Consider the following 144,179-nt stretch of genomic DNA (forward strand, 5'->3'; position numbering starts at 1 on the left):
CGCCAGAAAATGGCGTCCGAGTCTGCCTTGTACGGGAGCCGATGAGGACCCGCCTGCGGCGCGTCCTCATAGGCTTGCTGTCAGTGAATAACTGACAGCGCTAATACACTGCACTACGTATGTAGTGCAGTGTATTAGAGTAGCGATCGGGGCCTCATGTCCCCTAGTGGGACAAGTAAAAAAAGTAAAAAAAAGTTAATAAAAATGTGGTAAAACAATAAAAACACACACATTTCAAATAAAAATAAAGCTAAACTGACTTTTTTCCCATAGTAAGTCTTTTATTATGGGAAGAACCGTAAAAATTAAAAAAACTATACATAATTGGTATCGCCGCCTCCGTAACGGCCCAAACTACAAAACTATTATGTCATTTATTCCGCACGGTGAACGCTGTAAAAAAAAAAAAACATGAAAAACAACACCAGAATCTTTGTTTTTAGGTCACATCTCCTTCCAAAAAATGCTATAAAAAGTGATCAAAAAGTCACATATACTCCAAAATAGTACTAATAAAAACGTCAATCCGTCCCGCAAAAAATAATCCCTGAAACCGCTTTGTGCACGCAAAAATAAAAAAGTTATGGGTCTTAGAATAGGGCGACACAGAAAACAAATGATTTTATAAAAAAAGTGATTTTATTGTGCAAAAGCCGCAATACATAAAAAAAACTATACATAATTGGTATCGCCGCGTACGTAATGACCCAAACTACAAAAAATTATGTAATTTATCCCGCAAGGTGAACGCCGTAAAAAAAAAAAAACATGAAAAACACCGCCACTGCAATACATAAAAAAAACTATATCAATTTGGTATCGCCGTAATCGTATCGACCTACAGAATAAAGCTAACATGTAATTTAGGGCGCACTGTGTATGCCGAAAAAAAAACCAATAAAAAACTATTCCAGAATTGCTTGTTTTTCCTTTACCAAAAAATTAAATAAAAAGTGATCAAAAAGTCATATGTGTTCTAAAATGGTAACAATAAAATCTACAGCCCGTCTTGCAAAAAACAAGTCCGCACACCGCTCAATCAACTGAAAAATAAAAAAGTTATGGCACTAGTAATGCGGTGATGAAAAAACATCTCAATGCGCAGGCCGGAGGGGAACATTCCTTCAGTTTCAGGGCCCTAGTATTTAGGAACTAGGAAAGGGAAGGGACATAGCACATCCGCTGGAAGCGAGGGCGCCTGTATTATACCAGCGCAAAACTTTCCCAGCAATATTTCCCAAACTACGAAGGAGAAAATGTCCCCAAAAGCTGCAGAGCGTTACAGAAGGGGGATAAGAAAGAAAACCGTTTATCAGTGTGACACCGGCCTGTGTATAACGGATCGCTTCACATCGTAACACACATCTATGGATAATTGTATTATTTACCCCATTATTATACCCTCTTATTATGCCCTGATGTACTCCGCACAGATTACATATGCCCCCACATTATAAACGGAAATACCAGCAAAACCCCAAACAGAACTATTACCAAGCAAAATCCATGCTCAAAATGGCGGTCTTTCCCTTCTTAGCCCTACAGTGCGCCCAAACAGCAATTTATGGCCACAAGTAAGGCATTACCATACCCGGAAGAACCCGCTTAACAATTTATGGGGTAAGATTCTCTAGGGGCACAACATATTGTGCGGTGAATGGGCAAATCAGTGGAAAAATTTCAATTTTCACTTTGCACCATCCACTGCGTATTAATTTCTGCAAAACACCTGTGGAGTCTAAATTCTCACTACACCCCTTGATAAATGCCTTTAGGGGTGTAGTTTCTAAAACGGGGTCACTTTTGTTTGGTACATCAGGGGTTTTGCAAATGCAACATGGCGTCCGCAAACCATTCCAGCAAAATCTACGCTCCAAAAGATAAATACCGCTCCTTTTCTTCTGAATGCTCCCATATATGTAAACAGCTGATTATAACCACATATGGGGTGTAACCGTACTCGGAAGAAATTTCTTTACAAATGTTGGCGTGCTTTTTCTTTATTCCTTGTAAAAATGAAAAATGTTGATCTAAAACTACATCTTGTTGGAAAAAAAAATTTTTTTTTCATTTTCATGGCCTAATCTAATTAATTCGGCAAAAAACCTTTGGGATCAAAATTTTCACTATTCCCCTAGATGATTCCTCAGGGGGTGCAGTTTTCCAAATGGAATCACTTTTGGGGTGTTTCCACTGTACTAGTACTACAGGGGCTCAGCAAATGTGACATGGCGCTCAGAAACCATTCCAAAATCCAAATGGTGCTAGTTCCATTCTGAGCCCTACCGTGTGTCCAAACAGATGTTTTTGACCAGATGTGGGGTATTATTTAACTCGGGAGAAGTTGCTTTACAAATGTTACGATGCTTTTTCTCCTTCAGTCCTTGTGGAAATGAAAATAAAATACCTAAACCTACATTTTCTTTGAAAAAATGTAGATTTTAATTTTTACGGCCTACTTCCAATAAGTTCTGTAAAACACCTGTGGGGTCTAACTGCTCACTGTACCCCTAGATAATTTCCTCATGGGGTGTAGTTTCCAAAATGGGGTCACTTGTTGGGGGTTTCCACTGTTTTGTCCCCTCAGGGGCTTTGCAAATGCGACATGGCCTCCGCAAACCATTCCTGCTAAATTTGAGTTCCAAAAGCCAAATGGCGCTCTTTCCCTTCTCAGCCTCGCCGTGTGTCCAAACAACCGTTTATTACCACATATGGGGCATTGTTTTACTCGGGAGAAATTGCTTTACAAATTTGGTGGAGCTTTTTCTTCTTTAGTCCTTGTGGAAATGAAAAAAAAAAATTAGCTAAACCTACATTTTAGTTGAAAAAATTTAGATTTTCATTTTCACAGCCTACTTCCAAAAATTTCTGCAAGAAACCTGTGGGGTCAAAATGCTCACTATACCCCTAGATAATTTCCTCAAGGGGTATAGTTTCCAAAATGGGGTCACTTGTTGGGGGTTTCCACTGTTTTGTTCCCTCGGGGGCTTTGCAAATGCGACATGGCTTCCGCAAACCATTCCTGCTAAATTTGAGCTCCAAGAGCCAAATGGCGCTCTTTCCATTCTAAGCCCTGCCGTGTGTCCAAACAACCGTTTATTACCTCATGTCGGGTATTGTTTTACTCGGGAGAAATTTCTTTACAAATGTAATGGTGCTTTTTCTCCTTTAGTCCTTGTGGAAATGAAAAAAAATTAGCTAAACCTACATTTTATTTGAAAAAATGTAGATTTTCATTTTCACAGCCTACTTCCAAAAATTTCTGCAAAAAACCTTTGGGGTCAAAATGCTCACTATACCCATAGATAATTTCCTCAAGGGGTATAGTTTCCAAAATGGGGTCACTTGTTGGGGGGTTTGCACTGTTTTGTCACCTCAGGGGCTTTGCAAATGTGACATGGCCTCCGCAAACCATTCCTGCTAAATTTGAGCTCCAAGAGCCAAATGGCGCTCTTTCCATTCTAAGCCCTGGCGTGTGTCCAAACAACAGTTTATTACCACATGTGGGGTATTCTTTTACTCAGGAGAATTTGCTCTACAAATGTTGTGGTGCTTTTTCTACTTTAGTTCTTTTGGAAATGAAAAAAAATTAGCTAAACATACATTTTATTTGAAAAAATTTAGATTTTCATTTTCATGGCCTAGTTCCAAAAATGTTTGCAAAAAAACTGGCAGGTCAAAATGCTTGCTACACCCCTAAATAAATTCCTCGAGGGGTGTAGTTTCCCAAATGGGGTCACTTTTGGGGGTTTCCACTGTTTTAGTTCCACAAGACCTGTTCAAAGCTGACATGGAGCCTAAAATATATTCTAATAAAAAGGAGGCCCAAAATCCACCAGGTGCTCCTTTGCTTCTGAGGCCGGTGTTTCAGTCCAGTAGCACACTAGGTCCACATGTGGGATATTTCCTAAAACTGCAGAACCTGGGCAATAAATATTGAGTTGCATTTCTTGGGTAAAACCTTCTGTGGTACAAAAAAAATGGATTCAAAATGAATTTCTGGAAAAAAATAATGAACTTTGTAAATTTCACCTCTACTTTGCCTTAATTCCTGCGCAATGTCTAAAGGGTTAAGAAACTTTCTAAATGCTGTTTTGAATACTTTGAGGGGTTCAGTTTTTAAAATGGGGTGACTTATTGGGGGTTTCTAATATCTAAGGACCTCAAAGCAACTTCACAACTGAACTGGCCCCTGTAAAAATAGCATTTTTAAATTTTCTTGAAAATGTGAGAAATTGCTGCTAAAGTTCTAAGCCTTGTAACGTCCTAGAAAAATAAAATGATGTTCAAAAAACGATGCCAATCTAAAGTAGACATATGGGGGATGTTAATTAGCAACAATTGTGTGTGGTATAACTGCCTGTCTTACAAGCAGATACATTTAAATTGAGAAAAATGCTAATTTTTGCCATTTTTCGCTAAATTTTGGTGTTTTTCACAATTAAATACTGAATGTATCGGGAAAATTTTGCCAGTAACATAAAGTCCAATGTGTCACGAGAAAACAATCTCAGAATCGCTTGGATAGGTAAAAGCATTCCGGAGTTATTACCACATAAATTGAAACATGTCAGATTTGAAAAATGAGGCTCTGTCAGGAAGGTCAAAAGTGGCCAAAGAGGGAAGGGGTTAAAAGAAAAGAGCTAGAGTGGATCTTTAGATTGGAAACTGTCTCCTAAGGGGCTAAATATAGAGTATACTTGTGGCCCACATATCTAATATAGAAGTGGGTAACTTGCCCCTTTTAATAACTATAGTGTAAAGGATCTGCCAGGCACAGCTTCGGGGTTAACGCCCATAGATAATCAGTCTGCACCTGATTCTATGTCTGTGAGACTGACTCCATCTTCCACCACTCAGGGTGGCAGGCTTAGGAGTGGGAGAACCTATCACAGCCTGGCCAGACGGAGCTAGCTCCAGCCCTCTGTCTATTTATTCCTGCCTTTCCTGTTCCTCCTTTGCTTGTGATTCTTCTCGTTTGGTTTCCTGGCCCTGCTGCAGCTTCTTTTACTATTGTCCTTGCTTCATTTTGACCCCGGCTTGCTGACTACTCTCCTGCTCTGCGTTTGGTACCTCGTACACTCCTGGTTTGACTCGGCTTGTTCACTTCTCTTGTTGCTCACGGTGTTGCCGTGGGCAACTGCCCATTTCTCCCCCTAGCTCTGTGTACCCTTGTCTGTTTGTCTGTCGTGCACTTATTGAGCATGGGGACCGTCGCCCAGTTGTACCCCGTCGCCTAGGGCGGGTCGTTGCAAGTAGGCAGGGACTGAGTGGCGGGTAGATTAGGGCTCACTTGTCTGTCTCCCACCCCCGGCTTTACATATAGGGATGGGATCGGTCTACGTCCTTGATGGTATAATTTGTGTCTTGTATGTATAAATAACTTGAGGTCTTATTTTGGCCTTTTTTGAATATACATATTTTATGCTTATTTTTATATTCACAGATATTATATATTAATCTTTATCTCATTTTCTCCCCCCCCCTCTTTTTTTTCAATATTTTCTAGATACACAATTGTATGTCAAGCAATATGAGAGATATTGGAAAGCAGCAGAGGCCCTGTCTTTGGAACTATAACGTCCTTTTTTTGGAAATATATATCAACAGATCCCTCAGAATAATTGATTCAATCTATAATACAGTGAGGCAGTTTGCATATGTGTCTTTATATGGATTGTATAATTGAAATGAGATTTAGAGTGGAACCTTCTCCTTCTTGTATGCTTGTACCATATTCCTTTTAATAAAAGCGAGCTTATATTGATAATTAACGCATGTCTGTTATGTTCAGATTATGCTTTTTTTCCGTGATGCGGTTTCTTTAGGGAACTTTTTTGATATCCCTGTTTGAGATGATAATTTTCCCTTTTATCAATATAGCTCTACCTGTTCTAATGGTGACTACAGTCATACTATATTGAACTAGGATGAGTCTGGTTACGATGTCCAACTTTGTTTTTATTTTTAGCACATTAACCCCTTAAGGTCGCAGCCTAGTTTTGGCCTTAAGGCTCAGAGCCCATTTTTCAAATCTGACATATTTTAATTTATGTGGTAATAACGTCGGAATGCTTAAACCTATCCAAGCGATTCTGAGATTGTTTTCTCGTGACACATTGGGATTCATGTTCGTGGTAAAATTTGGTCGATATATTCAGTGTTTATTGGTGAAAAATTGCAAAATTTAAAGAAAATGTTGAAAAAATAGCATTTTTCAGAATTTAAATGCATCTGCTTGTAAAACTGATGGTTATACCACCCAAAACAGTTACTAGTTCACATTTTCCATATGTCTACTTTAGATTGGCATCATTTTTTGAAAATTATTTTATTTTTCTTGGACGTTACAATGCTTAGAACATAAACAGCAATTTTTCATATTTTTAAGAACATTTCAAAAACCTTTTTTTTAAGGTACCTCTTCAGTTCTGAAGTGGCTTTGAGGGGCCTATGTATTAGAAACCCTGATAAAACACCCCATTTTAAAAACTAGACCCCTCAAAGTATTCAAAACAGAATTTAGAAATCTTTTTAACCCTTCAGGCATTTCACAGGAATTAAAGCAAAGTGGAGGTGAAATTTGCAAATTTCATTTTTCTTGCTGAATTTCAATTTTATTCAATTTTTGTTCTGTAACACAGAAGGTTTTACCAGAGAAATACTACTAAATATGTATTGTCCAGATTCTGCAGTTTTATAAATGTCTCACATGTGGCTCTAGTGCGCTCGTGGACTAAAACACAAGCCCTAGAAGCAAAGAAGCACCTAGTGCATTTTGAGTCCTCTTTTTTATTAGAGTATATTTTAGGCAGCATGCCAGGTTTGAAGAAGTGTTGAGATGCCAAAACATTAGGAATCCACCAATAATGACCCCATTTTGGAAACTACACCCCTCAAGGAATTTATTTATGGTTGTTGTTATCATTTTGACCACACAGTTTTTTCACAGCACCTATTTGAATTGGGCTGTGAAATGAAACAAATGTAATTTTTTCCAATAAGATGTCATTTTTTTATCAAAATTTCTTATTCTCACAGGGAACAAAATACCCCATTTTGTTGCCCAATTTCTCAGCAATACCCCATTTGTGCAGCAATACCCCATTTGTGGCGATAAACTGCAGTTTGGGCTCATGGGAGGCCTCAGAAGGTAAGGGAAGGAGCGCTGTGTGTTCTTTGGAGTGCAGATTTTGCTGGATTGGTTTTCGAGTGTCATTTCGCATTTTTAGAGCCCAAGAGGTATGAAAGCAATGGAAACCCACCAGAAGTGAACCCATTTTGGAAACTACACCCCTCAAGGAATTTATTTATGGGTGTTGTGACCATTTTGACCCCATAGTTTTTTCACAGAACTTATTTGAATTGGGCTGGGAATTAAAACAAAATTAATTTTTTCCAATAATATGTAGTTTTGGCTGAAAATTTCTTATTTTCACAAGAAATAAAATACCCCATTCTGTTGCGCAATTTGTCCTGAGTGCAGCAATACCCAATTTGTGGTGATAAACTGCCGTATGGGCCCCTGGGAGGGCTCAGAACGAAAGGACCACCATTTGGCCTACTGGGGATTTTCTGGTGCGAAGTCTTGTATGCAGAAGCCCCTGAGGTACCAGTACAGTTGAAACCCGCAAGAAGTGACCCCGTTTAAAAAACAACACCCTTAAGGCATTCATCTAGAGGTGTAGTGAGCATTTTGACCAGAGACATACACCCCATAAACTGTATGGCAATACCCTCAATGTGGCTGTTAACAGCTGCCTGGGCAAACAGCAGGGCCCAGAGGGGAAAGACTAGGGGGGATAAGCTATGCGGAGTACATCAGGGTAAGTAAAATTGAGGTAAATTAAAAACCAAGGGATGTATGATAAATTTTAAAACACTCTTTCATACAGAGTTCTGGTTTTTCAGGACACGTGTCACATTGATATATTGTGTCCTCCCTTATCCCCCTCTTATAGCAGACTTTGCACCTCTTTTGACTTTTTCCCTTCTTGCCAGTTTGGGGAACTTCTCCTGGAAAGTGTTGCCCTGGTACGATGTGTGTGGCCTCGCTTCCCGAAGTACTGGGAGTCCCCCCCCCCCTTCTTGGTCCCTAAAGATTTCACCTCTTGAAATTCCAGGAAAGTTCCCCTCTGGCCTGTACATCGACGTAGCACGTACACATTGTACAAAACCATCTGTATGATGTGCACGGCCAGCTTCTTATACCACACCGCATGGCGCTGTAGGGCTTCAGGACTTGATCTGACAAGTCCATCCCTCCCATGTACCTATTGTAGTCCAGGATGCAGGTCTCTGTACTGGTACCTCGTACAGGTACATGGGTACTGGTGTGGTATCTCTCTTGTCCTTGTACTTGACACACAATATGCTGCTGCTAGAATGTGCCCTGCTCTCATCCCTTCTGAGTGTTTGCCCAAGCAGAGTCTTAGGGGGGCCTCTCAGATTTTTTTCTAGCAGTGCCACATGCCGCAGGACTGGAAGAGAGGCACTTGAAGAGTGGGGCGCTGGTATAAAAATGATCCAGGTAGAGGTGGTAACCCTGGTCCAGCAGTGGGTGCACCAAATCCCACACAATTTTTGCGTTCACTCCCAGTAAGGGGGGGCATTCTGGGGGCTGAATACTGGTGTCCTTCCCTTTATATAGCCTAAATCTATACTCTGATGCACTCTCGCACAGCTTATACATCTTCACGCCATACCTTGCCCTCTTACCCGGCAGGTACTCGCGGAATTGAACCCTCCCTTTAAAATCTACCAAGGACTCATCAATAGAAATACACTTCTCGGGGGTGTATGCTTGGGAAAACCGGGCACTGAAACGGTCTAATAGGTGTTTCCATTTATACAAACGGTCAAAACTGGGGTCATCTCGGGGTGGGCACGGCTCATTATCAGTATAATGTAAGAAGCGAAGTATTGCCTAATTTATTTATTTTTTTAGGTTCCAGTTCACATCTGAAGTTGCTTTGAGGGACCTATATATTAGAAACCCCTATCAAATACCCCATTTTAGAAACTAGACCCCTTAAAGTATTCACAACAGCATTTAGAAAGTTTATGAACCCTTTAGGTGTTTCACAGGAATTTAGAGCAAAGTAGAGGTGAAATTTACATTTTTTTTTTGTCAGAAAATCCTCTTTATACCATTTTTTTTTTATAATACAAAAGGTTTTATCAGAGAAACACAACTTAATACTTATTGCCCAGATTCTGCAGTTTTGAGAAATATCCCACATGTGGCCCTAGTGCGGTAATGGACTGAAGCACCGGCCTCCGAAGCAAAGGAGCACCTAGTGGATTTTGAGCCCTCCTTTTTATTAGGCACCATGTCCGGTTTGAAGAGGTCTTGTGGTGCCAAAACAGTGGAAACCCCCCAAAAGTGACCCCATTTTGGAAACTAGACCCCTTGAGGAATTCATTGCAGTTTTCATGGGGTGCATGTGACTTTTTGATCAGTTTTTATTCTATTTTTAAGTGGCGTGGTGACTAAAACACAGAAATTCTTCTATTGTTTTTTATTCTATTTTTTTTACAGCGTTCACCGTGCGCTATAAATCACATATTCACTTTATTCTGCGGGGCGATACGATTACGGTGATACCAGATGTTTATAGTTTTTTTTAATGTCTTATGGCGTTTGCACAATAAAATACTTTTTGTAAAAAATCATTTACTTTTTGTGTTATATTCTAAGAGCCAGAACTTTTTTATTTTTCCATCAATAAAGCCGTTCGAGGACTTATTTTTTGCGTAACGAACTGTAGTTTTGATCAGTACCATTTTTAGGTACATGCGACTTTTTGATCTCTTTTTATTCCATTTTTTGGGAGGTGAAGTGACCAAACAATTGTGATTCTGGTACGGTTTATTATTATTTTCTTTTACAGCGTTCACCGCGCGGGATAAATAACGAAATAATTTTGTAGTTCAGGCCGTTACGGACGCGGCGATACCAATTATGTATAGTTTATTTGTTTGTTTATATATTTTTATTAATAATAAACTGATAAGGGAAAAAGGGGGATTTTTACTTTTATTACTTTTAAAACTTTTATTTTCTTATTTTTACACATCTTTTTTTAACTTTTTTTAACTTTATTACTTTGTCCCACTAGGGGACTTGAGGGCAGGAGGCCCTGATCGCTATTCTAATACACTGCACTACATGCATAGTACAGTGTATTAGAGCTGTCAGCTACTCACTGACAGCAAGCATAGTGGGTCCTGACTTCGTCAGGACCCACTAGGCTTCCGTCGATGGCATAGCCGGACGCCATTGTTAGGTGTCCGGTTGCCATAGTCACCATCACCGGCCGCTATCGTGTAGCAGGCTGGTGATTGTAGCTTAACCCCTAAAAAGCCGTGATCGCTATTGAACACGGCTTTTAAGGGGTTAATCAGCGGGGACACAACGATCGGTCCCCGCTATAGGAGCTGCGGCAACTGCTGTACAAGACAACAGCTGTCACATCTCCTGCATGTGTCGGGAAGACGGCCGAAATGGCCGTTACTCCCGCGACGTAATATTCCGTCGCTGAGCGCAAACGTATTGGTTAGCGCGACGGAAAATTACGTTGCTGAGCGCGAAGGGGTTAAATACACAGTGTCAGAAAACTTTAACTTGATTTTCTCAATGGCTTTTTTTGTGTGACATCACGCCGCAGCAAGTTATCAGAGTCAAAATAGACTTGGCTACATCTGTACCATCCTTTATTCCTCTAATAACTCATCCCGCCCCACTGAGGAACAAGAATTTTTGTTGCTTCCTACGTATCTTTTGCAGTTTCTAATTTACATGTGTAGTGTCTGGTGTTGGTTGCCATCACTAAATACCCCCATTCAACACAATAACTATTCTTTTGTTTGTTAATATTCCATTGCTGGGCCTGATGGGGAAACTAGCTTTTCCTGTGCTTCCATTTCAGGAATAAAATGTGCAACTCCACCTCTGCCTGAGAACATTGATGAACTACTCATACAAACATTTCCTCCAAAGTCGACTAAAAAAAGAGGACAGAGAGTACAATCCTGAATTCCACTATCTACATCCATGGAAACACCAATCAACCCCTATATAAATACACACTATATATGTGTGTGTGTATATATATATATATAGAGAGAGAGAGAGAGAGAGAGAGAGAGAGAGAGAGAGAGAGAGAGAGAGAGAGACTCCTGTGCTTTTCAAAACAACATGAAGGCAAATGGCAGGTTGATCCAAACATATTGGTATAAGATAAAGATATATCAAAACTAGTGAAACGGAGAAATGGAGTAGTTGCCCATGGCAACCAATCAGATTCCTCCTCTCATTTTTCAGAGGCCTTTTGAGAAATGAAAACAGCAACCTGATTGGTTGCCATAGGCAACTATTCCACTTTTCCTTTGCTTTGCAGCAGTTTTGATATATCTCCCCTTTATGTTTGGATTTATCTAAAGAAACAAAAAGAAAGATGCACCCTGTGTGATAACGGTAATGATTGAGGTGTGAACCTGATCTTATATGTGAAATACCACACCATATATATACCATACAATACAAAATGTATTATACTATACATACTATATACCATCTGTACTTTACAAGTATGATGCCTGTGTGCAGTACCTATATCATATGTGCCATACCATATACCACAACCTCTACCATATCATGTCATTAAAAAAACAATTGCTGTACGTCCATATATATGTCTGTATTTTTCATTCATCTATCTATCTATCTATCTATCTATCTATCTATCTATCTATCTATCTATCTATCTATCTATCTATCTATCTATCTATCTATCTATCTATCTCATATCTATCTATCTCTCTCATATCTATCTATCTATCTATCTATCTATCTATCTATCTATCTATCTATCTATCTATCTATCTATCTATCTCATATCTATCTATCAAATTCAAATTCAAATTCAAAGAAGCTTTATTGGCAGGACCAAATAGATATTAGCATTGCCAAAGCAAGTAAGAAGTAAGGGAGTGAGGGATAGGGGCTGAGCGCTTGGGGATAGGGACACATCTAGGGTCGGGGTTATACAAGTCCATGGCATATCATGTCTCTCTCAGTCTATGGCATGCAGTGACATATTGTGCCGCTGTGCCCACTGTGGTTTCCTCTTCACCCAGCAGGATGTAGAGTTTCTCTTCCTCTTCCATGGAGCTGAAGTCCGGTAAGAGATCAGAGAGTTTCCTGAAGTGAGTGTCCCTCACTGCTGAGTATTTGGAGCAGTGTAGCAGGAAGTGGGCCTCATCCTCCACGGCCTCCTGGTCGCACTGTTGGCACAGTCGGCTCTACCTGGGCTTGTAGGTCTGTCTGTGGCGCCCGGATTCGATGAGCAGGTTGTGGGCGCTCAGTCTGTAGCGGCTCAGGATCTGTCTGTCTCTGGGGTTTGGCAGTTTCTCCAGATATGGCGCCAGTTTATATTCCCGCTGTAGACTCCGGTATATTGTCAGTTTCTGGGATGTCTTTATGTCGTTCCTCCAGTCACTGATATACTCCTCTTGGTTCTCGTTTATTGTCTTCTTGATTTCGGCTTTTGTGAGGCCGCGCTGAGTGACATTTTCTTCAGGCCGGGTCAGGGTGAGATGTTCTGCGGGGCCTGGTTTACCTGGGACCCCTTGGTGTAGCAGGGCTTTATGGTGATAGGAACTTTGCCTGCTGCTGTGTAGATGGGCCCAGAATGATAGCGCCCTCTTCTGGATTGTGAGGTGTAGTGGGAATCTGCCCAGTTCTGCCCGACAGGCACTATTTGTGGTGCTCCGATGGACTTGGAGAAGGTGTTTGCAGAATTCTAGGTGGAAGATTTCTGTTGGGCTGGAATCCCACCTTGACCAGTCTGGGTATGTGTCCGGACCCCAGACTTCACTGGCATACAGGAGGATTGGGGAGATGATGGAGTCAAAGATTTTCAGCCAGACCGTCACTGGTGGTTTGAGGTGATAGAGTTTTCTTCTGATAGCATAGAAGGTTTTGCACGCCTTGTCTTTCAGTATCTCTATGGCTTGTTTAAAGCTTCCTGATTGGTTGATTTCTAGGCCCAGGTAAGTGTACCTGTCGGTCGCTGTGATTGTGGCGTTATTTAGTGTGAAGGTCGGGTGCCTGGGGGATTTTGAGTTTTTCTTCTGGAACACCATGATGTTGGTTTTCTTTGCATTGATGGGTAGTGCCCACGTGGAGCTGAATTTTTCTAGGATTTGCAGGTTGTCTTGGAGACCTTTCTCGGTTGGTGATAGTAACAGAAGGTCATCTGCATACAACAGGAATTTCACCTGGGTGTCATGGAGGGCGAGACCTGGTGCTGAGGAGGATTCCAGAGCTGTGGCCAGTTCATTGATGTAGATGTTGAAGAGCGTTGGACTGAGGCTGCAGCCTTGTCTGACTTCTCAGCTCTGCTGGAAATCAGCCGTTCTTCTCCCGTTCACCTTCACGCTGCATCTGTTCTTTGTGTAGGAGCTTCTGATGACGTCATAGGTTTTACCTCCTATTCCGCTCTCCAGCAGTTTCAGGAATAGGCCCGGGTGCCACACTGAGTCGAAGGCCTTCTTAAAGTCCACAAAACAGGCGTAGATCTTCCCATGCTTTGTATTGTGGACGTGGCTCTTGATGAGGCTGCGCAGGGTGTAGATGTGGTCAGTGGTGCGGTGGTTTGGCATGAACCCAGCTTGGCTTTGGTGGAGGACATTGTGCTGGGTGAGGAAGCTGAGGATTCTCTTATTCAGGATGCTGCTGAACAGTTTCCCCAGGTTGCTGCTGACACATATCCCTCGGTAGTTGGCTGGGTCGTACCTGTCCCCACTCTTGTGGATTGGTGTTATAAGGCCTTGGCTCCAGATTTGCGGGAAGTAGCCGGCACTCAGCACCATATTAAATAGTTTTACTATTGCGGCCTGTATTTCTGGCGGGCTGTGTTTTATCATTTCTGGTGAGATTCTGTCTAGGCCGCTGGATTTTTTACACCTTATGTCTGAGGTTCTCTCTGTTACTTCTTGCAGTGTTATTGGTGTATCCAGGGGGTTTTGAGAATCTTTAAGTGTTTCCTCCATCGCCTTCAATTTTGATATTATTTGTTTTTGTTCTTGGCTTTGTTCTTCTTTCGGGATATCTTTGTAGAGGTCCTTGAAATATTGGAGCCAGATGTTGCCATTTTGAATATGAAGGTTGTTTTTCTTGCAATTTTTGCCCATGTGTTTCCATAATTCCCAGAACGAGTTGTCATGGAGGGCATCTTGGAGTTGGGTAAGTTTGGTGGAGATGTGCCTTTGTTTTTTCTTTCGGAGGATGGTCTTGTATTGCCTCTGTATGTTGCTGTAGGCCTCCTTCAGACCGGTGTTGTTTGGGTCTCGGTGCTTCTTATTTGAGGCATTTCTTAGGGTCTTCCGTACTTCTTTGCACTCACGGTCGAACCAACTGTTAGGATGTATTTCTTGTGGCCTCTTGTAGTCACATCTTTTCAGGTCAGACTTCTCTGCCATGGTATAAAATATATTATTGAGGTCATTTACGGCCTGATTGACCCCTCCTGGGCTTGTCTCATACACCTTGTTGTAGAAGTTGTGAAGCATCTCCTGCACTTGTTCATTGTCTCTTTATATTTTATAGTTGATGTTTTGGACCATTTATAAGATGAGGGCAGGTTGAAGAGGCCGGTTTGATGTGGTTTTTCTGCAGATGGTTTGTTTGTGGATTTGATGTATAGAAGTAATTGGTTGTGATCTGACAGGTGCGTTTGTGGAGTGACTATGAGTGCGCCAATGTTTGCGGGGTCCATGTCCGTGATGGCATAGTCTACTACACTGCTGCCTACATGGGAGTTTAGTGTATACCTTCCTAAAGAGTCTCCCTTGGTGCGGCCATTCAGTATGTGGAGTCCTAAGCTTCGACATAGATTCAGTAGTTTTTTCCCGCTTTTGTTGACGGTGCTGTCATAGCTGTTTCTCTCTTTCTGTAGGGAGTTATGACAGTCGGCCTCTGCTCCAAAGATGAAGATGTTTCCATCATTGGTCAGGTAGTCTTTATCTCTCCCCGTTCTTGCATTGAGGTCTCCGTAGATGAGAACGCTGCCCAGGGTCTGGAAATGGGCGGCTTCCCTTTGTATAATCTCAAAGCTGTCTGGGTTGGAGTACGGGGACTCTGGCGGTGCGATGTACGTTGCGCAGAGATACATGTCAGACTGAGAGGTGAGGATGGAGCTGCCTATTCTTATCCAGATGTGGCTGTCTCCTCGCTTCACGGCTTTGATCTGCTCATGGAGCTCCTCCTTGTACCAGACTAATATTCCTCCTGAACACCGGCCCTGCTTGATGTGTTTATTTTTCAGGGCAGGGACAGAGATTTCCCTGTATCCAGTGGGCACCAGGGACTCATTCTCTGTCCTAGTCCATGTTTCCAGGAGGATTTGTATATCGATATTTTTCAGTCTTTGGTTGAAGTCTGGATCGTTAATTTTGCATCCAAAGGCTGAGGCGTTGAGGCCTTGAATATTCCAGCTGCTGATTATAAAGGACGTCATTGTGTGTCCATATACCTTGTAATGAGCGGCGCTGTGTAGGACGGGCTGGAGATGTGACTGTTGGATGTGTTGTAGATGTTCTCGTGTTGTACAGTCACATTAGTTTTTTACATAGAGTGCTGAGCAGGGTCTTTATCTCCTCCATGTCTCTGCTCTGCGTGTCTCTGTGTGAGGCAGGGGGTTTCCTCCATGTCTCTGCTCTGCGTGTCTCTGTGTGAGGCAGGGGGTTTCCTCCATGTCTCTGCTCTGCGTGTCTCTGTGTGAGGCAGGGGGTTTCCTCCATGTCTCTGCTCTGCGTGTCTCTGTGTGAGGCAGGGGGTTTCCTCCATGTCTCTGCTCTGCGTGTCTCTGTGTGAGGCAGGGGGTTTCCTCCATGTCTCTGCTCTGCGTGTCTCTGTGTGAGGCAGGGGGTTTCCTCCATGTCTCTGCTCTGCGTGTCTCTGTGTGAGGCAGGGGGTTTTCTCCATGGCTTTTGCCTCTGTTGGTCTGACCTTGGGTAAAGTGTTTTTTCTCCTGGGTGTAGTGAGGTGTGTGGAGTTTGAGGTCTTTTCATTGTTAGTGATGTCTCCATGTTTTGGCTTTGGCTGGTGTGGGGTCCAGGTCTGGGGGGTCTGTTCAGCACAATGTCTTTCAGTTCTTTGGCCAGAAGGCTGACCCCTCGTTTGTTGAGGTGTTTGTCATCATACAGGTGGTGCTGCTCTATGGAGGGGTGTTGTGCCAGGCTGATGTTTGACATTGAGCTGATGTTCGCTGCTATCTCATATCTATCTATCTATCTCTCTCATATCTATCTATCTATCTATCTCTCTCATATCTATCTATCTATCTATCTATCTCTCTCATATCTATCTATCTATCTATCCAGCTCTCCTGCCTCCATTTATCCATCCATTCCCCATCCATACAGCCATCACTTATATGTATCATACATTGTACTTATACATATACTGGTTCTGTATTATTGAGGATATGGAAGTGATTCCTATGAATCTATTAGTGTTTTATTCAGTAAAGTTACAGCAAATTTACAATATATTTTAATAATAATATTGATGTGCTTTGTACAAGGTTTTGTAGTGTTTAGGGGAGGATGTAGAGACATTTAGACTTCCTTTACACACGCTTTATGTGTCGCATTTTCTTGGTAAAATATTTTTGTAAAATAGTGCCTGCATTTTTTAATGTAATTTTTTGCAAATAGTGCGTTTTACTACCTGTGTTTTTTTTATGTGGCTTTTTCACATTGCAAAACATGTGATTCAAAGATCATGTGATGCAAAGATTCCTCCACAAAAAACGCCATTAAAAAAACCTTCAACATACATTGATACATGCGTTTTTCTGCAGAGGAAAAAAAAAACCTATGGAGTTTGATGGGAGAAAAATGGCACTAATTGCTGGGGGAAAAAAACACCAAACCAAGCCTTGAAGCAATTTTAAAAGAACGCCCCTGAGCCAAAAACACTGGGCAAACGAAAAAAAATCCACCTAAAAAATGACATGTTTGTAGTGTGTTCTATACTTCAGCATTGACTTTTACCTAACATCTGGCCGCAGAGTAATTTTTCCCGCTAAAAAAGCACAAATAAAACGCCTGGAAAAATGTTACAAAAAATGTGTAATTTTCTCTAAGGGCATGCCCAGACGTGGCGTATTTCTTCCGCCACTGTCCGCATCAAGGCCGCACAGAATCTGCGTTGCAGATTCTGTTGCGGCTCTGGCCAAAATGGACATTAAATTGATGCGGACTAGCCGCTGCGTATTGAGGTGAAAGTACTTCCCTTCTCTCTATCAGTGCAGGATAGAGAGAAGGGACAGCACTTTCCCTAGTGAAAGTAAAAGAATTTCATGCGTACCGGCCGTTGTCCTGGTGACGCGTCCCTCTTTCGGCATCCAGCACGACCTCCCTGGATGACACGGCAGTCCATGTGACCGCTGCAGCCTGTGATTGGCTGCAGCCGTCACTTAGACTGAAACGTCATCCTGGGAAGCCGGACTGGAGGAAGAAGCAGGGAGTTCTCGGTAAGTATGAACTTCGCTTAACTCTTTCAGCACCCTGGACAGTGACTATTTACTGACGTCGCCTAGCAACGCTCCCGTAATTACAGGTGCACACACGTAGTCATCCGTAATTACGGGAGCCCCATTGACTTCCTCAGTCTGGCTGTAGATCTAGAAATACATAGGTCCAGCCAGAATGAAGAAATGTCATGTTAGTAAAACCAATACGCTCCGCAGCACACATAACATGTACATGACATCTGCGGACTTCATTGCGTAACTTAGAATCTCCATTGAAGTCAATGGAGAAATTCCGCAATGAGTCCGCAAACAGTCCGCCACACGTACGCAACAACCATTGTATGCTGCGGACACCAAATTCTGCAACGTGCAAACAAACCCTACTAAAAAGCTGTGGAAGGCAATGGAGAAATGGGTCCGTTGCGGATTTCCGCTGCAGAGTGTCCGCAGCGGAATTCCAGAGCAATTCCGCCACGTCTCCGCATGCCCTAAAAACACTGTGTGTGAGGCACCCGTAAAGAAACTTATCCTATATTAAATTGAAGAATATGGTCCCTTTAACCTGTTAGTGACCGGCCCATAGTGTTTCTACATCGGTCACTAACGGACCTTATTCCGATGCCATATACTTTTTACGTCGCTGCATCGGAATAAGTAAACAGAACAGGGAACTGTCAAATCTCCCTGCTCTCATCTGCCACAGGCAGCTGAGGGCTTGGGGCGTCCCTGCTCGACCGGGTGAGATCGATATTAGTATCGATGTCACCCGTTTAACCCCACAGATGCGGTGCTGAATAGCGTGCTCCGCATCTGAGTGGTTTTGGAGAGAGGGAGGGAATTCCCTCTCATCCCACTGACACCCAGCGATAAGATCGCCGAGTGTCTGTGTCTCCGATGGCAGCTGGGGGCCTAATAAAGGCCGAAGGCATGACCTAGCAGATGCCTGTCCGTTTTAAACGGACAGGCAGTAATACACTGCAATACAGAAGTATTGCAGTGTATTATAAATGCGATCGTAGGATCACATAGTGAAGTCCCCTAGTGGGACTAGTAAAAAAGTGAAAAAAAAAAAAGTGAAAAAAAAAAATGAAAAACCCACTTTTTCCCCCTTACAAACTGCTTTACTATTAACAAACAAAATAAAGTAAAAAAAGTTACACATATTTGGTATCGCCGCGTCCTTAACGACCCCGACTATAAACTTATTACATCATTTTAACCCGCACGGTGAACGTCGTAAAAAATAAAATAAAAAACCATGCAAAAATTGCTGTTTTCTTTGAATCCAGCCTTAAAGAGGCTCTGTCACAAGATTTTGCAACCTCTATCTGCTATTGCAGCAGATCGGCGCTGCAATGTAGATTACAGTAGCGTTTTTATTTTTAAAAAACGAGCATTTTTGGCCAAGTTATGGCCATTTTTGTATTTATGCAAATGAGGCTTGCAAAAGTCCAAGTGAGCGTGTTTAAAAGTAAAAGTCCAAGTGGGCGTGTATTATGTGCGTACATCGGGGCGTTTTTACTTCTTTTACTAGCTGGGCGTTCTGACGAGAAGTATCATCCACTTCTCTTCAGAACGCCCAGCTTCTGGCAGATCACACTGTGACGTCACTCACAGGTCCTGCATCGTGTCAGACGAGCGTCTGCCACATCGGCACCAGAGGCTACAGTTGATTCTGCAGCAGCATCAGCGTTTGCAGGTAAGTAGCTACATAGACTTACCTGCAAACGCCGATGCTGCTGCAGAATCAACTGTAGCCTCTGGTGCCGATGTGTCCTCGCTCGTCTGACACGATGCAGGACCTGTGAGTGACGTCACAGATCTGCACTGTCAGAAGCTGGGCGTTCTTAAGAGAAGTGGATGATACTTCTCGTCAGAACGCCCAGCTAGTAAAAGTAGTAAAAACGCCCCGATGTACGCACATAATACACGCCCAGTTGGACTTTTACTTTTAAACACGCCCACTTGAACTTTTGCAAGCCTCATTTGCATAAGTACAAAAATGGTCATAACTTGGCCAAAAGTGCTCGTTTTTAAAAAATAAAAACGTTACTGTAATCTACATTGCAGCGCCGATCTGCTGCAATAGCAGATAGGGGTTGCAAAATCTGGTGACAGAGCCTCTTTAAATAAAATGTGCTAAAAAGTGATCAAAAAGTCGCATCTACTCCAAAATGGTACCGATAAAAACGACAAGTCTTCCCGCAAAAGAAAAGCCCTCCTACAATTGCATCGGTGAAAAAATAAAAAACGTTACGGCTCTTCAAATATGGAGACACAAAAACAAATAATTTTGAAAAAAAAGTGTTTTCACTGTGTAAAAGTAGTAAAACATACAAAAACTATACAAATTTTTGTATCGTTGCAATCGCAACAACCCACTGAATAAAGTTATTGTGTTATTTATACCACACGGTAAACGGTGCAAATTTAGGATGCAAAAACGTGTGGCGAAATTGCTGTTTTTTTTCTATTCCCCCCAAAAAAAGTTAATAAAAGTTAATCAATAAACTCTCTGTTCCCCAAAATGGTGCTATTAAAAATTACAACTTGTCCCGCAAAAAACAAGACCTTATAACAGCTATGTCGACGCAAAAATAAAAAGTGTATAGCTCTTTAAATGAGACAATGGAAAAACGTAAAAAATGGCTTGGTCATTAATGTCTAAAATAGGCTGGTCATTAAGGGGTTAAATAACAGCTGTTTCTGCTGCAACTGACAACACGAATTGGTCTGGTTGTCAGTTCGGTCTGGGATTGTGAGATCACCCACGTTATATACGCAGCTGCAGATCTGACACTCACTTGGGGGTTAAGGTATGTGGACACACAAAATAAAAAAAGTCTCAAAATACAGAGCTGTTTTCAACGGCCATTTTTGGAGCTGTTTTTCTATAGAGTCTATGAAAAACGGCTCCAAAAAAGGCTGAAGAAGTGACATGCACTTCTTGTTTGCGGCCGTTTTTTTACCCGTCCGTTTTGAGAAAAAAGCACCGTCGAAAAAGAGCACCGTTTTCCCATTGAAATCAATGAGCAGATGTTTGGAGGCGCTCTGCTTCCGATTTTTCGGCCAGTTTTCGGGCCGTTTATGGCCCGAAAAATGGCAGAAAACACTCAGTGTGAACATACCCTTACAGTTGTTGGTGAATTTGTGGTATGCTTTGCCGTAGGTTCTTGTTATGTCCTTATTATTGTCCATATTTTGTATATTTCTTCTTCTCATCCTGTATGTCTCTTATGTGCAATGTCAGGATGTCTGTGGGTCGCTGTCCTTAGGTTCCTTATTGTGGTGTCTTTTTTCTCATATTCCCAGGTTGGTTTTGGTGTTGGTGAACGAGTTTACAGATTTTAAGTCAGGTGAATATATCTTTATTCTAAATGAACAATTTGTCTGTAAGGCAATCTGTTCAGTCTGTCAGTAATGATGATAGGCTACTAAGGGGTTCCTCATTTACATAACTGTAGAGCAAATTTATCAAAACCGATGCAAATAAAAAGTAGAACAATTGCCCAAAAAAACAACTCCCTGGTCCACATTTATTAAGACTGGCATATATTTTGTCAATCTAAAAAAATTAGATTGTTGAAGTGATTTGTGTCAAATGTATTGATAACCACTTGTCCCTTAATAAACATGATGCATTTTGAACTTTCTTACAGTAAAATAAAATCTACAATCAGGCATAGAATAACGCAAAAATTTGTGCTGTTTTAACCTATTTTTTTTTTTACCGTGGCCTAAACTATTTTTTCTTGGAAACCACGCCTATTTTTCTTGTCACTTTTCAAATTTTGCGAGTGATAAGAAAAGTCGCAAACTTTACAGGTCCATTGCCGGTGACTGGGGAGTGTTAGCTGTTGGAGACAGTTAACATTCCCGTTCCCGGTGCACACTGTCACTGACAGCATGCACCGGGAACGGCGCAGTAACTGTACGTCCTGGTGCGCTAAGACACTGGCCACCCGGACGTACAGTTGCGTTGTGGTGCACCTAGGTGTTAAACTGAAGATCTGGTGGTCACCTGGTGGTTTATTTTCCTGATAAGATGTCCTGCTTGGTAAAAAAAAAGAAAATGTTTGACTCCTTAATTTTTTTAGAACTGCTATTTCGGAAATTTAGCACAGAAAATAGTATCCATAACATCAGGTTCCCTCTAAACATAATATTAGGAAAATACTGGGATTTCACGTTAATTTGAAAAATTTCCAAATTTTTAACTTTTGCTCATTTTATATTTATTTCACAAGGGGAAGCAAGTGGTGGATCCCCAAAAGTATGAGGAGAGAGCAGTACATGTGAGTATTTTATCTACTTGTTATGATGTGTTAAATATTTCCTGGAATATTATGGAATGTGCCATTTATAATTATTTGTTTCCACTTCTTTCCAGCAGCAAATGCAGCAAGAAGGGGGGAAGACGTAGATCTAGGTGACTAATGCTAAGTTTCTCTGGGAGTGCGCACTCACACTCATATATATGGGGATACATAGGTGAACAACACTGGAACTTGCCATTTATAATTATTTGTTTTTCGTTTTCTGCCTTTTTTTTTTTTTAATGGGACCAGACTTCAATAGAAAAAGTTTAGCTTGTAAAACATGTCACTTCTTTTTTACGAATTGTATTTTTATGTAGTGTTTTTCAATTCAGCCTCGTATAAACGACACAAAATATAGTTCCATTGAAACAAATAGGACGTTTTTTTGCAGGTTAATTTCAAGTTTTTTTCAGTGTGTATTACGAGCGTTTTACCTGCTCAAATACGCCTGGAAATATGCATTGTGAACATGCCCTAACCTTTCCACTTTTTCTTTGATTTACTTTTAATAAATCTTCCTCCATATGTTCTGATTTCTCACTGTCTTCTGCGCTCCCTAACAGGATGGAGAAATATAGCGAGGAGGAAGAGGAGAAAATTCTGAAGATGTGTGTATATCATGTGAAGTATTGTGTTCAAGACATTATGTTAGCACTAAATGACACATTCAAACGTGGCGGATTTTGCTTCATATTCGGGCAAATTTGCCAATTTTAGGGTTTATTCAAATGTGGCGAATTTCACAGTGGACTTGCCACAGGTTTCAGCATTTGCAGTGAAAATCTGCACTGAAAGCTATTTTCCACACCGTTGTTTTTCGCAACGTCTGCACTAAGTTAACTAAAAATCTATTGAAACCAAAGAAAAAAAGTCTGCATGTCCGCAGCGGAATTCAACAGCAATTCCGCCACGTCTGAACATGCCCTAACAGCAGCAAGTAATTTCATGGATTTATCTGAGAGAAATACGTTATAAAAATGATAAATTCTTTGATTTTCGCCACGGCTGTATTTTCTGTTACACGATTGAATTTGGAAAAGTTTCTGAACTGCCCTGTTTAGACACAATAATGTAAGTATGTAAAACAAGCAGGATCAAATGTATATTGAAGGAGCCTATAGCATCACAAAAATGTAGTAAATGTGCCATGGAATTGTCTATTTTTTCATTTTTATGGAACAAAACACCCTATTTTTACTGACTGTCCAGAAAACTATGGACGTTAGCGACACTGATCCTAGATTAAACAATCCTTCAACCTCATCTTCTTTTCAACACTGCTTCACCCTCCCCATGTAGGTGCAATCCATCCATACATTAGGGCCTGTAGCCAACAGTGAAGTCGACATGGTTCTCCAAGAACCCAAAACCCTCTTTCCTACACCAATTCTTGAGCCACGTGTTTACCTTCCTATTCTCCTGCTGTCTCTCTGGTGTGGTGTATGGGACAGGGAGTACTGTATTTCAGAAAATTTTACATTTAAGGTCATTGCCCTGAGTTTACTACCTAAGGTTTAACCTGAGGGTTTTTCTTCCATTGATTCACTGTGGCAGATTTATCAATGTGTTTATGTCCGTTTTCTGACAAAAATACCTTAAAGAAAATGGAATTTACACTGAATGGCATATTTTTGAGACCTCTGGGACACGGTGTCCAAACATACAGTATGATTGTGTCCAAAAAAAGTGAGTGGGATTTTAGAGTTGCACCGAGCACAACACATTTAAGGTTTTCTAACACTTTTCTTCTTCAAAAATTGGCAGAAAACAATGACAAGTCTGAAAACAATGCTAAGTTTCTCACCTATGCCAGATTCATCAACAGTGCATGGCTCACCCTACACTTATGATAAAATGTTTAATGTGATATGTCCAACAGTGAAGAAGATGAGGCTGAGGAGAAAGAAGGAGAGATGGAGACTGATGAATATATAGACAGCACAGAGGAGAACATCAAACGGTTAGTGAAAGTCCATATACAATGAACAAAATATATACTAACACTATACAGTAGATTACACATTATAGATTTATACAAATTGCTGATAAATGGCGAATTTATAAAAAATATGGCTGCACATACAGAACATGGCTAGAAACATAACTACCATTGATGGACACCAGTCATTTAGCATATTGTATAGGAATGAAATGACGGGTATATGGGAAACCTGCACTAGGGGCCACAGTGCGATTAAATTGTTACATAGAGATATAGAAGTAATGTGAGCCGCAAGTTTAGATAAAGGGCAATCTGTCCAATCTATGGGAAAATAAAAATAAGGCTGCAGTGCAGAATTTTCCCTCCGCAGCATGCATATTATGTTGCGGAGAAGCAGCGGAATTTCACTGCAGATTTCAGCGATGACACCATCGTTTTTCTGGCTTGAAAAATAAAATGTTAATTTTTTTACAAATGCGCCATTTTTTGTGCAGATTTTTCAGACACAGCATATAAGTGAAGTAAAGCACCTCAATATATATTGGGGTATTTCTTCTGACTTCAGAAATACCCCAAAGTGGTCTAAATATGTTGCCTGGACACATAGCAGTCCCTGGAAGCAAAGAAACACCACAAGGATTTTGAGGCTTTATATTTACTTGGATTATTTTTAGCCACAAGCATAGGCTAAAAAATTGTGCAGATCATACACATTTATTATAGTATCAGATATTCATCTAGGGTTATAATGAGGGTTTTTAGTTTTGTTATACATTTTTTTAGAGTGTCCAATTTTAAAAATGGGTAAAAGACCAGAATGATAAAGGGAGGGGTGGGGATTTCAAAAGTATAATTTTTTTTTTAATCCAGGGAAGTGTGGAAGATGTAAATGCCTTCATACAGAGTCCGGGTTTTGATGGACAGGTGTCGCACTGATATATGGTATCCTTACGGATACCCCTTTTTGCACAGACATGGCAACATGGCAACGTTTTGAATCCACGTGTGGGGATAGGGGTGCAGCTGGTATCATGCATAGATGTCACCATGCATAGATTTTTTTATCCCAGTATTTCAGACACAGGACCCCATCCTGCAGCAATGCCCTGCTTTCTCCAATTTGCAGGAATTGGCCGATGAGGATATTGGGAATGTGCCGCTGTTTTTTTCGGACCGTCCCACATGCCACAGTTTTTTCTTCCCTGTTGTGGACAGGATGGGGGGGACAATTTGGGGGCTGTATTGTCCTGTCCTTCCCCTCATAGATCCGAAAAGCATGTGTGTATCCGGTCTCAGACTCACACAGCTTGTAGAACTTGATCCCGTACCTGGTGCGCTTATTGGGCAAATATTGGCGAAACTTCAGCCTACCCTTGAAGTGCACCAGGGATTCATCAACTGAAATCTCTTTGTCGGAGGTGTAGATTTCAGGAAATTCTTGGGAAAAAATGTTTATGAGGGGCTTGATTTTAAAAAGTCTGTTGAAATTGGGGTCATCCTGTGGGGGCATTGGGAGTTGTCACTAAAGTGCAGAAATTTTTGGATGGCCTCAAAGCAGGGTCTGGTCATTGTATTTCAGTACAACGGACAATGATATAAAATGTCCGTGGACCAGTAGGATCTCACTTTGGTCTTTTTAGTGAGACTCATGTTGAGGACTAACCCCCAATATTTTTGCATTTCTGCACAATTAGTTGGTTGCCAACGATTGGGCTTGGCATAAAAGGAGTTTGCAGGCTCCTCACTGTCACTAGAGGAGGAGGAGGAGAAAGAGACAAAGAACTCTGGTTCCTCACCACTCGCTGAGTCCGTATCGAATGCGATGATGGCATATGCCTCTTCAGCGGTGTAACGCTTCGCAGCCATTTTATTAATTTGTGTGTAAATATATGTAGTTTATACACACGTAGCTGTAACAAACCGTTGTATAACAAAGATTTTTTGTTTTTTCACATAAAACAATAAACACTAACGCTAACACTGGCACACTAAGTTTTTTTAGGTTTTTACATTTTTTCACGCAAAACACCAAACACGAACAAACAATTTATTTTTATTTTTTATAATACTTAGTACCACTTACTAACTGACACTAAGGGCGGATTTACATGAACGCGATAAACGTCCGTGCAACGCGTGTGACTTTCACCCGCCTCGCACGGACCTATATTAGTCTTTGGGGCCGTGCAGACAGTCCGTGATTTTTACACAGTGTGGGTCCGCTGCGTAAAACTCACGACAGGTCCTATACTTCGGCGTTTTTCGAGCATCACGCACCCATTGAAGTCAATGGGTGCGTGAAAATCACGCGCACCACACGGAAGCACTTCCATGGGACATGCGTGATTTGCGCAACAGCAGTCAAAAGTATGTCTGCAAACAGAAAAGCACCACGTGCTTTTCTGTTTACAAACATCCAAACAGAGTGTCATAATGATGGCGGCTGCGCGAAAATCACGCAGCCGCGCATCCTATGTGATGCCACACGGAGCTGTAAAGTGCCTTTTGCGCACGCAAAACGCAGCGTTTTTTGCGTGCACAAAACGCACACGCTCATGTAAATCCGCCTTTACTCTGACTAACTGACAAGTGACGAGACTGACAGCGACGGATTGACACTAACTAACAAGTGACGCGACCGACAGTAACCGATTGACACTAACTGACAAGTGACGTGACTAATAGTGACGGTTTGACACTAACTGACAAGTGGCGCAACTGATGCTACGGATTGACGCTAACTGACAGCTGACGCTATGGATTGACGCTGACTAACTGACAACTGACGTGACGAATTGACGTAGACGACCTAGAGAACTACCTAACAAGTAAATTATTTTAATTGATTTATGGATGGAAAAAAAAAAAAATCTCTCTTATACACTGGGAGGTGTGTGGGGTCACACACTGGGAACAAGGGAGAGGGAAATTAGGGGTTAATGCTGATTTTAACTCTGTGTGGGTCATATAACACGACACAGACTCTGATCTCTCCAACTTCTCTTCACCGACAAAGAGATCAGAGCCCGTGTCCGGTATTTTTCACCCGCCCTGGATGAAAAACGCACTGTGATTGGTGAGTCTGAACAGACCCACCTATCACAGAAATCGCCAGCAATGGACCACTGCTATTGGTCCATTGCCGGTCACATGGCGCATGGGGCAGGGGGGGGGGGACAATAGTAACTTTTTCCGGACTAATTTCAAGTCCCGGAACAGTTTTTAACACTTTATTTGCAGAAACAATGTAATTTGGTGGATCCGTACAAATCCACCGTTTACATTGATCACCGGCATTGGACCGCTTTAAGTGTTAGCTGTCGGGGGGTTTATACATCTCTGAACAGATCCACCAATCACGTCACTCGCGTGCAATGGACCACTACATGGGGCATGGGGCAGGTGGGGGTCCATAGTAACTGTTTCTAATTACAAGTCCCAGAATGGTTTTTAACACTTTAATTGCAAAAATGAGGTAATCGGTGGATCTGTACAGACTACATCGATCGCCGGCATTGGACCACTTTTACAGGTCCATTGCCGGTGACTGGGGTGTGTTAGTTGTTGGGGACAGCAGACCTCCCTGTTCCCGGTGCACACTGTCACTGACTGTGTGCACCGGGAACCGCACATTAACTGTACGTCCTAGTGCGCTAAGACACTGGGCACTCAGACGTAGAGTTGCATCGTGGTGCGCCTAGGGGTTAAACTGAAGATCTGGTGGTCACCTGGTGGTTTATTTTCCTGATAAGATGTCCTGCTTGGTAAAAAAAAGGAGAAAATGTTTGACTCCTTAATTTTTTTAGAACTGCTATTTCGGAAATTTAGGACAGAAAATAGTATCCATAACATCAGGTTCCCTCTAAACATAATATTAGAAAAATACTGGGTTTTCACGTTAATTTGAAAAATGTCCAATTTTTTTACTTTTGCTCATTTTTTATTTATTTCACAAGGAGAAGCAAGTGGTGGATCCCCAAATGTATGAGGAGAGAGGAGTACATGTGAGTAGTTTATCTACTTATTATGATGTGTTAAATATTTTCTGGAATATTATGGAATGTGGCATTTATAATTATTTGCTTCCACTTCTTTCCAGCAGCAAATGCAGCAAGAAGGGGGGAATACGTCGATCTAGGTGACTAATGCTAAGTTTCTCTGAGAGTGCGCACTCACACTCATATATATGGGGATACATAGGTGAGCAACACTGGAACTTGCCATTTATAATTATTTGGTTTTCGTTTTCTGCCTTTGTTTTTTTTTTTTTTACATCAATGGGACCAGACTTCAATGGAAAAAATTTAGCTTGTAAAACATGTCACTTCTTTTTTACAAACTGTATTTTTATGTAGTATTTTTTAATTCAGCCTCGTATAAACTACACAAAATATTTGTCCATTGAAACAAATAGGAAGTTTTTTGCAGGTTAATTTCAAGTTGTTTTCAGTGTGTATTACAAGCGTTTTACCTGCTCAAATACGCCAGGAATTATGCATTGTGAACATGGCCTAACTTTTCCACTTTTTCTTTGATTTACTTTTTTTTTTGTTTTGAATTTTTTTTATTGTAATAAAATGATCATACAATATAAACAAAAAGAAGAACAATGTGTACATGTGTAGTCAAGCAGATACAATAAAGATTGTACAAAGCAAAAAGTAATACACAGGTATAATAAAAGCGCATAAAGTATCAATATCAAAAGAAGAGTCTCTGCAAGGGAAAAAGTCCTAAAAAATATAAAGGAAGGAAAAGGCTCAATCAATCAAATTTACGATAGCGCTTCCAAGGCAACCACATTTTCAAGAAGGCATCCCTAGTATAGCTCTCCCAATGAGAAATCTCTTTGAAGCGATAAATTTGATCCTCCTTCGCAATCCAATGTTCTACTGGAGGAACAGCGGTAGACAAGAGTATGTCGCAGGACCACCAAACATTAAAAAGATCCCCTATCTTTATTACACCACCAGCAAACATCAGAGTGGGTAAGCGTGTCTAAAGAAGTTACATCAGGGGTCTTACACCAGCGGGACAAAATCTGGTAACCATTTTCCTGAATTCGTACATGCTAACCTTAACCTGGTAATTTCGGTCTCAGAAAAGGAGAAGAGGAGGGATCTACAAATGTGAGGTTTTTTTTTAATATAATAATGAAATCTGTTTGTGAACCGGTGTGGTCTGAGATAATAGTTTGTCAAACCATTGCAAAGGTTTAGGACCTACAAAATATTGGCCAAAAGACTTAAGTCGCATTTTAAGAAACGAGAGCAATGGAGAGTGAAGGATGGAAAACCCCAGCAAAGAAGACAAAGAAATGTCATCCTTGAGACGCCCTGAAGTATTAAAGAGTTGGGTCTGCAAACAGCAGGAAGAGGCCACTGAAACAGGGATGCCCTCTCTCAAAGCCACTGGAGCGAGACTCAGGAGATCCCGGATTTGTAACAGAAGGGAGGGTACCGAACAACCAGTAGAACTAAATGAGAAATTGTGCCAAACCTTTAGTCACCAAAGTCAATGGATTATACCATTTAGCAGACTCTACCGCCTCTCTATTATACAATACTAGGTGCGCAGAGGAATCAGAGAGAGCGTTTTCCACCGATATCCATAGTTTATAAGCAGGAGCATGAATCCAATCCAAGATCAGTGACAAATGTATGGCCCGGTAATATTTCTCCGGATCAGGCAAACCTATACCACCATTCCCCTGATGCGCAAATAACATCAATACACAACGAAATAACAAATATAAATCTTTATTATCCCATTAGGGAAAAATTACCCACAAAATACATACATTTAAAACACAAATAATTAACAACACCCCGGATAGGAATGTCCACCATATCCCATAATAATAACCATGTGATATTACAGTAATGTAATAATACAAAGTATTGCCTGAAGATCAGGAGTCTAGAATTGATCAACTAGCTATGGCATAAATGTTTTACATGACACATGTGTAAGTATGTAAGTCACATCGGTATCCACCTGATTTCTGCCTAGTCAGAATGTCTCTAGCTATTCTGGCTTTTTTGTTCTGCCAAAGTTAGCAAATAATCTATTAATGTCTGTAAAAAATGCCCTGGTGAGTGGTAGTGGTAAAACCTACATAAGATATGTAAGTTTAGGCAAAATAAAGGACATCAAAACATTTTTCCTGCCAAACCACGAAATAAAGGGTATATCAAACTGTCTCAGCTGGGCAGGTATAGAAGTAAGAAAAGGGGCATAATTTAAGGTGAACAAATGATCTAAGTTACTTCCTACCCGAATACCTAAAAAAATAATATATGGAGAAGTCCAGTTATAGCCAGAACACTCCGCTAACTGTTCTATAGGTGATGTAGACATGGAAAACCCTAGAGCTTGAGACTTCCCGTCATTCACTTTAAAATTAGAAAGAGTACTAAAGAAGTCAAATATATGCTTAATTCTGGGGAGTGCGAACTTCGGATTGGTAACCATCAGTAGCATATATCCGCATAAGCCGCAACCTTATGGGCTCTGTTTCCCAGTTGTATCCCCTGAATCTCTTTGTCCAGTCTAATGGCTTGCATAAGAGTTTCCATAACCATCAAAAATAGCAAAGGATGACAGGGGGCAACCTTGTCTTGGGCCGTTACGAATCCCAAAGGGAGAGGACAAGATACCATTTACTAGGACAGATGCCAAAGGATCCGCATACATAGAAAATTTGGCCTCAATAAAGAGGGCAGGAAAATTAAAAGCCAATAAAACTTGTTTCATGTAACCCCAATCTATTCTAGCAAATGCCTTCTCAGCATCTGTGCTGAGAAGGACAATGGGAATCTTATTTTTCCATGAGTAGTGCAAAATATGAAAAACTCTAAGAGAATTATCCTCTCCTTCTCTATTCTTAACGAACCCAACCTGATCCGGTGCAATTATGTCAGGAAGAATATGTTTAAGCCTATTAGCTAGTAACTTTGCAATAACCTTTAAATCAATATGAAGAAGGGATATGGGCCTACAATTAGAGCATAAATTTAAATCCTTACACTCCCTGGGAATAAGTGAAATGTGTGCATGTGTCATAACAGGAGAAAGTGAGTGACCCAGTAGAGAAAGGTTCGCCAGCGACAACAATCTAGGAAGCAGTATTTCCTTAAACGAAGAAGAATAAATGACAGGCAGGCCATCTGGACCTGGACATTTGCCAGAAGAAGATTGTCTTAAAGCAGTTTCGAGTTCCAACAAAGTAAATGGTTGAGTAAGCTCCTCACTTTGCGAAGAAGACAGCAATGGAAGTGACACAGAGTCCAAAAATGTGGAGATAAGGGAAGAACGATCAGTCGCAGAGAGGAGAGGAACCAACCCCCGTCAAATTATATAAATCTTTATCATATGAACATAATTGGTCAGCAATATGGGTAGAGGAGTAAAGATGATTACCTTTCGTATCCTTCAACATATTTAAGAGTGTGTCTATGTTTAAATCTCTTAGACATAAATTTAGAGGCCTTATTAACATGAGCATAAAATTTATGCTTAAAATGCATAAAGGATTTCGCAGACGACACATTTAGCTTATTCAGCAATTGAGTTCTCAAGGAAGCTAACTCCTGTGTATGTTGTAAGGCCATAGAGGCTTTATTTAATCTTTCCACAATCTGAATTTTTTGAAAAAGGTCATTGACACACTTGGTCCTCTCCCTCTGCAAGTGAGAAAAATAACTAATGAATTGTCCTCGAATGATAGCCTTGTGAGCATCCCAGACTACAGCAGAGGAGACGTCAGGGGTTTCATTAAATTTAAAAAAGTCTGTTAATTTAGCTTTAAAATCATCCTGGACAACAGTAGAACCAAGGATAGAATCGTTCAACCGCCATATAGCCGAACGTTTAGGCATATCCGGAAGGTTCAGCGTTAAAAATCATAGGGGCATGATCGGAATGTAACTGCAAACCAATCTGCACTTGGGAAACATATTTGAGAGAAGACTTAGACAAGAAAAAATAATCTAATCTATGATAGGAGGAGTACACAGAGGACTAAAAAGTGTAATCTAATTGAGTCGGGTTAAGGCACCTCCATACATCAACTAGCCCATAAGATACTAGCAGAGAACTCAATTTACACAGAGCTTTCATGAACAAAGTAGATTTTTTAGAGGAGGAGTCAACCAGTGGATCAATGGACAAGTTGAAATCTCCCCCTATAAAAACGAAACCTTCTGTAAATGTGTCTAACAAGGCAAACGTGGAGATCAACCAATCAATTTGACCAGTGTTTGGAGTGTAAAAATTGGCAAAAGTAAATGTCTGATTCCCAACAGTTCCCTTCAAACTATAAATACCTCCCTTCCGCATCCTAAAATGAGACAAATATTCAAAAGGACAATTGCAACTAAAGCCTCTTGAAGCAGAATGCGGAAGCCCACAATGATGCCACACAGGGAAAGTGGAGAAGGAAAGGTTAGGGAAATGATTCAACTTAAAATGCGTCTCCTGTAAAAGTATAACATCACAAAAAGCCTTCCTGAGAGACGAAAAGACTTGACACCTCTTAGAAGGGGAATTAAACACTCTAACATTGTACGAAACAACTTTCAAAGATGCCATAAGTATAATATGAAATTAAACATAAGAAAAAAAATAAGTATAGAAAAATAAGTAATTAGTAAAGCATCACAATAAGTCATTTGTAGAGTCAGTGACATGATAAAATAATAAAGCCTGACCTGTAAATATGAAAAAGTATAAGCACACATGTACATAAAACCGAGAAACAATGCCAAGAGACATAGCATATACAATTGTGAAACGAACAGTAGAACAGAACATATTACGTCATACAGTCGAATGGATCTAGCATCCATTGCCACAAATGTAACAAAAATTAAAGGAATAATGCAAATAGAAAGCAAAAAAGGAAGGGGGGGAAATATCATGTAAAATATTTCCAAAACCAAAAGATGAAGACTCTCTAATGGTCAGATGGAGGCAATCAAACATTTAGATAACCATTCAAGTTATGTTCCACAAAATAAGCAAAGAAATTGCACAGAAAACAATATGCAAATAACCATATGGAGTAGTTTGCGGAACTGGAGTAAGAGAAGCTAAATCTGTAACAAGGTCCCAGTCCTCAATTTGCAATGGGGCAATCCCAAGATAATCGTAGACTTCCGCAAGATCTCCTATCGATGAAATATTGAATCGCCGACCGTCAGTCGAGAAAGAAAGTCCAAACGGAAAAGTCCATCTATAAAGAATTCCTTTGGTCCGTAGAAGATCCGTAAGTGGTTTAAGCTTCCTCCGCTTTTGTAGAGTAATAGCAACCAAATCCTGATAAATTGAGATCAATGTGCCTTTAAATAGAACAGGAGCTGCTTCTCTGGACTTGAAAAGGATTTTGTCTTTAACTTTGAAGTTCAGATAGCGACAAATTATGTCTCGTGGAGGTTAATTGGCTTTCGGTTTCGGGCGCAATGCCCGGTGGGCATGTTTGATGACAATCTCATCATCCGCAGAAGTGTCCCCCGAAAGCGAACGAGAAATAAACAAAATGGCAGCTGGGATTTCTTTAGAGGACACAGATTCTGGAACACCACGGAAACGCAAATTGTTTCTGCGGCCATGATTTTCCTGATCCTCCAGCGATCTGAAAATAGTATAAAGGTAGTCTGACTTGAGGAAAAGTTTTGCACAGTGGCAGCATTAAAATCCAATATGGCCGCCTGGGTATTTTCCAGTGTTTCAACCCTATGACCAAATTGTTTAATGTCTTGTTTAATTTCAGCAATATCCTGTACTGCTGGTTCCAGAGTTTTAACCAGTACCTGCAGAAACATTCGTATCATGAAAGGTAAGTCCCCAGCAGCCGACATACCTGTAGCTTCAGTGTCAGTGGTGTCAGCACTCTCATCTCCTCTCTGCCGGCGAGATGGCGGCGCCATCTTGGGACCCCGGGACGTTAGAGAAGTGGATTTCTTTTCAAAGAATTTTTCCACTTTGGCTTGTGAGGGAGTCGGGGCAATAGTCTCCGATGCTTCCCTAGCTTTGCTGCCTCCTATCTTGACCATTTTGAGGTCGTTGCTGCTTCCGTGAGCTTCTGTGGGTTGCTGGATGTACGGAGCTCAGCAAAACACGTCCATGCAGTTTCACTGCTAGCTCCGCCCCCCCTTCTTTGATTTACTTTTAATAAATCTTCCTCCATATAATCTGATTTCTCACTGTCTTCTGTGCTCCCTAACAGGATGAAGAAATATTGTGAGGAGGAGCAGGAGAAAGTTCTGAAGAGGTATGTATATGATGTGAAGTATTGTGTTCAAGACATTATGTTAGCACTAAATGACACATTCAAACGTGGCAGATTTTGCATATTCAGGCAAATTTGCAAATTTTAGGGTTTATTCAGATGTGGCGAATTTCACAGTGGACTTGCCACAGGTTTCAGCATTTGCAGTGAAAATCCGCACTGAAAGCTATTTTCCACACCGTTCTTTTTCGCAATGTCTGCACTAAGTTAACTAAAAATCTATTGAAACCAAAGAAAAAAAGTCTGCCTGTCCGCAGCGGAATTCAACAGCAATTCCGCCACGTCTGAACATGCCCTAACGGAGCATCATCCTTGAGTCATATTATGTATTATTTCAGCAAATCAGCATTATCCTAATATACGACAACTGAAACAATACTAGCAGGGGCGTAACTAGGAAAGACTGGGCCCCATAGCAAACTTTTGACTCCACAGGGGGACTGTATGGCGCTATCTACAGAGGGGGCTGCATGGCGCTATCTACAGGGGGACTGAATGGCGCTATCCACAGGGGGACTGTTTGGCGATATCCACAGGGGGACTGTATGGCGTTATCTACAGAGGGGGCTGTATGGCGTTATCTACAGGGGGGACTGTATGGCATTATCTATAGGGGGGACTGTATGGCGTTATCTACAGGGGGTCTGTATGGCATTATCTACAGGGGGTCTGTATGGCGTTCCCTACAGGGGGGGTCTGTAGGGAACGCCATACAGCCTCCCCCCCTGTAGGGAACGCCATACAGCCCCCCTGTAGGGAACGCCATACAGCCCCCCCCTGTAGGAAACACCATACAGCCCCCCTGTAGGGAACGCCATACAGCCCCCCTGTAGGGAATGCCATACAGCCCCCCCTGTAGGGAACGCCATACAGCCCCCCTGTAGGGAACGCCATCCAGCCCCCCCCTGTAGGGAACGCCATCCAGCTCCCCATGTAGGGAACGCCATACAGCCCCCCTGTAGGGAACGCCTTACAGCCCCCCTGTAGGGAACGCCATAAAGTCCCTCCCTGTAGGGAACGCCATACAGCCCCTCCCTGTAAGGAACGCCATACAGCCCCCCCTGTAGGGAACGCCATACAGCCCCCCCTGTAGGGAACGCTATACAGCCCCCCCCTGTAGGGAACGCAATACAGCGTCCCCAACCCCCCAAAAAATGCGACCTACCGTGTGAAAAGACAAAAGACATGTATCCCCTATCCACAGGATAGGGGATACATGTGTGATCGCTGGCAGCGATAGGGAGAACGGGCCGGCGCTCCATTCATTTCTACGGAGCTGCCGACACAGACCCCGGAAGTCCGAGGTTTGTGATGTAGAACTTCAGGGGACTTTCAGTCCCCGTTCTCCCTATCGCTGCCAGCGATCACACATGTATCCCCTATCCTGTGGATAGGGGATACATGTCTTTTGTTTAATGGCAGAGCAGGGAGATACCTCCCTGCTCTGCCGTAGTAATCAGTGGCGTCGCGCTGTAGCAGCCATAGCGGCTGCTAGCGGAGCCTCCGGCCATGGTGGGGGCCCGTGCCGGCGGGCGACATGGGCACCCTCATGCCGCGGGCCCCGTAGCAGCCGCTACGGCTGCTATAGCGGTAGTTACGCCACTCAATACTGGACATTGTTGTCCAGTTGTCATACATATGAGCCAGTAATATTATGATAGTTTTTATTTTCTGATGAATTTAGTCAGACAGGTAATGATATAATATTAGGAAATTGCTGATTTTCAGTTTTTGTCTGCACTAGTTTTCATGAAGAAGGCCATATAGTATAATCTAAATTCCTGCACATTATATCACTTGTATTTGTCATTTTTGCATTTATTCCTTTTTATTTTCTACAACAGATGGAAACAAAGAGCGTCTGAGGCAAAGCAAGAATTCTGGTAAATATCTAATAGAATAATGTACACTAGTGTTAGGACATGGGAGTCCTCCATGCAGAGTGATGTACAGATGTAGCCATCTTTAACTTGATTCTGATAACTTGCTGCAGTGTGATATCCCCCATCAAAAGCCACTGAAAAGTCATTGAAAAAGTCAAGATAAGAGATCAAGTCATTGTTTATTTATTGCGTGAAAAGTTAAGGTAAAGACGGCTACATCTGTAGGTGCAGACTTAGGATATGTGATAAAATCATCCTGTATAATCTATGGGAAAGCAGCAATTAATTTAATGGATTTATCTGAGAGAAATACGTTATAAAAATGATAAATTCTTTGATTTTCGCCACGGCTGTATTTTCTATTACACGATTGAATTTGGAAATGTTTCTGAACTGCCCTGTTTAGACACAATAATGTAAGTATGTAAAACAAGTTGGATCAAATGTATATTGAAGGAGCCTATAGCATCACAAAAATGTAGTAAAGGTGAAATGGAATTGTGTATTTTTTAATTTTTATCGACCAAAACACCCTATTTTTACTATGGACGTTGGCGACACTGATCCTAGATTAAACAATCCTTCAACCTCATCTTCTTTTCAACACTGCTTCACCCTCCCCATGTAGGTGCAATCCATCCATACATTAGGGTCTGTAGCCAACAGTGAAGTCGACATGGTTCTCCAAGAACCCAAAACCCTCTTTCCTACACCAATTCTTGAGCCACGTGTTTACCTTCCTATTCTCCTGCTGTCTCTCTGGTGTGGTGTATGGGACAGGGAGTACTGTATTTCCGAAAATTCTACATTTAAGGTCATTGCCCTGAATTTACTACCTGAGGTTTAACCTGAGGGTTTTTCTTCCATTGATTCACTGTGGCAGATTTATCAATGTATTTATGTCTGTTTTCTGACAAAAATACCTTAAAGAGAATGGAATTTGCACTAAATGGCATATTTATGAGACCTCTGGGCCACGGTGTCCAAACATACAGTATGATTGTGTCCAAAAAAAGTGAGTGGGATTTTAGAGTTGCACCGAGCACAACACATTTAAGGTTTTCTAACACTTTTCTTCTTCGAAAATTGCCAGAAAACAATGACAAGTCTGAAAACAATGCTAAGTTTCTCACCTATGCCAGATTCATCAACAGGGCATGGCTCACCCTACACTTATGATAAAATGTTTAATGCGATATGTCCAATAGTGAAGAAGATGAGGATGAGGAGAAAGAAGGAGAGATGGAGACTGATGAATATATAGAGAGCACAGAGGAGAACATCAAACGGTTAGTGAAAGTCCATATACAATGAGCAAAATATATACTAACACTATACAGTAGATTACACATTATAGATTTATACAAATTGCTGATAAATGGCGAATTTATAAAAAATATGGCTGCACATACAGAACATGGCTAGAAACATAACTACCATTGATGGACACCAGTCATTTAGCATATTGTATAGGAATGAAATGACGGGTATATGGGAAACCTGCACTAGGGGCCACAGTGCGATTAAATTGTTACATAGAGATATAGAAGTAATGTGAGCCGCAAGTTTAGATAAAGGCAATCTGTCCAATCTATGGGAAAATAAAAATAAATTTATTCGGGGACAGATGTTATGTTAATGATATTTTCTGTAATTTTATAATTGTCCAAAGTGTCAATGAATGTAACAGGAGCCTTATTTTATATTCTAGACTGAAGCAATGGCAAACTTATGGAGGATTTGATGAACTGGATTTTGTCATGTAAGTTTGAACTGATGTTTTACCCATCCACACAACACTACGGCTATGTTCACACGCTAAACAAAAAACGGCTGTAAAATACGGAGCTGTGTTCAAGGGGAAACAGCCTCTGATTTTCAGCCATTTTAATCATCAAGCATTTTTTTTATGCGTTTTTTTTGCGTCTGTTTTTGGAGCTGTTTTTCTATTGACCCAATGAAAAACGGCTCAAGAAGGACCATGCACTTCTTTTTACAGGGCGCTTTTTACGCGCCATTTTTTCAAATGGCCTCTAAAAAAAAACGCCCCGTCAGAATGAAATGCCGTTTTTCCCAATGAAATGGGCAGATGTTTGGAGGCGTTTAGCCTCCGTATTTTTATCCATTTTTCAGGGCGTTTACCTCCCGAAAAACTGATGAAAATAAGGCGTGTGAATATACCCTCAGGAGTATACGGGCACATTCAGACGTGGCAATGTTTTTTACATTTGTTTCTATACATTTTTAGGGAACTTAGTTCAGATGTTGCGGAAAATAACTGTGCGGAAATTAGGCTGCGGTTCACAATTTTCCCTCCGCAGCATGCACATTATGTTACGGAGAAGTAGCGGAATTTCACTGCGGATTTCAGCCTTTGCAATGCAAAAACTGAAATCTGTGGCAAGTCCGCTGTGGTATCTGCAACGTCTGAATTCCGCCACGTCTGAACTTGGCCTTACATGGAATTTCAGCATTTAGCTAGATTTAGCCAACAAGTTCAGCAGTGTGTAACATCCTTGAGGATTTAGCAAAACATAAGTCTGTACATTTCCAGCCTGAAATTCAGTTGTGACTTCAGTTAACCACAAAACATTAGTCTACCCTCTCCCCTTCCCCATTACTTACAGTAGTCCAGGAAGACATATGAAGTTGTTGGGAGGGTCACTTAACCCCTTTAGGACACAACCTGTTTGGCCTTATGGCACAGCCGATTTTTCAAGTCTGACATGTGTTATTTTATGTGAATCCTTTTACCTATCCAAGCGATTCTGAGATTGTTTTCTCGTGACATATTATACTTTATGGTAGTGAAAAAATTTGGTCGACAAATGTAATATTTATTTGTGAAAAACACCAACATTTAGAGAAAATTTGCAAAAAAATAGCATTTTTCTAAATTTAAGTGTATCTGCTAGTAAAACAAATATTAATACCACACAAAATAGTTACTAATTTACATTTCCCATATGTCTACTTCATGTTTGCATCATTTTTTGAACATACTTTTAATTTTCTAGGACGTTACAACGATTAGAACTTTAGCAGCAATTTCTCACATTTTCAGGAAAATTACAAAAGGCTATTATTTCAGGGACCAGTTCAGTTCTGAAGTGACTTTGAGGGCCTTATATATTAGAAAGTCCCCATAAATCACCCCATTTTAAAAACTGCTCCCTCAAAGTATTCAAAACAGCATTCTCAAAGTCTCTCAACCCTTTAGGTGTTTCACAGGAATTAAATCAATGTAGAGGTGAAATGTTAGAATTTTATTTTTTTGGCCGAAGTTCATTTGTAATACATTTTTTTCTGTAACACAGAAGGTTTTACCAGAGAAACGCAACTCAATATTTATTGCCAAGATTCTTCAGTTTTTATAAATATCCCACATGTGGCCCTAGTATGCTAATGGACTGAAGAACAGGCCTCAGAATCAAAGGAGCACCTAGTGGATTTTGGGGCCTCCTTTTTTTTTAGAATATATTTTAGGCACCATGTCAGGTTTGAAGAGATCTTGTGGTGCCAAAGCAGTGGAAACCCCCAAAAGTGACCCCATTTTGGAAACTACACCCCCTCAAGGAGTTTATCTAGGGGTATAGTTAGAATTTTGACCCCTTATTTATTTTGTTAAATTAAATTGAATTAGTATGTGAAGATGAAAGTCTACCTTTTTTCTGAAAAAACATAGAATATTTACATTTTTACAAGGACTAAAGGCAAAAAAACACCCTAACGTTTGTAAAGCCATTTCTCCTGATTACGGCAATACCCCATATGTTGTAATAAACGGCTGTTTAGACCCACAGCAGGGCTCAGAAAGGAAGGAGCACCATTTGGATTTTTGAGCGCAGATTTTGCTGGAATGGTTGTCGGTGCCATGTTGTGTTTGCAACGCCCTTGAGAGATGAAAAGAGTGGAAATCCCTAAAAGTGACCCCATTTTGGAAATTAAAGCCCTCAAGGAATTTTTCTAGCGATATAGTTAGCATTTTGACCTCACAGAGTTGTTGCAAAATTTAGTGTAAATAGACTGTGAAGATTAAAATCTCATTTTTTTTTCGGAAAAACACATCAAATTTTTTAATTTTGACAAGGAATAAATTAGAAAAAGTACCCCATCATTTGTAAAGTCATTTCTCACGATTACGGCAGTACTCCATATGTGGTAATAAACTGCTGTTTGGACCTACGGCAGGGCTCAGAAGAGAAGGAGCACAATTTGTAGCACAGATTTTGTTGGAATGGTCTTCAGGTGCCATCTCGCGTTTGCAGGGCTCCTGAGGTACCAGTACAGTGAAGTGACCCCATTTTGGATACTGCACCCCTCAAAGAATTTATGTAGGGGTGTGAACACTTTTATGACCCCAAGGTTTTCCTGGCTTGAAAAATAAAATGTTAAATTTTTTACAAATGCAGAATTTTTGGGGCAGATTTTTCAGACACAGCATATAAGTGAAGTAATTCACCTCAATATTTATTGGGGTATTTCTTCTGACTTCAGAAATACCCCCAAAGTGGTCTAAATATGTTGTCTGGACGCATAGCAGTCCCTGGCAGCGAAGAAGCACCACAAGGATTTTGAGGCCTTATTTTTACTTGGATCATTTTAGCCACAAGTATAGGCCTAAAAAATTATGCAGATCATACACATTTATTATAATATTAGGTATTCATCTAGGGTTATAATGAGGGTTTTTAGTTTTGTTATACGTTTTGTTAGAGTGTCCAATTTTAAAAATAGGTAAAAGATCAGAATGATAAAGGGAGGGGTGGGGATTTCAAAAGTATAATTTTTTTAATCCAGGGAGGTGTGGAAGATGCGGATTCCTTCATATAGAGTCCGGGTTTTGATGGACAGGTGTCACACTGATATATGGTATCCTTACGGATACCCCTTTTTTCACAGACACGACACCTTTTTTGTACCCTCCATTTTTTTTTGGTGTTGCAGGCACTTCACTTGGAAAATGCTGCCCAGGAACGATACGGCAAGAACTACTTGAAGCAGCATATGTTTCCGCCACCTCGTCTCCGAGCAAATTAAATTTTATAATTTTTTTCTTGGTACTCCAAGTAGGTACCCGGGTGGCCAGCTTTACAGAAAATTAAAAGTCTACAGTGCCATCTGTACAAGGTACACTGCCAATATTTTGTACCAAATTTTGCTTTTCCTCATGGCACTATACGGTTTTAACACCTGGTCATTCAGGTCAAAACCCCATGAATTTATTATATGCCTAAATGCATATAGGCTTCATCGTGGACGTTGTGAATCCACGTGTGGGGATAGGGGTGCAGCTGGCGTCATGCATAGATGTCAGCATGCATAGATCTTTTTTATCCCGGTATTTCAGACACAGGACCCTATTCTGCAGCAATGCCTTGCTTTCTCCAATTTGCAGGGATTGGCCGATGAGGGTCTTGGGAAGGTGCCGCTGTTTTTTTCGGACCGTCCCACATTCCACAGTTTTTTTTGTCTTTTAGACATTTGAACAGGGGTACACATGTGTACCAGTTGTCCAAGTGCAAGTTGTACCCCTGATCTAAGAGTGGGTGCAGGAGGTACCACACTATCTTCCCTGTTGTGGACAGGATGGGGGGACAATTTGGGGGATGTATTGTCCTGTCCTTCCCTTCATAGATTCGGAAAGCATGTGTGTATCCGGTCTCAGACTCACACAGCTTGTAGACCTTGATCCCGTACCTGGTGCGCTTATTGGGCAAATATTGGTGAAACTTCAGCCTACCCTTGAAGTGCACCAGGGATTCATCAACTGAAATCTCGTTGTCGGGGGTGTAGATTTCGGTACATTTTGGGGGAAAAATGTTTATGAGGGGCATAATTTTAAAAAGTCTATTGGAATTGGGGTCATCCTGGGGGGGGGGCATTGGGAGTTGTCATTAAAGGAACAGTGTCATCACAAATTATTTTTTTATATGTTAAAGATGTTAGTGCTTTATTAAAAACGTTTATATTCATTTGTGTGTTTGTGTTTTACTTTTTCTTATTTTTACACTTTTTCTTCCCTATGGGGGCTGCCATTTTTTGTTCCATTTCTGTCTGTGTCGATTAACGACACATACAGACATGGAATACGGCAGCCACAGTCCCATAGGGACTGCGGACGGCTCCCGTCCCATTGACTTCAGTGTACGGCGTCTGTGTGGGAACTGCGCATGCGCCGCTCCCACACAGTCCAATTCGAAATTGGCGCCGTCCGGCGCCATTTTCCTGTGGACCGGAAGTCGCGGCCGGACAGTAATATTACTACTTCCGGTCGCGGCTTCCGGATTTGTGCACTTGGACCAGCGGCAGCAAACGGAGCGGACGGGCCGGAGGGAGCCGCGGCGGCAGGAGCAGGTAAGAGATTTCAATGTATGTTCGTGTTTGTGTGTGTTTACTACTGTATGTAAACCTACTACACTGTGTGTTAGCTCAAAAAATGGCGACACACAGTGTAGGAGGTTACACCGTTCAAACCCCTCGTTTATCCCGGCACTAGCCAGGATAAAGGAGGGGGGGATGCTGAGAGCTCACTAGAGCGAGGGCTTTTAACCCAATGTTGCAATGCTGCAATTTTGGGAATAGCTCCATCTAGTGACCAAAAATGGGTAGTATTATAAATTTTGAATTAATTTATAATATTTCCTGACTCGTGAAAAAAATAAAAAAAATTTGAACAATGTTTAATCACCCACACACTAAATGTTTAATTTAAAAAAAAAAACATGTTTTTCTGGCAACACATTGCCTTTAAAGTGCAGACATTTTTGGATGGCCTCAAAGCGGGGTCTGGTCATTGTATTTCAGTACAACGGACAATCATATAAAATGTCCATGGAGCAGTAGGATCTCACTTTGGGCTTTTTAGTGAGACCCATGTTGAGGACTAACCCCCAATATTTTTGCATTTCTGCACAATTAGTTGGTAGCCAATGATTGGGCTGGACATAAAAGGAGTTTGGGTGTTCGGCTATAAATTGGTGGGGACGTAGATGTTGGTTTTAGCCACCATAAGCTCTATCAAATTGTCGGTAAAGAACAATTTGAAATATCCATTTACAGTCAGTCCTTCCGTCTGCATATGAATTCCTGCCGCAGCAGTAAATTCTGGGATATGGGGGATGTAATTGGTTGTGGTGACCAATCACTGCTGGCAGTACCAGGGTCAGGCAGAACGGCAGTTTCAGGGTCAGGCAGAACCTGGGCACTAACCCTCCTGCGATTACGAGGAGGCTCCTCACTGTCACTAGAGGAGGAGGAGAAGAACGAGAGAAAGAACTCTGGTTCCTGACCACTCGCTGAGTCCGTATCGAATGCGATGATGGCATATGCCTCTTCAGCGGTGTAACGTTTCTCAGCCATTTTATTAATTTGTGTGTAAATATATGTAGTTTATACACACGTAGCTGTAACAAACCGTTGTATAACAAAGATTTTTCGTTTTTTCACATAAAACAATAAACACTAACTAACGCTTGCTAATGCTAACACTGACACACTACGTTTTTTCGGGTTTTTAAGTTTTTTCACAAAAATCACTAAACACGAACAAACAATTGTTTTTGTTTTTGTATAACACTTAGTACCACTTACTAACTGACACTAACGCTGACTAACTGACAAGTGACGAGACTGACAGTGACGGATTGACACTAACTGACAAGTGACGCAACTGACGCTACGGATTGACGCTGACTAACTGACAACTGACGTGACGAATTGATGTAGACGACCTAGAAAACTACCTAACAACTAAAATATTTTAAGGGTATGTGTACACGGTGAGAGGCTTTTACGGCTGAAATGACAGACTGTTTTCAGGAGAAAACAGCTGCCTCGTTTCAGCCGTAAAAGCTCCTCCTCGTAATATACGAGGCGTCTGTGATGCTCGTAAATCTTGAGCTGCGTTTCATTGAGTTCAATGAAGAACGGCTCAAATTACGTTGCAAAGAAGTGCCCTGCACTTCTTTAACGAGGCAGTCAATTTACGCGTCGTCGTTTGACAGCTGTCAAACGACGACGCGTAAATTACAGGTCGTCTGCACAGTACGTCGGCAAACCCATTCAAATGAATGGGCAGATGTTTGCCGACGTATTGTAGCCCTATTTTCAGGCGTAAATCGAGGCATAATACGCCTCGTTTACGTCTGAAAATAGGTAGTGTGAACCCAGCCTAAGTGATTTATGGATGGAAAAAAAAAAAGAAAATCTCCCTTATACACTGGGAGGTGTGTGGGGTCACACACTAGGTACAAGGGAGAGGGAAATTAGGGGTTAATTCTGATTTTAACTTTGTGTGGGGCACATAACACGAGACAGGCTCTGATCTCTCCAACTTCTCTTCACCAACAAAGAGATCAGAGCCTGTGTCCGGTATTTTTCACCCGCCCTGGATGAAAAACTTCCCAATCACGGCAATCGCCAGCAATGGACCACTGCTATTGGTCCATTGCTGGTCCATAGTAACTGTTTCCGGACTAATTTCAAGTCCCGGAACAGTTTTTAACACTTTATTTGCAGAAATAATGTAATTGGTGGTTCCGTACAGATCCACCGATTACATTGATCGCCGACATTGGACCACTTTACGGGTCCATTACCGGTGACTGGGAAGTGTTAGCTGTCGGTTGGGGGGTTTTACCTCCCCCGGCTAAAAACGCACTCTGATTGGTGGGTCTGAACAGACCCACCAATCACGGCGCTCGCCGGCAATGGACCACATCTTTTCGTCCATTGCCGGTCACATGGGGCATGGGGCAGGTGGGGGGTCCATAGTAACCGTTTCGGGACTAATTACAAGTCCCAGAACTGTTTTTAACATTTTATTTGCAGAAATTATGTAATCAGTGGATCTATACAGACTACATCGATCGCCGGCATTGAACCGCTTTTACAGGTCCATTGCCGGTGACTCGGGAGTGTTAGCTGTTGGGGACAGCTGACCTTCCCGTTCCCGGTGCGCTAAGACACTGGCCACCCAAACATACAGTTGCGTTGTGGTACGCCTAGAGGTTAAACGGAAGATCTGGTGGTCGCCTGGTGGTTTATTTTCCTGAGAAGATGTCCTGCTTGGTCAAAAAAAAGAAAATGTTTGACTCCTTAATTTTTTTAGAACGGCTATTTCTGAAATTTAGGACAGAAAATAGTATCCATAACATCAGGTTCCCTCTAAACATAATATTAGGAAAATACTGGGTTTTCACATTAATTTGAAAAATGGCCAAGTTTTTTACTTTTGCTCATTTTTTATTTATTTCACAAGGGCAAGGAATTGGTGGATACCAAAATGTATGATGAGAAAGGGAAGAACATGTGAGTAGTTTCTCTATTTGTTATGATGTGTTAAATATTTCCTGGAAAATTATGGAACTTGCCATTTATAATTATTTGTTTCCACTTCTTTCAAGCAGCAAAAGCAGCTACAATGGGGGAAGATCTTGATCCAGGTAACTAATGCTGATTTTCTCTGAGAGTGCGCACTCACACTCATAACAACACTGGACAGTGAGAGAAAAATCCTGTTCACTAATCACCACTGTCAACGCAAGATTTGTCATCTTATTATTTAATCCTCAAACTTTGTGTTTCCTACTTAGGTTCCTTAGCATCTTCTGCTGTTTTCTGTGCTGAAGCTTCAGACTATAAAGTAAGTAAATAATGCCCAGACATGGAAAATCTTAACCTCTTAAGGACACAGCCTAGTTTGGGCCTTAAGGCTCAGAGCCCATTTTTCAAATCTGACATATTTCACTTTATGTGGTAATAACTTCGGAATGCTTAAACCTATCCAAGCGATTCTGAGACTGTTTTCTCGTGAGACATTGGGCTTTATGTTAGTGGTAAAATTTGTCGGATATATTTGTGAAAAATAGCAAAATTTAGAGAAAATTTGAAAAAAAATTTAATTTTACTGAATTTAAATGCATTTGCTTGTAAGACGGAGGGTTATACCAACCAAAACAGTTGCTAGTTCACATTTCTCATATGTCTACTACATGTTGGCATCATTTTTTGAACATTCGTTTTTTTTTTCTAGGACGTTACAATGATTAGGACCTTACAAGGCTTAGAACATAAGTAGAGATGAGCGTACCGGGACAACCGAACCCGGTTTCGGTCCGAACTTCCGGAAAAGTTCGGTTCGCAGCGAATCCGTACTTCACCAGGTTCGGCCGAACCCGTTTTGACCGAACCCGGCTACATTTTGGCGCCTGCCACAAGTTACATCTAAAATGGAGGATTTCACAAGATCACCTGACATCAGGCTACCCCATAATGCCTTGCAAACGGCTCTCCCAGCCAATCGGGAGGCAGCATAGGGGCGGACTCAAGCCTGCAATAAAAGTCTATGCACGGAGCTCAGCGGCCATTTTACAGACAGGAGCTGTAGGGATAGCATCTCTGTGCAGTAAGGGAAAGCTTTAGGAATCTAAAAGGCAGGAATCCAGCAATCGAAGGGGCTCATCCACTACTCACTACTCAGCCAGTGTGTGAATACGCTTTTATAAGGGGCTCATCCCCGTTGCATCCACCTTGCAATACAGGCAGGCTTTGTAGTACTACAACGCCCAGCATTCCCTGAGTCAGTGCACAGTGGCTGATAGAAATTCTCATTCATTGCCATTTAGCAAGCCAGTGTCAGTGTGAATACGCTTTTAGAAGGGGCTCATCCCCGGCCGTTAACATAACAAACAAATAACAATCCAACTTGCAATACAGGCAGCCTTTGTATTAGTAGTAGTACTACAAGGCCCAGCATTCCCTGAGTGCACTGCAGCGTGGCTGATAGAAATTCTCATTCATTGCCATTTGCCAAGCCAGTGTCAGTGTGAATAGGCTTTTAGAAGGGGCTCATCTCCGGCCGTTAACATAACAAACAAATAACAATCTAACTTGCAATACAGGCAGCCCTTGTAGTAGTACTACAAGGCCCAGCATTCCCTGAGTGCACCGCGGCGTGGCTGATAGAAATTCTCATTCATTGCCATTTGCCAACCCAGTGTCAGTGTGAATACGCTTTTAGAAGGGGCTCATCCCCGGCCGTTAACATAACGAAATAACAATTCAACTTGCAATACATGCAGCCTTTGTAGTAGTAGTAGTAGTAGTACTACAAGGCCCAGCATTCCCTGAGTGCACTGCAGCGTGGCTGATAGAAATTCTCATTCATTGCCATTTGGCAAGCCAGTGTCAGTGTGAATACGCTTTTAGAAGGGGCTCATCCCCAGCCGTTAACATAACAAACAAATAACAATCCAACTTGCAATACAGGCAGCCTTTGTAGTAGACGTAGTACTACAAGGCTCAGCATTCCCTGAATGCACTGCAGCGTGGCTGATAGAAATTCTCATTCATTGCCATTTGCCAAGCCAGTGTCAGTGTGTGAATACGCTTTTAGAAGGGGCTCATCCCCGGCCGTTAACATAACAAACAAATAACAATCCAACTTGCAATACAGGCAGCCTTTGTAGTAGATGTAGTACTACAAGGCCCAGCATTCCCTGAGTGCAATGCAGCGTGGCTGATAGAAATTCTCATTCATTGCCATTTGCCAAGCCAGTGTCAGTGTGTGAATACGCTTTTAGAAGGGGCTCATCCCCGGCCGTTAACATAACAAACAAATAACAATCCAACTTGCAATACAGGCAGCCTTTGTAGTAGACGTAGTACTACAAGGCCCAGCATTCCCTGAGTGCACTGCAGCGTGGCTGATAGAAATTCTCAGTCATTGCCATTTGCCAAGCCAGTGTCAGTGTGAATAGGCTTTTAGAAGGGGCTCATCCCCGGCCATTAACATAACAAACAAATAACAATCCAACTTGCAATACAGGCAGCCCTTGTAGTAGTACTACAAGGCCCAGCATTCCCTGAGTGCACCGCGGCGTGGCTGATAGAAATTCTCATTCATTGCCATTTGCCAACCCAGTGTCAGTGTGTGAATACGATTTTAGAAGGGGCTCATCCCCGGCCGTTAACATAACAAAATAACAATTCAACTTGCAATACATGCAGCCTTTGTAGTAGTACTACAACGCCCAGCATTCCCTGAGTGCACTGCAGCGTGGCTGATAGAAATTCTCATTCATTGCCATTTGCCAAGCCAGTGTCAGTGTGTGAATACGCTTTTAGTAGGGGCTCATCCCCGGCCGTTAACATAACAAACAAATAACAATCCAACTTGCAATACAGGCAGCCTTTGTAGTAGACGTAGTACTACAAGGCCCAGCATTCCCTGAGTGCAATGCAGCGTGGCTGATAGAAATTCTCATTCATTGCCATTTGCCAAGCCAGTGTCAGTGTGTGAATACGCTTTTAGAAGGGGCTCATCCCCGGCCGTTAACATAACACACAAATAACAATCCGACTTGCAATACAGGCAGCCTTTGTAGTAGACGTAGTACTACAACGCCCAGCACTCCCTGAGTGCACTGCAGCGTGGCTGATAGAAATTCTCATTCATTGCCATTTGCCAAGCCAGTGTCAGTGTGTGAATACGCTTTTAGAAGGGGCTCATCCCCGGTCGTTAACATAACAAACAAATAACAATCCAACTTGCAATACAGGCAGCCTTTGTAGTAGACGTAGTACTACAACGCCCAGCATTCCCTGAGTGCACTGCAGCGTGGCTATTAGAAATTCTCATTCATTGCCATTTGCCAAGCCAGTGTCAGTGTGAATATGCTTTTAGAAGGGGCTCATCCCCCAGGCTTTGATTCAACTTGCTGCACTCCAGCAGTGAAATGTCTGGTAAAAAAAAGGTTCTGAAAGGATGGGGTAGAGGAAAAAACACCCATGCCGTCTCCTCTTCCAGTCCAAATGTTGGATCTGTTGGTGCCAGACCCAGTACCAGCATTTGTGGCACAAGACATGTGCCCATTTCCACTAGTAGCAGCAGCCATGTGCCTGCTGGTAGTAGTAGCAGTATCAGCAAGCCAGACTTGTCCATCTCCTCCAGTGGGCGGGTTACTTTAGACAATACGGCCATTGTGGACTGGTTGGCTGGCTCGCGGTCATCTCAGCAGGAAGACTCTGACGATCTGGCTTCAAGCCAGGTTTCGTTGGATTCCAGATCCTCTACAGTTCCTTGGCACAGTGACAGTAGTAATATAGGTATTTCTAGTGTTTCCATTCCATCATCTAGGTCCCGTCAGTTATCCATTACGGAATCGTTGTCCAATAAGCAACAATATATACCCAGTCATCCACTTGTCGTGCGGCTTAATTCACACCTGGCTAAGTTGTTGGTGGTGCAGTCGCTGCCATACCACCTGGTCGACTCCGCCGGCTTCAAGCAATTGATGGCGTGCGCTCAGCCTAGGTGGCGAATACCTAGCCGACATTATTTCTCCAAAACAGCTGTCCCTGCCTTGCACAAGCATGTGGAGGAAAAGGTGTGCCAGTCCTTGCAATTATCCGTGTGCAGCAGGGTACATGCCACCGTTGACACGTGGAGCAGCAACTATGGGCAGGGACAGTACATGTCTTTCACGGCCCACTGGGTCAATATTTTGCAGTCCGATGCACCACCGCAGCAATGCCAGGCATTACCACCTCCACGCTTGTATCTTTCTGGTTCAACTCCGGACACCAGGCGTCTACCATCCTCCTCCTCCTACTCCTCCTCCTTCTCCTACTCCTCCTCCCCCGCCTTGCCTTCCTCCTTGGAGGTCTTCCCGTCCCCGACAGGACACAGCGTATCTTCCACTCCTCCTCCCTCCTCTTTTCATAGGTGCAAGGTGAAGCGCCACAACGCAGTCTTACACCTGCTGAGCCTGGGCGAGAAAAGCCACACAGGGCAGGAGCTGCTGCTGTGCATCAAGGAGGAAATTGCACGCTGGCTGTCTCCTCTGAAACTCACACTGGGCAATGTTGTCTCTGATAACGGCAAGAACGTTGTGGCTGCACTGCGTCTAGGTCACCTGACACACGCTCCTTGCATGGCACATGTGATCAATCTAGTCATAACACGCTTCTTAAAGTCATATGTTGGTTTGAAGGGTGTGCTGGCCATGTCCAGGAGGGTTTGCGTTCGCTTTAGACGTTCGTATGCATTTAAGCACGCCCTCCTGGACTTGCAGCGTCAAAACAATCTCCCAGAACACAGCCTGATTTGCGACGTTCCAACACGCTGGAATTCCACCCTGCACATGTGGGACCGTCTGTACGAACAACGGAAAGCCGTGAATTATTTCCTGATGCAGCAGATGGGCAGAGTTTGGAGCCAGTGTAATTTTGAGCTCAGGCGCTGGCAGCTGGTTAGAGACGCATGTCGCGTTTTGAGGCCCTTTGAAGAGGCCACACGATTTGTGAGCCGTGACGCTAGCGGAAAGAACGATGTTATGCCGCTGATATTCATTATGGAGCAAACGCTTACAGCGATGATTCAGCAAAGGATGGAGGAAGGATCACATCTGGCTATGGATGTTGAGGAGGAGGATGAGGATGAGGAAACAGGACCTGAAGAGGAGCTGGATTTGGAGATGGAATCACAGGAAGGGATAGGGGACGAGGCAGCCGCACAACATGACAGTGATGGTGGTGATGACGAGTCTGACGACGACCTTGATGATGGACAACCATGGCAGTATGGGGCGGAGATGGAACCAACCGGGCCCTCTGAAACGCTGGCCAGAATGGCGAGCTGTATGCTTCGTTACTTGCGCGCTGACTGTCGTATTGTTAGCATGAAGCAAAGAGATGACTACTAGATAGCCACACTTTTAGACCCTCTGTAATGGCAGGAAGTAGGTGAAGGGAAAGTGAGCCCTAATCTACCCACCGCCCTGTCCCTGCCTACTTGCAACGACCCGCCCTAGGCGACGGGGTACAACTGGGCGGCGGTCCCTACGCTGTCTAAGTGCACGGGAGAACAAACAGGGAACACGCAAGGGAAGGGGCAGTAGCCCACGGAACGCCGCGAGGAAACAGAGCGGTGAATGAGTAGTCCGGACTAGGATGAAGTGGAGTATACCCAAGTGAGCACAGAGGAGCAAGCAAGCCAGAGGCAAAGCAGGTTAAGCGGAACTGCAGCAAGGCAGAAGCACGGCAGAAGCAGGCTGGAGCAAGCAGCAGTGGGGCCAGGAATCCAGAAGAATTACAAGCACTGAGGAGGAGAACACGGCAGGTAATAAAGGACAGGGGGCGGAGCTAACTCCGACTGACCAGGCCGCGATAGGCTCTCCCACTCCTGAGCCTGCCACCCTGGTTGGTGGGAGATGGTGTCAGTCGAACAGGTCTGGCCTCAGGTGTGGATTGATTAATCCCAGGAGTATACCTAGACGTAGTACCTGGCAGATCCCTAACAGTACTCCCCCTTTTATGAGGGGCCACCGGACCCTTACTAAGAGGACCCGGTTTAGTAGGGAAGAGAAGGTGGAACCTCCTGATCAATACCCCAGCGTGAACATCACGGGCAGGTACCCAAGTCCTCTCCTCCGGCCCGTATCCTCTCCAATGGACCAGGTACTGGAGGGAGCCCTGGACCATCCTACTGTCCATAATCTTGGCCACCTCGAATTCCACCCCCTCAGGGGTGAGAATGGGAACAGGAGGTTTCCTCGAGGGGGACCAGGACAGGGAGCAGCGTTTAAGGAGGGAGGCATGGAAGACGTCATGTATGCGAAAGGATGGGGGCAGCTCCAGACGGAAGGATACAGGGTTGAGGACTTCAATGATCTTATAAGGTCCAATAAATCGGGGAGCAAACTTCCTGGACGGGACCTTAAGGCGCAAGTTCCTGGACGACAACCAGACCAAATCCCCGACGACAAACCGGGGGTTAGCAGAACGTCTACTATCCGCCTGAATCTTTTGTGCGCTCTGGGACGCCTCTGGGTTCTTCTGAACCTGGGCCCAGACAGTGCACAGTTCCCGATGAACATCCTCTACCTCAGGATTATTGGAACAACCAGGGGAAACGGAGGAGAACCTTGGGTTAAACCCGAAATTACAGAAAAACGGGGAGACCCCTGACGAGTTACTGACCCGGTTATTCAGGGAAAATTCAGCAAGGGGAAGGAATGAGACCCAATCGAATTGACAGTCAGAGATGAAACACCTTAAATATTGTTCCAGGGATTGGTTAGTCCTTTCCGTTTGGCCATTAGTTTCGGGATGGAAGGCGGAGGAGAAGGACAGATCAATCTCCAACTTTTTACAAAAAGCTCTCCAAAATAAGGAAACAAATTGTACCCCCCTGTCAGAAACTATATTGACTGGGGCCCCATGGAGACGCAGGATGTGTTTCACAAACAAAGAAGCTAACGTCTTGGCGTTAGGTAGCTTCTTAAGGGGCACAAAGTGGCACATCTTGCTGAAGCGGTCTACTACCACCCACACCACCGACTTGCCCTGAGATGGAGGCAAATCGGTGATAAAATCCATGGAGATATGGGTCCAAGGTCTCTGGGGAATGGGCAAGGAACGTAGTAGGCCCGCAGGTCGGGACCTAGGGGTTTTGGACCTAGCGCAAACCTCACAAGCGGCGACGTAAGCCCTAACGTCTTTAGGCAACCCAGGCCACCAATAGTTTCTGGTAATGAGGTGTTTGGTGCCCAAGATGCCAGGATGACCAGATAGAGCAGAGTCATGGTTTTCCCTGAGTACCCTTAGCCGGTATTGCAGGGGAATAAAACAGTTTGTCCCCAGGGACGTTCCCGGGAGCTGCACCCTGATCAGCCGCAATATCAGAAGCTAAATCAGAATCCGTGGCAGAAACGATTATACCAGGGGGTAAAATACAAGCAGGATCCTTCTCGGAAGGAGGATTGGCCATGAAACTACGTGACAGGGCATCAGCCTTAATATTCTTGGACCCAGCCCTATAGGTAACCAAGAAATTAAATCTGGTAAAGAATAGTGCCCACCGAGCTTGTCTAGGATTAAGCCTCTGGGTCGATTCTAGGAAAACCAGATTCTTGTGATCCGTAAGGACCGTTACCCGGTGTCTGGCCCCCTCCAGGAAGTGGCGCCACTCTTCAAAAGCCCATTTAATGGCTAGAAGTTCGCGGTTGCCAATATCATAGTTACTCTCCGTGGGCGAAAACTTCCTAGAGAAGTAAGCACAGGGGCGGAGATGGGTGAGGGAGCTGGTACCCTGGGACAAGACTGCCCCCACTCCCACCTTGGATGCGTCAACCTCCACAATAAATGGCTCCTCTTGGTTGGGCTGAATCAGCACGGGGGCCGAGATAAAGCACTTCTTGAGGGTCTCAAAGGCCTGGACGGCCTCAGGGGGCCAATGGAGGACATCAGCACCCTTGCGAGTAAGGTCCGTAAGAGGCTTAGCGACGTCCGAGAAGTTGGCAATAAATCTCCTGTAATAGTTGGCGAACCCTAAAAAACACTGTAACGCCTTAAGGGAGGCAGGTTGGACCCATTCCGCCACAGCCTGAACCTTGGCAGGGTCCATGCGGAATTCATGAGGAGTGAGGATTTGCCCAAAAAATGGTATCTCCTGTACCCCAAAGACACATTTTTCAGTCTTAGCAAACAGATTATTCTCCCGAAGGACCTGGAGCACCTTCCTGACATGCTCCACGTGGGAGGACCAGTCCTTGGAAAACACCAGTATGTCATCAAGGTACACAACAAGTAAATTACCCAGGTAATCTCTCAGGATTTCATTAATAAAATTCTGGAAGACAGCAGGGGCATTACACAACCCAAAGGGCATGACCAGGTATTCGAAATGACCCTCGGGTGTGTTGAACGCAGTTTTCCACTCATCCCCCTCTTTGATGCGGATAAGGTTATATGCCCCCGTAGATCGAACTTAGAAAACCATTGGGCTCCCTGAACCTGATTAAAAAGATCCGGAATCAAAGGAAGTGGGTACTGGTTCCTTACGGTGACCTTATTCAGGTTACGATAATCAATGCACGGCCTAAGACCACCATCCTTCTTCCCCACGAAGAAGAAGCCAGCACCTACAGGAGAAGTCGAGGGGCGAATGAAACCCTTGGCCAAGCATTCTTGGATATACACCCTCATAGCTTCATGTTCAGGACATGAAAGATTAAATATCCTACCCTTAGGAAGCTTGGCACCAGGCACCAAATCGATGGCGCAATCGTAATCTCTTTGGGGGGGGCAACACCTCGGAGGCCTCCTTAGAAAACATATCGGCGAAGTCCTGAACAAACTCAGGAAGCATGTTTACCTCCTCCCGGGGAGAAATAGAGTTAACAGAAAGACATGACATCAGGCATTCACTACCCCATTTGGTAAACTCCCCAGTATTCCAATCAAACGTGGGATTATGCAACTGCAACCAGGGAAGACCTAATACCAGATCAGACGATAATCCCTGCATCACCAGTACAGAGCACTGCTCCAAATGCATGGAGCCAACCAGGAGTTCAAAAACAGGAGTATGCTGAGTAAAATAACCATTAGCAAGGGGAGTTGAGTCGATACCTACTACAGGGATAGGATAAGGTAAATCAATAAAAGGCATCTTTAGAGACATAGCAAATTCCACAGACATGCTATTAGCAGATGAGCCAGAATCCACGAAAGCACTGCCCGTGGCAGACCGGCCAGCAAACGAGACCTGAAAGGGAAGCAAAATCTTATTGCGTTTCACATTAACGGGAAATACCTGTGCGCCCAAGTGATCACTTAGGCGCGGAAGTTTTCCGGCTTTTTATTCTTGCGCCTGGGACAGGTGTTCAGTAGATGCTTGTCGTCCCCACAGTAGAAGCAGAGACCATTCATTCTGCGAAACTCCCTACGTTGTCGAGGGGACATGGAGGCCCCGAGTTGCATAGGTACCTCCGAGTCCTCCGTGAAGGGGCGAGGAGACGGGACCTCGGGGGGGATCGCAGAAAAGTCAGAGGGGAGCACATTGAAGCGTTCAAGCTGACGTTCCCTGAGACGTCGGTCAAGTCGTACTGCTAGGGCCATAACCTGGTCAAGGGAGTCAGAAGAGGGGTAGCTAACCAGCAGATCCTTCAGGGCGTCAGATAATCCTAACCTAAACTGGCACCTTAGGGCCGGATCGTTCCACCGAGAAGCTACGCACCACTTTCTAAAATCAGAACAGTATTCCTCCACCGGTCTCCTACCCTGACGTAAGTCACCAGCTGACTCTCGGCTAAAGCAGTCCTGTCAGTCTCGTCGTAAATGAGTCCGAGGGAAGAGAAAAAACGATCAACAGAGGAAAGTTCAGGGGCGTCAGGAGCCAAGGAGAAGGCCCACTCTTGGGGCCCTTCCTGGAGTTGATGATACCCACCCGCTGGTTCTCGGAACCTGAGGAGTGGGGTTTTAGGCGGAAATACAGTCTGCAACTCTCCCGGAAGGAGAGAAACGTCTTACGGTCCCCTGAGAACCGGTCAGGTAACTTGAGGTCGGGTTCTAGAGGTGAGGTGAGGGGAACTACTAAGGCAGCATCACCCTGGTTGACCCTCTGGGCCAGGGCCTGGACCTGTAGGGAGAGGCCCTGCATCTGCTGGGTCAGGGTCTCAAGGGGGTCCATGATAGCGTCAGCGTAGGAGAAATGGTAGACTAGGTATGGGCTTGTAATTATGTAATGGCAGGAAGTAGGTGAAGGGAAAGTGAGCCCTAATCTACCCACCGCCCTGTCCCTGCCTACTTGCAACGACCCGCCCTAGGCGACGGGGTACAACTGGGCGGCGGTCCCTACGCTGTCTAAGTGCACAGGAGAACAAACAGGGAACACGCAAGGGAAGGGGCAGTAGCCCACGGAACGCCGCGAGGAAACGGAGCGGTGAATCAGTAGCCCGGACCAGGATGAAGTGGAGTATACCCAAGTGAGCACGGAGGAGGAAGCAAGCCAGAGGCAAAGCAAAGCAGGTTAAGCGGAACTGCAGCAAGGCAGAAGCACGGCAGAAGCAGGCTGGAGCAAGCAGCAGTGGGGCCAGGAATCCAGAAGAATTACAAGCACTGAGGAGGAGAACACGGCAGGTAATAAAGGACAGGGGGCGGAGCTAACTCCGACTGACCAGGCCGCGATAGGCTCTCCCACTACTGAGCCTGCCACCCTGGTTGGTGGGAGATGGTGTCAGTCGAACAGGTCTGGCCTCAGGTGTGGATTGATTAATCCCAGGAGTATACCTAGACGTAGTACCTGGCAGATCCCTAACACCCTCGGTATAAAGCCAGAATGGGGGAGTTTTTTGCGCCTTCCGAGAGGGAGGCAAAATTGGCTTATTATCGAGAGAAGCTATGCAGCCAGCTTGTCACGGCTTTCAAACGGCAAACACCTGCTGCAAGCATGTCTGACCCGAGGGCCACTCTCCGCTCCCCACTGTCTCATCGTTCCACCGCCTCTGGCAGAGCTACCTCTGCAATAGGCGGCAGCAGCGGCAGCAGCAGCAGCCAATTCAGTTTGGAAAATATGATGACAACATTTTTACATCCAATACCTGACACACATCGTAGTCACCAAAGGGATGTTCACCATCACCAGGTGCAGCACCTAAACAACCAGGTTCACTCGTACCTGGACTGTGCCCTTTCTCCGTCAGAAATGCTGATCCCAGACCCCATGGACTTCTGGGTCAGCAGATTGGATCATTGGCAAGAACTGGCCCAGTTTGCCATGGGTGTACTGTCTTGTACACCCTACAGTGTAGCGTCAGAGAGGGTATTCAGCGCGGCAGGGGGATTCGTCACCCCTAAGCGAACAAGATTGTCCGCCAACAGCTTGGAAAAGCTCACGTTTCTGAAAATGAATCAAGCGTGGATCGGTGAGGATTTTAAAACCCCTGTGCCTGATGCCACTGATTAGATCTAAGGAGGAAAAAACGGGATACACGGCGCTGCTTAATGTAATTAGTTTAATAACGATGGATGCTACGCGTTTCGATACCGGACTGGCATCTTCATCAGGCATATCAAGGGGATAGTACAGAGGACACATATATATACACAAATGTACAAAATTGAAATCAAGCTCATTGGGCCAGTTCAGACCAGCCTCCTGGCCAGAAAAACCACCAAAATCAGCAGGTCAAAGTTCAGCAAATGTCATAACATAAAGAACATAATACAAAATGAAAAAATGGGGTGAATGCAATAACAAATGAGTTGCTAACAGATAGTACATGTTATTAGATGTCACATTTAGTATAGTAAATCTATGAACAAACTGATCCGTTCAGTTCCTGAACCAAAATGATTATCGGCATTCAGTACAAATAACATATTGTTTATACAAGTGTTTTATATGTGGTATATGGAAGGGATAGATGATATGGAGTTGTCAGGGGGATGGTGAGATAGTACGATGTCTAGAGAATGTTTTATTTGTACGAGATCCTAATATAGCGCATAGTAGCGCGTTGTCATGGTAACCTGTAAACACAGACATACCGGAAGAGAAGGGAAACTATGTTGGAACGCATAGTGAAGCGCAACAGCGCGCAGTGGGAAAGTTTCGCTAAAAATGTTTTCGTTACAATCAGTCATAAGTGGCCAAAGATAGAAGCAACAGGGTATAAGTTTATTATAAGTATGATAGAAATACTGAGAGATAATATTGTAATATAAATAATGAAGTCATGAAGAACACTAACAGCTAAAGGGCCGAACAGGTTCGATGTGGGGAACAATACAATCAGTTAGATGAGCAGCTAATAGAAGCATATCACCTAATTGCATTATAAAAAATAAAAAAATATAGGACTGAAATATGATTGTGTATGCCATATAAATGTATAAGACATAATATATAGAAAGAGAAATAGTAATTAAAATAAAATAATAATAATGAATAAATAAACAATAATTAAAAATAATAATAGAAAATAATAGTGATAATCATTAATAATTAATAATAAATAATAAATAATAGAATACCGCTTAGTTGTGATGATATATGTATACCTAATGAAAAATAATAATAGAAAATAATAGTGATAATCATTAATAATTAATAATAAATAATAGATAATAGAATACCGCTTAGTTGTGATGATATATGTATACCTTCGTCATTAGAAAAGAACTAGAATTATTAAAAATTTTTCTTTTATATGACTGGATGTATATATTAGGATATCTCAATAAAATTAATGTATAAAAATTAATATAATAAGATTAATATAGACATTACATTACAGCGTATCAATAAAATTGATAATTTAAAAATAATAAAATACAATAAATAAAAATAGATTAAAGGGTTGGATGCGCTGATATTAGTCCAACGCGGACTCCGCAATGTCATTAAGGCCATTGGGGTATAAGGTCACCAGTTTATATATCCAAAAATTTTCTCTTTGTTTTAATCTAATAAATCTATTAGATATATCAAGGGGTATTTTTTCAATGGGAGTCACGGTGATAGAGTCAAAGTTGCATTTATGTTCAGTAGCACAGTGGCGGGACACGCTATGTTTTTCAAACCCAGTCCTAACATTGAATCTATGTTTATTAACCCTACATCTAAGGGTTTGGGTGGTACGACCCACATATTGTTGATCACACGTGCATTGTAAAAGGTAGATGACGTAGTCACTACCACAATTGAGAAAACTTTTTATCGGAAACCTTTCATTCGTAATCATGGAAGTGAAATGCGTTTTTTTGTTTGCAATGTTTAGACAACAAAGACATCTAGATTTGCCACAACGATACGCCCCATTAATAATTAATGATGTTTTTGGAGGGTCTTGAGTAATTTTATGCAGTTTGCTTGGCGCTATCAAATTTCTTAGCGTTTTTGCCCTTCTATATGTGATCTTTGGCTTGATGGGAAGGATACTTTTCATAAATTGGTCATTTGTTAGAATGTGCCAATGCTTCAGAAGTATAGTATTAATTAGTTTGCTCCCTTTATTAAAGGTGGTGATAAAATTACAATTAAAATCGGTCGGTTTCACAACAGCTTGCGCTTTGGGGTTGATACACTCAGATTGTGTTAACGCCTTTGCTCTAGACTCTGCTCCCTTAATCAAACTGGTTGGAAAGTTTTTTTGTTTGAATCTTTTTTTCAAAATATTACATTCAATGGAGAAATCTTTATCGCTAGTACAATTTTTTCTTATTCGTTTGAATTGGCCAAAAGGTACATTCTTTAGCCATGGACGATAGTGTGCACTTTTAAAATCTAGATAGCTGTTAACGTCAACTCCTTTAAAATGAGTCTTAGTACTTAAAAAACGGCCATTTTTTTCAATTGTTAGATCCAGAAAGTCTATTTGTTCCAAGGACGATGTATGTGTAAATAAAATACCAAAATTGTTGCTATTGAGGTGGCTAACCCAATCTGAAATTACAGTCGCATCTCCTTTAATGACGAAAAAGAGGTCGTCTATATAGCGTTTGTAAAAAATAATATTATCCTTAAAATTATGGTCACCGTATATATAAAATTCTTCAAAAGCCCCCATGTACAGGTTAGCGTACGACGGGGCGAATCTTGACCCCATCGCACAGCCCTTAACCTGTCTGTAAAATTTACCCTCAAAGGTGAAAACATTTCGTTTAAGTATAAAATCAATACAATCCATCAGAAAGTTGATCTGATTATTTGGGAAAAGAGGGTTGGAGGTTAAATAAGTTAGAGACGCTTGCATGCCAAGATCATGTGGGATATTCGTATAAAGTGATGTCACATCTACAGTTAAAAACCATAGATCCGTAAAATCGTGGGCGGTTTGTAGTTTGTACAGTTCTCTAATTAGATGTGTAGAGTCTTTAAGGTGCGACGGTAGTTTGACTACATGTGTTTGGAGGTGAATGTCTATGAAATGTGACAAATTACTAGTCATGGACCCTATCCCTGAGATAATGGGTCTACCAGGGGGATTTGATAGGGATTTGTGGATCTTTGGTAAATGGTATAAAAACGGAATGGTAGGAAAAGGAACTGTTAAAAATGTTTTCTCTTTTTTATTTATAATCTGATCAGTATAAGCCATTTCTATAAGGGATTTATATTCAAGTAGAAATGTTGGTATTGGATTATACTGCAGTCTCTCATAGAAGTTTGTATCGGACAATAGTCTGTAGGCCTCATTGGTGTAATCAGCACGGTCTTGGATTATAATCCCACCACCCTTGTCAGCAGATCGAATCACTATTTGGTGGTTTTTTTGTAGATTTTTTAGTGCAAGGCGCTCAGACTTAGTGAGATTGTCTGGGGAGTAGATGGGTTTTTCTATTGTTTTGAAGTCATTGCTGACCAGATTGTAAAAGGTTTCGAGTGCTGGTCCGCGGTGGTGGAGGGGATAAAATGAAGATCTAGGGTGGACGTCTACACTAACAGATTTGGGGATGTGAGTAGATGTGGTCACACTATGTATGGACTCTGGTGTAGTTGTTATTGGAGATAATGCAAAATGACGTAGAAGTGTGAGTCTACGCATAAACCTATTAAGGTCCATGAAAACTTCAAAACCATCCGGTGCGGTGGTGGGGCAGAAAGAAAGGCCCTTTGAAAGCAGACTAGTCTCATTAGCATTCAGAGTATATTTTGACAGATTAAAAAGCTTTATTGTTTCTGCCTGTATTTCTTTGGGAGAATGGGGAGGCTTACGTCTGCCCCCTCTACATCCTCTGACTCTTCCTCCAATTTTCTTTTTGATGTGGTCTTTTGTATTCTCGGGAAGAAGGCTGTAATTGTTTGGGATTTTGGACTTTTTATAATGGGCAGAAGGATATCTCGTGATTGGGAGATCGGGGTAATTGGTGGTCTGGTGAACTGTGGTGGAAGTCCTAAAAAAGACACTGTTGCCAGAGTATTATCAAGAGTGGGTTCAAGGCCATCCGTGGTGATGTTATGTAGATATGGCACAACATGTGGACTAATCTCCTGAAACGAATCGTCATGTGTAGTTAAATTCAACATGGATGATGGAAGTGGTGATGTAATGTCAATTTCAATCGAGTCATTAAACAAGGGGGATTCAAAAGACTGTTCAAAAGGAGTGTCCGGGATGAGATTGAAAAGTTTCAAATGTGCATCTAAATTGGCAGATTTAAAAGCATATTGGGGTATTGGTCCCAAAGGGTTGGTGCATGTGATATTCGCCATATTTGGATTTATTGTATTTTGGGGGTCTGTACAGTTGGAATGTATGAATTGTTGGCGGTGTGAATGGTTAATTGAGGTGGAAGAAGGTTTGGGATTGTGGAGAGGGGTGATGTGTCTTCTGTTAGGGCTAATGATGTTGGATATACTAGTATATTTGTTCATATGGACAGGTGGAGTTGGTTCATTCATATTTTTATTTTTTAATTCGTTAGTGTTGGTCCTAGATGTTATATCGCCAATAGTATCATGTTTGGGTTTAGAGCGCTTAAATGAATAGGATGATTTGCCGTGAAGGGTATTGAGCTTATTTACATGGAGGTCCATATGCGGACGTGTGTTGGGGAGGGGTTTGGAGGTCCAATCGCCCAATTTATTATCCATGTAATCCGCTCTATCCCTTTTTAGTTTTTTCATTTTTTTACCAATGATATCTCTTTCAAATATATGCAGACGATCAATGGTTGAAAATTCCAATTTTTTAAAATCTGGAAAATCAGAGAAGCGGCACAGCTGCTCGCTTAACTTATCAATCTTATTAGATAATTCCACACAAATGCTTGTTCTTTTTTTGTGCAGACAATTAATAAGTCCAGCATTACTAAGTTCCAATGCCTTGAGCCATTCAGTATAAAAATTGCTATCATCATGGTATGGAGTATTAAAACAGACCCTGAGGCCCCTAGGGGCTATTTTTTCAGATAGGTATATGTTTAAAAAACGACAGTCAATGTTAAGAAAGGCTTCCTCTTTCAATGTATCTTCCAATAGCAGAAATAGATCCGTCATAATCTTCAGATCCTCAGTATTAATGGTAGTTTTACTCACTGGTATAGCATGATCATCATGGAAGTCCATTGACGTGAGCTGTGTGATGAGACAATCCCGTGTGGTTGCTCGCTCATTGATAAAATCCATCATGATTGTAAACGTAATAGAAAACGAAGGCTGCCAGTGTCTGAGGATCTCCGGAACGAAAGCCCCAAAATCCTCAATAACGGGATCCAAGCCACCCAAGCAAGGGTATGAGCAATGGCCCGAAGGGTAATACTGAAGTGAAACAAAAAAGGACACGGCGCCAAAACTTGCGGTATCAATAGAAAATGAGCGGAGATAACGCACATAAATGCTCACCTATGAGGTTGTGAATTACCGGCATGTAATTCGTAGTAGATAAGCTGCTGCCAATCCCAACGCAAACTCCCACGGGGTTGCCAAATTAATAGAGATAAGGAGGAAAAAACGGGATACACGGCGCTGCTTAATGTAATTAGTTTAATAACGATGGATGCTACGCGTTTCGATACCGGACTGGCATCTTCATCAGGCATATCAAGGGGATAGTACAGAGGACACATATATATACACAAATGTACAAAATTGAAATCAAGCTCATTGGGCCAGTTCAGACCAGCCTCCTGGCCAGAAAAACCGCCAAAATCAGCAGGTCAAAGTTCAGCAAATGTCATAACATAAAGAACATAATACAAAATGAAAAAATGGGGTGAATGCAATAACAAATGAGTTGCTAACAGATAGTACATGTTATTAGATGTCACATTTAGTATAGTAAATCTATGAACAAACTGATCCGTTCAGTTCCTGAACCAAAATGATTATCGGCATTCAGTACAAATAACATATTGTTTATACAAGTGTTTTATATGTGGTATATGGAAGGGATAGATGATATGGAGTTGTCAGGGGGATGGTGAGATAGTACGATGTCTAGAGAATGTTTTATTTGTACGAGATCCTAATATAGCGCATAGTAGCGCGTTGTCATGGTAACCTGTAAACACAGACATACCGGAAGAGAAGGGAAACTATGTTGGAACGCATAGTGAAGCGCAACAGCGCGCAGTGGGAAAGTTTAGCTAAAAAATTTTTCGTTACAATCAGTCATAAGTGGCCAAAGATAGAAGCAACAGGGTATAAGTTTATTATAAGTATGATAGAAATACTGAGAGATAATATTGTAATATAAATAATGAAGTCATGAAGAACACTAACAGCTAAAGGGCCGAACAGGTATACATATATCATCACAACTAAGCGGTATTCTATTATTTATTATTTATTATTAATTATTAATGATTATCACTATTATTTTCTATTATTATTTTTAATTATTGTTTATTTATTCATTATTATTATTTTATTTTAATTACTATTTCTCTTTCTATATATTATGTCTTATACATTTATATGGCATACACAATCATATTTCAGTCCTATATTTTTTTATTTTTTATTTTTTATAATGCAATTAGGTGATATGCTTCTATTAGCTGCTCATCTAACTGATTGTATTGTTCCCCACATCGAACCTGTTCGGCCCTTTAGCTGTTAGTGTTCTTCATGACTTCATTATTTATATTACAATATTATCTCTCAGTATTTCTATCATACTTATAATAAACTTATACCCTGTTGCTTCTATCTTTGGCCACTTATGACTGATTGTAACGAAAAAAAATTTAGCGAAACTTTCCCACTGTGCGCTGTTGCGCTTCACTATGCGTTCCAACATAGTTTCCCTTCTCTTCCGGTATGTCTGTGTTTACAGGTTACCATGACAACGCGCTACTATGCGCTATATTAGGATCTCGTACAAATAAAACATTCTCTAGACATCGTACTATCTCACCATCCCCCTGACAACTCCATATCATCTATCCCTTCCATATACCACATATAAAACACTTGTATAAACAATATGTTATTTGTACTGAATGCCGATAATCATTTTGGTTCAGGAACTGAACGGATCAGTTTGTTCATAGATTTACTATACTAAATGTGACATCTAATAACATGTACTATCTGTTAGCAACTCATTTGTTATTGCATTCACCCCATTTTTTCATTTTGTATTATGTTCTTTATGTTATGACATTTGCTGAACTTTGACCTGCTGATTTTGGCGGTTTTTCTGGCCAGGAGGCTGGTCTGAACTGGCCCAATGAGCTTGATTTCAATTTTGTACATTTGTGTATATATATGTGTCCTCTGTACTATCCCCTTGATATGCCTGATGAAGATGCCAGTCCAGTATCGAAACGCGTAGCATCCATCGTTATTAAACTAATTACATTAAGCAGCGCCGTGTATCCCGTTTTTTCCTCCTTATCTCTATTAATTTGGCAACCCCGTGGGAGTTTGCGTTGGGATTGGCAGCAGCTTATCTACTACGAATTACATGCCGGTAATTCACAACCTCATAGGTGAGCATTTATGTGCGTTATCTCCGCTCATTTTCTATTGATACCGCAAGTTTTGGCGCCGTGTCCTTTTTTGTTTCACTTCAGTATTACTGATTAGATCTGACACTGCTGCTGCCGCTGCCGCCTGCTACTGCCGCCTGCTACTACGGGATTCTGTCCTGTCCACTCTTTTTTTAATGTGCCACTGTTGGTGCTGCTACTACTTCTACCACCAATCCACCCCCAGTGCCGTCTGCTACAAGCAAGCCTGCCCCACCACAGGGCTTTGTCCTGTGACGGTCGTCCAGTCTCTTTTTTTAATGTGCTGCTACTACTACTACCACCCTTGCTGTCTGTGTTGGCTACCTCTACTACCACCAATACACCTCCACTGCCGTCTGCTACAAGAAGGCCAGAGGCCTGCCCCACCACAGGGCTTTGTCCTGTGACTGTCGTCCAGTCTCTTTTTTTAATGTGCTGCTACTACTACTACCACCCTTGCTGTCTGTGTTGGCTACCTCTACTACCACCAATACACCTCCACTGCCGTCTGCTACAAGCAGGCCTGAGGCGTTCCCCACCACAGGGCTTTGTCCTGTGACTGTCCAGTGTCTTTTAATGTGCTGCTACTACTACTACCACCATTGCTGTCTGTGTTGGCTACCTCTACTACCACCAATACACCTCCACTGCCGTCTGCTACAAGCAGGCCTGAGGCCTGCCCCACCACAGGGCTTTGTCCTGTGACTGTCGTCCAGTCTCTTTTTTTAATGTGCTACTACTACTACTACTACTACTACCACCCTTGCTGTCTGTGTTGGCTACCACTACTACCACCAATACACCTCCACTGCCGTCTGCTACAAGCAGGCCTTAAGCCTGCCCCACCACAGGGCTTTGTCCTGTGACTGTCGTCCAGTCTCTTTTTTTAATGTGCTGCTACTACTACTACCACCCTTGCTGTCTGTGTTGGCTACCTCTACTACCACCAACACACCTCCACTGCCATCTGCTACAAGCAGGCCTGCCCCACCACAGGGCTTTGTCCTGTGACTGTCATCCAGTCTCTTTTTTTTTAATGTGCTGCTACTACTACTACCACCCTTGCTGTCTGTGTTGGCTACCTCTACTACCACCAATACACCTCCACTGCCGCCCGTCTGCTACAAGCAGGCCTGAGGCCTGCCCCACCACAGGGCTTTGTCCAGTGACTGTCGTCCAGTCTCTTTTTTTAATGTGCTACTACTACTACTACTACTACTACCACCCTTGCTGTCTGTGTTGGCTACCTCTACTACCACCAATACACCTCCACTGCCGCCCGTCTGCTACAAGCAGGCCTGAGGCCTGCCCCACCACAGGGCTTTGTCCTGTGACTGTCGTCCAGTCTCTTTTTTTAATGTGCTGCCACTACTACTACCACCCTTGCTGTCTGTGTTGGCTACCTCTACTACCACCAATACACCTCCACTGCCGTCTGCTACAAGCAGGCCTGAGGCCTGCCCCACCACAGGGCTTTGTCCTGTGACTGTCGTCCAGTCTCTTTTTTTAATGTGCTACTACTACTACTACTACCACCCTTGCTGTCTGTGTTGGCTACCTCTACTACCACCAATACACCTCCACTGCCGTCTGCTACAAGCAGGCCTGCCCCACCACAGGGCTTTGTCCTGTGACTGTCGTCCAGTCTCTTTTTTTAATGTGCTGCTACTACTACTACCACCCTTGCTGTCTGTGTTGGCTACCTCTAATACCACCAATACACCTCCACTGCCGCCCGTCAGCTACAAGCAGGCCTGAGGCCTGCCCCACCACAGGGCTTTGTCCTGTGACTGTCGTCCAGTCTCTTTTTTTAATGTGCTACTACTACTACTACTACTACCACCCTTGCTGTCTGTGTTGGCTACCTCCACTACCACCAATACACCTCCACTGCCGTCTGCTACAAGCAGGCCTGCCCCACCACAGGGCTTTGTCCTGTGACTGTCCAGTGTCTTTTAATGTGCTGCTACTACTACTACCACCCTTGCTGTCTGTGTTGGCTACCTCTACTACCACCAATACACCTCCACTGCCGTCTGCTACAAGCAGGCCTGAGGCCTGCCCCACCACAGGGCTTTGTCCTGTGACTGTCGTCCGGTCTCTTTTTTTAATGTGCTGCTACTACTACTACCACCCTTGCTGTCTGTGTTGGCTACCTCTACTACCACCAATACACCTCCACTGCCGCCCGTCTGCTACAAGCAGGCATGAGGCCTGCCCCACCACAGGGCTTTGTCCTGTGACTGTCCAGTGTCTTTTAATGTGCTGCTACTACTACTACCACCCTTGCTGTCTGTGTTGGCTACCTCTACTACCACCAATACACCTCCACTGCCGTCTGCTACAAGCAGGCCTTAAGCCTGCCCCACCACAGGGCTTTGTCCTGTGACTGTCGTCCAGTCTCTTTTTTTAATGTGCTGCTGCTACTCTACTACTACCACCCTTGCTGTCTGTGTTGGCTACCTCTACTACCACCAATACACCTCCACTGCCGTCTGCTACAAGCAGGCCTGCCCCACCACAGGGCTTTGTCCTGTGACTGTCATCCAGTCTCTTTTTTTAATGTGCTGCTACTACTACTACTACCACACTTGCTCTCTGTGTTGGCTACCTCTACTACCACCAATACACCTCTACTGCCGCCCGTCTGCTACAAGCAGGCCTGAGGCCTGCCCCACCACAGGGCTTTGTCCTGTGACTGTCGTGACTGGTGAAATGGTTATGGTAAATCAAAGGGACGGTAATTGTAAATGGAAGGGACTATAATTATAAATGAAAGGGTCGGATGATAATAAAATTTAGAACTCCAGAGAGATGTGGTATAACCGGAAACACTCCTTTATACACAGTCCAGGGTGGGTGGGACAGGTGTTGCACTGGTATGTCGTGTCTTTTCATATGCCTCTTCTGGCACAGACACAACACTTTTTCTGGGGGTGCCTTTTTTTTCTGTGGGCGGCACTTCACCGGGAAAGCGCTGCCCTGCAACTATCAGTACTTGCAGAGGTAGAACTTTCTCCTGGTACTCCAGGTATGTCCCCTCCTGACCAGTGCTCCTGTAAATTACAAAAGAGTTGTACAATGCCATTTGGATGAAGTACACTGCAAGTTTTTTTATACCAAATTTTGAATTTCTGCATGGCATTGTACGTCTTGAGCATCTGGTCAGAAAGGTCCACTCCCACCATGAATTTATTATAGGCCTGGATGCAGGACAGGCCGTGACGTGGTGGTGGGTGTTGCACCACGCACAGGGACAAGAGAGCAGGTGGCGTCATGGATTGATTTTTGGGCCAAATGGGAAATAAGGGGTCTAATTTTGTAGAGTCTATCAAAATTGGGGTCATCCTGGGGGGGGCACTGGGAATTATCATTGAAATGTAAAAACTTCTGTATTGCCTCAAAACGAGCCCTGGGCATTGTGGTGCGGCATAAGGGGCAGTGGTACAGAATATCTGTGGACCAATAAGACCTCACTGATGGCTTCTTCTTTAGGCCCATATTCAGTACCAATCCCCAGTACTGTAGTATTTCTGCTTTTGTCGGTGGGATGCCACCTGTATGGCCTGACATAAAAACTACCGGGGTTGACAGCAATAAATTGTAGAGCAAATAGATTTGTTTGCTCAAAAATATTTTCCACAAGACTGTCCGAAAAAAAGAGCTAGAAAAACTCAATCTCGGACAGCCCTGTGAAACTAAGTGACGCTAACACTGACTGACACTAAATAAATTGACGCTGACTAACACTGACTAAATGGACGCTGACTATCACGTACGCTGACTAACACTGACTAAATGGACGCTGACTAACACGTACGCTGACTAACACTGACTAAATGGACGCTGACTAACACGTACGCTGACTAACACTGACTAAATGGACGCTGACTAACACTGACGCTGACTAAATGGACGCTGTCTAAACTGTTTTTTTTAGTTTTAGCATTTTTTTTATAAAAAATAATTTTAAAAAGCTGCCTTATAGACTAGGAGAGGAAGGGGGGGCTGATCACAGTTACACACTGTGATCAAGGGGTTAATGGGGATATTATATGATTTTTTTAACATTCTATTCTCTTCGCACGACACGAGGCTCTGATCTCCTCGACTTCCTGACTCCAACAGAGGAGATCAGAGTCTGTGACGTATTTCCTTCTCCGATTGGTAAATCTGCACAGACTAACTAATTGGAGCGATCTACAACAAGGGACCGCTTTACTTGGTCCCTTGTTGTCTGCCCGGACATCAGGGCAGACTGACTGAAAAGTTAACCGCCGCTGAGGTGTAGCGCCGCGCGGCGGTTAACTTTTAAAGCACGGATGTAACTGCACGCCCAGGTGCTCGAAGTTACTGCTCACCTAGTTGTTCATTTACGCCAAGGTGCGGGAAGGGGCTAAACCATTTTAGGGGACTGAGTCTGGATACGGACTGTGATGGCTTAATCCAGCAGCTGTCTTACATATGTTAGAAAAAACACTGATGAAGCAAACACCCATGCCTCAAAATGGCAAAGATCTGCAAGGATAAAATCAAAGACGTACCAGCTAATCTCAAAGAATACAACATACAAGCACTCGTCGACGCATCCAAAATGGCGCCCAAGGAAGAGTCAGCTCCAGAAACATTGAGTCGGACATTGATATTGCAGCAGAATATAAGACTACAGACCAGTAAACTGCTCCCTGATGAAGCAAACACCCATGCCTCAAAATAGCGAAAATCGTCAAGGATAAAGCGAAAGTCACACCAGCTTCAGTGAATTCTGAAAATCCTAGCGGGCCTGAAGAAATACCTTTAAAAATACAACATGTAAGCACCTGTGGGCTCATCCAAATGGCCTCAGGCAGCATCAGCTCCAGAAAGAGCGGAGGAGTCGGACATTGACGGTGCAGCAGAATATAAGACTACAGACCAGTAAGCTGCTCCTTTCTCTAAAGGCTTTCTATGGAAAACCAGTTGAAGGGCTGGAAAGAACATTCTCTAACGTTATAACTAATGCAGGATCCCTGCAATCCAAGATACATCTACAAATAGAACATATCAAAAGAGCGTTGACACTCCTAGAAGATCAGGAGAACATTTGCTTCAAAGGAATTCCTGAACCATTCTTGCCTGACATATTCCCTAAAGTGGAAATGGAAGTCTTCCGAGACCTCCTGGTTCAGAAGAGAACATCTAAAGTGGTAGTTGAAAGAATTCACAGGCCCTGAGGCCTAAGTCAGATTTTGCTGAACCACTGCCTGATATGGTGGAATGTTATCATACTGTATGTGGATACAGCAGAAATTTTGTATGCAGCAATGGTCAGACATGACCTTGCACATAAAGAACCCCCACAAAAATTTAGCAATCCAGCATTTGTATTAAAATAGCTTCTTTATTATTCCTTAATTCCTAAAGCATTAAATCATGTCACAATAAAATCCCCTGAGTAACATGTTTCCCCTCCGCAGCAGAAGGAAACATGTCACTCATGTACTTTTACTGCGACATGATTTAATGCTTTAAGAATTAACCCCTTCCCACATTTTTACGTACAGTTGCGTGATGGGAACTGGTGTTTTAACGCAATTCCACGTAGCTGTACATGAAGGAGTTGGAGCTGGCTCAGGAGATGAGCCAACGACATCACCGCCGGGTGCCAGCTGTATGTTACAGCTTGCACCCTGAGGTATCTGCCAGGACCAGAGCTAGCCTCCGATCCGACCGATTAAACCCTCACATGCTGCGTTCAATAGAGATCGCAGCGTGTGAGGAGTTTTTAGTCACCGGCACCCCAGCAACGTGATCGCTGGGTTGCCGGTGGCTGCAAAGGCAATCAGAGGCCTAATACTAGGCCACCCCGGTCTGCCAGCAACAAAAGCTTCCTATGCCCGGCTCGGCAGCGGGGCCTAAAAGGTTTCCGGTACCATCGGCAAGATGGCGCCGGCTCAGCTTCCGGCTCAGAAGCTTCATCAGCAGTGGGTGTCCATTGTATGCTACAGCAGACACCCCGATGTATCGGCAGGTACTGGAGCTAGCTCCGATTCCTGCCATTAACCCCTTCGATGCAGCGATCCAATGCGATCACTGCATCTTAGCGGTATGTAGCAAATCGGCAGACTGCAATGCGATAGCAAGGCTGGCGACTGCTACTATGGCAACAGGAGGCCTAACAATGGCTTCCTGTCTGCCATTACGGAAGCCGATTAGGCCCCGTCCGGAGGCTGAGCCTGATCGGCTTGCTGTCAGTGAACAACTGACAGTTCTAATACATTGCACTACATAGGTAGTGCAATGTATTAGAACATCAATGAAACAGTTGGACCATCAAGGCCCCTGATGGGACTAAAGAAAAGTGTAAAAAAAAAGTAAATAAAAGTTGTAAAAAATACAATAAAAGTTTCAAGTAACAACATAAAACATGATCGCCCTTTTCCCTTATCAATCCCTTTATTATTGAAAAAAATAATAAACCATACATATTTGGTATCGCTGCGACTGTAATGACCTGAACTAAAAAAATATTGTGTTATTTATCCCGCACAGTGAACGCCGTAAAAAAAAACTAAAAAATACTGCCATAATTGCTGTTTTTTTGGTCACTTTGTCTTCCAAAAATTGAAATAAAAAGTGATGAAAAAGTCGCATGTATCCAAAAATGGTACATATAAAAACTATAACTCGTCTCGCAAAAGACAAGCCCTCATACAGCTCCGTCAACGAAAAAATAAATGCCAGAATTGCTGATTTTTTGTCACCTGACCTCCCAAAAAAAAGGATAACAAGTGATCAAAAAGTCGCGTGTACCCCAAAATGGTACCAATAAAAACTACAGCTCGTCCCGCAAAAAAACAACCCTCATGTCACTATGTCTATGAAAAAATAAAATTAGTTAAGGCTCCAATAAGTCAGGAAAGAAAAAATATGCAGTTGTGTTGGCCTGAGGGGAACATTTCTTCTGTTTCAAGTGGCGAATTATCAAGGCCCCTAAAATTAGGGAACCAGGAAGGGGAGGGCCCAAACATATCTGCTGGAAGCGAGGGCGCCCGTATTATACCAGGACAAAACTTCCCAGCAGAATTCCCCAAACTGCAAAGTTGCGGAGTGTGGACCAAAAGGGGAATAAGAAAGGACATTTATCAGCGCGACACTGGCCTGTGCAGAAAGGATTGCTTCACTATTTTTTTTACCCTATTATTATACCACCTAACTATGCCCCTGATGTACTCTGCCCAGCTCACATATGCCCCCACATTATAAACGGAAACACCAGTAAAACTCCAAACAAAGCTGCTACCAAGCAAAATCTGCGCTCCAAAAGCCAAATGGTGCTCCCTCCCTTCTGAACCCTACAGCGTGCCCAAACAGCAGTTTACTTCCACATATATGACGTTGCCATACCCGGAAGAACCCTTTTAAGAATTTTTGAGGTGTATATCCAGTGGCACAAGCTGGGCACTACATATTTGCCATTGAAATGGCATATCTAGGGAAAAAATGTAATTTTTACTTTGCACCTACCGCAGCGCAATCATTCATGGAAAAGACCTGTGGGGTGAAGATGCTCACTACACCTCTTAATAAATGCCTTGAGGGGTGCAGTTTCCAAAATGGGGTCACTTCTCAGGGTTTTTTTAATTACTTCACATCAGCGCCCTGCAATTGTGAACCAATACTTTGTAAATTGCCAAATTAGGCATCAATTTCGCATGGTACTCTTTCACTTCTGAGGCCTGTTGAATATCCAGGAAAAAGATTAGGGCCACACATAGGGTGTTTCTAAAACTGGAAAACACAGCATAATAATTAGAGAGCTGTCATGTTATGGTGGCACAAGCTGGGCACCACATATTGGCATATCTATGGAAAAAAATCCCCTTTTCACTCTGCAACATCGAGTGCGCACCAATTTCTGCCAATCACCTGCGGGGTAAATATGCTCACTACACCCCAAGGTGAATACCTTGAGGGGTGTTGTTTCTAAAATGGTGTCACTTCTGGGGGGATCCACTGTTTTGGTCCCAGAGGGACTTTGAAAATACGACATAGCACCTAGAAACCAATTCAGCATAATCTGTACTGTACTGTACTGTAATCAAATGGCGCTCCTTCCCTTCTGAGCCCTGCCGTGTGCCCAAACAGCTGTTTATGACCACATATGGGGTATTGACGTACTCAGGAGAAATTGCTTTACAAATGTTGGGGTTCTTTTTTTCCTTTATTTGTTGAAAAAATTTAAAATGTTGAGCTAAAACTACGTCTTATTGAAGAAAGAGGTTTTTTTTTTATTTTCACTGTCTAATTCTAATAAAATCTATGAAACACCTGTGGGGTCAAAATGTTCACAACACCCCTAGATGGATTCTTCAAGGGATGTAGTTTCCTAAATGGAGTCATTTTTTTTGCGTTTTCACTGTTTTGGTCCCTCAGGGGCTTTGCAAATGCGACATGGCATCTGCAAACCATTTCTGATAAATTTGAGCTCCAAAAGCCAAATGGCTTCCCTTCTGAGCCCTGCTGTTTGTCCAAACAGCCGTTTATGACCACATGTGGGGTATTGTTTTACTCAGGAGAAATTTCTTTACAAATGTTGCAGTGCTTTTTCTCTTTTAGTCCTTGTGGAAATTAGAAAAAAATTAGCTAAACCTACATTATCTTTGAAAGAATGTAGATTTTCATTTTCACTGCCTACTTCCAACCATTTCTGCAAAAACCCTACGGGGTCAAAATGCTCACTATACCCCTAGATAATTTCCATAAGGGTTGTAGTCTCCAAAATGGGGTCACTTTTGGGGGATTTCCACTGTATTGGCACCGCAAGAGCCCTTCAAACCCGACATGGTGCCTTAAATATTTTCTAATAAAAAGGGGGCCCCAAATCCTCTAGTTGCTCCTTTGCTTCTGAGGCCCGTGCTTCAGTCTATAAGCGCACTAGGGCCACATGTGGGATATTTCTAAAAACTGAAGAACATGGGCAATAAATATGGAGTTGCATTTCTCTGGTAAAATCTTCTGTGTTATAAAAAAAATAGATTAAAAATAAATTTCTGCAAAAAGATATGAAATTTGTAAATTTCACCTCTACTTTGCTTGAATTCCTGTGAAACGTCTAAAGGGTTAAGAAACTTTCTAAATGCTGTTTTGAATACTTTAAGGGGTGCAGTTTTTAAAATGGGGTGACTTATTGGGGGTTTCTAATATATAAGGACATAAAAGTCACTTCACAACTGACCTGGCCCCTGTAAAAATAGCCTTTTGAAATTTTCTTGAAAATGTGAGAAATTGCTGCTAAAGTTCTAAGCCTTGTAACGTCCTAGAAAAAAAAAGGATGTTCAAAAAACTATGCCAATCTTAAGTAGACATATGAGGGATGTTAATTAGCAACAATTTTGTGTGGTATAACTATCTGTCTTACAAGAAGATACTTCAATTTAGAAAAATGCTAATTTTTGCAATTTTTCACAAAATTTTTGTTTTTCACAATTAAATACTGAATGTATCGAGCAAAATTTTCCAGTAACATAAAGTCCAATGTGTCACGAGAAAACAATCTCAGAATCGCTGGGATACATAAAAGCATTCCAACGTTATTACCACATAAAGTGAAACATGTCAGATTTGAAAAAATTGTCTGTGTCCTTAAGGCCAAAACAGGCTGTGTCCTTAAGGGTATGTTCACACGCAAACGTAAAATACGTCTGAAATTACGGAGCTGTTTTCAGGCGAAAACAGCTCCTGAATTTCAGACGTTTTTGCAAGTGCACGCGTTTTTCGCGGCGTCCATTACGGACGTAATTGGAGCTGTTTTTCTATGGAGTCAATGAAAAATGGCTCCAATTACATCACAAGAAGTGACATGCACTTCTTTGAGGCGGCCGTCTTTTTACGCGCCGTCTTTTGACAGCGGCGCGTAAAAAAAGTTTGTCTGCACAGAACACCGTAAGACCCATTGAATTCAATGGGCAGATGTTTGCCGCCGGTTTGGAGCCATTTTTTGGCCATAATTCCAGGCAAAAAACGCCTGAATTACGTCCGTAAATAGGGCGTGTGAACATACCCTTAGGGATTGAGGAATAATAAAGAAGCTATTATAATACAAGTGCTAGATTTCCATGTCTATTTGGTTTCTCAGGGCTTGCTGCTAGCCAGGAGGCATCCAGGCATTTGTGGATAAAGACTCGGACACTAAGAACTGGACGTCAGAAGTGTTGAGACATTTTTCTTTGCCTTTTTGTTTACACATGAAGGGTCTGTATTGTCACTATTTCAGGATATTACACCCTCCACCCGAACCGAAAGGTGTACTCTAAAACTTTTATTTGAAGCCCTCAAGATAAATGAATGGCTTATTCTTTTTTGACTTGCATTAAAAAAGAAAAGAAAATGACTGGCAGATCATCATATGCATACCTGACAACTTGAACAAAGTATATGAAATACTAGAAATTAAACTAAATGAGATCCCTTGTTTAAAGAGGCTCTGTCACCAGATTTTGCAACCCCTATCTCCTATTGCAGCAGATCCGCGCTGCAATGGAGATAAGAGTAACGTGTTTTTTTTTAAAAACGAGCATTTTTGGCCAAGTTATGACCGTTTTTATATTTATGTAAATGAGGCTTTCTAAAGTACAACTGGGCGTGTTTAAAGTAAAAGTACAACTGGGCGTGTATTATGTGCGTACATCTGGGCGTGTATTGTGTTCGTTACAGCTGGGCGTTTTTACTTCTTTTACTAGCTGGGCGTTGTATATAAAAGTATCATCCACTTCTCTACACAACGCCCAGCTTCTGGCAGTGCAGACACAGCGTGTTCTCGAGAGATCACGCTGTGACGTCACTCACTTCCTGCCCCAGGTCCTGCATCGTGTCGGACGAGCGAGGACACATTGGCACCAGAGGCTACAGTTGATTCTGCAGCAGCATCGGCGTTTGCAGGTAAGTAGCTACATCGATTTACCTGCAAACGCTGATGCTGCTGCAGAATCAACTGTAGCCTCTGGTGCCGATGTGTCCTCGCTCGTCCGACACGATGCAGGACCTGGGGCAGGAAGTGAGTGACGTCGCAGCGTGATCTCTCGAGAACACGCTGTGTCTGTGCACTGCCAGAAGCTGGGCGTTGTGTAGAGAAGTGGATGATACTTCTATACACAACGCCCAGCTAGTAAAAGAAGTAAAAACGCCCAAATGTAACGAACACAATACACGCCCAGTTGTACTTTTACTTTAAACACGCCCAGATGTACGCACATAATACACGCCCAGTTGTACTTTTACTTTAAACACGCCCAGTTGTACTTTAGAAAGCCTCATTTACATAAATATAAAAACGGTCATAACTTGGCCAAAAATGCTCGTTTTTAAAAACAAAACAAAACGTTACTCTTCTCTCCATTGCAGCGCCGATCTGCTGCAATAGGAGATAGGGGTTGCAAAATCTGGTGACAGAGCCTCTTTAATGCCAATATCAGCAGGAGACATGCCACCACCACTTCCCAAGATGGAAAACAGTGGGCAAACAGAAATCTCCCAAGTCTAAGAAGTCGCAAGGGAGAGCACTCCAGACCTGAAGGCCAAAAGACATCTGTGGACTGTTTTTTATCTCCATCATAATACGAGTGACTGCTTCCGTTTTCGGACAACCGGACTTCTGCACTCAACATGTCTCACACTGCTACTTCACCAACATACTGTGCGTTTTATTAGAAGTTATGCCTTGTACCTGGTTGCAATGTCTAATGCACTCTCTTGCACTGTTATTATAAAGTTGCTTTGAACAGTTTGTTTGATAATATCATTGTATCTGCATAATCTGATTACACTTATGGTATGGAAGATGTCAATTTATTGTTATATATACATAGAAAGTATATAATCTCACAAAAAAGTAGAAAAAAATTCCTCCAGCTCACCTGACACACTCCTGTGTGTCGTTGACAGCGCCCGGATCCTCGTGTCGGCACACGGAGTATCAAGTAGAAAACAAGGGGAGAAGGTAGGATCCAGCGCTGAAGCGTTTAAAATGGAAAACAATTTTCCAAGTTTAATTGTTAGATTCTAAAAGGAAGTCCAGTGATATGAAGTCCAGGGTGTATAAGAAATTTGAGGGAGGGTATCCTCTGTAAGCCTACGCGTTTCGGACAACGCTGTGTCCTTAGACTTGGCTGACACAGTCAAGTCTAAGGACACAGCGTTGTCCGAAACGCGTAGGCTTACAGAGGATACCCTCCCTCAAATTTCTTATACACCCTGGACTTCATATCACTGGACTTCCTTTTAGAATCTAACAATTAAACTTGGAAAATTGTTTTCCATTTTAAACGCTTCAGCGCTGGATCCTACCTTCTCCCCTTGTTTTCTACTATATAATCTCACAGCCATTTCTGCCAGTTCTCCCCATCATCCTAACTCCATTTGCACATTTTAATAACTTTTCTCCTGAGTCCTGACATGCACAGTGGTTTTTCTATCTTCATACCCTCATTCAGGAACTAAACCCGTTGGTAGCTACTTCTTCCAGACAGAATCTATCCTTATCTACCTCTTAGCCGCCTGTACATAGCGGTTATCTATGAGGTAGAACTCTTATAGTTCGGGAGGTTGAGTCACTGGAACTTACCCTTCAAAAGCTTGTATATAAGTTATATAGTTCCTATCTTTTTCCCCACCTTCCTTCCCCCTTGCAACACAGCATCCTATCCCACCATATGCTACTCTATAATTCAGGCTCTAATACAGAAATAGGTAAAAGGAGTTTTATAAGTATCATTAATTATAACCTATGCACAGGATAGTTGATAATTTATGATTCTGGGAAAACCCCTTTAAGAATTAGATTAATCTTTCTTGATGGTGGATATCACATTCTCCACATTTAATGTGAAATGGCTAAACTCCCCAAACAAGAGACAACTGATACTGTACTTGATTGTTTTGTGTAGACATCAACAGTGTTTCTGCAAGAAACACATTTTAACCCCTTAATGACCGCCGATAAGCCTTTTCACAGCGGTCATTAATGGGCTTTATTCTACAGCGCCGCTATTCCACGGCGCTGCTGTAGAATAAAGTAAACAGAGCAGGGAGCTGTCAAATCTCCCTGCTCTCAGCTGCCAGACGTAGCTGAGGACTGGGAGTGTCCCTGCTCTGCCGTGTGAGATCGATATTAGTATCGATCTCACCCGTTTAACCCCTCAGATGCGGTGCACAATAGCGAGTACCGCATCTGAGTGGTTTTGGAGAGAGGGAGGGAGCTCCCTCTCTCTCCCACCGACACCCGGCGATACGATCGCCGAGTGTCTGTGTCTCCAATGGCAGCCGGGGGCCTAATAAAGGCCCCCAGGTCTGCCTGTAATGAATGCCTGCTAGGTCATGCCTGCGGCATGACCTAGCAGATGCCTGTCCGTTTTAAACGGACAGGCAGTAATACACTGCAATACAGAAGTATTGCCGTGTATTATAATGAGGATCGCATAGTGAAGTCCCCTAGTGGGACTAGTATAAAAGTAAAAAAAAGTTGAATAAAGTTAATTTAAAAAAAAGTGTGAAAAAAAAAAAAATGAAAAACCCACTTTTTCCCCTTAGGCTGGGTTCACACGTGGCGGAATTTCACTTAAATTCCGCTGCGGACACTCCGCAGCGTTAATCCGCAGCGGAGCCGTTTGTCCATTGACTTACACTTTAATTTAGCAGTGTTCGTTTAGACGAGGCGTAAAATTCCGCTGCGGAGCATAGGCTGCGGAGCGGAATTTGGTGTCCGCAGCATGCTCTGTCTGTTGCGGAGCAGTGGCGGACTCATGGCGGAATTTCTCCATTGACTTCAATGGAGATTCAAAGTTCCGCAATGAAGTCCGCAGCTGTCATGCACATGTCATGTGTGCTGCGGATGCGTCTTGCTTTTTTAACTTGACATTTCTTCATTCTGGCTGGACCTATGTATTTCTAGGTCTACAGCCAGACTGAGGAAGTCAATGGGGCTCCCGTAATGACGGGAGCGTTGCTAGGAGACGTCTGTAAATAGTCACTGTCCAGGGTGCTGAAAGAGTTAAGCGATCGGCAGTACCTGTTTCTGCACCCGGGACAGTGACTACCGATCCCAATATACATGTATCTGTAAAAAAAAATGAAGTTCGTACTTACCGAGAACTCCCTGCTTCTGTCTCCAGTCCGGCCTCCCAGGATGACGTTTGAGTCTAAGTGACGGCTGCAGCCAATCACAGGCCAAGCACAGGCTGCAGCGGTCACATGGACTGGCGCGTCATCCAGGGAGGTCGGGCTGGATGCCGAAAGAGGGACGCGTCACCAAGACAACGGCCGGTAAGTATGAATTTCGTTTACTTTCACTAGGGAAAGTGCTGTCCCTTCTCTCTATCCTGCACTGATAGAGAGAAGGGAAGCACTTTTCCCGCAGTCCGCAGCAGCTAGTCCGCATCAATTTTCTGCACATTTTGTGCAGATCCGCAGCCGTAATCCGCAACCCGGATTAGGTGCGGCATTGATGCGGACAGTTGCGGAGGAAATCCGCCACGTGTGGTCATGCCCTTACAAACTGCTTTACTATTAAAAAAAAACCACAATAAAGCAAAAAAGTTGCACATATTTGGTATCGCCGCGTCCGTAACGACCCAGACTATAAATTTATTACATTATTTAACCCGCACGGTGAACGCCGTAAAAAATAAAATAAAAAAACTATGGAAGAATTGCTGTTCTCTGTTAATCCTGACTTTAAAAAAATGTGATAAAAAGTGATCAAAATGTCGCATCTTCTCCAAAATGGTACCAATAAAAACTACAAGACGTGTCGCAAAAAACAAGACCTTAAACAGCTATGTCGACGCAAAAATAAAAAAGTTATAGCTCTTCGAATGTGACAATGGAAAAATTTAGAAAATGGCTTGGTCATTACGGCCCAGAATGCAAGCAGGGGGAAGGGGTTGAAGAAAACTAAATAAATAAACTCCCCTCCAAAAAAAAATCACAGTGGTTTCATAGTTTTCACTCCTTCCCCTTCAAAAGGAGATAGCACAGCATTCCATAAACTTGAAGTTACCAACACAACACTCAGATGCAGGGCTGGCCTTTGGATAGATGGCGCCCCATGCAAAATTTTCTTTCAGCCCTTCATAACAAAAATGCCCTATAAAAAAGTACAATGCTAACCACAGTATAATACACTTTTTAGTGCCCCCACACAGTATAATGCCCTTTATAGTATCCCCACACAGTATAATGCCACCTTTAGTGCCCCCCACACAGTATAATGTCCCGTATGTGCCACACACAGTATATTGCTCCCTGTAGTGCCCCTACACAGTATAATGTCCCCTTAGTGGCCCCCACACAGTTTAATGTCCCCTTAGAGGCCCTCATGCAGTATAATGCCCCCTTAGTGCCCACCCCACAGTATATTGTCCCCCCTCCCCTGGGTGCCACACACATGCCCCCCTTCTATATAGTGCCCCCTGTAGATTGTGCCATACAGCCCCCCTGTAAATTCTTCCATATAGCCCCTCTGTAGATTCTGCCATACAGCCCTGCACCTCCCCCTTGTAGACACTGCCCCCACCTCCCCCTTGTAGATAGTGCCTTACAGCCCCCACCTCCCCATTGTAGATAGTGTCATATAGCTCCTCACCTCCCCCTTGTAGATTCTATCATACAGCCCCCACGTCCCCCTTGTAGACAGTGCCCCGAACCTCCCCCTTGTAAACAGTGCCATACAGCCCCCCACCTCCTCCTTGTAGATAGTGCCATACAGCCCCCCACCTCCTCCTTGTAAACAGTGCCATACAGCCCCCCACCTTCCCCTTGTAAACAGTGCCATACAGTCCCCCACATCCCCTTTCTAGATAGTGCCATACAGCCCCAACCTCTCCCTTATAAACAGTGCCAAACAGCCCCACACCTCCCCTTAATAGACAGTGCCATACAGCCCTCCAACTCCCCTTTGTAGATAGTGCCATACAGCCCCCACCTCACCCTTGTAAAAAGCGCCATACAGACCCCCCCACCTCCCCCTTGTAAACAGTGCCCCCAAACAAATAAAAAAAAAACACCAAAAAATTGCGACGAACAGAGCTGCTCCACAACGCAGACAGGATCCTTGTGAAGGCCGGCGTGATCCGAACGGCCCGTAGCCTATGGCAGAGCAGGGAGATACCTCTCTGCTCTATCATAGGATTCAATGGTATCTGCATCCTAAGGACACAGATACTATTGAATGTAGCGTCGCTACCACTGTAGCAGACATAGCGGCTGCTAGCGGCACCACTGGGCATGGGGGAGCCCATCCCGGTGGGAGGCACTGGCGCCCTCATGCCTGGTTGTGCCGCTAGCAGCCGCTATGGCTGCTACAGTGGTAGTTATGCCACTGAGCAGAGAAGGACCGCGAGCGCAGCGCCCCCTTCCACCTGCTGGAGTGATGCGCCCCCTTCCACTTGCTGGAGTGATGCGCCCTGTGCGATGGCACAGGTCACACACCCCAAAGGCCAACCCTGCTAATATGTACTATGGTGGACACTACCTACTTGTACTGTTTGTGCTCGCTGCATTTGGACATGGCTGAATTAAGTGTTAAAGAAACTACAACTTTTTGCAACGGGAGAGGTAATCATTGGAGGGGATCTGAACTTAGCCATCAATCCCTTCTTAGACTCAACTTCAAAGAAGTATTCTCTGAGACTGCCCTTAGCAAATTACACATCAGCTTGCTGTGGAGTGATAGATATTTGGAGGTTTCATTTTTTAACCCGCACACTTTTCTTTTCAATGGATAAACTGTATTTTTATGTTTTCACAACTAATACTATTAGCAAAATCATCTAAAATTTACTCCCCAATAATATCAGATCACGCACTACTTTTCACCACAGTCTCCTTCCCCTCACTTCTTCGGAATGAATGGTTATGAAGACTCAATGAGACTTTTCTTGACTCAGATAAATTTCATTCAGAGATGTTCTGACAGTTAAACATATACTTCTAACTGAATTCTGAAAAAGGAACCGGAGCCCCCTCTCCCACTCATATAATGCCTCGGACCTCAAAACGTCCAAGGTACCCAAGAGTATCATTGACACCAAATGCATTATCCTTGCCTCAGTACCTCGAATTTCACCAACTCCTCCACCTGGAAAAACTTTTGTAAAGCCCAGGCTACATTCTAAACTCCTTACTTGGGCTCACACCTCGTGGTTCTCCTGTTATAGACTTTCCAGGAATTACTGGTGGCCCACTGATCGCTTTTTTAAAAAATGGCACAGATTACACTCTTCAAGGGCTTACCTTCAGCCCTAACCAACAGCTTTATTAGGGACATCTTGTGCCTTCAAAGATGCCCCCAGTAGGTGGTATACGTTAGGGTACTCAATTTGCATCAAAGTTCTGGCGGGCTCTCTGCAGAGCTAAAGGGATGAAACTCAACTTCTCTATGGCAGAACACCCTAAGTCCAGTGGACAGACAGAAAGGGTGAAGCAGGATCTGGAATATTTTTGAGGATGTACATCTTTCCTGGCCAAGATGCTTGGGTGGTCCTTCTGCCATGGGCAGGATTCACTTATAAGAACCACGACCACAAATCTTCCATGTTGTCCTTTTTTATTGCCCATGTGAAACATCCCCTCTTTCCGACCTTCCCAGCTATAAACTCTCCTCAGGTCCCTGCCGTAGAATCACTCCGAAGTTTTTCCTCTATATGGTATTAAGCAAAGGGGAATCTTCAAAAGACCTCCTCTAGGTACAAGACCAATACAGACTAGAAGAGGCAAGTTATCCATTAATAAGAGCCGGGAGACAGAGTCTGGTTTTTTCACCCGCTTTTTTTGATTAAGTATCCAGCATGAAATTCATTCCACGATACATTGGCCCACATATTGTTTATAGTTATCAACGCAGTAGCTGATCGGTTTGACATGCCACCTTGTCTATGAATTCTGAAAGTGTTTAATGCCTCCCTGCTTCTGTTGTCTTCAACAGATTATCTTTACCTCAAGTGCCACCCAGCCCAGTTTCTGTGAAGCAGCTAGACGAATATAAAGTTGACAATATTCTAGACTCCAAAATTTCAAAAGGACGCCCTGAAGAGCTAGAGTCAAAATATCCAATCGTCGTGCTCCTCACCTCCTTAGACAATTCCACAGAAAATTCCCCTGGAAAACTTTTAGGGGGTGTTTAGAGTCCATCCCTAACAGGGGGGTGCTGTAACAAAACAGCAAAAAGTGCCTACTTACTATGTGAAATGGTTATAGTTTCTGGGCAGACGCTCCATCCCCTGGCATCATCGCTCAGCCATTTCCAGCTCAAGTGATCAATAAACGGTACTACATGCCGGAGCTCCCTCTAGTGGTCAGTACACTGTGCTACATGCTAGAGCTCTCTATAGTAGTCAGCGTGAGGAATTAGCTTCAAATTAGCAAACCTACCTCTAGTGTCACATGAGTCTCTATCCCTATCTTCACATAGGTACTGACTGCCTATGTGGTCTGCCCTATCTGAAGACTTTGGTGCTTTCTCCATCTCCACACTCTGATCTGCTGTCTACAACCTCTGACCCCCATCCTACTGCTATCTCTAGCACTCAGAGAGAAGAGAGGGAGAGAGCAAAGAAGGCAATGATGCCAGCTCCTGACAGAAGCAGTGTGCTGTTGGATTTATGTTAGAGTAAGGCCTCATGCACACGACCGTAAAAACTCCCGTTATTACGGGTCGTAATCACGACCCGTAATAACGGGCTCATAGACTTCTATTGGCGACGGGTGCCTTCCCGTTTTCTCACGGGAAGGTGCCCGTTCCGTTAAAAAAGATAGAACATGTCCTATTTCTGGCCGTAATAACGGCACGGACAGTCCATAGAAGTCTATGGAGCTCTCGTAATAACGGGTGGCTACATGTGTGCACCCGTCATTACGGCAGCGTTGCTAAGCGACGTCAGTAAATAGTCACTGTCCAGGGAGCTGAAAGAGTTAACTGATCGGCAGTAACTCTTTCAGCACCCTGGACAGTGACTACCGATCAGTATAAACCTGTAAAAAATAAAAATAAAAGACGTTCATACTTACCGGCAACTTCCTGCTTCCTCCAGTCCGGTCTCCCGCCCGTTGCCTTGGTGACGCGTCCCTCTCGACATCCGGCCCGACGTCCTGGATGACGTTTCAGGCCATGTGATCGCTGCAGCCAATCACAGGTCAATCACAGGCTGCAGCGGTCACATGGACTGCCGCGTCATCCAGGGATGTCGGGCTGGATGTGAAGAGAGGGACGCGTCACCAAGACAACGGCCGGGTAAGTATGAATTTCTTTAACTTTTATTACAGAAACGGCTGTCCCTTCTCTCTATCCTGCACTGATAGAGAGAAGGGGCTGCCGATTAGTGCAGTGCTATTTTGCTGCCAAAAACGTGCTCGTAAATACGGGTGGAATACGTGTGACACCGGACCCATATTTACGAGCACGGGTTCGTAAATACTGGTGCAAAACGGGTGGAATACGTGTGACACCGGACCCGTATTTACGCCAGTATTTACGGGTGGGAAAAAATACGGTCGTGTGCATGAGGCCTTACACAGACTCTACAGCAGCAAAGTGGTAGAGTTTTTTTTATAAACTATTTAGAACGTTGCTTAATTTTGCATTTAGGAAGCAAATGAACAATTTTAAAAAAAATTGAATGGAGAGGAGTCCATAGCCTTTAAGGCTTAGTTGTATAGTTTGCAATATTTAGAGGAAAAAGACATGGATCGCACAATCCACAATGTATACGTTGATCTGGGCCACTAGGTATAATTTCTAAACATGAACATGAGGTTCTTAGTTAACATTTTGATCAAACTGTATAAGCCCACTTGCCACTACTCTAGCGGTTGCAGCACCGCATGGTGGCCACCGCCACCGCAGCACCGCTCCTGCAGAGGGAGCAACCCAGGGGCCCAAAAGCACTCATGCCATCAGACCGTGCCAAGCCTACTTGGCTCTGGGCTACGTCCCCCCACAAATGCAGCACTACAGCAACAGACACCACCATACAGCACCACAACATGTGAACAGAAGGAATAAGCTCACCTTACCATGCGCCCCCAGTGGCCGACTGAGAGCACAAGCAAGAGCAGAAACACTTATGAGGTCATTACTGATTTAAATCAGCTGGGATTTTTTTTAAATGTGTGGAGTGCTGGTACCAAGTAAAACAAATAAATGGAAAAGGGTAGATTATATATATATTGCAATATTTAGAGGAAAAAGACATGGACTGCACAATCCACAATGTATACGTTGATCTGGGCCGCTAGGCATAATTTCTAAACATGAACATGAGGTTCTTAGTTAACAAGCCCACTTGCTACTACACGGCAACCTCTTTTAAAGTGGGTCCCTACTCTAGCGGTTGCAGCACTATAGTTGTATAATTATAGAAGACGTAAAACTCCTCAATAATGAGAAACTCTGAAGTACTAAGAAATAAGGTAAAAGATCAAAACTGCAAAGTTCTTAAAGGTTAAGCAGACAGATAAAAGAACATTCCTACAATGGTATTGACTGAGTGATCATTACTACTATAATATGATGTCAAGGCATTGAGGCATATGCTTCAGGCAGCTGTCTGCATCTGGAAAGATTTTTTTTTTAAATAATGGTTTTACATCCACAGAAAGCAGAATTCCCTGTTGTCATAATTATACAAAAGAAAGACATAAAAGTGACTTGACATGTCCTTTCAACGTGTTCTTCATATAATTGAATAGCACTTAACCCCTAAAGGACCCAGCAAGTTTTGGCTTCCAGGACCCAAACATATTTTTAATTTTACCTTCCCACATTTTAAGGCTAGACTCACACGAACGTTGCGAACCTCGGACGTGAAAAACGTCCGGTTCTTACGCCCGAGGTGCACCCGTGCTTTTCTCTGCGGGACGCGTTATCATGAATCCCCCATAGACTAGAATCTATGGAGGGATGCGTGAAGCGTGAAAAAATAGGACATGTCCTAGTTTCTCACGGATCCTTCACATGGTCCGTTAAAACAACGGGCGTGTGAACGGCCCCATTGAATTACATAGTTCCGTGTGACAGCCGTTGTGTTAACGGCCGTCACACGGACGTTAACAACTTTCGTGTGAATAAGGCCTAACAGTCAGAACTTCTTTAATTTGTAGTCCGAAAAAAGCAGTATGAGACTTTGTTTACAATAGAAAGGACCTACTGTAAATCTAGGCATTTCCTCTACCCCCCCCCACTATTATATTAGTCACCAGAACCTGACCCCCTCATTCAGCAGTATCCCCCACACTTCTTGCATCCTAATGCCCCTCATGTCTGTATAGCCTAAAAGGCTACACTCTTGTAGACAAATGTCAATTAAAATTAATATTTTTTTCTCATCTACTGATCCTGAGTTACAACCTGCGTAGCCCAGAGCTGGATTCACCATTCTGCAGTTTCTGGAGCTGAAGTCCCTCAGCATTCCTTGCTTGTGCAAGTCTGCATAAAGCTTGCTTCTACCAATTTACGCTCTGGGAATTGTAGTCTTTACACTAGATGCTGTATAATAATCTAACTATTCTACTGCATTATAGGAGCTCAGCTAAGATATGTCTACTGTTTCTAGTGATGACCAGCAGAATTATGAATGCACATCTGAGTAATAATACAGGTTGTAGCTCGGGGTCTGTGCAAGATTAGTAATGAAACTTAGTAACTTAACCTTTTATGCCATCTATATCTATTCAAAAGTTGTAAAACTATGTTAAAGATACTCATACCCTTCAAGGCATTTAAATGACATTTGCACCTATATGTCATGGTCATGTGATGGACACACTATAATCAGCCCTGCCCCTTTGTGTCCATCACATGACCCAGGAGAGATTTAAATTCCAAGTTGAAATCTTGAAAACTGTGCGGAGTTCATACGGAAATTATATAATTTTTCATGATGCAAAGAATAACCTTTACTTTTTCGAAAGTAGAAAACCACTGAAAACAGATAAAAAATATATAGTTGAAAAACAGATGCCAACTGATATTATTTTATACTGAAGAAAAATAAATTCCACGGCACTCACCAAACAGTTAAAGCAATCTTCTTTAATAGGCAAGAGAAGGCAGCATGGTTGTGGAGTACAAGCCTACAGCCGTTTCGCGTGTACCCTTGCTTTGTTAGGCGTGGGTACACACGAAACGGCCATAGGCTTGTACTTCTTGTCATTTCTTTTTCTTTAGTGCAGTTCAAGTACTTTTCTTCTACACCACTCTTGTACATATGCCACTGCCTATGGGCTCTGTACGATCGACATTGCACGACACGGCCATGTGAATGAGCCCTAACCCTGGTTATTCAATGGAGCCATATGGACTCAGTATAAAAGCCACTGATGCTGCCATAAGGCTGAAAATATAAAACAGTCACATACACATCAGTTCCAAGAACAAACTGTTCCTTAGCATTTTAATATATGGTATGTTTAACCCCTTTAAGGACGCAGCCTGTTTTGGCCTTAAGGACACAGCCAATTTTTTCAAATCTGACATGTGTCACTTTATGTGGTAATAACTTTGGAATGCTTTTATGTATCCAAGCGATTCTGAGATTTTTTTCTCGTGACACATAAGACTTTATGTTACTGCCAAAATTTGCTCGATACATTCAGTATTTAATTGTGAAAAACTCAAAAATTTTGTGAAAAATTGCAAAAATTAGCATTTTTCTAAACTTAAATGTATCTGCTTGTAAGACAGATAGTAATACCATACAAAATTGTTGCTAATTAACATTCCCCATATGTCTACTTAAGATTGGCATTGTTTTTTGAACATCCTTATTTTTTTCTAGGACGTTACAAGGCTTAGAACTTTAGCAGCAATTTCTCACATTTTCAAGAAAATTTCAAAAGGCTATTTTTACAGGGGCTAGGTCAGTTGTGAAGTGACTTTTAGGGCCTTATATATTAGAATCCCCAATAAGTCACCCCATTTTAAAAACTGCACCCCTTAAAGTATTCAAAACAGTATTTAGAAAGTTTCTTAACCCTTTAGACGTTTCACAGGAATTCAAGCAAAGTGGAGGTGAATATTACAAATTTCATATTTTTTTTTGCAGAAATTCATTTTTAATCTATTTTTTTAGTAACACAGAAGATTTTACCAGAGAAATGCAACTCCAAATTTATTTCCCAGGTTCTGCAGTTTTAGAAATATCCCACATGTGGTCCTAGTGCGCTTATAGACTGAAGCACCGGCCTCAGAAGCAAAGGAGCACCTAGAGGATTTGGGGCCTCCCTTTTATTCGAAAAATTTTTAGGCACCATGTCAGGTTTGAAGGGCTCTTGCGGTGCCAAAACAGTGGAAATTCCCCAAAAGTAACCCCATTTTGGAAACTACACCCCTTGAAGAAATTATCTAGGGGTATAGTTAGTATTTTGACGCCGCAGGTTTTTTGCAGAAATGGTTGGAAGTAGGCCGTGAAAATGAAAATCTACATTCTTTCAAAGATAATGTAGGTTTAGCTAATTTTTTCTAATTTCCACAAGGACTAACAGAGAAAAAGCACCACAACATTTGTAAAGCAATTTCTCCCGAGTAAAACAATACCCCACATGTGGTCATAAACAGCTGTTTGGACACACGGCAGGGCTCAGAAGGGAAAGAGCACCATTTGGCTTTTGAAGCTCAAATTTAGCAGGAATGGTTTGCGGAGGCAATGTCGCATTTGCAAAGCCCCTGAGAGACCAAAACAGTGAAAACGCCAAAAAAGCAACTCCATTTAGGAAACTACACCCCTTGAATAATCCATCTAGGGGTGTAGTGAGCATGTTGACCCCACAGGTGTTTCATAGATTTTATTTGAATTGGGCAGTGAAAATAAAAAAAATCCTTTTTCTTCAATAAGACGTAGTTTTAGCTCAAATTTTTTCATTTTCTCAACAAATAAAGGAAAAAAACAACCCCAAAATTTGTAAAGCAATTTCTCCTGAGTACGGCAATACCCCATATGTGGTCATAAACAGCTGTTTGGGCACACGGCAGGGCTCAGAAGGGAAGGAGCGCCATTTGCTTTTGGAGTACAGATTTTGCTGGATTGGTTTCTGGGCACCACTATGTCGCATTTGCAAAGTCCCTGTGGGACCAAAACAGTGTATCCCCCCCAGAAGTGACACCATTTTAGAAACAACACCCCTCAAGGTATTCACCTAGGGGTGTAGTGAGGATATTAACCCCGCAGGTGATTGGCAGAAATTGATGTTGCAGAGTGAAAATTTTATTTTTTTTCCATATATATTGCATGGCAGGCTGCCAATTTGCTACATACCGCTAAGATGCAGCGATCGCATTGGATCTCTGCATCAAAGGGGTTAATGGCAGGAATCAGAGCTAGCTCCGGTTCCTGCCGATACAGCGGGGTGTCCGCTGTAACATACAGCAGACACCCACTGCTGCTGATGAGCCGGCACCATCTTGCCGATGGTACCGGAAGCCTTTTAGGCCCCGTCGAAGAGCGGCGCATAGGAGGCGTCCGTTGCTGGCTGACGGGGAGGTAAGTATTAGGCCTCCGATCGCCTTTGCAGTCACCGGCAACCCAGTGATCACTTTGCTGAGGTGTCGGTGGCTAAAAACTCCTCACATGCTGCGATCTCTATTGAACGAAGCATGTGAGGGGTTAATCGGTTGGATCGGAGGCTAGCTCCGGTCCTGGCCGATACCTCGGGTTGCCGGCTGTAACATACAGCTGGCATCCGGCGGTGATGACGCTGGCTCAGCTCCTGAGCCAGCTCCATCTCCTTCATGTACAGTTACGTGGAATTGCGTTAAAACACCAGTTCCCATGACGTAACTGTATGTGATTTTGCAGGAAGGGGTTAAAACACAGATGCATTTATTAAGATGTAGGAGTCATTAAGGATGTTATAAACCTTTATTCATCATTACAGATAATTAAATCAGTTTGAAAATAAAAAATCATTGTTGTTTGTTGGCTTTTTTGTATCATTGCCATGTGTGAACGTGCAGCAAATACAAGCAACATCATTTGTAGAATTGTTTTATTAATTTATTCTGTGCTTTTTCTTTGCGCTTTTTCTTGTTTTGTACTAATGTAAATTGCTATAAACCTTGGATTAATACTTTTTAATTGCATTTAGTTAATTGCGATTGTAAAAAATAATGTACATTAATACATTTTTTAGACACATATACAAAAAGGGTGGATGTAAGGATTAGAATATTATACAGTACCAGTCAAAAGTTTGGACACACCTTTTCATTCCATTGATTTTCTTTTCTTTTCTATTTTATTTTCTACATTGCAGATTCATATTGAAGACATGAAAACTTTGAAGGAACACATTTTTTCAGTAGCAAATAAAAAAGTGTTTGTTTTATATTTTAGATTCTTCAAAGTTTCCCCCTTTTGCTTCGATGACAGCTTTGCACACTCTTGATATTCTCTTAATCAGCTTCATGAGGTAGTGACCTGGAATAGTTTGCCAACAGTCTTGAAGGAGTTCCCAGAGGTGCTGAACACTTGTTGGCTGCTTTTCCTTAACTCTGCGGTCCAACTCATTCCAAAACATCTCAATTGGGTTTAGGTGATGGTGGAGGACATGTCATCTGATACAGCACTCCATCACTCTCCTTCTTGGTTGTTAAATAGCCCTTACATAGCCTGGTGGTGTGTTGGGCTCATTGTCCTCGTGAAAAACAAATGGTGGTCCCATTAAGTGCCATGTCGTTGCAGAATGTCGTTGCAGAATGTTGTTGCAGAACGCTGTGGTAGCCATGTTGGCTAAGTGTTCCTTGAATTTTAAATAAATCACCAACAGCATCACCAGTAAAGCACCCCCACACCATCACACATCCCCCTCCATGCCTCACGGTGGGAACCACACATGTAGAAACCATCTGCTCACCTTTTCTGTGTATCACAAAGATATGGCTGTTGGAACCAAAAATCTAAAATTTTGACTCCTCAGACCAAAGTACAGATTTCCACTAGTCTAATATCCATTCCTTGTGTTTCTTGGCCCAAGCAATTCTCTTCTTATTGTTGTTGTTCCTCAGTAGTGGCTTCTTTTCAGCAAGTCCTGCAAATAAAGGCCTGATGCTCACAGTCACCGTTGAACAGTTGATGTTGAGATGTGTCTGGTACTTGATCTCTGTGAACCATTTATCTTAACTCTAATATGAAATGCTGTTAATTTGCGATTTCTGGCTGGTGACTCTAATGAACTTCTCCTCTGCAGCAGAGGTAACTCTTGGTCTTCCTATCCTGAGGTGGTCCTCATGAGAGCCAGTTTCATTATAGTGTTTGATGGTTTTCATAACTGTACTTGAGGATACCTTCACAGTTCTTGAAATTTTCCAGATTGACTGACCTTCATGTCTTAAAGTAATGATGGACTGTTTCTCTTTACTTAGTTGAGTGGTTCTTACCATAATGGGGATTAGAACAGTAGATGAATAGGGCTAAACACTGTATGGAAGTGTGTACAAATCATACCTCTGCACCACATAACTGATGGTCTCAAACACATTATGAAGGCAAGAAATTCAACAAATTAACTCCTTGGCAAGGCATACCTGCTAAATGAAAACCATTCCTAGGTCATGAAGCTGATTAAAAGAATAATTAGCAGTGATTACAACATGCCAAACAATTATAATATATGTGCAAAATATGTCATATAAATCTGATTATCAATAACATGACAAAACGTGTATTAATATCTAATAGGCTATCTATGAATCCGCCCATAAGAAATATGGGCGGAATAAATTACAATTACTTCTTTGCTCTATAACAGGGGTCTCAAACTCGGCCGGGTAAGTGGGCCGCATATAGAAAAAATGGGAAGTTGACGGGCCGCATTACTTTCAAATTTGATACAATACAAAATTATTGTTAATCAATTAATTATTTGAACTACTATAACACTATATTACTAGAATAATAACACTACATTACTATAATAATAGCGCTAGGTTTAAAATTTGAGATATTTCTCCACGTGCTTATTTCAACAATCCAGCTTTCCAGTTTAAGTGTCGCTAAATGCAGTCCGGCGGCTCAGTTAGCACACATGTCTGTGGATGCTGCCGCAGTGCCCTCTGTGGATGCTGCCGCAGTGCCCTCTGTGGATAATGCAACACACACCTAGATAAGGCCACAGTGCCCTCTGTAGATAAGGCCACAGTGCCCTCTGTAGATAAGGCCACAGTGCCCTCTGTAGATAAGGCCACAGTGCCCTCTGTAGATAATGCAGTGTCCTCTTCAGATACTGTCACACACCCACTTGTAGATGCTGCCACAGTGCCCTCTGTAGAGGCTGCCACAGTGCCCTCTGTAGAGGCTGCCACAGTGCCCTCTGTAGAGGCTGCCAAAGTGCCCTCTGTAGAGGCTGCCAAAGTGCCCTCTGTAGAGGATGCCCCAGTGCCCTCTGTAGAGGCTGCCCCAGTTCCCTCTGTAGAGGCTGCCCCAGTGCCCTCTGTAGAGGCTGCCCTAGTGCCCTCTGTAGAGGCTGCCCCAGTGCCCTCTGTAGAGGCTGCCCCAGTGCCCTCTGTAGAGGCTGACCCAGTGATGTCAGGGGCTTGCCCAGAGCTGGAGTCCCAGGCAGAGCGCTAGTAGGCTCTTCCTGGGACTCCAGCTGTGCTCCTGACATCACTGGGACTCCTGCTCTGGGGAAGCCCCTGACATCATTGTCGATGTATGGACAGCGATGTCAGAGGCTTCCCCAGAGTCCCGGAGCAGAGCCGATAATAGCGCTCTGCCCGGGACTCCGCTCTGGGGAAGACCCTGACACACTGTCCATATATGGGCAGCGATGTCAGGGAATTCCACAGAGTCCCGGAGCAGAGCCGACATCAGCGCTCTGCTCGGGACTCCGGCTCTGGGGAAGCCCCAGACATCGCTGTTCATATGTGGACAGCGATGTCAGGGAATTCCACAGAGTCCAGGAGCAGAGCCGACACCAGCGCTCTGCTCGGGACTCCGGCTCTAGGGAAGCCCCAGACATCGCTGTTCATATGTGGACAGCGATGTCAGGGAATTCCACAGAGTCCAGGAGCAGAGCCGACACCAGCGCTCTGCTCCGCTCTGGGCAAGACCCTGACACACTGTCCATATATGGGCAGCGATGTCAGGGAATTCCACAGAGTCCCGGAGCAGAGCCGACACCAGCGCTCTGCTTGGGACTCCGGCTCTGGGGAAGCCCCAGACATCGCTGTTCATATGTGGACAGCGATGTCAGGGAATTCCACAGAGTCCAGGAGCAGAGCCGACACCAACTCTCTGCTCCGCTGTTAGGGATCTGCCAGGTACTACGTCTAGGTATACTCCTGGGATTAATCAATCCACACCTGAGGCCAGACCTGTTCGACTGACACCATCTCCCACCAACCAGGGTGGCAGGCTCAGGAGTGGGAGAGCCTATCGCGGCCTGGTCAGTCGGAGTTACATAATTACAAGCCCATACCTAGTCTACCATTTCTCCTACGCTGACGCTATCATGGACCCCCTTGAGACCCTGACCCAGCAGATGCAGGGCCTCTCCCTACAGGTCCAGGCCCTGGCCCAGAGGGTCAACCAGGGTGACGCTGCCTTAGTAGTACCCCTCACCTCACCTCTAGAACCCGACCTCAAGTTACCTGACCGGTTCGCAGGGGACCGTAAGACGTTTCTCTCCTTCCGGGAGAGTTGCAGACTGTATTTCCGCCTAAAACCCCACTCCTCAGGTTCCGAGAACCAGCGGGTGGGTATCATCATATCCCGACTCCAGGAAGGGCCCCAAGAGTGGGCCTTCTCCTTGGCTCCTGACGCCCCTGAACTTTCCTCTGTTGATCGTTTTTTCTCTGCCCTCGGACTCATTTACGACGAGACTGACAGGACTGCTTTAGCCGAGAGTCAGCTGGTGACCTTACGTCAGGGTAGGAGACCGGTTGAGGAATACTGTTCTGATTTTAGAAAGTGGTGCGTAGCTTCTCGGTGGAACGATCCGGCCCTAAGGTGCCAGTTTAGGTTAGGATTATCTGACGCCCTGAAGGATCTGCTGGTTAGCTACCCCTCTTCTGACTCCCTTGACCAGGTTATGGCCCTAGCAGTACGACTTGACCGACGTCTCAGGGAACGTCAGCTTGAACTCTTCAATGTGCTCCCCTCTGACTTTTCTGCGATCCCCCCCGAGGTCCCGTCTCCTCGCCCCTCCACGGAGGACTCGGAGGTACCTATGCAACTCGGGGCCTCCATGTCCCCTCGACAACGTAGGGAGTTTCGCAGAATGAATGGTCTCTGCTTCTACTGTGGGGACGACAAGCATCTACTGAACACCTGTCCCAGGCGCAAGAATAAGCAGCCGGAAAACTTCCGCGCCTAAGTGATCATCGGGGAGGTCACTTGGGCGCACAGGTATTTCCCGTTAATGTGAAACGCAATAAAATTTTGCTTCCCTTTCAGGTCTCGTTTGCTGGCCGGTCTGCCACGGGCAGTGCTTTCGTGGATTCTGGCTCATCTGCTAATATCATGTCTGTGGAATTTGCTATGTCTCTAAAGATGCCATTTATTGATTTACCTTATCCTATCCCTGTAGTAGGTATCGACTCAACTCCCCTTGCTAATGGTTATTTTACTCAGCATACTCCTGTTTTTGAACTCCTGGTTGGCTCCATGCATTTGGAGCAGTGCTCTGTACTGGTGATGCAGGGATTATCGTCTGATCTGGTACTAGGTCTTCCCTGGTTGCAGTTGCATAATCCTACGTTTGATTGGAATACTGGGGATCTCACCAAATGGGGTAGTGAATGTCTTATGTCATGTCTTTCTGTTAACTCTATTTCTCCCCGGGAGGAGGTAAACACGCTTCCTGAGTTTGTTCAGGACTTCGCCGATGTGTTTTCTAAGGAGGCCTCCGAGGTGTTGCCCCCCCATAGAGATTACGATTGCGCCATCGATTTGGTGCCTGGTGCCAAGCTTCCTAAGGGTAGGATATTTAATCTTTCATGTCCTGAACGTGAAGCTATGAGGGTGTATATCCAAGAATGCCTGGCCAAGGGTTTCATTCGCCCCTCGACTTCTCCTGTAGGTGCTGGCTTCTTCTTCGTGGGGAAGAAGGATGGTGGTCTTAGGCCGTGCATTGATTATCATAACCTGAATAAGGTCACCGTAAGGAACCAGTACCCACTTCCTTTGATTCCGGATCTTTTTAATCAGGTTCAGGAAGCCCAATGGTTTTCTAAGTTCGATCTACGGGGGGCATATAACCTTATCCGCATCAAAGAGGGGGATGATTGGAAAACTGCGTTCAACACACCCGAGGGTCATTTTGAATATCTGGTCATGCCCTTTGGGTTGTGTAATGCCCCTGCCGTCTTCCAGAATTTTATTAATGAAATCCTGAGGGATTACCTGGGTAATTTTCTTGTTGTGTACCTTGATGACATACTGGTGTTTTCCAAGGACTGGTCCTCCCACGTGGACCATGTCAGGAAGGTGCTCCAGGTCCTTCGGGAGAATAATCTGTTTGCTAAGACTGAGAAATGTGTCTTTGGGGTACAGGAGATACAATTTTTAGGGCAAATCCTCACTCCTCATGAATTCCGCATGGACCCTGCCAAGGTTCAGGCTGTGGCGGAATGGGTCCAACCTGCCTCCCTTAAGGCGTTACAGTGTTTTTTAGGGTTCGCCAACTATTACAGGAGATTTATTGCCAACTTCTCGGTCGTCGCTAAGCCTCTTACGGACCTTACTCGCAAGGGTGCTGATGTCCTCCATTGGCCCCCTGAGGCCGTCCAGGCCTTTGAGACCCTCAAGAAGTGCTTTATCTCGGCCCCCGTGCTGATTCAGCCCAACCAAGAGGAGCCATTTATTGTGGAGGTTGACGCATCCGAGGTGGGAGTGGGGGCCGTCTTGTCCCAGGGTACCAGCTCCCTCACCCATCTCCGCCCCTGTGCTTACTTCTCTAGGAAACTTTCGCCCACGGAGAGTAACTATGATATTGGCAGCCGCGAACTTCTAGCCATTAAATGGGCTTTTGAAGAGTGGCGGCACTTCCTGGAGGGGGCCAGACACCAGGTAACGGTCCTTACGGATCACAAGAATCTGGTTTTCCTAGAATCGGCCCGGAGGCTTAATCCTAGACAAGCTCGGTGGGCCCTATTCTTTACCAGATTTAATTTCTTGGTTACCTATAGGGCTGGGTCCAAGAATATTAAGGCTGATGCCCTGTCACGTAGTTTCATGGCCAATCCTCATTTCGAGAAGGATCCTGCTTGTATTTTACTCCCTGGTATAATCGTTTCTGCCACGGATTCCGATTTAGCTTCTGATATCGCGGCTGATCAGGGTGCAGCTCCCGGGAACGTCCCTGGGGACAAACTGTTTGTTCCCCTGCAATACCGGCTAAGGGTACTCAGGGAAAACCATGACTCCGCTCTATCTGGTCATCCTGGCATCTTGGGCACCAAACACCTCATTACCAGAAACTATTGGGGGCCTGGGTTGCCTAAAGACTTTAGGGCTTACGTCGCCGCTTGTGAGGTTTGCGCTAGGTCCAAAACCCCTAGGTCCCGACCTGCGGGCCTACTACGTTCCTTGCCCATTCCCCAGAGACCTTGGACCCATATCTCCATGGATTTTATCACCGATTTGCCTCCATCTCAGGGCAAGTCGGTGGTGTGGGTGGTAGTAGACTGCTTCAGCAAGATGTGCCACTTTGTGCCCCTTAAGAAGCTACCTAACGCCAAGACGTTAGCTTCTTTGTTTGTGAAACACATCCTGCGTCTCCATGGGGCCCCAGTCAATACCGTTTCTGACAGAGGGGTACAATTTGTTTCCTTATTTTGGAGAGCTTTTTGTAAAAAGTTGGAGATTGATCTGTCCTTCTCCTCCGCCTTCCACCCCGAAACTAATGGCCAAACGGAAAGGACTAACCAATCCCTGGAACAATATTTAAGGTGTTTCATCTCTGACTGTCAATTCGATTGGGTCTCATTCCTTCCCCTTGCTGAATTTTCCCTGAATAACCGGGTCAGTAACTCGTCAGGGGTCTCCCCGTTTTTCTGTAATTTCGGGTTTAACCCAAGGTTCTCCTCCGTTTCCCCTGGTTGTTCCAATAATCCTGAGGTAGACGATGTTCATCGGGAACTGTGCACTGTCTGGGCCCAGGTTCAGAAGAACCTAGAGGCGTCCCAGAGCGCACAAAAGATTCAGGCGGATAGTAGACGTTCTGCTAACCCCCGGTTTGTCGTCGGGGATTTGGTCTGGTTGTCGTCCTGGAACTTGCGCCTTAAGGTCCCGTCCAGGAAGTTTGCTCCCCGATTTATTGGACCTTATAAGATCATTGAGGTCCTCAACCCTGTATCCTTCCGTCTGGAGCTGCCCCCATCCTTTCGCATACATGACGTCTTCCATGCCTCCCTCCTTAAACGCTGCTCCCCGTCCTGGTCCCCCTCGAGGAAACCTCCTGTTCCCGTTCTCACCCCTGAGGGGGTGGAATTCGAGGTGGCCATGATTATGGACAGTAGGATGGTCCAGGGCTCCCTCCAGTACCTGGTCCATTGGAGAGGATACGGGCCGGAGGAGAGGACTTGGGTACCTGCCCGTGATGTTCATGCTGGGGTATTGATCAGGAGGTTCCACCTTCTCTTCCCTACTAAACCGGGTCCTCTTAGTAAGGGTCCGGTGGCCCCTCATAAAAGGGGGAGTACTGTTAGGGATCTGCCAGGTACTACGTCTAGGTATACTCCTGGGATTAATCAATCCACACCTGAGGCCAGACCTGTTCGACTGACACCATCTCCCACCAACCAGGGTGGCAGGCTCAGGAGTGGGAGAGCCTATCGCGGCCTGGTCAGTCGGAGTTAGCTCCGCCCCCTGTCCTTTATTACCTGCCGTGTTCTCCTCCTCAGTGCTTGTAATTCTTCTGGATTCCTGGCCCCACTGCTGCTTGCTCCAGCCTGCTTCTGCCGTGCTTTTGCCTTGCTGCAGTTCCGCTTAACCTGCTTTGCTTTGCCTCTGGCTTGCTTCCTTCTCCGTGCTCACTTGGGTATACTCCACTTCATCCTGGTCCTACTACTCATTCACCGCTCCGTTTCCTCGCGGCGTTCCGTGGGCTACTGCCCCTTCCCTTGCGTGTTCCCTGTTTGTTCTCCCGTGCACTTAGACAGCGTACAGACCGCCGCCCAGTTGTACCCCGTCGCCTAGGGTGGGTCGTTGCAAGTAGGCAGGGACAGGGCGGTGGGTAGATTAGGGCTCACTTTCCCTTCACCTCCTTCCTGCCATTACATCCGCTCTGGGCAAGACCCTGACACACTGTCCATATATGGGCAGCGATGTCAGGGAATTCCACAGAGTCCCGGAGCAGAGCCGACACCAGCGCTCTGCTAAGGACTCCGGCTCTGGGGAAGCCCCAGACATCGCTGTTCATATGTGGACAGCGATGTCAGGGAATTCCACAGAGTCCAGGAGCAGAGCCGACACCAGCGCTCTGCTCCGCTCTGGGCAAGACCCTGACACACTGTCCATATATGGGCAGCGATGTCAGGGAATTCCACAGAGTCCCGGAGCAGAGCCGACACCAGCGCTCTGCTCGGGACTCCGGCTCTGGGGAAGCCCCAGACATCGCTGTTCATATGTGGACAGCGATGTCAGGGAATTCCAGAGTCTCGGAGCAGAGCCGATACTAGCGGCTCTGTGTCCCGCGGGCCACAGATGACAGCCCCAGGGGCCGCATGCGGCCCGAGGGCCGCGTGCTTGAGACCCCTGCTCTATAACATGCTACCCGCAGATTGGACATCATTTTCAACATGACAGGTTCCCTTTAAGGGCTTTTTATTTTGTCAGAGCCCGGGCCCACCAGAGGATCTTCTGGTCATCTGCTAGGTCAGTCCAACCCTGTTTCCAAATGATTAAATGAGCTCTGCTACATCTGCCATCCTCAACCCTACTACATTTATGCATATGATAATTAAAGCATATATAAACTAAAAAATACAATATTGTAGCAATAATGATAGAATCTTAAAAATCACATTGTTTGAATGTTTTGTATTATAATATAACATTTAGACAGTATACTAGATTTTAAAAAAAGATGTTTTCTCTAAACAATGAGTGTAATATTCTCAATGAAAAAAATATAAAAAAAAAAAGCTGGCATCTACTTTGTTGTTTTTTTTTTTATAGAAATGTTAATTTTCCAACACTTGAATATAGTAACAATAACTCCAGCCAACTGCAATCATTTCCTCTGGAGTACAGTACTTTGTGAAGTGTGACATTTAGATTTTCAGTTTGGCTCCTGACACATGACATTTTTTTTTCTTAAAGCTTATAATGAGAAAGGCCATTTGCCAACTGTGAAAATGTTATGTATTGTTTGATATCCTACTTTTAATTTTGTTCTTTTGAACATGACTTTAGACCTCAATTGTGTTGCTTCTACTCTGAAGTGCAATTAGCATTTTCTGTGGATCATGTTAACCTTTGAAGCACAGTAATATCCAGTTAATAAACATGCATACACTCCAGAAAGGGCATCTGCAGTACATAGGCAGTCACTAATGTCACTTGTGGAAGATGAATCAGCCGGTCATTTACATACAAATGTTAACATTTTAATTCTCTAAAGGGTAACTTAAATGCCTTATATAAATGTCCATAATTTGTTATTAGTCCTGTGCATTTTGCAAAATATAATAGAAATAATTACTGTTATTTCTATTTAATAGGTTTCATTGTAATGATCAGCTATTTGATTAAGTGTTCCTTTTAATGTAGAAGATGCAGTATTGTTATAAAAGCTTGCAGACATCTTGTGAATGTACATGCCAAAAAAAATCACAATCATTATAACTAAAGTTACAAATATAATGGTGGTTTCTCTTGGCTCAAATACCCACAAAATCTCTCTCAGACCGGAGCAGGCAAAACTAAATTGGGTATGATCCAACAAATACCCTAAATAACATATATAAAGTACAGTGAAGTTTACCGCTCAGACGGCACTGGTAACAGTCCAATATCATTCAGTATGGGCTCTCTCCCAGGGCGAAACCCAGGGTCGGGCGAGAGTGTTTGGCGTGCCGCCTAGAAATTTTAAAGATTTTTACTTACCTTGATGCTTTTATTTCTTGTTACTTCTAGACATAAGATCCTTTTCCTACCAGGAGTTCTTTGAATGTGGAGAGAGACGATAAGGAGCTTGGTGGAACTACAAGGGTAAGAATTACCATCCACACCCTCATTGGATTGCGGACTGTCCACTGCATTTTTCTCGGAGAGAGCCCATACTGAATGATATTGGACTGTTACCAGTGCCGTCTGAGCGGTAAACTTCACTGTACTTTATATTATAAGTAAAGTGTTTATGTTGAAAAGTTTAAGGAGCTCATGAAAATAATAAAAAGAACAAAGTTAGGTAAAATGCAAAATGTAAACTAGCTGGTAAAAACCTCTATAATGTAGGGTACCTCCCCCACTTAGCCAATTAAGGATGCAGTTTTGTGATGAGCGAACTCTTTATTTTTCATTTCTAATTCGGCCAATTCGAACCGGAGTTTAGTTTCGGTCCGAATAAATTCTGAACGAAACAATACTGTTAGTACCCACTGAGGTATCTTAATACCATTTTAATTTTCGCAGGGTTACCAGTGGTCTTTGACCAACTTTCAAAAGTCGGACAATAACCTCAAATAACAACGAGTGCAGGGACTCCATCATTACAGAAGGAGACCTACACTCTGACGCACAGGGCCCCCGAGATGCGCAACAATTGAGGCTGTTTTTTTAAAAAATAAATAATTTTCAAAAATGCCATGGGGTTCCCCCCTTTTTCATAACCAGCCAGATACAACATAGCAGCAGATTAGTATTACCAGGATGGTTAGGCCCTAGGTTTTTGGGCATTCCCAGCCTGATAATACCAGCCTGCGGCCTCCCCAATACCCAGCCATCACTGGATGGTCAGGTACTGGCTCTTCCTGGTACTCCTGGTGATGGTGCGTGCCAAGGTAATAAAGAGGGATTAGTGTTAGCCATCAGTAATGGGACACTGTCAATCAGACAGCAGCTAGTACTAAGGCAGTAGTAATAAAGTTAACAAAAAACACAGACACATAGAAAAAATATTTTATTTAAATTTAAAAAAAAACAAACCCACACAGCCCTTATTAACCATTTTACTTAAACAATACAATTATTATACTTACCTCTCCAGCTCCAACAATGCGTCCACGGCAGAGTAAACCAGCCAATGACTTCTCACATCTTTTTAAATCACGTGATCCAGGTTACTAGATTTCATTGGCCTACTTTCAAAAGTAGGCCAATGAACTCTAGTAAGCTCAGTGTTTGGTGCATGAAGACCCGGAGATGCACCTGAATTGTGGCGCATCTCAGGACTCCGTGCGCTAGAGTGCAGGACTCCTTCTGTAATGATAGAATCCCTGCACTCAGGGGTTTCTCGCGGTCATCTGCAGACTGTGAGTAACCCCTTGTACTCCAGCCAGTGTGCAGGAATCCCTGCACACTGGCTGAGTAAGGGTTAGTCCCAGTCACTTCATGACCCAGAGTTAAAAGCTGTTTACTAGTAAAATAGCCAGCCGCCATTTTTAAGTATTCGCCCGAAATTAATCTCAAAAGTTCAGTTTTCAGATGAAAACGAAACTTTTGAACATTTTGTGTGAAATCCCGGTTCTACCGAACTGTTTTGCTCATCTCTTATGCTATTGAAAGCTCATTTGGTTAGCTGAAATTTGTTTTCAAATAACTTTTTATTGTGTTACTGTAGCCCCCTGCATGTAAAGCATAAAAGTGTGGTGTGTCAAAAGAGTAATGGTGCTGTTCTACTTTAGTATCCTTAGTATAGCCTATCAATGTTTGATCGTATGACTGTCATCTTATAGAAGCCTCATATGTGTGCAGTGAGAATACTTAGCAGCCCCCCTACTAAATGGTAGGTGTGTGGGTGGATGTTCATTAGTATTTTGCACCTGTACGACCTTTCTTCATATAACATTGTGACTTGTCTGCATCCTCCTGGGTAATGGTGTTTTAACTTGCCTTGTATCAGTAAATTATTTTTCTATGATTTTAAGTAAATTTAATCCCATTTCCTGCGATTTATTCCATTGGGGGCCCATAATCATGCATCATTTGCACAGTGAATCATCAATTTGGATGGCTGTGTCTGTTACTGCACCTCTGTCCCACTCTATTACCGCAGACCCTTTATTCAGCTGATTAGCAAGAGTCACAGGTTCGAGCCACCCCCACGTATTATACATTGACAGATTGTCCTACTAAGGATAAGCTATCAATGTTTAAGTTCTGGAAAAGCCCTTTAAGAGGAGACCCAATACATTGCTTTATATTCCTATGTAGTTAAAATGAATGTCCAGTAATCACTATTGATATGATGTCAGGACTGGATAAATCACTTTAATAACTGCCTTCTATAACCTATAGTCATGATGACTGCGACATCAGAGTAAAATTTTACACCTTAACTTTTTGATCTTTTGGTGGGTGTGACAAAAAGGGTGGGGCTTAATGACACTGGCATGGCTTAGTTTTATTCAGCAATACTTGGAGCCAGAGCAGTAGAGAGAGGTACTCAGCCTTTGAAACAGCAGCCTAAGCTAGCCATAGACTTGATATAACTGGCCAAATGCTTAAATGGGCAACATCTATCCTGCATAGATCCTTCACAAACATTCACACTCATGTCAGCCAAGAAGGTTTGCTTATTTCTGCAGGTTTTACCAGGATCAAACAGGTTAACATCTAACCTGTCAAGCCTGTCTAATCCGGAGGCATCATAGATGTGATTGTCAGCAAATCCCAACAAAAATATAAAGTATATAGCCAGTCTGTGCTCTGTTACTTTTTCTTAAAGAGGCTTTGTCACCACATTATAAGTGGCCTATATTGTACATGATGTGATCGGCGCTGTAATGTAGATTACAGCAGTGTTTTTTATTTAGAAAAACAATTATTTTTGATGGAATTATGACCTATATTAGCTTTATGCTAATGAATTTCTTAATGAACAACTGGGCGTGTTTTACTTTTCGGCCAAGTGGGCGTTATGGAGAGAAGTGTATGACGCTCACCAATCAGTGACCAATCAGCGTCATACACTTCTCTCCATTCATTTATACAGCACATAGCGATACAGCTATATCGCTATGTGCAGCCACATAAACACACTATAACGTTACTGCAGTGTCCTGACAATGAATATACATTACCTCCAGCCAGGACGTGATGTGTATTCAGAATCCTGCCCACTGCGCTAACACAATCCCGACACTACAGAACAGCAAGCGTAATCTCGTTTGAAATGATAGTTTACAGCGTAATCTCGTGAGATTACGCTTCCTGTGCTGTAGTGTCGGGATTGTATTAGCGAAGTGTCAGGATTCTGAATACACATCACGTCCTGGCTGGAGGTAATGTATATTCATTGTCAGGACAGTTGAGTAACGTTATAGTGTGTTTATGTGACTGCACATAACGATATAGCTATATCGCTATGTGCAGTGTAAATGAATGGGGAGAAGTGTATGCCGCTGATTGGTCAGCGTCATACACTCCTCTGTACAACGCCCACTTGGCCAAAAAGTAAAACACGCCCAGTTGTTCATTAAGAAAGAAACTCATTAGCATAAAGCTAATATAGGTCATAACTCCGTCAAAAATTATCGTTTTTCTAAATAAAAAAAACACTGCTGTAATTTAAATTACAGCGCCAATCACATTATGTACATGATAGGCCACTTATAATGTGGTGACAGAGACTCTTTAAATCTATTGTTATCATAGTTTAAACTAGGAAGGATGAGGGGGAGATAAAAATCAATGCCTCCAGGAAAATGTTGAAGGAGAATACAGAAAATTGCAATTTGACACAGAATTGGCTCTAGTTTGAGGATGATATCATGGTAAGAATTGCAAGTATTGTTTGCTTTTTTCTTTATTTTGTAACTTAACTGTTCGTTTGCCATGGAGGAAACAAAATAGGGAATGTACAAATTGTTACCTGAGGAAGCTGTAATATTCTGTATCATCCAGACCCAGTAGAAGACTTGCCCAGGCTTAGAGAAATGTTAACGTAAATAGCAGTCCGTAATGCTATAGTGACAGATGGATTTTGACATATCCAGGTATCATTAAGTCGACACAACTCAACTCTAACATAACTCATTACCCATGCGTGATGCATGGCAAACCTGCGTGATTTTTCCATAGAGGGGAGGATAAGCAACTGCAAGACGTTTCTGGTTCTGATCATCATGGGCGGATCAATAGGATAAGTCAGGCAACAATGTAACTTTTCTAATGCTACTGTGTTTGGCAGTCCCCATAAAAGTTAGAATGTCAGTAATCCAACAGAAATCCTCATGATCCACCAACAGAAATCAAATGTCTATAATGAACAGTAGTATCTTGGTGGAACTACTGCTTAGGTCAGTTTCACATGGCTGTTATACAGGGGCTTTTTAGACCATATAACGGCTGCAATATTAGGACCCTCTGTAGTTCTACTGAGCTGAACCAAGATCACTATAGAGTTAGGTTTGGTAGAACTGCGGGGGCCTGGGTAGTGAAGCTGTAATACGGACCCTAAAATGCGGCCAAGTTACAGCCATTAACAAAAAAAACCTTACTCTAAAATATAGGTTATTGTACCTAAATAACTGGGAATAAATCATTTTAAACACATAAAAAATAAGTTGACACAATGAGGACATTTGGATGACAATGTCAGAATGTAAAACATTTTTGAGAATTACACAAATTTGTAATCACCTCTTCTGCAGCAATCATGGTAAATGGTAAAATTACAGTTAATTGCCATCTTTGTCTATTTTTAACTGATGAGTCACATTTGATTATTGTGCAATTAGAGAGAAATATTTAAATACATTGAAAAATATATAGTGTAATAGGAAATGTCATCTATTTGCAAATTATATCCTAACGATGTAAATAAATGCACAATTACATGGTAATTCACCTGAAAATAAAACTCTGAGAACCAGCGAGTAGAATGGTAATTCTGACAATCCGATTATATCATTTCTAATATATAGTATATTATACAGTATTTTATATTTCACATAAATACATATATATTTTTAGTTTACCTTATGCAAAGATGTTCAATACAAGTATATAAAAACGCTAAAGCAACCCCCTCCCCCAACCCATATACCATACCCCTGGAATTTTAGATTTGTTATTGTTTAGCAAAATGTAATTACAATACTCTTAAAGGGAATGTGTTATCAGAAAATGAACTATGGTTTAAATCAATTTTTTTTAAAGAATTTTTTAAGATGTTGTTCTTAAATTAAATCCTAAAATCTTGCAATTTTCACACTGGCCACTGAACCTAATAATAGACTGACCCTTCCTGTTCCATAGAGATCACTTCTCAGCAATCATCTCATTATCATAACAGGCAGGAATACAATGACAAATAGATGATGGACACAGCTCCCCTCCTATCCCTTCCTGCACAATGACCTCTGTACAGGTCACCGATCATGCCTACAGTAAAATACTTTCCCATATAAATCAACGGGTCAGCTCCAGAATATTGTTTCCTATGGTCCAGGTGGCTGCTGTAAAGCATATCTTTAAATGCTATTAACAGCAGCTCTGACAAGATGGGTGCCCCTAAAACCATGAACAGAAAATAGAAAAACAAATCTACAGTCAAAAAAACAAAACTAGACTAGAAAGAAAGAATATGTATTAGTATCTGTTTTTAAAAAATATATAGGTGATACATTCTCTTTAATTATAGCCTATTTACATATGTGCTAAGAGCCTTAGTCAGCGATCTAGTGTGGTTGCTGTCACTTTTGTACATGCAACGTTATTCTTGCTGTCAAAATTGTGGAAACCTCTACAAAATCTAGATGGACCATCATAAGTCAATGAGGTTTGCAGGTCACAATTTGGATCAACTCACGCACATGAGCATATTACGAATCTTTGTGGGGCCCTATCATCTGTCCAAGGTTTGTCTTAATCAGAGTGAAGCTGGTTTCTGCCCACCCTGAGTTCATTTCTAGGCTTAGGACCAGGAGAGAGGTGAGTCTGTTTAGCCTAGGGACCCATCTGTAAAGGTCGCAGATGCGTTCACATAATTTCATCAAAATGTGTGGTAAGAACCTCATATTTATAAATATAGTTAATATAGCAGGAATTTCAATATAAACTAACCCATATCTAAATGTTCGCATATATCTTAGCGCTAATGTATACTTGTTTTTGTTTGTTTGTATGATCCATTGCATTGTGTATTACGAAGGTATTCTCCACTAGAAGCAATGATTCTAGGACAGAATATGGTGCCTCACAGAGGAATTATGGAGTGGCACACATAGTGCCATGTTACATATAAACAACAGGTAGGGCACTCTTTGTGCAGCCATATAGGATCTATGTGTAAGGCACAAGCGTTTACTGTAACTAAATCACCATTGTAAAAGTTAATTGGTTTTATAATCAGGTATTGGTTCAGAGTGCACTAGACTAAAGGAGGTGCACGAACAGGGTCCCAACCCAATCGTATGTAAAGAAGTATTCGGCACACAAAATTGTGGTTCATAAATTCTTTAGTATTATTGTATTCTATGCCATGGGCAGAGTGCGTGCACGCACTCTGCCCATGGCATCGAATACAATAAAACTAAAGAATTTATGAACCACAATTTTGTGTGCTGAATACTTCTTTATATACATGGTTTTATAATCACTCCAGCTCAGCCGTCCATCAAGTTCAGGGGGGAGGAGTTATGCAGAGTTACAAAGCGATACCCAAAGCACTTGCCGGGATTGGGGCCGCACGTGTGGCACTTGCGGGCTAATTTGCATACCGGATTAAAGTTTATTTTCTCGGCAATGAACATGAAGGGAACATGAAGGGAACATGTAGGCTATGAAGGGACACAAAGGTTTGTGCCCACGTGTTTTTAAGTGTCCTATCAAGCTCTGGGAGTCCTTTGGTAGGCTTAAATCTGATAACAGATTCCCTTTAAGTTGGTCATACACTAGAGATTTAGACAATTTTCTGCCGACTGTTTTTTGATAACTGTTGGCGCCTTTTTTGGACAAAAACAAGTGTGACAGATAGTTAATCTTCCATGTCTGATTTATTTTGGTTGTGCAGTCTTGTAAACTCATACATGCCAAACCTTATATCTGCGTTCCTTCAACAGAAGCACTGGGCAGGCTACAGATTGAGGCAGAGATCGATCAGTGATTTGATTTACAGACCAACCATTTCCAAACCAACCATTGCATCTTTTATGGCTAACACAGTAATACACTATTTTTTTTTACTGTACAGACCAACCATGAAAGACAAGTTGTTCAGAAAACAGCCGCCTGAATTCGTTAAAGGGGTTATGTGGGGACCGAAAAGTATTAGCAGTGTACTCACTGCAGTATGTGAGTACACTTGCTAATATACATTCCGGTCCCGCGTCGCGCTGATTCTGAGATTTTAATAGATTTTTATAGTGCTGCCGGGGGATCGGAAGTCTAGTTGCATAGTCTTCCCCGATGACGTCACAACTCTTCATCATGTGATCGGCCCCGCTGCACTCTATGTAATTGATGTACTAGTGCTACTGCTTGTACATAGAGTACAGCGGGGCCGATCACAAGGCGAAGAGTCGTGTCATCATGACCACAATACTTCCCCTGCCAGTGCTATAAAAATCAATTAACATCTCATAATAAAAACCGGAATGTATAGTAGCAAGTGTACTCCCATACTGTACACTGAGTACACTGGTAATACTTTTCGGTCCCCACATAACCCCTTTTCTGTAAGGCCAGCTTTCTTTTAACAAACATGATGATGATCAAGCGCAAATCCTTATTTGTATAACAGTACAGATTTTGTCAGTTGATAGACTTCATTGTAATAACATCAGAAACCAACTGCCCAATGGATTTTCAATGGATTCGCAGAGTTTCAATTTGGCTGAGCTACAGCTGTATCTGTTTATTTGTCTAATAGCTATAGGTCATGTTCAGCACCCAGAAGACACACATGCAATACATATAGGCAAGTAAGAGAAAATTACTAGATCAGATAAAGAGAAAAATAAGTAAATTTAAACCAGGAACATTTTGTACTAGGTGAACTCTGACAAACTTTCCTGCTTGTTCTGGTGTTTAGTTTACCAGAAAAATGATTTAAACCTTGCACACTGTTTATTTTCATTTTTCTCTGAAGAGCTATCACTCATCTCTAGTCCCAGCCTTGGATCAATAAGCTGTTCTATTAGCAGCACCGCACGCTATATACTGAATTGTTCCTTTCAGTGTATGCTGCTCTGTAATTCCTTCTTTAATATGTGTAATGACTGTGACCCTCCAGTCATGATGAGACTAAAATGTAATGTATTGATCCAGGACTGACCTACTCTATCTGAAGATGCTGCTTCTTCTATTGCTGACTACTCTTCTTCCGGCAATGATAGTGTTGTCAGTGAAGTCAGCCATTGCAGCTGAACATTTCCCAATACACTCCGTCTTTCCAAGCTAATCCTACAGAGTAGAAAAATATATATATTTAATGCAAAAATGCATGTGTACCATCAAAACAGACCATCAAAGTACATAGATCCTTAGTTGAAAAATGTATGTAAAATATAAGGACAATTTTTAAAGGGGAAGTCCTGTAATGTGGCCCTTAAGGCTTCCGGTGCTGCCATTAACCAATTTTACTCACTATTGAGCAGGGGGTACATATTGATAAGTGCCACTATTACTTCTACCCTACATTTCATAAACTATTCACTAGAAAAAAAGGCCATTAAAAATAACTTTGATTCATCCTTAAAAAGAAATGCAATCATACTCCCCACCCTATATCAGTGTTCTTCTATTTTCCACCATGCCACCTCTAACTTTCTTTTTAGAAGACAATAGTCTTATGTCAGTCTGCAATCTTGATTATAGAAATCAATGTCTGCATGCGGGAGCTCTGGTAACTGTATTTTCCATGATGCCTATCCCAGACATCGCATAGGGATGTGCCAGATTACATCTATCAGAAACTCTGAATATGTAGATCATTCCCACAGGTCCAGGTCTAAGGCACAAGAAAAGGCACCGGATTTGCTGCAGACTGTGCCATGTGCAACAGCATTCATGTCCCGGGCATTGTGCAAACTCCAGCCCACTGCACGGAGGGGCAGAGATGATTGGTAGACCATTGCCCTCCATCATCTACAGGAATCTGTCTGGAAAAGACTCAGTGGCAACAGCAGAATACACAGACGACTATGAAGAATTGTGGTTGTCACCTAGTGAATTCCTCATAGTATACAATGGCACAATCTGCCTGATATCTTCATTGAGACCTTTACCAGTCCATATTTATTCATCACTTATTGCGGTTGGTGGGTGTACTCTACCTCATGGTCATTTTGTGCTTTTATCTTGGGAGGGAGATCAATTATTGTCTGTCTGTAGATTTGAATCAAGATAAATATTTGTTTAAGTAAATGACATTTGTGCTTTTTGGTTATTATTTGAGAGCTGGATATTATTGTTTTTTGTTATTATTATCCTGACGGTTTCGATAATTTAGATATTTATGCTGCTCAGAACATTTATAGGTTAATACATTTTGTACAATAGCAGCCAGTAGCATCCTTTTTTTATAGATGAAACAACCAGAGGCATAACTTAAAGAGGCTCTGTCACCAGATTTTGCAACCCCTATCTGCTATTGCAGCAGATCGGCGCTGCAATGTAGATACAGTAACGTTTTTATTTTTAAAAAACGAGCATTTTTGGCCAAGTTATGACCATTTTTGTATTTATGCAAATGAGGCTTGCAAAAGTCCAAGTGGGCTTGTTTAAAGTAAAAGTCCAAGTGGGCGTGTATTATGTGCGTACATCGGGGCGTTTTTTGCAACTTTTACTAGCTGGGCGTTCTGATGCGAAGTATCATCCACTTCTCTTCAGAACGCCCAGCTTCTGGCAGTGCAGATCTGTGACGTCACTCACAGGTCCTGCATCGTGTCAGACGAGCGAGGACACATCGGCACCAGAGGCTACAGTTGATTCTGCAGCAGCATCGGCGTTTGCAGGTAAGTCGATGTAGCTACTTACCTGCAAACGCTGATGCTGCTGCAGAATCAACTGTAGCCTCTGGTGCCGACACGATTCAGGACCTGTGAGTGACGTCACAGATCTGCACTGCCAGAAGCTGGGCGTTCTGAAGAGAAGTGAATGATACTTCTATACACAACGCCCAGCTAGTAAAAGTAGTAAAAACGCCCCAATGTACGCACATAATACTCGCCCAGTTGGACTTTTACTTTAAACACGCCCACTTGGACTTTTGCAAGCCTCATTTGCATAAATACAAAAATGGTCATAACTTGGCCAAAAATGCTCGTTTTTTAAAAATAAAAACGTTACTGTAATCTACATTGCAGCGCCTATCTGCTGCAATAGCAGATAGGGGTTGCAAAATCTGGTGACAGAGCCTCTTTAAAGCTTCTGGCCCCCAATACAAATTTTGTAACATAACCCGCCACCTACAATGCGCCATTTATAACACTAGTGTGCTCTCATGTGCAGAGGGGCCAATGGGGCCCCTCAGACACCAGGGTCCAGGTGTGACTGCTACCTCTGCATTATATTTACCTCCCCCTCCCCCGGGAATAACCTGTCTTACCCAAGTAACACCTTATATTTAAATATAGGACATCATTGTTATTTTTTTTCTCAAAAATAATTTATTTGCACAATTAGGGGTCCATGTAGCAAACTCTAGGGTTATGGCCCACCCACAGTAAATGTTTCTGTCTTTTCATCTGTATTATTTATATGCCCTTTAAGAAGTGGATACAAACATGCAAACAGCAGAGGGACCCTGTGAAAGAACAATATATGGGTCTTTTTCTCTCTCATCATATGTGTACTTTATGTGTTTTTTAACACTCCAGCAGAAATTATAAGCCATGAAATTCACTAGCTCTGTCCCTTACTTGCAGTCTAATTTTAAGAAGCTGCTTTTAAGGCGACAGTAGGCCGGCTAACCTACAGGGCCTCTGTGCAACTACACAGGTATCCCATATGGTTTGTCCACTCCTGTGCACCATACAGAACCAATTTCTTAGAATATAAGAAACCAGACTTCAAATAGACATGGATCTTATCACTGGTTTATATACAGATTATCTGCTTATCCTGGATCTGTGTGATTGGTGATTTGTATCACTAATAAGATCCGACACAAGATGTTTTAACGGGTAACTAAACGTTCAACAAACTTCTGACATGTCATAATGACATGTCAGAAGTTTTGATTGGTGGGGGTCCGAGCACAGAGACCCCCACCAATCGCTGAAACAAAGCGGCAAAGCGCTTATGTGAGTGCTGAGCCGCTTAGTTTCTGTTAGGCTTTTTCTGGAAATCAATGTAGCGGAGTACGCAATGGCAGATCATCATAGGGCATTTTGGCCGGCCGCCCGGGGCCCGAGGCTCCGTGGGGCCCATGGCCACCCAAAGTACAATGTAGCTTTATCGCGTTTTTGCAGCGGTTTTGCCACGAAACGCGGCAAAAATGGTGATGAAACTGCATTGTGTATGTTCTGCAAAAGGACCTTTAGACATAAGGTCACATGACCTCATCTCTGAAGTTTTTACTACTGTTTAGAGACCTGCTGGTCACATGACCGCAGGACTTCCAGCAGCAGCAAGACTCCACAGAGAAGACTGAGGTGAGCTGCTATGTAAGTATAAGGGGATGGATTTGTTTAGAGGGACTGTATTTAGGGGGTCTGGTGTGGGGGTCTGTATTTAGGGGGCCTGGTTTGGGGGCTGTATTTAGGGAGTCTGGTCTGTATTTAGAAGGTTTGGGGGCTGTATTATTTTAAGGGGGTCTGTATTTAGGGGGTCTGTGTCAGTTTAAGAGGATAAGGGTCTGTATATTTAGGGGTCTGTGTTAGTTTGTATTTAGGGGGTATGTATTAGTTTGGGGTCTGTATTTAGGGGGTCTGATCTGGGGGTCTGTATTAGTTTATGGGGTCTATTTAGAGGGCCTGTTCTAGGGTCTATTAGTTTAGGGGTCTTTATTTAGGGGTCTGTATTTAGAGGTCTGGTCTGGGGTCTATATTAGATTAGGGGGTCTGGTCTGGTGTCTGTATTACTTAAGGCAGTCAGGTCTGGGGTCTGTATTTAGGGGGTCTGTATTAGTTTGAGGTCTGGGGTCTGTATATAGGGGGTCTAGTCTGGGGTCTGTAGTTACTGGTCTGGTCTGGGGTCTGTATTAGTTTATGGGGTCCGTATTTAGGGGGCCTGGTCTAGGGTCTGTATTAGTTTAGGGGTCTTTATTTAGGGGTCTGTATTAGTTTAGGGGGTGTGATCTGGGGTCTGTATTAAGGGGATCAGGTCTGGGGTCTGTATTTATTGGTCTGTTCTGAGGTCTGTATTTATTTAGGGTGCTTGTTCTGGGTCTGTATTTGTTTAGGGGGGTCTGGGGACTGCAATTGTTTAGAAGGTCTGGGGTCTGTATGTATTCTATGATCTAGTCTGGGGTCCAAATTTATTAGTCTGAGTAAAAGGGTTTGTCCAGGCACATTGATAGGTCATCAGTATAATAAACAGTCTGCGCACAGACAATCCCTTTAATGTATGGTCCTGGGCCTTGGTGTCTAAATTTGTGTGTTTCTATAGAGGCTGGAAATGGCTGCAGAAGTGATGGGCAAAAATGTCTCATCAGGAGAAGTTGCCATAACGGTCTGTGTCAGATGGAGAAGAAAAGAAAACGACTCCCATCAGAGAACGTCACTTGTGAGTCACTGGATCTATAGAGGATCTGTCCCCTCTCCTGACATGTCTGTCGTATGAAAGCCTTGTATTCCACATAAAGTCTTTGTGTACCCAGGACTAATAAACAAATTTGTGTTACCATTCCCATTGTCAAGAGGATGTGTCCTACACAGTGTTATACTGTCAGCAATGGTTAGAGACTGTCAGTATGTAGGGACACAGCCCTTTGACAAGGGGAATCGTAACATCCATTTGTCAATGCTCGCACAGAAAGGTGGTGTTCACTATAGACATGGCAGAGCAGCGGTCAGGAAGGGGGGCCCAAGTTTGTGGAACAGCCCAGGGCCTATGGTCTACTTAATCCTCCACTGGGTGTACGGGCTCAATAGAAAGTCTATAGGCCCGTACAGTGCTACTTCGCTGTAGCAGTGAAAAAGCCGAACAGAAACAAAACGGCACAGCACTCACACAAGTGCTTCTGCCGCTATGTTTTAGTGATTGTTGGGGGTCTCAGTGCTCGAACCCCACCAATCAAAAGTTCGGACATGTCACTATGACATGTCAGAAGTTTGTTGAATGTTTAGTTACTGTAACGTCTATGGCCACGGCCCGTCGTTCTGACTTAAACCTCGACGGTCGTGGCCATGGACAGCCTACCTGGGTGCAGCGTCGTCCTCCTGTGAGGCGCTGGCACTCACTTCCGGACATCGAGACGTCTCCGGAGGGCGCGCGCTCCGGCATGTGCACGGTCTTAAAGGGCCAGTGCGCGCATTTTGCAGGAAGTCTGCAATCTAGCCCAGGATGCCCTGGGCTATAAAAAGGGCTCTGCCCTCTTGATCTTTGCCAGAGCGTTGTTTGTTACCCATAGTTTGTCGTGCTAATGGTCTCCCAGTCTCTTCCAGTTTACCAGTATACCTTGTTCCTGTATCCCGTATCCTGTTTCCGTGTTACCCAGTTCTAGTGCCGTGCTGTGCTGTTGCCGTGCTGTGCTGTGCTGTGGTCTACACTTGTTTTGCTACGCCTCACCTGACGTCTTCCCACCGCCTGGTCCTGGATGTGCCTGCCTCGCTACTGTCTACGTTGCCTCAGGTATCCTCACTGAACTATTGAACTCTGTACCTTACCTGTTTGGCCAGCTGCCATCCCGCTATGTGGTACGGCCCAGTGGGTCCACACCCCGCTTCGTGACAGTACGCTCTGGCCTTGGACTCCGCTAGTCAATTCAAAGGCATGCCACCCTCCCAAGCCATGCAGGCGGACCTGCTGGATCTCCGAGCTAGGCAGGATCAACTCCTTGTGACAGTGGACTCTATGGTGCAGCAGATAGGGACGCTAGTTGCTTCTCTTCCTGCCTCTATGCAAGCTCCTCAAGCCGTTCCTGCTGTTACACCTCCTGGCAGTTCCGGACCGGATCCTCGGTTCTCGCTGCCATTGCCCTCTTGGTTTGATGGAGACGCCAGCGCATGTCGGGGGTTTCTGAACCAATGCCACATTCATTTTACCCTGCACTCCTGAGGATTTCCGTCAGATGGAGCAAAGATCGCATTCATCATATCCCTCCTGACTGGCAAGGCCCTGGCATGAGCTAATCCTATTTGGGAACATCAGGGACCCGAGACCCAAGATTTCCAGGGGTTCATGCGATTATTCCGGACTGTTTTCGAGGAGCCAGGGTGAGTCTCGTCAGCAGCCACTGCTATCTTCAACCTTCGCCAAGAGGACACCTCCGTGGGCGAATATATGATCCAGTTCCGGACTCTGGCAGGAGAGCTATCCTGGAACAATGAGGCCTTGGTGGCATCCTTTTGACATGGCCTGTCATCCGAGATCAAGGACGAACTGGCCGCTCGAGACCTGCCTCCTGCCTTAGACGACTTGATTCTGCTTGCCACTCGGGTAGACATAAGGATGAGGGAGAGATCTCACGAGGCTCGTCAGGAGTGACGGCGTCCTAGACTGTCGCCCAACTTCCAGCAACCCCTCTTGCCTGCTTCTATTGCTTTGCCCGAGGTCCCGATGCAAGTAGACCGACTAAAATTATCGGTCCAGGAGAAACAGCGCAGGCGCACCTCTGGACTTTGCTTATATTGCAGCCTCGCTAGCCATGTTGTGCGTCTGTGTCCTCAGAAGCCACAAACCCCCAGCGCCTAGGTTTGGTTGGAAAGACAACCCTGGGCTTCAACACATTGAATCCAAACAATTAATTCCCGTAACCATCATAGCTGGCGAGAGGCCCCATCCGGTCTCTGCTTACCTGGACTCCGGCTCTGCAGCCAACTTCATCTGCCAAGACCTTGTGGATCTTCTTCAGTTGCCTACTATCCTGCTTGAAAGGCCATTGATCATTGCCTCGGTGGATGGCCTGCCATTGCCTGACCCAGTTGTGTCCGTAACCAAGCCGTTGAGACGCCTAGTGGGAGCTCTTCATGCTGAGCTCATCTCCCTGTTCGTGCCGCTGGGTTTGCCTTGGCTCCGTCTGCACGCCCCCATCCTGGATTGGAACTCTGGAGAGGTTCTCCAGTGGGGCCCGAAGTGTCTTGACCGCTGTCTGGGCAGTATCCAGTCGCCACAGCTGCTCATCTTCAGCCATTGACAGGGTTGCCTTCTTGTTTCTCCATGTTCTCCAATGTCCTCAATGAAAAGGAGACTGAGATCTTGCCGCCACATATGATTGTCCGATCGACCTGGTTCCTGAATCGTCTCCTCCTCGTGGTAGAGTGTACCCTCTCTCTTTGCCAGAGACCCAGTCCATTTAGGCCTACATTAAGGAGAACCTGGAGAGGGGTTTCATTCATAAATCCTCATCCCCCGGAGCGGGATTCTTCTTTGTTAAGAAAAAAGATGGATCGCTACGACCTTGCATTGACTACCGAGGTCTAAATCAGATCACGGTGAAGAACAGGTACCCCCTACCTTTGATCTCTGAACTGTTTGATCGCAAATGGGGGGCTAAAGAATTTTCTAAACTGGACCTGCGGGGGGCCTACAATCTGATCCGGATTCGTTGAGGTGATGAGTGAAAGACTGCCTTTAATACTCGTGATGGGCACTACGAATACTTAGTTATGCCCTTCGGCCTATGTAACGCCTCGGCAGTATTTCAAGAATTTGTCAATGACATTTTTCGTGATCTCCTTTATGTTTGTATTGTGGTGTATCTCGATGATATTTTGATTTTTTCCCCAGATCCAGTAACTCATCAAAGTCATGTCCGCCAGGTGTTGCTCCGTCTAAGAGAGAATCACCTTTATGCCAAGCTGGAGAAGTGTGTGTTTGAGAAGAAGTCTCTATCCTTCCTGGGCTATATCATCTCCGATCAGGGCCTCAAGATGGACCCCCAGAAGTTAAAGGCTGCCCTGGAGTGGCCACGCCCCCAAGGCTTAAGGGCCATACAATGCTTCCTACGATTCGCCAACTTCTACCAGTTGTTCATTCCCAACTTCTCATCTTTGACTGCTCCTATCTCCACCCTCACTAAGAAGGGTATGAATGCCAAATTGTTGATTCCAGGGGCTGAAGGCACATTTGAATCCTTAAAGAAAGCCTTCATGTCTGCCTCCATTCTGCACCATCCTGATGTATTCCTACAGTTTTCGTTAGAGGGGGATGCTTCCTCGGTTGCTGCTGGTGCACTGTTGTTCCAGAGAGGATTGAAAGGCCAGGCTGTGGTATGTGGCTACTATTCCAAGCTGTTTTCTTCCGCAGAGCGCAACTACTCGATTGGGGATCGGGTGTTACTGGCCATCAAGCTGGCTCTGCAGGAGTGGAGACATCTACTGGAGTGCGCGGTTCATCCTATACTGATCTTCACGGATCACAAGAATTTGACCTACCTACAGACGGCCCAGCGGTTGAATCCTGGTCAAGCCAGGTGGTCATTTTTTCTTGCTCGGTTCCGGTTCGAACTCCACTACCAACCCGCCGACAATAATGTGAGGGCCGACGCCTTGTCTAGATCTTTTGAAACTGAGGACACTATGGAATCCACACAGAATATTATTGATCCATCCTGCATCTTCTCTGTGAATCCCCTGCAAGTTAGAGACATTCCTCCGGGAAGGACTTTTGTGCATCTGGCAGACAGAAGAAGAATTATTCGCTGGGGTCACAGTTCTAAGCTGGCAGGTCACGCAGGTGCTCGTAAGACTCAAGATCTAATCACCCGTCAGTTCTGGTGGCCCACGCTACCCAAAGACGTTATGGACTTTGTCTCGTCATGCACGGTATGCGCAGCAAATAAAGTTGCTCACTCCAGACCTGCTGGCCTGCTCCAACCACTGCCTGTGCCCGTTGACCCCTGACAACATGTGGCTATGGACTTTGTCACGGATCTTCCTTCTTCTGCGAGTTGCAGTGTGATCTGGGTGGTGGTGGATCGATTTTCCAAGATGGCTCATTTCATCCCCTTGACCGGCCTGCCGTCTTCATACAACACATCTTCCATCTGCATGGCTTACCCCTGCATATTGTCTCGGACCGAGGGGTCCAGTTCACCTCGAAATTTTGGAGAGCACTCTGCGGCCTCCTCGGTGTAAAATTGGACTTCTCTTCAGCCTGTCATCCCCAGTCCAATGGGCAAGTCGAGAGAGTTAACCAGATTATGGAGAACTATCTACGTCACTTTGTTTCCAGGCGGCATGATGATTGGGTGCAGTTGCTCCCGTGGGCAGAGTCTCTTATAATAACCACACCAGTGAGTCGATCACTTCCAGTCCATTCTTCATCGTCTACGGTCAACATCCTCGTATACCTCTTCCTGTCTCTACTATGTCCCAGGTTCCTGCAGCCGACTCGACCTTCAGGGACTTTCTACAGATTTGGCAACAGACCCGATCTTCTATCCTGTTGGCGGTGGACCGCATGAAGAGAAAGGCTGATACAAGAAGACGGGCTCCTCTGCAGTTCCTTCCAGGGACTAAAGTCTGGTTGTCTTCCAGGAATATCCGGCTGAGGGTGCTGTCGTGCACATTTGCCCCTAGGTTCCTCGGACCCTTTGAAATCCTGCTACAGATCAACCCGGTATCCTACAAGCTGCGGCTCCCCCCTACCCTCAAGATTCCTAACTCCTTCCATATCTCCTTGCTGAAACCCGTGGTCCTGAACCGCTACTCCAGGACTCCTAGTTCCGCAGTGGTTCCTGGTGGCTCATCTGGGATTTTCGAAGTAAAGGAGATTCTGGCCATCAGGAAGGTGGGAGGAAGGACATTTTATTTAGTGGATTGGAGGGGGTTCCGCCCAGAAGAGAGGTGTTGGGAGCCAGAGGAGAACATTGATGCTCCTGTCCTCATGAGGAAGTTTCTCTCCCGCTCTGGAGAAGAGAAGAGGGGGTGTAAGAGGGGGGATACTGTAACGTCTATGGCCACGGCCCATCATTCTGACTTAAACCTCGACGGCCATTGCCATGGACATCCTACCTGTGTGCAGCGTCATCCTCCTGTGAGGCGCCGGCACTCACTTCCGCGTGCACGGTCTTAAAGGGGCAGTGCGCACTTTTTGCAGGAAGTCTGCAATCTGCCCTCTTGCTCTCTGCCAGAGTGTTGTTTGTTACCCGTAGTTTGTCGTGCTCATGTTCTCCCAGTGTCTTCCAGTTTCCCAGTGTACCATGTTCCTGTATCCCGTATCCTGTTTCCGTGTTACCCAGCTCTAGTGCCGTACTGTGCTGTTGTCGGGCTGGGCTGCGGTCTACGCTTGTTTTGCTATGCCTCACCTGACGTTTTCCTGCCGCCTGGTCCTGGACGTGCCTGCCTCGCTACTCTCTACGTTGCCTCAGGTATCCTCACTGAACTATTGAACTGTGTACCTTACCTGTTTGGCCAGCTGCCATCCCGCTACGCGGTACGGCCCAGTGGGTCCACACCAAGCTTCGTGACAGTTACCCATTAAATTTTTCCAACTTACATCCTCTCCAAAACTTTTCAATTCTTCCCAGGTTTGTGGTGGCATAAAACTTCTAATTACATGGTAAATGTGGAAAGAAAACTCAGAATATACTAGTAACACAGTAAATTACACCCTCGCCTGAGTTTATTGAATATCCTTCTGAATAACCTACGTGGATGGTGTATTATTATCTTTAATTTGCTAGAAAGCATGTTCTCAGTTGTTAAAATGAGGATAATTTTAGAGGAAGATATATTTTGACTAATGTTCATCCACAGTGTTGGGAAGCCAAAACAATTTATGACATTTATTTTAATAAGTATGGGAGTCTCTCAGTCGTAAAAGCTTTTAGCCATTTATTATGTTATTGTAGACTAACTCAAGCTCTTCTGCTTTGCCATATAACAAGAATTACATTCTATATTTGATGCTCCAGAGATTTCTGTTATTGGCGTCTGTGTGTGTTTCTCTTAACTTTACTATTTTTTTTCCTCCTGAGTTACAACCATTAAAACGTTTCCCAACTGCAGCTTCCAACTCACAATTTTTGCATTCAATCACCAGAATTTCATCTATTTTTGCATCATTTTATTTTCCTTAAGGAGATGTTATGTTGTGTTTCATTACTTTCCTGCCAGTGTTTATTAGTGTATTCTTATTTTAACAACTATTTCAGGAGTTTAATGAAGAGCTCTAGGCAACTAGTCAGTAATGCAATTTTTGGGGTTGGATTGGATAGTCTAATGAATTTAGAATATTTATAACTGAAAAGACTTTCTGGTATGGTATCTATATATTTATTTTTATATCAAACATTCCTTTAAAGTGTGGAGGCTATGCCTACCATTGCAGTTTGTTTCTAAAAAAAACAACATTATGCAACATAAATTATAGTGCTTTTTTTGAATGTACTTGAAAAGCCTACAGTTCTCTGTGTTCTTCCTATTCCTCTATTTTTCTACTCACATACTTCTCAAAATCTCAACTACCAGTACCAACCTCTAGGTGGCTCATTTGTAGGTGGCTGTTCTTGACCAAAAATTGCAGCTGCATACATAGGCCCCTTTTTTTCACTTGAATGGCACTGAGCTGCAGTAAGATGCAGTACCAGGCACAGCCACAACCATATGTATGGTGCTGTGCCTGGGTAAACAATGCAGAGGACGCAGCCCAGTCCATTGTTTCAGCTACTCGGCAGGGTTGGCATGAGTCGGACCCCCACCAATCACATATTGATGGCCTATCCTAAGGATAGGCCATCAATATAAAAGCTCATCAAGGAATTATTTTGTGTATTATTATTTGGAAATTGAATTGCAGTATTATTATGGCACTATGTGGCAGTATTACATGGGCTCTTAAATGGAGTCTGACTTGGATACTGCATATTATTTAGGCACTATTATGTGGGCTGTATATGCAGTGCTATATGAACACCATATGGGAGTATCCCTTAGGCATTATATGGTAGTATGTGTATATAGCTAATGAGAAAAACTGTCTAAAAATGGCAAGTGGGGGTCCCAACTTTGCTGAGGGCCCCATTTTTTTTACAATACCAGTCTGAATGCAGACTATACTATGTAACTTTTTTGCAGATCATGGTACCACTACCCTCACCCCATAAAACCCTGGTGTCCTTATGATGTGATTATTCTGATGCCTTCATTCCCTCATACTACTGTTATAACTTAATATAACTATAAGAATTAATTAAAGGAATGAAAGCAAACACTTGACTTAGGCTATGCTCACATCTGCGTCAGGGATCCGTTCCGTCTGAGCTTTCCGTCGACTATATGGTATTCATCCCATCTACAAGATGGAACCCTTGCACAACAGAGACAAACTGAAACTGTTGGCACGGGATCCGTCAGCATTGAAATCAATGGTGATGGAAACAGAAACCTATGGTTTCAGTTTGTGTCAGTCAGGGCTCCGTTCCGACGGAAAGCTGACACAGATGTGAACCCAGCCTAACCTGGCTCTTGGAGCTTGTGCAACTGATATCTGTCTCTTTCCGTCATGAAGTAGCATTTGCTGCTGGCATCAGATTAGTAGAATGTCCAGGATGTACTCCATGTGCTGCACACATACACCTGACTCCGACTGTCACGATCCTATAAATGACAGGGGCTGAACTATTATTAAAGTGGTTGGTTATGTTCATTTGTTAATCTCTCCCTTATTATTGATTTGTCTTGTTTCTTATAGAATGAATGGAAATAAAACGGGGGCAAATCAATTTATGCAAATTACTCCACCTTTTAGTATTAGACACACTATTATCTGCAGCTGTAATCGGTCTGTAAGAACTGTGAAATAGAGTGACCAGGGCCTAAGGGTTGGAAATTAGTGGTTTATTTTAACTTTCTCACAAATTCTACTAATATTTGCAGACAGAAGTGGTAACATTTCAATGAAATCACTAAATAGATAGCCACTAAGAAAAAAATTGTATCTGTCTTGTTAGCACAACCAGAGAATATTTCATTTAAGTTTTTTGTGTAAATTTAGAAAATACTGGAAACACTGACTATACTGTATCTTCCTTTTCCCCATTTTTTTTACTGTTTCCCAACCGAATCGGTAAAAAATGAAGCTATAATGTGAGCTCTGTAAATTTATACCATAGGCAGCACGCCCACTGTCTTGGGGTCATTTTTTACTCAGATCTTTCCTTTAATCCTTATATTTCATCACTCGCACACTCCTGTCATCTGCGCCTCAAAAACATTTACTCAAGAAACAGCCAAAACTCTCATTGTAGTCTTAACTACGGTAACTCACTATCTTCAATCTATCCTGAATGGAGCAGCCAGGTTCATCTATCTGTCTAACCTCTACACCAATGCCTCTACCCTGTGCCAGTGACTGCAATGGTTGCCCATTCACTTTAGAATACAATTTAAACTTATTATTCTCACCCACAGAGCTCTCCACAGTGCTGCACCTTCTTACAGCTTCTCCCTTATGATAAACAAGAGAAAAAAAGAGTCCATACATATCAACATATGAAGGAATAAAGCATCTTTATTGATACCATAAAAATACACTAAAAGACAAAGACAGAGAATCCAAAATAAATCCTAGTACGGATCACAGATGTGTACATTGATAGCAGTATATACAATACATTGAATTGTATGCACAGTTATTGTAGCTCAATGTAGCTCCAACACAGGGTGCATCAGATAGGGGTAATTTAAGGTGCAAACAGTGCAAGGATGGACAAAAATGCCTAATTCAAAAAGGTCTGTAACTAATCTAAGTGACTAGTGCCTTGGAAGAATGGCATAAAGCCAAGTTAGGTCCAAGAGATGCACTTACCCATGTATGGGAGGTTGAGTGTGACCCAAAAGTATAGAAGAGCTCCCCGACGCGCGTTTCGCCTGAAGCTTTCTCAAGGGGCGCTCTTCTATACTTTTGGGTCACACTCAACCTCCCATACATGGGTAAGTGCATCTCTCGGACCTAACTTGGCTTTATGCCGTTCTTCCAAGGCACTAGTCACTTAGATTAGTTACAGACCTTTTTGAATTAGCCATTTTTGTCCATCCTTGCACTGTTCGCACCTTAAATTACCCGTATCTGATGCACCCTGTGTTGGAGCTACATTGAGCTACAATAACTGTGCATACCATTCAATGTATTGTATATACTGCTATCAATGTACACATCTGTGATCCGTACTAGGATTTATTTTGGATTCTCTGTCTTTGTCATTTAGTGTATTTTTATGGTATCAATAAAGATGCTTTATTCCTTCATATGTTGATATGTATGGACTCTTTTTTTCTCTTGTTTATAATGTATTATTAGAGTCCTTATCTCTAATTATTTATATGGGTGGTTGAGATTTGTTTCCCACCTTGACACGTATTTGTCCTGTGAGACTGCTTGTCTAATTAATCTTCTCCGTTATGTCTGTTTATCAGCCTACCTGCGCTCTGGCAATGACCTTACTGCTGCACCTGTCCTCTCGAATATATTACCCCAGACAATCAGATTGGTTACCAACATCCACAGGTTTAAGTGTGCCCTGAAAACCCATCTATTTAGGCCTATCACATTCCCTAATCTGATTCCTTTCGTTAGCCCCATATTACATTAGTCATCAAAATCTGACCCCCTCATTCAGCAGTATCCCCTACAATCCTTGCACCCTAATGCACCTCATGTCTGTCATACACAGATACTGACTGGTGACCGGCTCATGCAGCTTTATGTGTACAACCCTAGGTTTATAAAACAAATAGCTAGACCATTGTACTGAACAAGCACTTTCTACATTTTGTGTGCCCCCCATTTCCTTATAGATTGTAAGCTCTGGCAAGCAGGGTCCTCACTCCTCTTGTTTAAATTAAATGATTTTGTCACTATGTAATGTCTGATATTGTCTCCCTCTACTAAAATTTAGGTAACATACTCATCACGGGACGAAGAGGATTAGTTAAATGGAATACATGTTCCAACATGTTCCAACACTGATCACAGAACAAATACATTGGATGGAGGAGCCAATAACCATGGAAGAAATAAAGATAGTCCTAAGATATATACCTGCAAATAAGTCAACTGGCTTTGATGGTGTTCCACTGGAGATTTATTGATTGTTGGCACTATATAATGCTTTCAGATTTGATGAGAGAGGCAGTAAATTATCACTTTGGCCATTATCTTGTGAATAAATGGTACTATATTAAGAGCTATATATTTTAACCGATACTTCTAGATATAATTACTCCCAGATATTTTAATGATGATTTAGAATCTAACACACGTGGAGGGGCAACCAGGGAGTATAGGCCAAAATTTACTAGAAATGACACAGATTTCTGCCAGTTAATACTTAACTTGAATAAATGTATAATCACTGGGGCCCCACCAATCACTAGAACGTTGGTACTGAGTCCCCTGTTTCTCCTCACTCACCCTAGACTGCATCTCATAGAGCAACCCTATAAATCTATACCCTAGTGAACCCTAAAACATTTACCCTAATGTACAATACCAAACACGCTCAAACCAAACTGGTATCTTCAGCGGGATAGAAGAAGAGCGGTTCTGTTGGAAAACAAACATGTTATTCTTACTATTGTATAGGCTAGTCAAAACGAATCAGCGCACTAGAAGCGGCTTCTTCTCCCCGCACTGAACCCCTTAGGTGGATCTTCTGAGACCGAATTAAAACAGGGGCGCCATAACAAGTATGTTACAGCAAAATGTTGACACAGGAGCATTGTTTTTTTAATTATTCTAGTTAAAAAATTGTTGTTTTGCGTCCTCTAGTAGACAAATATAATATTTAAGGCCTTTACCATCACGAAAATTTTAATTGGTTCATATTGGTTCATAAAACAGGTCTTTAATATTTTTTTCTTGCATGTTTTTGTTTCCTTCAAGTGTCATTTATATCATTTAGTGTTTTAATATAATTTTTTTACTTAACATTTTTGTACAGGTAGATTGAATTTAGAAACATTTATATCGTTTCAACCAATTCCAAGAACTGTTTTGTTGTATCATAGCTATGGAAAGTATTTCATTAACTCAGTAGGATAGCTTTATAGGACCCAAGCTCAGAGGAATACTAAAAAATGGGCCACTATATTCTGTTAGCACTGCAATTATATCCTCTCTTTACACTTTGCAGAATAAGTATTATCTTCATAAAAATTACCTGACCTGGAATAGGTGACCCATATATTGCCTTACAAGCCAAATGCATTAGTGCCACGGCTGCACAAAGGTTCATTTATATCTAATCTTTTTTTTTTTATCTGGAGACTTTAGGTGTCCAGCTGAGGGATTTGAAATTAATTATGAGATTGGCTACGAAGAAACATTTGGAAAAATGTCCTTGTAGCCTATTTAATAGGAGTTAATGGAAATCTCATATAGTCATCAGATTTAAGGAGAACAAGGCAATGCAAGTTGCTTTAGACTTTCTAATTACACAATTCTTTAGAAAATAAATATATAAATGAATATTAAATTACATTATAATTAAATCAAGGGGACTTTGAGAGCTTAATATTTTTTTTTCACCTTCTTTTCCACTTTGAATGTAAAAGAATATGCTGAAATGCAGATTAGCAGCATCTGTGTTGTGCTTAGAGATTAAATACCATATTAACATCTGTGCCAGCCCATTTTAGCACAACGTAATTACCTAACTACAAGCTGCAGTGATACAGAAATAACCCATTTACTACATTGTGCATTGCTTTGTAGACCTCCTTTGAAGAACATCAGTTAGAAGATAGCTAGCTAAAGAAATCTTTACCATAGTTACATAAAGAATCTGTGCCAAATTTCCTGTGCTGATGCCAGTCGTAAAAAGGGCAATATCAGCACTTTATAGTTCAATTAGAGGTGTAACTTGAAGCTCCTGGGCCCCAATGCAAATTCTGTAACAGGGACCCCTACCTACTATGTGCCAAGTGGCATCTTATGAGACAGAGGGCCCCTATAGGTATACCCATTGTTGATTTACATTGTTATTTAAACATATGTTTTCCAGGGTAATATTACTGCATTATTTCCAGCTCTTCTATTTACATTAGAACATATTAATTTTCTAGAAGTATCATATTGATTTAGAGGTTTGAACTTTCTTTCATGTAGAGCTGCATTTTCACAGTACTCAGCTTCTACTATACATTGCCAGACAGGGCCGAACTGGGACTTAAAATCAGCCCTGGCGTTTTAAAGCACAGGCCCACAAATAGAGATAAAATTGGTTTTGGGCCCGATTCTATCGAATCAGCTGTCTAGTTCAATTTGATTTGAATAAATTTGCCGCAAATCGCATGGGAAACCAGAAGAGGTAAGTATGTTTTTTGTTTTTTATTTCAGGGGTTAAATCGCAAGTGCCCTGATTGCTCTGTCTGACTCTCTGATGTCTTCTAGGACTGTATCCAAGTTTGACACAGTCCTAGAAGACATCAGAGAGTCAAATAGGGCAATCAGGGCACTTGCGATTTCACCCCTGAAATAAAAAAAATACCATACTTACCTGTTCTGGTTTCCCATAGGGACGCGTCCCTGCTGGCCTCATGAGATGACGTCGCTGCCATCCATGTGACCGCTGATGCATTGGGTCCCTAGCAGCCTACTGAGATGACCCAATTGACTGCTGCAGTCTGTGATTGGCAAAACTACGTCATCTCAGGAGGTTGCCATGGATGCATCCCATCATGGCTTAGTCTCAATGTGACAAGTAATACAGGACATCGCCCTTTCCCGCTTGTTGTTCGGATGCGCGGGTCCCAGTGTTATTGTTAGTGTCACAGAGAACATAGCTATAATGCAATTTTCTTTGTATGATTATATACCTCTAAATTAGTAATATGTATTCATGGACGGCCTTGGATACGTTCAACCAGTGCGGTCGCACAGGGCACCAGCCGCCACACTGCAAGAGGGGCGCCAGCGGGTGTGTGTATCCCCGCGCCGTTGCAACTACCAGCGGGGATACACACACTAACTGCAGTCGCCTTTACACCTGGGCGCTTCTTAACTTAGTGGCCGTCGCTATCGCTGTAGCAGCCATAGCAGCTGCTAGCGGTGACACTGGGCATGAGGGTAGTGGCGCCGCTAGCAGCCGCTGCAGCTGCTATAGCGGTAGCGACGGCACTATAGCAGAGCAGGGAGGTATCTCCCTGCTCTGCTATCTACTAGCACCACTGTAGCTCCCTGAAGGAGCAGAATCCCCATGTGGCCGGGGATTCCGCTCCTGGAGCGCTGCTTGATGTCTCTGTCCCTCAACCAGCGGGCTGTGTGGTGGCACTACCAACGAGGGGGCTGTGGGGCACTACCAACCAGGGGACTGTGTGGCACTCCCTACAGGGGGCTCTCTGGAGCTCATTTACAGGGGGCTGTTTGGCGCTACCTACAAGGGGGCTGTGTGGCGCTACCTACAAGGGGGCTGTCTGGCGCTACCTACAAGGGGGCTGTGTGGTGCTACCTACAAGGGGCTGTGTGGCGCTACCTACAAAGGGCTGTGTGGCGTTACCTACAGAGGGAATCTGTGAGTGGTGGGCTGATGGTCATTTTACTGTGAGTGGGGGCTGATGGTCATTTTACTGTGAGTGGTCGGCTGATGGTTATTTTACTGTGAGTGGCGGGCTGATGGTCATTTTACTGTGAGTGGGGGGCTGATGGTCTTCAAGTGGTTTCCGCCTCTGACCTCCAATTGAAATTAATAGGAGGCAGAAAATACCTGTGGCTCCCGTTTGAAGCTTTTTTTCCTGCGTCTTTTGCATTCGCTTCAACAGCTTAAGAAAAAACACCAAAAAAAAGGTCAAACAACGCTCTCAGTTGCTGAAAGAATTTTGAGGCAGATTTTTTTTGCCTTACAAAAAACGTGTGTGAACATACCTTACGAGTGTAGTGCTTGTTCTTAGCCGTTTTCTGTCTTTCTCAAAACTATTTTTGGTAGGGGGGCCCTGAGCAAATTTTATTTTTCCAGTGCTGCCTCGAGTCTGAAAAGGTTGGGAAACTCTGTACTAGGCTACAGGATCCCATCATGGAGCAGCTCAGTTCGTCATGGGAACGGGGCCTAGGTGAGTACAATTTTTGTTTTTGTTTGGGGGCACTGTCTACAAGGGGGAGGTGGGAAACTGTATGGCACTGTCTACAAGGGGCAGGTGGGGGACTGTATGGCACCATCTACAAGGGGGAGGTGGGGGCTGTATGGCACGATCTACAAAAAGGAGGTGGGGGATTATGGCACTGTCTACAGGGAGGCTATATGGCAAAATCTACAGGGGGCACTATACTGTGTGGGGGCCACTAAGCATACATTATACTGTGTAGGGGTACTACAGGTGGCATAATACTGTGGACACAGTTAGAGGACAAAATACTGTGTCCTTGAAGGGGTTGTAATATATTATTAAATATTATTATTATACTGTATGGGGCACTAAAGGAACATTATAATTTTTTTATGGGGCATTTTTTTTTAATGATCGGGTGGGGCGCCGAAAGATCATTTCGTACAGGGCGCCATCTATCCTAGGGCCGACCCTGTATGTATTGATAGGTATTACCCTCGTACAATTTTATATATAATGTTGGAGCAATAAGATTCACACAAGGTGTACACCACCAAATTTTGATATAGTATGTATAGTAACAGGAAAGGAAAAGGGAAAAGTAGTGTGATCAATTGATTTTGAAAATAATAAATTCTTTTTTAGTAAATAGTTAAAATAACAATGTTAAATTAAAATTCGTAGTACCAATGACCCCTCACTTGACACTGTAAACAAATAAATGTCTTAAATAATCTTAGTCCGTTAGAGATAATATACAAATAATGGGATGAGTAGCCTCAATCTTGGGTATATGTTTTTTACATTAGTTAGCCCGCAATCATTAATACTGAACCAGGGTGTTGTTAAACATTCATTGTTAGAGCATTAGCTAAGAAACCTAACAAATTAGCGTGTCTCACAAAACGGGCTGTGAGTGAACCCTGACAATTGATTGTGAAGACTTGCTGCTGGTTAAATGCAGTGGCACCCAGATCTCTATTATATTGTGCTGAAGGTTCCTTCATCGGGCTGTAATGAAAGCCCAGCAGTGGAGGAACCTAGTTAGGTGACAGTCACTGCGTGTCTGTCAGATTGCACAAAGACCGTAAAAAAAATTCCACCAAACCATGATGACATATTACCACCATATATTGACTGAATAATACCTCCACACCATGATTACATATTACCATCCCAGTAGTGACTGTATAATACCACCATACTGTTACTGAATAATACCCCTGCAACATGACGATACATCACCACTGCATAGTAGTATAATACCACCATACTGTAACTGTATAATACCACCAAACTGTTACCAAATAATTACCAAATAATACCTCCACACTACGATCACATATTACCATCACATAGTGGCTGAATTTTACCACCATACTGTTACTAAATAATACCTCCACACCATGACCACATATTACCACCACATAGCGGCTGAATAATATTACCATACTGTTACTGAATAAAAAATGAAATACAAACTATACAAAGACCAATATTACCACCATACAGTTGTTGTGGTAGGAGTCATCTGTTTGTCTTTTCCCCAGTGCCGCACTCTGCTTGGTGCCAACATATTTATCAAAGCCAGGGCACTCATAAAGGGAATGTGTCGTGAATTAAACCTTTTTTTTTTTTTTTAAGTAAGTTACTTATTTCTATAATATTTTTAACGTTTTTTGTTGTTTGTTTTTTTCTATTTCTTCCACATGGTGGAAAGTATTAAAAATGAAATAATAATTTGACATGTTTTCCTATGAATAAGGAAAAGCAACCTGACTCACAGCTGCTGTAAATGTGGGAGGGAATCTCACCCCCCCCCCTCCTACAAGCCAGGAAAAGGGGTCTTCAAATTGCTAAGCAGTATCTGGCTGCCATTTTGGGAGTGATTGTACAAATGGCAGCTGGCAGAAGCTATAGGACACACCAAAAGGCTAAGGGTATGTTCACACGCTTACTAAACAAAGGAAAAAATGCTCTTGATTTTCAGCCATTGTTTAATCAAACTCGCGTTTTTGGCCGCGTTTTTTACAGCCGTTTTTGGAGCTGTTTTTCTATAGAGTCAATGAAAAACGGCTCCAAAAATGTCCCAAGAAGGGACATGCACTTCTTTTTGGTGGGCGTCTTTTTACGTGCCGTTTTTGGAGAAAAGCAGCGTAAAAGACACCCCGTCAGAACAGAACGCCGTATTTCCCATTGAAACCAATGGGCAGATGTTTGTAGGCGTTCTGCTTCTGATTTTTTCAGCCGTTTTTCGGGACGTTTACGGCCAGAAAAACTGCTGAAAACACTGTGTATGAATATACCCTTAGAATTATGAAAGTGAAGCGAATGACTTTTGAGTTGACAGGTTCACATGGTGTGTATTTGACACGTTTTTTTTTGCACGTTTTACTTGCCAAAAACCGCATCAAAAAATGATTGATTACTCTTTTTATTTACATAATTGGTAAAGTGCGCTGTTAGTAAATACAACGCGCTTTTTTACACACACGTTTTTAAAAACCGCATTGTGTAAATAAAGAAATGTTGAGTCAATTCCTTTCCACACACACTCAGCTCTGCTACACACAGACACAACACTGCTACACACAGACACACACACACACACAGCACTGCTACACACAGACACAGACACACACACTCAGCTCTGCTACACACAGACACACATACACAACTCTGCTACAGACAGACACACTCAGCTTTGCTACACACAGACAGACACACACACACACACACACACAGCACTGCTACACACAGGCACATATACACAACTCTACTACACACAGACACACACACTCAGCTCTGCTACACACAGACACATATACACAACTCTGCTACACACAGACACACTAAGCTCTGCTACACACAGACACACATACACAACTCTGCTACACACAGACACACACACTCAGCACTGCTACACACAGACACACACATACACAGCTCTGCTACACACAGACACACACATGGGGCGGGGGTCGCGAGGTGGGGGTCACGAGAGGGGGGGGTTTGTGAGAGAGAAAGAGGGACAGACAGAGAGACACACACACCTTACCTGCAGTGCAGCCAGTCTTCATTATGGCGCCTGCTATCTCCCTACAAACCAGCTTCTCTGCTGTGTGGCTCTGAACTGCGGCTGTACAGAGCCAGGTAGCAGATGCCATGAATGGCTCCCGTACATTGTGTCCTATGCACTGTCCTGCCGTATTCCATCTGTGTATGTGTCGTTAAGAGACACATATGCAGATGAAATAAAACATGGCAGCCCCCAGTACAGTAAGAAAGTGTTAATAAAAAAAACTTTGTGTCTGAAAAATTTTATAAAGTCAATATAATATTTTATTAAATAAAAACACATAAATTAATTTAAAAAAAAATCATGACACTGTCCCTTAAAGGTGATAGTTGGTTTGGGGGGTAACACAGGTTTTAGGAATGGGTCTGATTTGAGTATGTGCCAATGTTTTATTAAACTATCTCATATTTTCTTATGAGCGAAATTATACGTAGTGATGAAATTCAGTTGGTATGGGGCTGCCTCGTGTTGCACTCTAGACGATTTTGCAGGTATATTTTTGTTTACTAAGCACTCATCCTGAGACAGTTTTACTGGGGTTTTTTTGTATGGATGTTGCAATAGATGTTTAGGATACCCTTTTTCTAAGAAGCAGTTGTTCAGAATTCTAGCTTGTCTCTTAAAATCTGTATCTAGAGAGTACAGTACTTCCTGATCCTTTTGTACTGGCTGTACGGGATGTTATTAATACATTTGGCATAGTGTCCGCTTTTATAATCAAGATAACTGTTTGTGTTTACAGTTTAAAAAAAAGTTTTGGTAGTGAAGGATTGATTGGAATGAGAGATCTCTTCATCAAGAAATTCAATTTTATCTTTGCTGAGTGTAATGGTAAATGAAAGACCCCAATCATTGTTATTGAGGGAATTACCAAAAGAACAAGCCTTTTCCTCCTCTCCATATGAAAAAAAGGTGATCTATCTAACGTCTGTAGAGGATGATGTGCGGATAGGCCCAGGAGTGATTGTAGATGTACAGGTGTTCAAAATCCCCCATGAAAAGATTGGCGTAACTGGGAGCCACCTGGGTCCCCATAGCAGTCCCTTTGATTTGATGGAACAATGTCTGTGGCTTTGAGGGCCTTATATATTAGAAAATCCCCAGAAGTCACCCCATTCTGAAAACTGCACCCCTCAAGGTATTCAAATCAGCATTCACAAAGTGTTTTAACCCTTTAGGCGTTTCACAGGAATTAAAGCAAAGTAGAGGTGAAATTTACAGATTTTCTTTTTTTTGCCGAAATTCATTTCTAATACAATTTTTTTTGTATCACAGAAGGTTTTACCAGAGAAATGCAACTCAATATTTTATTGCCCAGATTCTGCAGTTTTTAGAAATATCCCACATGTGGTCCTAGTGTGCTAATGGACTGAATCACAGGCCTCAGAAGCAAAGGAGCACCCAGTGGATTTTGGGCCTCCTTTTTTTTAGAATATATTTTAGGCACTTTGTCAGGTTTGAATAGGTCTTGTGGTGCCAAAACAGTGGAAACACCCCAAAATTGACCCCATTTTGGAAACTACACCTCTCAAGGAATTTATCTAGGGTTATAGTTAGCATTTTGACCACACAAGTTTTTCGGTAAATATATGGGAATTAGTAAATATGAAAATCTACTGTTTTTCTGAAAAAACAAAGACATTTTTTATATTTACAAGGAATAACGAAGAAAATGCACCCCAACATATGTAAAGCAATGTCTCCCGATTACGGAAATACCCCATATATTGTAATAAACTGCTGATTGGACCCACAGCAGGGCTCAGAAGGGAAGGAGCGCCATTTGTATTTTGGAGCACGGATTTTGCTGGATTGGTTTTCGGTGCCATGTCGCGTTTGCAACGCCCGGAAGAGACCAAAACAGGGGAAACCCCCCAAAAGTGATCCCATTTTGGAAACTACCATTACTCTCAAGGAATTTATCTAGGGGTATAGTTGGCATTTTGACCTCACAGGTTTTTCGCTAAATATGTTGGAATTAGTCTGTAAAAATTAAAATCTACTGTTTTTCTGAAAAAACATAGAAATGTTTAATATTTACAAGGAATAACGAAGAAAATGCACCCCAGCATTTGTAAAGCAATGTCTCCTGATTACGGCAATACCCCATATGTGGTAATAAACTGCTGATTGGACCCACAGCAGGGCTCAGAAGGGAAGGAGAACCATTTGGGTTTTGGAGCACAGATTTTGCTGGAATGGTTTTCGGTGCCACGTTGCATTTGCAACGCCCTAGAGGGACCAAAACAGTGGAAACCCCCAAAGTGACCCCATTTTGGAAACACTTAACTTTTTTCTTTTTCCGTCAATACAGCGGTGTGATGGCTTATTTCTTGCGGGAGGAGCTGTAGTTTCTATTGACACCATTTAAAGTGAAACTGAAAAAAAATTATTTGTGGGTTGATATAGGAAAAAATCAGATTCCACTTTTTGGAGTTTTCGTTTTTACAGTTTTCGCCGTGTGGTAAAAACGAAAAACAAAATCTTTACTTTATTCTGTGACTCAATACAATTAGGCCGGATTCACACGAGCGTGTCCGTTTTGTGCGCGCAAAAAACGCTGCTTTTGGCGCGCGCAAAAGATCAGTGTGGCATCTGTATATGGTGTGTGGCTGCGTGATTTTCGCGCAGCTGGCATCATTATGACACTCTGTTTTTATGTTACGACACAGTAAAGATGGAGGGGCTTTTATGTTTCCCTTCACTTCTTTTACAACTGTAGCGCGAATCACGCGCGTCACCCAGAAGTGCTTCCGTGTGCACGCACCCTTTGACTTCAATGGGTACGTGCTGCGCGAAACACGGGCAAGTATAGGACATGTCATGAGTTTTACACAGCGGACATATGCTGCGTGAAAATCATGACCTGTCAGAACGTCCCCATTGACTTACATAAGTCCGTGTGACGCGCGTGATTTCCACACGCGTACACGCTCGTGGAAATAAGCCCTTATGGTGATACCAAATTTATATACTTTTTTTTTATATTATACTACTTTTACAAAGAAAAATCTAATTGTTAAAATAAAAATTGCTTTGTTTCACCACATTCTGAGAGCCGTAACTTTTTTATTTTTCTATTGATTGAGCGGTGGGAGGCCTTATTTTTTGCGGGATGAACTGTAGTTTTTATTGGTACCATTTTTTAGTACATAAAAAGTGATCCAAAAGTTGTATTTAATTTTTTTTTTGAAAGCTAAAGTGACAAAAAAAGCCAGTGATTTTGGTGGTTTAAATTATTTAAGTTTTTTACAGTGTTCACCGTGCGAGTTAAATAATGGTAGATTGTAATAGTTTGGCCTTTTACAGACGTAGTGATACCAATTTTGTTTATTTTTTTACTTTAGAAGAAAAATGGGAAAAGGGGTGTTTTTTAACTTTAACCCCTTAAGGACGCAGCCTAGTTTGGGCCTTAAGGCTCAGAGCCCATTTTTCAAATCTGACATATTTCACTTTATGTGGTAATAACGTCGGAATGCTTAAACCTATCCAAGCGATTCTGAGATTGTTTTCTCGTGACACATTGGGCTTCATGTTCGTGGTAAAATTTGGTCGATATATTCAGTGTTTATTGGTGAAAAATTGCACAATTTTGAGAAAATTTTGAAAAAAAAGCATTTTTCAGAATTTTAATGCATCTGCTTGTAAAACAGATAGTTATACCACCCAAAATAGTTACTAGTTCACATTTCCCATATGTCTACTTTAGATTGGCATCGTTTTTTGAGCATTCTTTTATTTTTCTTGGACGTTACAAGGCTTAGAACATAAACAGCAATTTCTCATATTTTTAAGAAAATTTCAAAAGCCTTTTTTTTAAGGTACCTGTTCAGTTCTGAAGGGGCTTTGAGGGGCCTACGTATTAGAAACCCTGATAAAACACCCCATTTTAAAAACTAGACCCCTTAAAGTATTCAAAACAGCATTTAGAAAGTTTTTTAACCCTTCAGGCATTTCACAAGAATTAAAGCAAAGTGGAGGTGAAATTTGCAAATTTCATTTTTCTTGCTGAATTTAAATTTTATTCAATATTTTTTTCTGTAACACAGAAGGTTTTACCAGAGAAATACTACTAAATATGTATTGTCCAGATTCTGCAGTTTTTAGAAATGTCCCATATGTGGCTCTAGTGCACTCGTGGAATAAAACACAAGCCCTAGAAGCAAGGAAGCACCTAGTGCATTTTGAGGCCTCTTTTTTATTAGAATATATTTTAGGCAGCATGCCAGGTTTGAAGAGGTGTTGAGGTGCCAAAACAGTAGGAATCCCCTAATAGTGACCCCCTTTTGGAAACTACACCCCTCAAGGAATTCATTTATGGTTGTTGTTACCATTTTGACAGCACAGTTTTTTCACAGCTCCTATTTGAATTGGGCTGTGAAATTAAAAAAATGATTTTTTTTTTCCAATAAGATGTAATTTGTGATCAAAATTTCTTATTTTCACAGGGAACACAATACCCCATTTTGTTGCCCAATTTGTCCTTAGTGCGGCAATACCCCATTTGTGGTGATAAACTGCCGTTTGGGCCCATGGGAGGGCTCAGAATGAAAGGAGCGCTATGTGTTTGTTGGAGTCCAGATTTTGCTGGATCGGTTTTCGGGTGCCATGTCACATTTGCAGAGCCGCAGAGGAATCAAAGCAATGGAAACCCACCAGAAGTGACCCCATTTTGGTAGCTACACCCCTCAAGGAATTAAAATATGGTTGTTGTTACAATTTTGACCACACAGTTTTTGCACAGCACCTATTTGAATTCGGCTGTGAAATGAAAAAAATGTCATTTTTTCCAATAAGATGTCATTTTTTATCAAAATTTCATATTTTCACAGGGAACAAAATACCCCATTTTGTTGCCCAATTTCTCCTGAGTGCAGCAATACCCCATTTGTGGCGATAAACTGCCGTTTGGGCCCATGGGAGGCCTCAGAAGTGAAGGAGCGCTGTGTGTTCTTTACAGTGCAGATTTTGCTGGTTTGGTTTTCGGGTGCCATGTCGCATTTGCAGAGCCCCAGAGGTATCAAAACAATGGAAACCCACCAGAAGTGACCCCATTTTGGAAACTATACCCCTCAAGGAATTCATTTATGGGTAATGTGACCATTTAGACACCATAGTTTCTTCACAGAACTTATTTAAATTGGACTGGGAATGAAAACAAATTATATTTTTTCCAATAATATGTTGTTTTAGCTCAAAAATTCTTATTTTCACAATAAACAAAATACTACATTTTGTTGCCCAATTTGTCTTGAGTGCGGCAATACCCCATTTGTGGTGATAAACTGCCGTTTGGGCCCATGGGAGGGCTCAGAAGGAAAGGAGCGCTTTTTGCTCTTTGGAGCCCAGATTTTGCTGGATTGGTTTTCGGGTGCCATGTCGCATTTGCAGAGCCCAAGAGGTATCAAAGCAATGGAAACCCACCAGAAGTGACCCCATTTTGAAAACTACACCCCTCAAGGAATTCATTTATGGGTGTTGTGACCATTTTGACCCCATAGTTTTTTCACAGAACTTATTTGAATTGGACTGGGAATTAAAACAAAATTAATTTTTTCCAATAATATGTAGTTTTGGCTGAAAATTTCTTATTTTCACAAGAAATAAAATACCCCATTCTGTTGCGCAATTTGTCCTGAGTGCGGCAATACCCCATTTGTGGTGATAAACTGCCGTTTGGGCCCATGGGAGGGCTCAGAACGAAAGGACCACCATTTGGGGATTTTCTGGTGCGAAGTCATGTATGCAGAAGCCCCTGAGGTACCAGTACAGTTGAAACCCGCAAGAAGTGACCCCGTTTCAAAACTACACCCTTAAGGTATTCATCTAGAGGTGTAGTGTGCATTTTGACCGGAGACATACAACCCATAAACTGTAATGTGGGTTCTCCCGGGTATGGCAATACCCTCAATGTGGCTGTTAACAGCTGCCTGGGCACACAGCAGGGCTCAGAAGGGAAAGATAAGGGGAAAGATAAGCTGTGCGGAGGGCATCAGGGTAAGTAAAATTGGAAAAACTAGGTTTCCACTTTATCAGTGTTTTACCATATATGTTGATATATTTACATATGGGTACCTAATAATATGATATATTATGGCTCAAGCTCATCCAGTTCTGTTTTATCTAGTCTCTAGTGTATACGAGACTTACCTATCTGTTTACTAATGACATCTTCACTCTGACAATTCTTCACCAAGATTCTATGCTTTTATGTGTTCTATTTTTTATGCAAGGTTTTCCACATTGGGATTTGGTTCCCTCTTTTTATTCCAAATAAAATTTGTTTATATAGATTATTGGAGCTTACATACACTTTTTCATTAACTTCATTTACTGATCGTGACTCACAGAATTTTTGTCATCATTTCATTTAGCCCCCCCCCCCCCCCCCCCAAAATAAAATGTTTGTTCCGGTTTTTAGCATTTCATTCATGCGATTACAGCATTATCTACTTGCCTCTTTTCTATCATTATTATTTAAAAAAAAATGTCATACACCTCTTATTACAAAGATGTATTATGTATGAGTAATTTATTTTCATATTTAGCATAAAGTTTTTTCCGGAATTACTATTATTATTTATTTACTAGTTTCATCAGTATTATCATCTCATTATATATTTATATTTGTATGTTCTCTTCCAATGTGTTTATACGTGCATATTGTTTTTACATAGTTGTCTGTTTTTTCCTCATATATTATGCACTTACTTATTTGTTTCTTCAATGGTTTTCTCTTCTCACATGTTTTCTATGTATCGATATGTGTCGGGTGTTGCTCTACAAGCCTCAGTGACGCGATTCCAAAATCACTCTCAGAGATCTCGTACTATACACACAGCTTTATACATAAATCATTCCAGCTTTATGTTTATTTCTTTGAATCCTATTATCAGTATACTGACGACATTTAACTTATCTGCTACGGCAGACTCACTTCCTGATAATCAAGTACTACACCTGAGAATGTCGTCATGTCCCGGGTTCAACCTTCTTTTCCTATAGTACTTATTCACTCTTGGCTTGCAGCAGCTCACTCGACATAGCCATGATTAAGGGCACAGCCTAGTGCCTGAAACGCGTAGGCTAATTTATTGCCGCATATCACCACCCTGTCTTTTCCTCCTGGTGTTCTATTTCAAGCTTGGATAGCTTGCACTTAATAAAGTGGAAACCTAGTTGTTCCTATTTTGGATATCACAATCGCTGGATCGTCTCTATTTTTTTCTACAATTGCTGCCGTGTGCCGTCGCGGCTGACCCGGGCGATTACGAACACAGGAGTGTCAGATTGGTGAGCTGGAGGTTTCCTCCCATTTCCCTCTTCCCTTTATGTTATTACTTAAGTAAAATTGGGGTAAATTATAAACCAAGTGATGTATGATAAATTTTAAAACACCCTTTCATACAGAGCTCTGGTTTTTCGGGACACGTGTCACATTGATATATTGTGTCCTCCCTTATCCCCCTCTTATAGCAGACTTTGCACCTCTTTTGACTTTTTCCCTTCTTGCCAGTTTGGGGAACTTCTCCTGGAAAGCGTTGCCCTGGTACGACGCGTGTGGCCCCGCTTCCAGAAGTACTGGGTGTCCCCCCCTTCCTGGTCCCTAAAGATTAGGTTCTTGATAACCACCTCTTGAAATTCCAGGAAAGTTCCCCTCTGGCCTGTACATCGACGTAGCACGTACACATTGTACAAAGCCATCGGTATGATGTGCCTGGCCAGCTTCTTATACCACACCGCATGGCGCTGTAGGGTTTCAGGACTTGATCTGACAAGTCCACCCCTCCCATGTACCTATTGTAGCCCAGGATGCAGTCTGGTTTGGGGGTCTCTGTACTGGTGTGGCATCTCTCTTGTCTTGTACTTGACACACAATATGTTGCTGCTGGATTGTGCCCTGCTCTCACCCCTTCTTGTTTGCCCTGCAGAGTCTTAGGGAGGCCTCTCAGGTTTCTTCTAGCAGTGCCGCATGCCACAGGACTGGAAGCGAGGCAGTTGAAGAGTGGGACGCTGGTATAAAAATTATCCAGGTAGAGGTGGTAACCCTGGTCCAGCAGTGGGTGCACCAAATCCCACACAATTTTTGCATTAACTCCCAGTAAGGGGGGGGGGGGGGCATTATGGGGGTTGAATACTGATGTCCTTCCCTTTATATATCCTAAATTTGTAGGTATACCCTGATGCACTCTCGCACAGCTTATACATCTTCACACCATACCTTGCCCTCTTACCCGGCAGGTACTCGCGGAATTGAAGCCTCCCTTTAAAATCTACCAAGGACTCATCAATAGAAAAACACTTCTCGTTGGTGTATGCTTGGGAAAACCGGGCACTGAAACGGTCTAATAGGGGTCTCCGTTTATACAAACGGTCAAAACTGGGGTTATCTCGGGATGGGCACGGCTCATTATCAATATAATGTAAGAAGCGACGTATTGCCTAATTTATTTATTTATTTAGGTTCTAGTTCAGTTCTGAAGTTGCTTTGAGGGACCTATATATTAGAAACCCCTATGAAACACCCCATTTTAGAAACTAGACCCCTCAAAGTATTCACATTAGCATTTAGAAAGTTTATGAACCCTTTAGGTGTTTCACAGAAATTTAGAGCAAAGTAGAGGTGAAATTGACATTTTTTTTTTGTCAGAAAATCCTGTTTTTACCATTTTTTTTATAACACAAAAGGTTTTATCAGAGAAACACAACTCAATACTTATTGTCCAGATTCTGCAGTTTTGAGAAATATCCCACATGTGGCCCTAGTGCAGTAATGGACTGAAGCACCGGCCTCCGAAGCAAAGGAGCACCTAGTGGGTTTTGAGGCCACCTTTTTGATAGGTTTATTATTATTTTCTTTTACGGCGTTCACCACGGCGCGGGATAAATAATGAAATAATTTTGTAGATCAGGCCGTTACGGACGCGGCGATACCAATTATGTATAGTTTATTTGTTTGGTTATATATTTTTATTAATAATAAAGGACTGATAAGAGAAAAAGGGGGATTTTTACTTTTATTACTTTTAAAACTTATATTTTCTTATTTTTACAAATCTTTTTTTCACTTTATTACTTTGTCCCACTAGGGGACATGAGGGCAGGAGGCCCTGATCGCTAATCTAATACACTGCACTACATGCGTAGTGCAGTGTATTAGAGCTGTCAACTACTTACTGACAGGACCCACTAGGACCCACTAGGCTTCCGTCAATGGCAGAGCCGTACGCCATTGTTTGGTGTCCGGTTGCCATAGCCACCATCGCCAGCCGCTATCGCATAGCAGGCTCGCGATTGTAGCTTAACCTCTAAAAAGCCGTGATCACTATTGAACACGGCTTTTCAGGGGTTAATCAGCGGGGACACAGCGATCGGTCCCAGCTGCTGTCACAGCTCCGGCATGTGTCGGGAGGACGGCCGAAATGGCCGTTACTCCCGCGACGTACTATTCCGTCGCTGAGCGCGAACGTATTGGTTAGCGCGACGGAATAGTGCGTCGCTGAGCGCGAAGGGGTTAAACTTTTTTCTTTCTCACTACTAATAACTTTAATTCTTCTACACATTTTATTAGACCCCTTAGGGGACTTGAACCAGTGATCATTGGATCGCTGGTACAATATACTGCAATACTAATGCATTGCAGTATATTTTTATTCTTACAGGCTTCTGTAACAGAGCGATCGCTGTTCCTGTCCGTTAGTCCCGGGTGTCAGCTGTGTATTACTCAGCACGTGAGCCGGCTCCATACATCACCCCCCGCACCATGACGTGCTATTAAGTCATAGTGCGCAAAGGGGTTAATGCACAGCGGATGGTGCGAATATTGCAATTTTCCACTGGTATGCCATTTTAGTGCATAATATGTTGTGCCCCGTTTGTGCCACTGAAGACAAATACCTCATAAAACGTTAAGCGGGTTCTCTCGGGTATGGCGACGCCATATATGTGGGCGCAAACTTCTGTTTGGGTACGCTGCAGGGGTCAGAAGGGAGGGAGCGCCATTTTGCTTTTGGAGCGCAGATTTTGCTTGGGAGTTTTTCTGTTTGGGGCTTTGCTGGTATTTCAGTTTATAATGTAGGGGCATATGGAATCTGTGCGGAGAACATCAGGGCATAATAAGAGGGTATAATAATGCGGTAAATAAATAATAATTCATAGATATGTGGCCAGTGTCGCACTGATAAATGGTGATCAATCTTATTCGCTTTTGGAACACTGCACATTTTGCATCGCCATATTCTGAGAGCCAGAACTTTTTTATTTTTTCACCACCAGAGCTGTGTGAGGGTTTATTTGTTGCTGGACCATCTTTAGTTTTCATTGGTACCATTTTGGGGTACATGCGATTTTTTTGATCACTTTTTATAAAAAAAAATTGCAAGCCGGTGACCAAAAACAAGCAATTCTGACAATGTTTTTTCGTTTATTTTTTACAGCGTTCACCGTTTGCTATAAATGACAGTTTTACTTTATTCTCCGGGTCGGTACGATTACGGCAATACCATATGTACATAGGTTTTTTTTATGTTTTGCGGCGTTTGCGCAATAAAATCACTTTTTTTTATAAAATTATTTATTTTCTGTGTCACCATATTCTGGGAGCCGTAACTTTTTTATTTTTTAGTAAAAAAAGCTGTGTAAGGGCTTGTTATTTGAGGGACGGGTTGTAGTTTGTGTTGGTACTATTTTCGGTAACATGCAACTTTTTGATCACATTTTATTCTCTATTTTGGGAGGGGTGGTGACCAAAAAATAGTGATTCTGGTGTCGTTTTTTCTTGATTTCTTTTGGGGTGTTCATCGTGTGGGAAAAATAACATTATAGTTTTATAGTTTTGGTCGTTACAAACGCAGCAATACCAAATATGTGTACTTTTTTTAATGTGCTCATTTTTTTCCTATAATGAAAGTCTTATTATAGGAAAAAAAGCAGTGTTTGTTTGTATAACTTATAACTTTTATTTTTACACTTTTTTTAAAACATTTTTATTACTTTTTTTTACTTTTTTAAATTGTCCCACTAGGGGACTACGAGACTTGCAGCTTTTATCGCTGCTAGAGTACATGACACTACCTACGTAGTGTAATGTATTCTAACTGTCATTGTGACGTGACAGTCACACTGACTGGAAGCCCCGGAGGACCGGCCGGAGGCTGCTCCTCTGAGGCTTCCATACATGGCAAATCGGAGGTCATTGTCTGGCCTCCGATTGCCATGACAATCATTGGCAGCCCCCACAATAACTTAGTGGGGGCTGCCGATGTGCTTCAAACCCTTTAATAGCGGCAAACACAATCGTTGCCACATTTATGGGGTTAATTGCCGAAATCAGCGGCGATGGTCCGCTGACCGGCAAGACTGGAGTGTCAGCTGTCGGGGACAGCTGACCTCCCGGTTCCCGGACACTGTCCGTTAAGACAGTGTGCGCCGGGAACTAATCCACAACTGTACGTCCTGATGCGGGAAGCAAGCCCTCTACAGGACGTAGAGTTGTGGCGCAGTGCGTGAAGAGGTTAAAATTCCACTAACACCAAAAATGCTACAAAAGAGCCAAAAAGCAAACTTCTAAAGGCATGTATGTGTGTAGACTTTTTATTCTTTCACTAGAATCTGGCCGCAGTTTTCTTGACCAAAAAAAAGTGTAAAAACAATCCACCGTTAAGAATCCCTTTTAATCAATTCCAAAAATGCTTACAAAAACTGACCTTTCTATGTTGATTTTCTGAGGATAATCTGCTGCTTGCTAAAACGAGGTGCGGAATCTAAGGATTTTTTTTTAACCTTAACCCCCTGCAAGGCGGTGCAGACTTTCCCAGGTGGACTCCCAGGTCACAGCCCGCAGAATAGTTACCGTTTTTACAGCAGATATGCTGTTAGGAACGTCTGGAGAAGTAGAGGCACAGTCAGGAACAGAACCAGGTGTCGTCATGAGGAAAGCGGTCAAGAGGATGAAATGCAGACATAAACAGAAGACATTGTAAACCTAGAAACGGAGTCCGACACACCAATGTTATAGAAATATAACAAATTTTATTAAGCACATAACAAAAAAACATTAAAAAGTTTAAAGATGATGGCCACAGTATGGAAAGGATGGCAGACAGTGATATATACAATATTAAAGTTGAATGCATTGGATAACAAGGTGACAAAAGGAAATATTGACAATTCCCACTTCATACATGATCGAGTGAATAAATGAATACATAAATGAATACATGTATGTGGATGTAGTTATAGTGCACAAAGTCCTGCAATAGGTACAATGGGTAAAGACCACACCAGCCGGTGTATGTTGGTCACGACCAGATGCAGGAGTTGAGGTGCAACAACAATCCGTTCACATACATGTAGATATCACTGGATATCACTGGATATAAGCATGAAGGTAACAGCAAAAACAATCAGGTGAAAGTTCAAAAGAGGGAGTAGGACGTCTTACCCATGTCACACACAGCACTGTCTGGCATCAACCCCGACGCGCGTTTCGGCCCTCGAGCCTTCGTCTGGGGGTGGTGTCAGAAGGTGAGGAGACAACCTTTTAAACAGTTAGAGGCAAATCAGAGCATCAGGGGGCAGCTGAAGCTACTAAAAATCACTGTACAATGTATTGTAATCCATCAGTCCGGTGTGTCTGCCGCCGGGACCGGAAGCGAGGCGAGAGTCACGTGTCCCGCAGCCCAGTCCGGCCAGGGACACAAGCAGCCGAACAAGAGTTCCGGCATGCCAGCCTCCCAAGCACGGACCCAGACCCCGGGAGACGGGAGACACGCCCCAATTGCTGATCCGGCCGAGGCAGCAAAGACCCGGACTGACAGAACGCGCAAGCGCACTAGGCACTAGTTTTAAGTGTTTAGCAATGATCAAATCACTGTCGTTTCTAAACTTTTATGTTTCTAATTTTTATTTTTATTATTACAGATGATCGTTTATGAACTTGTTGTGATCCAGCATGTAATGACCTTCTGAGACTATAACCACTTCCTCATTTGATTTTTAAACAGTTCATCCAGGGGATTCACTTAACTAGCCTGAAACAATGGATTTTTAGAAAACTATGGGAATATAATACTGAAATGAGGACATCTAAAAATTTTATATATATGGTGCAATTGCGCACAATTGGTTATTAATATTACTATCCAGTAACAACAGTGATTACTCAAGTGTGTTTCTCACACTACTTTACCATACCATACAACGAGATAAAATTCTCATCAATCTACCACTTTATTGCTATTCTCACATCACTTGAATACACACACACACACACACACACACACACCTACACACACACACATACATACACACACACACACACTACACACACACACACATACATTCATCATTCACCTCACCTTATTTTCCCCAGCTCTTCACATACCTACACACACCCATTGCACACTTTTAACATCTTCACATTTACATTGAGTTTTATTTTTACACTCACCTACATATCTTAATGCTTTAGTTTAATTATGTACCTACTGTTCACTTTGTAGACACTATAATTTATTATTAGCAATATGCACTTTCACATTATATTTACCACTGGCGCATTCACAAGTGCCATCACCAATATGCACATACACTTTTTCACGTTCTTGTGTGGGTGATTGTATGATCATCAGATCTAGATTAATGTATAGTTTACAAACATATAGACACACTATATACATTTGATGTTTTTTTAGCTTTTTTAATTTTTCTAATATTGTATACACTCCGTTTTTTATCATCACAATATTATTGTCACCCTTATATCTCAATCACTGCTATAAACTATTTAGTATGGGTATCTCCTGCTATTAAAATTTACATATAGATTGTTACACTTTTTTGTATACTTGCAATGTTTGTATATATTGAATGCATATGTAATGTATGAACTCTGATACCTTTGAATATGTGAGTGTAGGGGAAAACATATATGTGTGCATATATTGTATCATGTGAACCTTCAATATACATATGTTGTTGCGGGTGTAATAGTACTTAATTATGATTTTATATCTTCATTTTTACATTTATTCTTTGATTTATGTATGTGTATGTATATGTGAGCATGTGTATATAGAGTTATGTGTTCTTATGTATATGTTCGATTATGGTTCATATGCCTTCTTATCATAATTTGTATTTTCACTTCTGCATTTAAACCGAACTGTAGTAGTACAATCATGTGAATCTATTTTGATTGCATTTGTCCATGTTTGATCTGCAAATATATGTAAACCCCCGTCTTTTGATATGGACACATGTGTATACATGTAACTCATATCATATATATTATATTATGTAATTGGTGTAGGGAAAGGAGTAGGGATAGCGAAACAAGAACCAATTGAGACTAATTTAATATATGTATATTTATTTATCATCAATTTTGTGTTACCTTTTTATTTTACTATTTCAAATGCTACACCTAATTTGAAATCATCTAAACATTCATTCTGGTCTTTGCATAATTTGCACATGAATACAACTCAATTTACTATATATATATACATACGTTTCTCTTGCTTTTTCTTCTTTTTTCATAATCCACGGTGTTCCATCTTCTGCCTAGTGCGCTTGCGCGTTCTGTCAGTCCGGGTCTTTGCTGCCTCGGCCGGATCAGCAATTGGGGCGTGTCTCCCGTCTC

At 42.8% G+C, this 144,179-nt stretch overlaps 1 protein-coding gene across 11 annotated transcripts; it reads left to right on the forward strand.

Annotated features, from left to right (window-relative positions):
• Positions 1–11,386: 11,386 nt before the first annotated feature.
• On the forward strand, positions 11,387–74,719 carry LOC142652481 (uncharacterized). Of its 11 annotated transcripts, none has more exons than XM_075828117.1 (15): positions 11,387–11,491; positions 21,794–21,841; positions 21,937–21,975; positions 22,429–22,473; positions 23,745–23,825; positions 27,764–27,811; positions 27,907–27,945; positions 33,580–33,645; positions 34,036–34,080; positions 37,190–37,270; positions 37,693–37,743; positions 45,244–45,293; positions 45,389–45,427; positions 45,578–45,627; positions 74,347–74,719. In XM_075828117.1, exons 2-15 carry the CDS (start codon positions 21,822–21,824, stop codon positions 74,386–74,388), a joined length of 696 nt encoding a protein of 231 aa, XP_075684232.1. In that variant the 5' UTR covers positions 11,387–11,491; positions 21,794–21,821; the 3' UTR covers positions 74,389–74,719. The 11 variants fall into 11 exon arrangements, with proteins under 11 accessions (XP_075684232.1, XP_075684238.1, XP_075684231.1 ...); XM_075828123.1 differs by having other exon boundaries at positions 21,940–21,975; XM_075828116.1 differs by having other exon boundaries at positions 11,387–11,479.
• The last annotated feature ends 69,460 nt before the right edge of the window (positions 74,720–144,179 follow it).

This window comes from Rhinoderma darwinii, chromosome 5 (genome assembly GCF_050947455.1).
Source record: "Rhinoderma darwinii isolate aRhiDar2 chromosome 5, aRhiDar2.hap1, whole genome shotgun sequence".
In the NCBI taxonomy this organism is placed as follows: domain Eukaryota; kingdom Metazoa; phylum Chordata; class Amphibia; order Anura; family Rhinodermatidae; genus Rhinoderma; species Rhinoderma darwinii.

Coding starts and splice junctions, on each gene's coding strand:
- LOC142652481 (XM_075828117.1), top strand. CDS start 21,822: ATGAGGAGAGAGCAGTACAT. Junction 34,081..37,189: donor CAGGAGAAAGTTCTGAAGAG/GTATGTATATGA, acceptor TATGTCCAATAG/TGAAGAAGATGAGGATGAGG. Junction 45,428..45,577: donor GGGGGAAGATCTTGATCCAG/GTAACTAATGCT, acceptor TTTCCTACTTAG/GTTCCTTAGCATCTTCTGCT.